Source organism: Anolis sagrei, chromosome 11 (genome assembly GCF_037176765.1).
Source record: "Anolis sagrei isolate rAnoSag1 chromosome 11, rAnoSag1.mat, whole genome shotgun sequence".
Lineage (NCBI taxonomy): Eukaryota > Metazoa > Chordata > Lepidosauria > Squamata > Dactyloidae > Anolis > Anolis sagrei.
Window position 1 is genome coordinate 29398315 of NC_090031.1, and position 123401 is coordinate 29521715.

Below are 123401 nucleotides of genomic sequence, written 5' to 3' on the forward strand. Positions count from 1 at the left end.
TCCAATGCTCATACTATTGTTTATTTCTCTAACATTATATATACGGGTTAATATGTGGCCTATTTGGGAGGCCTTTTGTAACATTATAAATAAGGGTTAATACGTGGCCTTTTTGCCCCTTTGGGAGTCCTAGACCTTCTGCAGCCATCTATTATTATTATTATTATTATTATTATAGTAAATAAGTATTATTATTATTACTATTATTTCTCTCATGAATTTATTACTGGATTTATTTCATTATTATTATTGTTATTATTATTATCTTTTATTATTTATATTATATTATTATAGTAAGTAAGTATGATTATTATTTCCCTCCTGAATTTTATTATTATTATTATTTCCCTCCTGGATTTATTACTGGATTTATTTCATTATTATTATTATTATTATCATCATCATCTATTATTATTATTTATATTATATTATTATAGTAAGTAAATATTATTGTGGCGCAGTGGGTTAAAGCACTGAGCTGCTGAGCTTGTTGATCGAAAGGTCGCAGGTTCGATTCCGGGGAGCGGCGTGAGCTTCCGCTGTCAGCCCTAGCTTCTGCCAACCTAGCAGTTCGAAAACATGCAAATGTGAGTAGATAAATAGGTACCGCTCCAGCGGGAAGGTAAGGGCGCTCCATGCAGTCATGCCGGCCACATGACGTTGGAAGTGTCTATGGACAACGCTGGCTCTTCGGCTTAGAAATGGAGATAAGCACCACACCCCAGAGTCAGACATGACTGGACTTAATGTCAGGGGACTACCTTTACCTTTTTAAAAGTATTATTATTATTATTATTATTATTATTTCCCTCCTGAATTCATTATTATTATTACTACTATTATTTCCCTCCTGAATTTATTACTGGATTTATTTCATTATTATTATCTATTATTATTATTTATATTATATTATTATAGTAAGTATTATTATTATTTCCCTCCTGAATTCATTATTATTATTTCCATCCTGAATTTATGACTGGATTTATATTATTATTATTATTATTATTATTATTATTATTATTATAGTATTATTATTATTTCCCTCCTAAATTCATTATTATTATTATTATTATTATTATTATTATTTCCCTCCTGAATTTATTACTGGATTTATTTCATTATTGTTATTATTATTATCTATTATTATTTATACTATATTATTATAGTATTATTATTATTTCCCTCCTGAATTTATTATTATTATTACTGGATTTATTTCATTATTATTATTGTTATTATTATTATTATTATTATTAATATTATATTATTATAGTAAGTATTATTATTATTATTATTATTATTTCCCTCCTGAGTTTATTACTGGATTCATTTCATTATTATTGTTATTATTATTATCTATTATTATTATTTATATTATATTATTATATATTATATATTATTATTATTTCCCTCCTGAATTTATGACTGGATTTATTTCATTATCATTATTATTATTATCTATTATTATTTATATTATATTATATTATTATAGTAAGTATTATTATTATTTCCCTCCTGAATTTATTATTATTATTATTACTATTATTTCCCTCCTGAATTTATGACTGGATTTATTCAAAATCCTGAGGGAACTGTTTTTCCCGCCAAAATTTCCCCCCTGAAATTGTTTTCCCCCCTCACCCCACTCTTTCTTCCTCTTTCTGCGCATGTGCAGAACCATCCCTATTTCTCCCTCCTAATCTGTTCTGCCTTAGCAACAGGGTGACGTCAAAGCGGACCAATCAGCGGGCGGATTCCACCCTCCCCCTCCTCCCTCACCCCTCCCTTTCGTCCGCTCGTATTCCATCTTGCTCCTTCCAGAGCTTTCCAGTCCTTGAGCCTTTCACGCTCCAGCCAATCAGAGCGCACATAGTTCCTTTCCCGACCAATCGTGAACCGAGCAGCTCCGTAAGTCCCGCCTCTTCTTTCTCTCTCGCTTTGGTCGAATGAAGCATTCGTTTCAAGTATCCTTCCGCGCTTTGTTTCAATATTCCCCTTTTTAAAAACACAACGAGTCATAAGGAACCGTCAACGATCCTTGTAATGTCTAAGGGGAAATAAACACTCCTGTGGAGATATAATAGCGCGTTTCAGCGTTTCGAATTGAGGGACTCTTTTGTTCCCTTCTGGCGGAAGGTTATCGGCGTGACGTAAAAAGGGGCGTGGCTTAGACTATAAATACGCGGGCGCCGTTGGCGGGTGACATTAGACGGGCGGGCTTCGGAGGTGCATTGACTCATTTGTGTGAGGAACGAGAACACGATCGAGTTCGGCCTACAATTTTTGGAGGGGGAGACGCTTCAAGGAGTGGTAAGGAATCCGAATGAGGGAAGGGGAGGATTTGACTCAAATTGACTATGCAAATTTATGCAAATTTCGATATTGGAGTAAGGCCTCCATGGCGACGGCGGGCGCTTATTGTGCTGTTCGCCCTCAAGGAAAAGCGTCATGGCGGCCCATTATGGCGGCGGAGAGGCCTTTGGTGACGAGGCCGGCCTGGCCTTGCCTTTCCCGCGGGGATGGGGCGGCCTTGGCACGGAGCGGGGCGAGCGGGACGGTGAGGCCGCCACAGCTTAGGCCTTGGCCCGCCTCTCGAAGTAATCATGGCCGCCGGGAAGGAGGAGGCTCTGGACGTCGCTTGAGGCGCCAGAGAAGGACAAGATGGCGGCCAGGGGGGAGGGGGAGGAGGGAAGGGGCGGGGCTTCACGTGTGACGTCACAGGCCTACCCATTCGAGGCTTTCCAGGCAGCCCCCTAGCGGCCATTTCTAATAGACTCTCGGGGCATTTGATTGACAAGCCCTGGGCAAACTTAGGCCTTCCCTCTGGACTTCAACTCCCAGCATTCCTAACAGCTCCAGGCCCCTTCCCTTCCCCCCTCATTTACTTAAACTGAAGTCCAAAAACATCTGAAGGGCCCAAGTTTACCCGTAAGTGGCTGAGGGGGGAAAAGGAAGAGGCCTGAGGCTGTTAAGAATGCTGGGAGTTGAAATCCAAAACACCTAGAGGACCCAAGTTTGCCCATGCCTGCCCTAAACAGGCCCTCAAATTCCTTCACTTAGTAAATGAAGGAATTTGAGGGCCTGTTTAGGGCAGGCACGATTTTGGACTTCAACTCCCAGCATTCCTAACAGCCTTAGTTAAACTGAAGTCCAAAAACATCTGAAGGACCCAAGTTTGCTCGTAAGTGGCTGAGGGGGAAAAGGAAGAGGCCTGAGGCTGTTAGGAATGCTGGGAGTTGAAGTCGAAAATATGCCTGCCCTTGCTATAGAGCAGTGGTTCTCAACCTGTGGGCCCCCAGGTGTTTTTGGCTTTGAACTCCCAGAAATCCTAACAGCTGGTAAACTGGCTGGGATTTCTGGGAGTTGTAGGCCAAAAACACCTCGTGATCCAGGGTTGAGAACCACTGCTATAGAGGTTGATGCCACTGTAACTGCCATGGAGTTGAAGTCCAAAACACTAGAGGACCCAAGTTTGCCCGTGCCTGCCCTAAACAGGTCCTCAAATTCCTTCACTTACTATAGAGCAGGTTCTTAGCCTGTGGGTCCCCAGGTGTTTTTGGCCTTCAACTCCCAGAAATCCTAACAGCTGGTAAACTGGCTGGGATTTCTTGGCCAAAACACCTGGGGACCCACAGGTTGAGAACCAATCAACAATGTACATCGTAATAATAATAATATAGTCCAATGCTCAGAATACTGTGTATTTAGATGTAATCATAATACAGTCCAATGCTCGGAATATTGTCTACTTAGTTATATCATAATAATAACGATATAGTTCAATGCTCAGTACATTGTCTACTTAGTTATATTATAATTATATAGTCCAATGCTCAGAATATTTTCTACTTAGTTATATAATAATACAATGCTCCATGCAGTCATGCTGGCCACATGACCTTGGAGGTGTCTACGGACAATGCTGGCTCTTCGGGTTAGAAACAGTGATGAGCACCAACCCTCATAGTCGGATAGGACTGGATTTAATGTCGGGAAAACCAATCAACAACAACCTATATAGTAATAATATAGTTCAATGCTCAGATTATTGTCTACTTAGTTATACAAATTCCTTCACTTACTGTAGTCTCTCTCCCCCCAAATGGTGTGTGTGTGTATATATATATATATCCCTCCAACCTTATTTAAGCTCCTGCACTTTAGTTTGGCCCTCATTCCTGTAACCTCGACACTAATGGCATTGCACTTTCCCTCTGCTCTACTTAGGAACCATTGCACTGACTTTGAGCCCACCCACTTCCAAACCCAGCATTGATTTTTGTTCAGCCATGATATTGCTTTTATGATATTGCTCTGTGATTGTGATATGTTTTTATTTGATTGCTGTTTGTTGATTTTATTTTAATGTGCCTGTTTTAATCTATAATTTTTGTCCCTTTGTAAGGTGCCCCGAGTCCCCTTGGGGAGATAGAGACAGGGTATAAAAATAATGTTATTATTTCTATATTCTATACAGATTTTAACAGCTTAACTGTTTGTTGTGTTGTTTATGAGGCCTCACTTGAGTTGTATGTTACATCTTTTAGCCAAGGTTGTTCAACTGTTTTTTTTCTCAAATGTTTGCTTGAATTGTTTTGATTTGTTAATAGGGGGCGTAGCATTAAATGTTTGCCATCTTTTGTTTTTTGCTGCCCTGAGTATTTGGGGGGAGAGGGCAGATTAAAAATAAAGATTATTATTTATTACGAAACTTCCATATCGCCTTTCTCGGTTTATGACAACAGCCTAGTCAAGTTGACTTTATTTCTGTTTATATTGAAACATTTATATTCCGCCCTTCTCACCCTGCAGGTGACTCTGTGTAGAGCACAACATATATATAGCAAATATTCAATGCTAGGACATAAAACTATTTTTATACCCTGCCTGAGGAGGACTTGGGATGGCTTACATGGGGACCAAGCCTGGGCAACACAGTTAAAATGTAACACATTAAAATACAAAACAATATAACAAAATAAAACAACATTAAGTAATGTATAAAAGGCATTGGAACCAACAATCAGTAAACAATTCTATTTATCATTAGAGAAGGTACCATTTCTAAACAGTTTTAAGTGTTGCCTGTCTCTGAGCCGAGTGGAGAGGAGTGTTTTGCTACTTGATCTTGGGAGTCTATCTGGCTTGTATGGAAAGTGTCTCAAGTATCCAGGTTAAAACCAGCACCTTAAATTGGGTCCAGAAACTAATTGGGAGCCAGTGGAGTTTCCTCAGCGGGCGGGTGGTGCCATGGCATCCAGTACTGTAATTTTAATGACTGCCTATACTATATGTGCTCTGTGTAGGATGCCATGTTATTAAAAGAAAAGAGATCTAGTTACTAAATATGGTAATCTCCTTTGTGCTTGTACATTTCCTATCTGGATGATAAGGCTGGGGCATAATGGAGGTTGTAGTTCAGCTTTCAGGGCTTTCCCCATTGTAGAATGAATACAGCCTTGTAATGGGATGCTGGTATTTGTAGTTTTTAAAGTTTTTTTTTGTTTTTTGTTTTGTTTTGCTTTCTTTGTCCAAGAATATGTGTGCCTTGCAAGTCTACATGTCCCAGGGTTTGTTTTTTTTTAAAGCATTGACACATGGCAATTACTGTGGCATCAACCTGACTTAGACTATCCCAAATTACTGCCTGGTTTGTAGGGTCAGTTTTGAATTCCTGCTGGGCCATGCAAAGTCAAATCCCTGATTTACATTGTATCACATATATTCTGCTTTCTCTTTTGAGAGCCCGGAGTAGGATAGTGAGTCATTGCAGTGGAATATCTTTTTTTTTAAGTACTGCAAATAAATGGGAATGATGTGGCACTTTGTGGAGGATGAATTGAATCAGATTGCTTTCCTACTCATTGCCAGAAGTCTGCCTGTGACTCACTGGCAGCTGACAGAGCATGAGATGGCGGCTTTGCCTACTTAAACCCTTGAATTGTCTATCACAGGACATTGGGTGGGGTACAAGCTTCATTATGAAAGAAACATTTAAATTGCAAATTGGTTTGCAACTGTAGCAGAGCTTGATAGTTTTTATGCTGTTTAAACTGTTTTGAGTGCCACTCCAGTGTCTTCAGGCTTCTGAGTAGCCATGACTCAAAATGCTTTAAATTATAGTGCTTTGAAAAACAGGACATGTTGCTCATGTAATGATAGTAATTACAATAATTCAAAACAAGCTGGGTTTTAAAAACTATTTTTGCATGCATTGCTCTAGGAAGAACATAAGCAGTTAAATCTGATCAGAATATCCCCCACCCCTCTTCTGTTTCAGTTAAAATGCAGATCTTTGTGAAGACCTTGACTGGCAAGACCATCACCTTGGAGGTGGAGCCAAGTGACACTATTGAGAATGTCAAGGCTAAGATCCAAGACAAAGAGGGCATTCCACCTGATCAGCAGAGGCTGATCTTTGCCGGCAAACAGCTGGAAGATGGACGCACCCTTTCAGATTACAACATCCAGAAAGAATCCACTCTCCATCTTGTGTTGCGTTTGAGGGGAGGCATGCAGATCTTTGTGAAGACCCTGACGGGCAAGACCATCACACTGGAGGTTGAACCCAGTGACACCATTGAGAACGTGAAAGCCAAGATCCAGGACAAAGAAGGCATCCCCCCAGATCAACAGAGGTTGATCTTTGCTGGCAAACAGCTTGAAGATGGCCGCACTCTCTCAGATTACAACATCCAGAAAGAATCCACCCTCCATCTTGTGCTGCGTTTGAGAGGAGGCATGCAGATCTTTGTGAAAACCTTGACTGGCAAGACCATCACTCTAGAAGTAGAGCCCAGTGACACCATTGAGAATGTCAAGGCCAAGATCCAAGACAAAGAAGGCATCCCCCCAGACCAACAGAGGTTGATCTTTGCTGGCAAACAGCTTGAAGATGGACGTACTCTCTCAGATTACAACATCCAGAAAGAATCTACTCTCCACCTCGTACTGCGTCTCAGGGGAGGCATGCAGATCTTTGTGAAGACCTTGACTGGCAAGACCATTACTCTAGAGGTTGAACCAAGTGACACCATTGAGAATGTGAAAGCCAAGATCCAGGACAAAGAAGGCATCCCTCCAGACCAGCAGAGGTTGATCTTTGCTGGCAAACAGCTTGAAGATGGTCGCACTTTGTCAGATTACAATATCCAGAAAGAGTCCACCCTCCACCTTGTGCTGCGGCTCCGGGGAGGCATGCAGATCTTTGTGAAGACCCTGACTGGCAAGACCATCACTCTAGAGGTTGAACCAAGCGATACCATTGAGAATGTCAAGGCAAAGATCCAGGACAAAGAAGGCATTCCCCCAGACCAGCAGAGGTTGATCTTTGCCGGCAAGCAGCTTGAAGATGGCCGCACCCTTTCCGACTACAACATCCAGAAAGAATCCACCCTCCATCTTGTTCTGCGACTTAGGGGAGGCATGCAGATCTTTGTGAAGACCTTGACTGGCAAAACCATCACTCTCGAAGTAGAGCCCAGTGACACTATTGAGAATGTCAAGGCTAAGATCCAGGACAAAGAAGGCATCCCCCCAGACCAACAGAGGCTCATCTTTGCCGGCAAACAGCTTGAAGATGGCCGCACTCTCTCAGATTACAACATCCAGAAAGAGTCAACACTCCATCTTGTGCTCCGACTCAGGGGAGGCATGCAGATCTTTGTGAAGACCTTGACTGGCAAGACCATCACCCTGGAGGTTGAACCAAGCGACACAATTGAGAACGTCAAGGCCAAAATCCAAGACAAAGAAGGCATCCCCCCAGACCAGCAGAGGTTGATCTTTGCTGGCAAACAGCTTGAAGATGGCCGCACTCTCTCAGATTACAACATCCAGAAGGAATCAACTCTCCATCTTGTGCTGCGTTTGAGGGGAGGCATGCAGATCTTTGTGAAAACCTTGACTGGAAAGACCATTACTCTTGAAGTTGAACCAAGCGACACCATTGAGAACGTCAAGGCTAAGATCCAGGACAAAGAAGGCATCCCCCCAGACCAGCAGAGGCTCATCTTTGCTGGGAAGCAACTTGAAGATGGACGCACTCTCTCAGATTACAACATCCAGAAAGAATCCACCCTCCACCTTGTGCTGCGACTTAGGGGAGGCATGCAGATTTTCGTGAAGACCTTGACTGGAAAGACCATCACTCTCGAAGTAGAGCCCAGTGACACCATTGAGAACGTCAAGGCCAAGATCCAAGACAAAGAAGGCATCCCCCCAGACCAACAGAGGCTCATCTTTGCCGGCAAACAGCTTGAAGATGGCCGCACCCTTTCAGATTACAACATCCAGAAAGAGTCCACCCTCCATCTTGTGCTGCGACTTAGGGGAGGTATGCAGATTTTCGTGAAGACCTTGACTGGCAAAACCATCACACTCGAGGTTGAACCAAGCGACACCATTGAGAACGTCAAGGCCAAAATCCAAGACAAAGAAGGCATCCCCCCAGACCAACAGAGGCTCATCTTTGCCGGCAAACAGCTTGAAGATGGCCGCACTCTCTCCGATTACAACATCCAGAAGGAATCCACCCTCCACCTTGTCCTGCGTTTGAGGGGAGGCATGCAGATTTTCGTGAAGACCCTGACTGGCAAGACCATTACCCTCGAGGTGGAACCCAGTGACACCATTGAGAACGTCAAGGCCAAGATCCAGGACAAAGAAGGCATCCCCCCAGACCAGCAGAGGCTCATTTTTGCTGGGAAGCAACTTGAAGACGGCCGCACGCTCTCCGACTACAACATCCAGAAGGAGTCCACCCTCCACCTTGTGCTGCGCCTGAGAGGCGGCTGTTAGATTCACGAACACCTTTGCAAGTTGCCAATAGCATTTGTTTGCACTGTAGCAGTTTCATGTCTTAATATTGTAAGGTGAATGCAGGTTCCCGGAGCCTCTAGACTTGTTTGTGTAAATGCTAATAAAGTTTTCCGTTGCACATTGCTCCCTGGTCTGTGTCAGGCTTGAACCCAACAACTTGTAAATCATGCCACCAGGAGGGGTTATAGGAGCTGACTGGTTTAGAGAAGGTCCAAATGGCAGAGCAAGCACAGGGAAAACAAAAAGGAACGAGCCTAATTCTCCAGTAAGGTCCAGAGGTAGATTTTGTGGGGTTGGTTGTTTAATTATTTACAATATTGATATTCCGCCCTTCTCACCCTGCAGGGGACTCGGGGCGGATTACAATGTACATATACATGGCAAACATTCATTGCCATAGACGCACAACATATATAGACAGACACTCAGAGGTTATTAACTTTCCAGCTTCTGGCCGCCAGGGGTGCTGTTGCTTTCTCATTCTTTGCATACTTCCTGGAGATTTTTTATGACCTTGTAAATCAGTTAATTTACGATTTGGCTTGGCCTTTTCTAAAACATCAAACTTAAGAGGACCCTGTATTAATATGGGCAAACGGGCTTGGGAGCCAGATGCAGTCCCTTGAGCTCTTTTCTCAAGCCCTCCTTTCTCCCACCATTCTTTATCTTCCTCTTTCTTCCTCCAGTCTTCCTTTCTTTCCCTCCACTTTTTGTCTTCCCTCTTTTCTTCCTTTTCCTCTGTTTTTTTTTTCTTTCCCCCCTCTTCCTCTACCTTTTTTCTTCCTTTCCTCTTTCTCTCTTCCCTTTTGTCATTCCTCCTTTCTCCCTTCCCTTTTGTTTTTCCTTCTCTCTTTCTCCATTCCCTTCTCTTTTTCCTCCCTCCTCTTTTTTCTCCTTCGCTCCATCTTTCTCCGTACTCTCTTTCCTTCCTCCTGGGGGATATTTATCTGGGAGAAGAGAGAGTAGAGAGGGAAACACAAAGAGAAGAGGGAGGAAAGGGCAAGGAGAGGACCTGGGGGGCCCCAAGTTAGAAACTGTGCCCATGGATTGATTATGCCATGCACTTGGCTTTAAATAAGCAATATGTGGAAAGTTGAAACACTTGAATAGCACACATACAGTTTTAGAGTGGCATTTAAATAGGGAGCAAACCTGATTGAAGGTGGCACTAAGAAAGATGTTGCATATGAATATCACGTGTTGGAATTGCTTATTAAAAGTACAGAGGAAGTAACGGGACATGAGTGATAGCAAAATAATGGCAGCTACAAAATCCAAAGTTGCATCTACATTAAAAATGTGTCTGTATGGGTGTGCTGTATGCCTGCATGTTGCCCCATTTAGTAATGCATGTGGTCATTGAGGCCATCTAGGTATAGAAAATGGCTCAGAGCTATCATTCTAAAAGATACTTTGCTCCCAAACCAATTTTTCTGTGCAGTTAATGGTTCTAAAGTAGTGGTTCATAACCAGAGGGCCGCGAGCCTACTTACTATTTAGGATCCTTTTTTGCCTCCTGCCTCTCTGTCACTGACCATGGCATATTATCTGTATCCGAAACTAGAGGTGATGTGGTCTATCCAATGTAATTTTCTGAATTGGCACCCCAAACTGACCCTGAAGTTGACCAAAAACCGATCCGTAACCCCTTGGTACTAATGTTGGATAGTGGCCCCTGGTCAAGTAGTCCTCTTCAGATGTCCCTGACCAAGAAGTCCTGGTCAAAGACATCCCTAGTCAAGTACAGGTCAAAAGACGTCCCTGGTCAAGTAGTCTGGTCTAAGACGTCCCTGGTCAAAGTGGTCCCTTGTCAGAGGCCCTGGTTGAAGAGGTCCCTTGTCAAAAGGTCTTAGTCAAAGTGTTCCTTGGTAAAAGATGTCCCTGGTCAAGTAGTCCAGGTCAAAAGACATCCCTAGTCAAGTACAGGTCAAAAGACGTCCCTGGTCAAGTAGTCTGGTGTAAGACGTCCCTGGTCCCTTGTCAGAGGTCCTGGTTGAAGAGGTCCCTGACCAAGAAGTCCTGGTCGAAGAGGTCCCTGGTCGAAGTGGTCCCTTGTCAGAGGTCCTGGTCAAAGAGGTCCCTGACCAAGAAGTCCTGGTCAAGGACGTCCCTAGTCAAAGTGTTCTTTGGTCAAAGATGCCCCTGGTCAAGCAGTCCAGGTCAAAAGACATCCCTGGTCAAGATGTCCCTTGTCAAGAAGTCCTGATCAAGAGGTCCTTGGTCAAAGACATCCCTGGTCAAAGTGGTCACTGGTCAAGAGATCCTTAGTCAAAGACGTCCCTGGTCAAGAGGTTCTTGGTCAAAGTGGTCCCTGATCAAAAAAAGGTTGGGAACCACCATTCTAAAGGATGGCTTCAAAGCTTCCAGTGACTCAAAGCCTCTTGAGTTGGCTTTGCTTGAATAAGCGGGCCTCTGCTTGCTCTGTAACACAAAGGAGCCCCTTTCCGTTTTATAATAACAAATGTGACCTGCATATTTCCCGGGGCTATAAATACAAGGCTTGCCTGTTTAAGCAGCTTTGTGGCAGAGAGTCCAGTGGTGACGAAGATGCTTTAGGGGTGGCTTAACATTCCTTTGCGCTCCGGGCCGGAATAATGCGCTTGGGTTTCTTAGCAAAGCCTGCTTTCTCAGCCGCCGCTTTGTTTTGCACCAGGTTTAGAAAGAAGCTGGTAGAGCCTGACACAAAGGTGTCCCAAGCCTCAGATAGCAGCATAGCACCTTACATAAAACCCATTTGAGTTTTGCAAGCGTGCATGGTGGGAATCCATGGAGACAAAGGGCCGTGGGAAAGATGTATTCTCCATTGTGGTCCCTGTGAAAGGAACTTATGTGTGAACTTGGAGGAACACAGTTATAAGTAAGCAACCATTACTTCTGGAGGCTAATCCATGCTTAATCCATGATTAGTGGGATCTCCTGCTGTCCTGAGCACTTCACTGATCAGACAAGGGTTCACTTTGTGAGAGATGAGAGATGATGTTCCTCAAGCTGTTTCCTTCTCTCCTGGAGACTAAGACTTGATGGAGTCACGGGTTCAAATGACAGTGAAGGAGATTCCACTTGAACATTAGGAAGTCCTTCCTGATAACTCTGCCTCAGAGTCAAGTGGAGGTTTTGAAACAACCCAGATGGCCATCCGTTAGGGGGGATTAGAGTGTGCTTTTCCTGTAGGGTAGAAAAAGGTTGGACACCCTTTCAGATATTTATGCAAAACTCTCATGTCTCCTCTTGACCTTCTCTCCTGAGGCTAAACAAGCCCAGTTCTTCAAGACGCTCCTCAGAGGGATTATTCATGGTCTCCAGACCATTAATCCTTTTCTACACCCTCTTCCTCTGGACACCTTCCAGCTCAGTAGGTTGCCCTTGGGAACACCAGCGTTGTGTTTCCAAGTCCTAGTTTCCATGGCAGCAGAAAACAACAACAATAATATTTATATGTTGCTTTTCTCCCACAGTGGGGACCCAAAGCAGCTTCCAACATGATAAAAATACAATACAAAATCAAACAACCGTCATAGAATCCTAGAGTTGGAAGAGACCCATGGGACATCTAGTCCAACCCCATTCTGTCATGCAGGAAAAGCACAAAGTACCCCTGACAGATGGCCATCCAGCCTCTGTTCAAAAGTTTCCAAGGAACGAGCTTCCACCAGACTGAGTCAGAGAGTTCCACTGCTGAACAGCTCTCCTCATGGTTAGGAAGTTCTTCCTCGTGTTTAGATGGAATTTATTTTTCTGCCATTCAAAACAAACCATGGCTCTCATCAAGACTGAGAAAGGAGGCAATAGGGAGGAGAGACATGTTTGGTCCAGATCTCTCATTGGCTGGGTTCAGTGCTCTCTGGATAAGGGAGAATTACAATTCCCAGCTTCCCAGGGCAATCACCCCCTCAATCCTGCCAGTATTCGCAGTTGGCCGTGTTGGGTCTGTGTGCCAAGGTTGGTCCAGATCCATCAGCTGAGTTTAGTGCTTTCTGGATAAGGGTGAACTATAACTCCCAGAATCCCAAGGCAATCACCCCAAACCCCTGCCACTATTCATGGCTTAGTGCTCTCTGGATGCAGGTGAACTACAACTCCCAAAATCAAGGTCAATTCACACAAACCCCTGCAGCATGTTCAGTTGGTCATGGGGCTCCTCTGTGCAAAGTGTGGTCCTCCTCCATTGTCGGTGGGAGCCACAGTTACTTGAATGCAGGTGAACTACAACTCCCAAAATCAAGGTCAATTCACACAATCCCCTGCAGCAGGTCATGGGGCTCCTCCGTGCAAAGTGTGGTCCTCTTCCATTGTTGGTGGGAGTTGCAGTTATCTGAATGCAGGTGAACTACAGCTCCCAATATCAAGGTCAATTCACACAATCCCCTTCAGCATGTTCAGTTGATCATGGGGCTCCTCCATACAAAGTGTGGTCCTCTTCCATTGTCGGTGGAAGTTGCAGTTACCTGAATGCAGGTGAACTACAACTCCCAAAATCAAGGTCAAATCACACAAACCCCTTCAGGATATTCAGTTGGTCATGGGGTTCCTCCATACAAAGTGTGGTCCTTTTCCATTGTTGGTGGGAGTCAGAGTTACCTGAATGCAGGTGAACTACAACTCCCAAAATCAAGGTCATTTCCCACAAACCCTTGCAGTATGTTCAGTTAGTCATGGGGCTACTCTGTGCTAAGTGTGGCCCTCTTCCATTGTTGGTGGGAGTCAGAGTTACCTGAATGCAGGTGAACTACAACTCTCAAAATCAAGGTCAATTTCCAGAAACCCTTGCAGTATGTTCAGTTGGTCATGGGGTTGGGTCCTGGTTCATTGTCCATGCCAAGTTGGGTCCAGGGACACTGTTTCTCTCAATACAGGTGAACTACAACTCCTAAAATATAGGTAACTTTTCCCCAAACTTTTCCAATATGTTCTGTTGGCCATGGGGAGTCTGTGTGCCAAGTTTATTCCAGGTCCGTCATTCATGGGGGTCGCAGTAGTCTGTTGAAGTTGGAGCTGGACTGGATGAAGGTACTGCAAATCCCATCATCCATGGTCCACCCTCCCTCAAACCGTACCAGGATCTAAAGTGGGTCATGGGGCATCTGTGTGCCAAGTTTGGATCAGGTCCATCATATTTCGGGTTGTGTTTCCCCCATTACTTCGTCCGCTCTGGATTGCTCAGGTTGAACCCCAATCTCCTTTTGAGAGAAGACTGAGGCAAAGAAGGTGTTGAGTAGCGCTGCCTTTTCCCTATCTCCCTCATTTTAGCATTTCCACCATATGAAGCATCTTTGAGCAAAGGAGGCTGCGTGTTTTGCACCTCGTCCGTGTTCTCGGTTGCAAAGCTTCCCGCAAACTGTTTTGTCGCCCGTGATTGATAGTTTTATAAAAGCGATGACGCTGCTTAGCATTCTTCAGCCTGCTCACAAGGCCATTTCCCGGAACTTGGGCCTGCAAAGTGATTAAATGCTGCGATCTTGAGTCGGGAGCAATTGATTTGTCTGCTCGGTTTGCATCATGGATTTGGACCATCTTTCGTGAGACATTTGGACCTAATGATGCACAGTGACTGTGCATTTGGATCACAGATTCAATCACCTAAGCATTTAAAAATATTGAAAATGTTTCCCCAATACATTAAAAAGGCAAATCTTGGTTTTTTCCCCCATCTATATACATAATATTTGAGTCTGCAGAGAGAAAAGGCAGGCCATAAATAATAATAATAATAATAATAATAATAATAATAATAATAATAATATGAAAATAATATATTATTATAAACATAAACATAATAAACATAATAATAATAATAATAATAATAATAATAATGCAAAGACTCTGGCACAAACCAGTAAAGGTGGTCCCAGTGGTGATCAGCACACTGGGTGCAGTGCCTAAAGACCTTGGCCTGCACTTAAACAAAATAATAATAATAATAATAATAATAATAATGGGATATTATTATTTTAATAATATAATTAAAATAATATTATTGAAATAATATAATAATATAAACAATAATAAAATTAAAATATAATAATAATAATAATATAATGGAATATTATTATTTTAATAATATAATTAAAATAAAATAATTAAAAGGATATAATAATATAAACAATAATAATATTAAAATATAATAATAATAATAATAATATAATGGAATATTATTATTTTAATAATATAATTAAAATAAAATAATTAAAATGATATAATAATATAAACAATATAATAATAATAATTCTAGCACAAACCAGTAAAGGTGGTCCCAGTGGTGATCGGCACACTGGGTGCAGTGCCTAAAGACCTTGGCCTGCACTTAAACACAATAATAATAATAATAATAATAATAATAATAATGACTGGGATATTATTATTTTAATAATATCATTAAAATAATATAATAATACAAACAATAATAATATTAGTATAATAATATAAACATAATGATGATGATGATGATGATGATGACTGGCACAAACCAGTAAAGGTGGTACCAGTGGTGATTGGCACACTGGGTGCAGTGCCTCAAGACCTTGGCCTGGACTTAAACACAATCGGCGCTGACAAAATTACCATCTGCCAGCTGCAAAAGGCCACCTTACTGGAATCTATATGCATTATTCGCCAATACATCACACAGTCCTAGACACTTGGTAAGTGTCCGATGAGTGATCCAATTCAACAGCCAGCAGAGTGTCTGCTGTAGACTCATCTTGTTGTGTTTCTAATAATAATAATAATAATAATAATAATAATAATAATAATAATATAATCTATACACATAATAAAAGTGAAAATAGGTATGAGTGTGTGTGGCTGGTGTGTCCACTTACACAGACAAGCTCCTGCCTCCACAAACAGGAGACAACAAAGGCCCTCTTTCCAATGACATTGCCGGTTATGGTGAGCACCATGAACATACCCAAAAGCCCTCCCAATGTCCTCCACAAACATCATCCTGCCCACCACCCAAGATAAAGCTTTCCTACGGGGACAATGTCATCCTAGATTTTCTGTGTTTCCTCCACCACAGGCATCCCAGTGTTCCTTTCTCTCTCCATTGGTGTGGAATTTGCATAACTCCACCCACTGCCTCTCCCTTAACCCTTTCCTATTCTTTTCTAAGGCACACAGCAAGCAGAGGAATTGATCAGCAACTGAACGTACTAGAGAGGTTTGGGGGGAATAGTCAATGTTTACATGTAAGTATGTGGGTATGTTTGTATGTATGTATGTGGGGCAGCGGTGGCACAACAGATTAAACCCTTCTGCTGAACTGCTGACTTGAAGGTTGGCAGTTCAAATCCGCAGGATAAGGTGAGCTCCCTCTGTTACCTCAGCTCCTGCCAACCTAGCAGTTCGAAAACATGCAAATGTGAGTAGATAAATAGGTACTGCGTCAGCAGGAAAGGCATAAGATGCTCCAAGCCGTCATGCCAATCACACAACCAGGAGTTGACAACACAGGCTTGGAAATGGAGAACAGCACCTCCCCCAGAGCCAGAGAAACATAATAATATAAACATAAAATATTATATAATAATAGAAACAACAACAATAATAAAATAAAAATAATAGAAACATAATATAAAACAATAATATAAATAATAATATAATGTAATAATAATAAACATAATAATAATAATAATAATAATAATCTATATAAATTAGAATGTAATGTTCGTTTGTGGGATTAACAGAACTCAAAAACCACTGGGCGAATTGACACAAAATTTGGACACAAGACAACTCTCAGGTCAACGACTGACCAGCACTGATAAAAACACTGAAAAACACAGCAGAAGGGACTTAAAAAACTAAAAAAACCAACAACATTAAAACGCATGCGCAAAACCACATATATATACACAAACAGACATATATACACACATATATGCATATACACACACAAAACACATACACAGAAAGGACGAAGGAAGGGAGAGAAGGAGGGATGGAGAGAAAGAAAGGGTAGAGAAGGGTAGAGAAGGAAGGAGGGAGAGAAGAAGGGACAGAAGGAGGGAAGGAGAGAAAGCAGGAAAGAAAGAAAGGTAGAGAAGGAAGGGAGGAGAGAAGGAGGGAGAGATAGAGGGAAGGAGAGAAGGAGAGAAAAGAAGGGTAGAGAAGGAAGGAAGGAGAGAAGGAGGGAGAGAAGGAGGGAAGGAGATAAAGAAGGAAAGAAAGAAAGGTAGAGAAGGAAGGAGGGAGAGAAAGAGGACAAGAAAGAGGGTGAGAAGAAGGGAAAGAAGTAGGGAAGGAGAGAAGGAAGGAAAGAAAGAAGGGTAGAGAAGGAAGGAAGGAGAAAAGGAGGGAAAGAAGGAAGGAGATAAAGAAGGAAAGACAGAAGGGTAGAGAAGGAAGAAAGGAGAGAAGGAGGGAGAGAATGAAATAAAAAAGTGAAAGAGGGAAGGAAGGAGAGAAGGAACGAAAGAGAGAAAAAGGGAGGGAAGGAAGGAAGGAAAGAGACAAGACAGGATGGAACCAAAGAGCAAAGGAAGCGAGAGAAGAAACAGGCAGAGAAGGAAGAAAGAAGAAGGGAAAGAAAAAGAGGGAAGGAAGGAAGGAGAGAAAGAAAGAAGGAGAGAAAGAGGGAGGGAAGGTTGGCCACAGCAACGCGTGGCGGGTACAGCTAATAATAATAATAATAATAATAATAATAATAATAATAATAATAATACATCACACAGTCCTAGCCGCTTGGGAAGTAAGTGTTCGACTTGTGATTTTGTGATACGAAATCCAGCATATAGATCTCGTTTGCTGTGACATACTGTGCTTTTGTGTCAATAATAATAATAATAATAATAATAATAATAATAAATCACACAGTCCTAGATGCTTGGGAAGTGTTCGACTTGTAATTTTGTGATACAAGATCCAGCATATAGATCTCATTTGCTGTGCTTTTGTGTCAATAATAATAATAATAATAATAATATCCCACTTTGGCTTGAAATGCATTCACTACCGAAGGCCGTCTTGTACAGAAATTGTGCTGTTTCTAGGGAGACAAACAAACCAACACAACAAGACCTAGCCTCTTTCTTGTTTCCAAAAATCTCATGATTATTATTCTTATTTGATCACGAGGTTGGTTCGGCTCTTTTTCCTTTCTCATTTCCTTCCTCTTTTGATCTGTCGGAGACACGAAAACTCGTAAAAACAAACCACGGTTTGAATAACGGTCCTTGCTTTGCTTCCTTGATTCCGCCTGACTGTGGGTTGCCTCTTGTGATAGGCCCATGGGCTAAAAACACAGTCAGCAAAAGAATATTGAATATATATATATATATATATATATTCACATGTCTCTCTGAGATAATAGCCAAGCCTTGCTGTCTCACGCTCCCTTCCTCCCTCTCCAACCCAGCAGAACAGATGTTAACAATCTCCGTCTCCCAAGAGTGGAAAGAGGCCTTCTAAGCACAACAATTTCTCTACGCAATCGTTTATTATTTCCCTCCTTTGGGCTCTTTCCGGTTTGTGCAGCTCGGCACTGAGAAAAAAGAGGCCTCTTCATTAGATCCAGGGCGGAACTCCATCGCAAAAGTAAGTGCCGTTTATTATTACGATTAGAGCCCAAAGTGGGCCAGATCCGGCCCGGGGGCCACAGGTTTTGTGGTTTTGTGGCCCTTGAGTGGCTCTTTGGGCCAAAGAAAGAGAGGAAGGAGGGAAAGAAGTAAAGAAGGAAGGAAATGAGGGGAGATGGAAGGAGGGAAGGAAGGAAAAGGAAGGTAAGAAAGAAGGAGGGAGGAAAAGAAGGAAAGAAGTAGAGAAGGAAGGGAAGAAGGAGAGAAAGAAGGGAAGAAGGAGGAAAGGAAAAGGAAGGTAAGAAAGAATGAGAGATGAAAAGGAGGAAAGAAGTAGAGAAGGAAGGAAGGAAGGAGAGAAGGAAGGAAGGAAAAAGAAGGAGGAAAGGAAAGGAAGGCAGGAAGGCAGGAGGGAGAGAAAGGAAAGAAGGAGGAAGGGGAGGAGGGAGGGAGGGAGAGAGGAAGGAAAGAAGGAAGGAAGGAAGGAAAAGGAAGATAAGAAAGAAAGAGGGAGGCAAAGAATGAAAGAAGTGGAGAAGGAAGGAGGGGAGGGAGGAAAAGAAAGGTTAAAAAAGGAGGGAAAATAGAAGGAAAAAAGTAGAGACGGAAGGAAAGAAAGAGAGAAGGAAGGGAAGAAGGAGAGAAGAAAAGAAGGAGGGAAAGACGGAAGGAATGAAGGAAAGGAAAAGAAGGAAGGAAGGCAGGAGGGAGGGAAAGAAGGAACAAAGGGAGGGAGGGGAGAAGGAAGGAAGGAAGGAAGGAAGGAAAAAGAAGGCAAGAAAGAAGGAGGGAAAGAAGGAGAGAAGTAGAGAAGGAAGGAAAAGGAAGGTAGGAAAGAAGGAGGAAGGAAAAGAAAGAACTAGAGGAGGAAGGAAAGGAGAGAAGGGAGGAAGGAAAGAAGGGGGAAGGATAGAAAGAAAAAGTAAAGAAGGAAGAAAAGAAAGAGAAAGAAGGAAATAAGGAGAGAAAGGAGGGAGGGAGGAGTGAAAGAAAAAGGGAAGGAAGGAAGGAAGGAAGGAAGGAAGGAAGGAAGGAAGGGGAAAAGGAAGGAATTATGATTGATACACACATACATACATAGGTGGATGAATAGATGGATGGATGGATAGATAGATGATAGATAGATAGATAGATAGATAGATAGATAGATAGATATGTAGTTACATGGATGGATGGATGGATAGATGGATGGATAGATAGGTAGATAGGATGGATGGATGGATGGATAGGATGGATAGATAGATAGACAGACAGACAGACAGATAGATAGGTAGGTAGGTAGTTGGATGAATAGATAGATAGATAGATAGATAGATACGTAGTTACATGAATTAATGAATAGATAGATAGATAGATAGATAGATAGATAGATAGACAGACAGACAGATAGCTAGGATGGATGGGTAGGTACGTAGGTAGGTAGGTAGGTATGTAGTTACATACATGGATGGATAGATAGATAGATAGATAGATAGATAGATAGATAGATAGATATGATGGATGGACGGACGGACGGACGGACGGACAGACAGACAGACAGACAGACAGATAGATAGATACGTAGTTACATGAATTAATGAATAGATAGATAGATAGATAGATAGATAGATAGATAGATAGATAGATAGATAGACAGATAGCTAGGATGGATGGGTAGGTACGTAGGTAGGTAGGTAGGTATGTAGTTACATACATGGATGGATAGATAGATAGATAGATAGATAGATAGATAGATAGATAGATATGATGGATGGATGGATAGATGGATAGATAGATAGATAGATAGATAGATAGATAGATAGATAGATAGATAGATAGATAGATACGTAGTTACATACATAGGATGGATGGATAGATAGATACGTAGTTACATCCATGAATAGATAATAGATAGATAGATAGATAGATAGATAGATAGATAGATAGTAAGATAGACAGATAGACAGACAGACAGATAGATAGCTAGGATGGATCTGTAGGTAGGTAGGTAGATAGGTAGGTAGAGATGTAGTTACATACATAGATGGATAGACAGATAGATATGATGGATGGATGGACGGACAGTTGGACGGATGGACAGACAGACAAACATAGGTTGATGAATAGATAGATAGATAGATAGATAGATAGAGGAATGTTAGACACTGACAGACAGAGATATATTTGAACAGCCATTATATTCTGATTGGACATTGTGTGTGTGTGTGTGTGTGTGTGTGTGTGTGTGTGTATATTACATCCCACACAATGTAATTCCCTGCTCGAACACTGCCAGCAGGCTCCACTTGTCGGCTTCTCCTCCCTTTGGCTCCTTTCTGGGTCTCTCTGCCAGACGCTAGCAGTCATCTTCCAGATGGATTCCTCTCTATGAGAAGAAGGCAGGATCCGCCCTGGTCCTGAACGAAAGCATCGGCTCCACATCTGCATCCGAATCCATTCCCGGAGGATCCACTTTGCAAAAGTAAGTAGGCCTTTGCCATCTCTATATTTCCACAACGGAACAGAGACGTATTGATAAGATTGATTACACCATGCAATGCAATGTGACAAATGTCCTTTGCGGGGTCCTTACTTGGAAAGTCAGTGTTTTGCTCCGGAAACTTTGTTTTTGTGCCACAAACGAGGTTGGACGTGTTGTGATAGAACCAATGAGGAAATGATATTGATAACCCAGGAACAAAGCATTAAAGATGTATTGGGAGAACAGAAAAGCTGGCTGTTGACAAATATATCCATCATGGGTGGAGATCGCTATTAGCGAAGGCCTAATGATTTATTGATTAGCTGCTTTCAAGAGCCATTTATGCTCTCAAAGCGCATCCTTTCGCCATCTTTGAGCGCCATTTCAAACCATAATATAGTAATAATCCAAATAAATAAAAATGTAATGTTCATTTGTGGGACTAACATAACTCAAAAACCACTGGACAAATTGACACGAAATTTGGACACAACACACCTAACAGTCCAATGAGTGTCCATTACCCATAAACACACACACACACACACAACACCAGTGGAACAGACTTCAAAACCCAAAAAATACACATGCACACATTCATACACACACATGTATATATATGCATAAACACACACAAATACACACATACATATATACATATACACATACACACACATATACAAATCCACATACATACATATATACACACAAATATGAATATAGACAAGCACGCACATATACACAATATGCATGTACACATATAAACACAAAAATACACAAATATATACACACAAACACATATATACATAAATATATACACACATATACATAATATGCATGTACACATGTAAACACACAAACACACACATGCACACACATATACACACATACATACACATACATATATACATATACACATGCACACACATATACATATCCACATACATACATATATACATACAAATATGAATATTGACAAGCACACACATATACACAATATGCATGTACACATATAAACACACAAATGCACACATATATATGCAAACACATATATACACAAATATATATACACATATAAACAATATGCATGTACACATATAAACACAAAAATACACAAATATATACACACATATATACACATACACACACATATATATGCAAACACACATATATACACAAATATATACACAAATAAACACAATATGCATGTACACATATAAACACAAAAATACACAAATATATACACACACATATATATACACACACACATATATATGCAAACACACATATATACATAAATATATGCAAACATATACACAATATGCATGTACACATATAAACACAAAAATACACAAATATATACACCCCCCACACACATATATATAAGCAAACACAGATATATACACAAATAAATACACACATGTACACAATATGCATGTACACATATAAACACAAAAATGCACAAATATATACACACATATATACACCCCCCCACACACACATATATAAGCAAACACAGATATATACACAAATAAATACACACATGTACACAGTATGCATGTACACATATAAATACACAAATACACAAATATATACACATACATATATACACACACAAAACATATACACAGACTGGGCCAAAGCAACGAATGGCAGGGGATGGCTAGTAATAATAATAATAATAATGTAATATACTATATTATATATTATATTCACTACATCTATATAAGTAAAAATGTAATTTTTGTTTGTGGGATTAACATAAGTAAAAAACCACTGGACATATTGACACCAAATTTGGACACAAATAAAAACACTGAAAAACACCGTGGTAGAGACTTAGAAAGCCAAAAAAATTTAAAAACACATTACAACACATGCGCAAAATCACATATATACACACACAAAACAGATATACACATACTGGGCCACAGCAAGGCGTGGCAGGGGACGGCTAGTATTGTAATATTATTGTATCATATTATATAATCATATTGTTATATTATATTATATTGTATCGTAATATTATTATATTATGATATATCACAAAAACACAGTATGATACAGCAAACGAGATATATATGCTGCATTGTGGTTTTGTGATACGAAATCTAGCATATTATTTATTATTATTATTATTATTATTATTATTATTATTATTATTATTCCTGGACAGAACTAAGGTGGAAAGGAAACCTATGATCATGTGGCCTCTCTTCCCTTCTGTCTCCTTGCCAGGGACTTGGGCGAGAAGACAGAGGATGCAGAAGGACCCTCTGCTGGTCCTGGAGACGGACGATGGGACCATCAATCGGGCCGAAGGGGGTTCGGAGGAAGAGGAGATGGGGCCCCGCCCCTTGGAGACCCCTTTCCAGAAGGAGGCCCCCCCCGCCCCACAGATCAGGGTCAACCTCTACTACCGCGCGGGGCTCGTCAGGTCAGGGCTTGGGGTCAAAGGGCACACCTAAGGGATTTAAGGACCCCTCCAGAGCACAAGGCGGGGCATCATCACATCACCACCATCATCTATATGTTTCCAAATATGTATCATCTATAGGTTTCCAAATGATTGTGATATATATATATATATATATATATATATATATATAATGTATAGCCTTCCAAATTTTATTTATATACATATAGATATAGATATATATATAATACTATAGATATAGATATATACACGCACACACATATACGTATATACACATACACACATATAGATTACGGTATGATATATCTATACCTATACCTATATCTATATCTATATAGATAGATGGATATCCTACTGTATATGTTTCCAAATAATACTATAGATATAGGTATAGATATATCATATCATAATCTATATGCTTCCAATTTCTTTTGCTTCCAAATGATATACATATTCATCTTTATGCTTCCAAATCATTTTGTGTGTGTATGTGTAGTTGTTTGTAAGCCATATGTTTGTAACTCAGGGAACAGCCTATCTATATCTATATCTATATCTATATCTATATATATGAGATATATAATCATAGATGTGGAAAGGGCCACCAAAGTCCATCCAGTCCATCTCCATTCTTAACTGTGAGTCATTTGCAAGCCGGATGTTTGTAACTTGGAGTTGGCCCCTGCAAGGCTTTATGTAGGACTCGGCTCATTCTGGGTCTCTTCTGCAGCCCAAAGGACCCCAACCGCTTCGCCCGTGAGCGTCTCTTCAATGCCATTGTCAAGGGAATCCCTGAAGAGCTGGATGGCCTGAAAGAATACTTGCAAAGAACCTCCAAATTCCTCACCAACTCAGAATACCGGGGTGAGATTGCTCTTTCTTAATATGACGTCATCATAGGACATCTGTTTATATCAGGATGCATCCCGTTGTTGTTGTTTTCTGACTGATTCAGACGGTATGCACACTGACTCCATCGCACCCAGAGGCTACCATTTTTGACCTTCTGCAAAAAACAACAACCAAAAAACCTTTTATTTTCATTTTTACTAAAACTACGCAGCCTCAAAACTATGCTACCCCTTGAAGGCGCAGGTTCGCAGCTTGGGTGTGATCCTGGATTCATCGCTGAGCCTGGAGCCCCAGGTCTCAGCGGTGACCAGGGGAGCATTTGCACAGCTCAGGCTCGTGCGCCAGCTGCGCCCGTATCTTGGGAAGTCTGACTTGGCCACGATAGTCCACGCTCTGGTTACATCCCGTTTAGACTACTGCAACGCTCTCTATGTGGGGTTGCCCTTGAAGACGGCTCGGAAGCTCCAATTGGTCCAACGTGCGGCAGCCATGTTACTAACAGGAGCGGGGCACAGGGAGCATACAACCCCCCTGCTGTACCAGCTCCACTGGCTGCCGATCTGCTACTGGGCCCAATTCAAGGTGCTGGCATTGGCCTATAAAGCCCTAAACGGTTCCGGCCCAAGATACCTAACTGACCGCCTCTCGGCCTATGAGCCCACGAGGACTTTGAGATCTCCCGGGGAGGCCCTGCTCTCGATCCCGCCTGCGTCACAGGCACGGCTGGCGGGGACGAGAGATAGGGCCTTCTCGGTGGTGGCTCCTCAGCTGTGGAACACCCTTCCCGTAGACATCAGGCTAGCCCCCTCCCTGTTGATATTCCGCAGGAAGTTAAAGACCTGGTTGTTTGAGAAGGCATTTGAATAGTAGTGCAATGACGGGTAATTCAACCATAGGAATGGAACAACGGAAATGATATTGGATTGTGATCTTGACGATGAGACGACTCGGAATGGCTTGTAGTTATATTGGTGTTTTTGATGAGATGTTTTGATAATGATGTACTGTGTATTATTTTTGTATGTTGTATTTTTGCACTTGTTTTTCCATGTTGTACACCGCAATGAGTCGCCATTAGGCTGAGAATTGCGGTATAGAAGCGAAGTAATAAATAAATAAATAAATAAAATCCTGAAATATTGCAATTGCGAGATTCAAAATTGTCGAATCTGTTCCTGGTTTGAAAGTGTTATTTCCTGTTTAACCAATCAATTCAAGTATGCATTTTCAAGGTAAACAGGCACCAAATGTCTCGGGTCAAAGCAATAATAACGCCATGACTCTGTCTATATCCTGCCTCCTTCCTAGATGGCAAAACGGGCAAGACCTGCTTGATGAAGGCCCTTCTGAACCTGAAGGATGGGGACAACCCCACCATCCCTTTGCTGCTGAAGATCGACAGGGAGATGCAGAACCCACGGCCACTCATCAACACCGCTTGCACCGACAGCTACTACAAAGGTGAGGATGGCAAGGGTATGCAGATGGGCCTTGGCGGTTTGGGGTCCGAAACAAGCACAGCAAAGCATGGAAGAAGGTAAGGAGGCTGTCCAGGTCCTGAACCGGCGCTTGGCCGCTGTGACGGTCTGGATGAGGGCGAACAAATTGAAATTGAATCCAGACAAGACAGAGGTACTCCTGGTCAGTCGCAAGGCCGAACAGGGCATAGGGTTACAGCCTGTGTTGGATGGGGCCGCACTCCCCCTGAAGATACAGGTTCACAGCTTGGGAGTGATCCTGGACTCATCGCTGAGCCTGGAACCCCAGGTTTCGGTGGTGACCAGGGGAGCATTTGCACAGCTAAAGCTTGTGCGTCAGCTGCGCCCGTACCTTGGGAAGTCTGACTTGGCCACGGTAGTCCACGCTCTGGTTACATCCCGTTTAGACTACTGCAACGCTCTCTACGTGGGGTTGCCTTTGAAGACAGCTCGGAAGCTCCAACTAGTCCAACGCTCGGCAGCCATGATTTTAACAGGAGCGGAGTGCAGGGAGCATACAACCCCCCTGTTGCGCCAACTCCACTGGCTACCGATCTGCTACCGGGCTGAATTCAAAGTGCTGGCGTTGGCCTTTAAAGCCCTAAACGGTTCCGGCCCAAGCTACCTATCTGACTGCATCTCTGCCTATGAACCCACCAGGACTTTGAGATCTTCCGGGGAGACCCTGCTCTCGATCCCGCCTGCTTCTCAAGCTCGGCTGGCGGGGACGAGAGATAGGGCCTTCTCGGTGGTGGCTCCTCGGCTGTGGAACGCCCTTCCTACGGACATTAGACTAGCACCATCTCTAATGGTATTCCGCAAAAAGGTGAAGACCTGGATGTTTGTGCAGGCGTTTGAGTAATTTAGTGCAATCTGGTAATGGAACATAGGAATGGAACAATGGACGACGAACCTGGACTATGCTTGGATGATGAGAAGATTGGGTACGGTTGTTTTTTGTAATAATTGTGCATTGTAATTGCTTATTGGTAATTTATGGATAATGTGTTAAGTCAATTGTTATCTGTTGTATGGAACCACTGCTGTTTCTACTGTTTTTACTGTTTGTGAACCGCTGTGAGTCGCCTTCGGGCTTGAGATACAGCGGTATAGAAGCAAAGTAAATAAATAAATAAATAAATAAAATACTCCCATTTACACTCATGTTTGAACCTATTAGCATTGGATCTAAGGCACAACTGCATTTTCAAAGCCTTGAAACCAACAAATATATTTGCAGCTGAATGTGATGCGCAATGGCCAAAGTGTCCTCTTTCCCCTTTTTTTGCCATTGCAGTTGCTGAATGCTTAGGATCCCTTCTTTAAAACACAAAAGTGTTCCGATACGAAAGCTTCCAGCAATGGAAAAGATGGTTGGCAGGGTATACAAATAAAGTTATTATTATATTATATAGATAGATATGCTTTGTACTTTATTGCAATGTTGTCTATTTTATTTTATTGTAATCTGTATTGTATTTTTATTGTAATTTGTTGTTTGGGCTTGGCCTCATGTGAGCCGCCCCGAGTCCCCATTGGGGGAGATGGTGGCAGAGTACAAATAATAATAATAATAATAATAATAATAATAATAATAATAATCTGGAGCCTCCGGTGGCACAGTGGGTTAAAGCCCTGTGCCGACAGGACAGAAGACCGACAGGTCGCAGGTTCGATTCCGGGGAGAGGCAGATGAGCATCCGGGCGTCCCTTGGGCAACGTCCTTGCAGACAGCCAATTCTCTCACAACAGGACGCTCCTGACACGACAAATAATTATAATTATAATTATAATTATAATAATTATTATTATTATTATTATTATGTGAACCAAGGAAAGCAAAGGAAAGGAGGAAAGCAAAAAAAGATAGAAAGAGAAGAAGGAAAAGGGAGGAAGGGAAAGAGAGAAAGGGAAAGGGAAGGAAGGAAGGAAGGAAGGAAAAAAGAGAAAAAGAAGAAAAAGGGAGAAAAGGAGAAAAAGAAGAAAAAGCCAACCAGAGTTCATTAATTATAATATTGTACCTGTGTTAAGTGACTTTGAGGCCATGGGATGGACAGACAAACAGATAAACAAACAGATACATAGATGGATAGACAGGTAAATAGATAAACAAACAGATAGATAGATAGATAGATAGATAGATAGATAGATAGATAGATAGATAGACAGACACATAGATAGATAGACAAAGAGATAGATAGATAGATAGATGATAGATAGATAGATAGATAGATAGATAAACAGATAGATAGATACAGGAAAAGGAGACCTTTAATTCGGCCTAGGGAACGTGGAACAACTTTAGTAATCCCAAATCGGTCTCCTGATACGGTAAGTAGGTGTAACCAGGATGGCGGTCCCTCGGGATTGAAAGTGGTGCTGTTGAACGCCAGATCTGTCAACGGCAAAACAACTGTCATCCAGGATTTAATCTTGGATGAACGGGCAGATCTGGCGTGCATCACGGAGACCTGGCTGGACGAAGCTGGAGGTGTAAATCTGACCCAGCTTTGTCCACCCGGGTTCTCTGTGCAGCATCAACCGAGATCCGGAGGGCGGGGAGGCGGGGTTGCAGTAGTCTATAGAGATTCTATTCCTCTGACCAGGACCCCCATCCCGCAGTCAACAAATTTTGAATGCGTCCACCTGAGGGTGGGTGACCGGGACAGATTAGGGATTCTGTTAGTGTACCGTCCACCTCGCTGCACTACAGTCTCCCTACCTGAGCTAGCGGGGGTAGTCTCGGACCTGGCATTGGAGTCCCAGCGGCTGCTTGTGCTGGGGGACTTCAATGTCCATGCTGAGGCTGCCCTAACGGGAGCGGCTCAGGACTTCATGTCTACCATGGCGACCATGGGTCTGTCCCAACAAGTATCTGGCCCCACCCACAGTGCTGGACATACATTGGACTTGGTTTTCTGTCAGGGATGGGAGGAAGGTGGCGGTGTCGAGGAGTTATCCATCTCTCCGTTGCCATGGACCGACCACTTCCTGGTCAGCTTTAGACTTACTGCGCCCCCTAACCTCCGCAGAGGTGGAGGACCTATTAAATTGGTCCGCCCCAGGAGGCTTATGGATCCGGAAGGATTCCTGACGGCTCTTGGGGATTTTCCCGCCACCGCGGTTGGTGATCCTGTTGATACCCTGGTCGCTCTCTGGAATGGGGAGATGACCAGGGCAATAGACACGATCGCTCCAGAACGTCCCCTCTCAAGTAGCCGATCTAAACCGGCCCCTTGGTTTACTGAGGAGCTGGCGGTGTTGAAGCGAAAGAAGAGGGAACTAGAGAGCGTGTGGCGTTCGGATCCGAGCGAGTCAAACCGAACACGGTTTGTGGCCTTTTTAAGGTCATATGCCGCGGCAATAAGAGCCGCTAAGAAAACTTTCTTCGCGGCCACTATTGCGTCTGCAAAGAACCGTCCGGCTGAACTGTTCCGAGTTGTCAGAGGCCTTTTGAAACCCACCACTCAGGATGGGTGCCCTGATGACTCGGCTGCTCGCTGTGAAGCTTTTGCTCGGTTCTTCGCAGACAAAGTCGCTTTGATCCGCTCTGGACTGGACGCCGCATTAACGGCAGTCTCTGAGGATGTAACACGAGCATCTGCTTGTCCGATTTTGATGGATTCATTTCAATTGGTTCAAACTGAGGATGTGGACAAGGTGCTTGGAGGAATGAGAGCTACCACATGCATCCTAGACCCCTGCCCATCCTGGCTTCTAAAGGAGGCCAGAGGGGGATTGGCCGAGTGGGTTAAGGTGGTGGTCAATGCCTCCCTTCGGGAAGGCATTTTTCCAGCCAGCTTAAAGCAAGCTGTGATAAAACCGCTGTTGAAGAAGCCATCACTGGACCCCACTCAATTGGTAAACTATCGGCCTGTTTCCAATCTTCCCTTTTTGGGCAAAGTCATGGAACGTGTGGTGGCCTCACAACTCCAGGCATTCTTGGTAGACACGGATTATCTAGATCCGGCACAGTCTGGCTTTAGGCCGGGACATGGTACCGAGACAGCCTTGGTCGCCTTAGTGGATGATCTCCGTCGGGAGCTCGACAGGGGGAGTGTGTCCCTGTTGGTGCTACTCGACCTCTCAGCGGCCTTCGATACCGTCGACCATGGTATCCTTCTGGGACGCCTCGCGGGAATGGGTCTCGGAGGTACTGCTCTGCAGTGGCTCCGGTCATTCCTCGAGGGTCGGTCTCAGAAGGTGTCACTGGGGGACTCCTGCTCTACCCCACAACCTTTGTCTTGTGGGGTTCCTCAGGGTTCAATACTGTCCCCCATGTTGTTTAACATCTACATGAAGCCGCTGGGTGAGATCATCCGGAGTTTCGGGGTGCGGTGTCATCTGTACGCAGATGATGTCCAACTCTGTCACTCCTTCCCACCTGCTACTAAGGAGGCTGTTGAAGTCCTGAACCGGTGCTTAGCCGCTGTGACGGTCTGGATGGGGGCGAACAAATTGAAATTGAATCCAGACAAGACAGAGGTGCTCCTGGTCAGTCACAAGGCCGAACAGGGTATAGGGTTACAGCCTGTGTTAGACGGGGTCGCACTCCCCCTGAAGACACAGGTTCGCAGTTTGGGTGTGATCCTGGACTCATCGCTGAGCCTGGAGCCCCAGGTTTCGGCGGTGACCAGGGGAGCATTCGCACAGTTAAGACTCGTGCGCCAACTGCGACCGTACCTTGGGAAGTCTGACTTGGCCACGGTAGTCCACGCTCTGGTTACATCCCGTCTTGATTACTGCAACGCTCTCTACGTGGGGTTGCCTTTGAAGACGGCCCGGAAGCTCCAACTAGTCCAACGGGCGGCAGCCATGGTATTAACAGGGGCTGGGCGCAGGGAGCACACAACTCCTCTGCTGTACCAGCTTCACTGGCTACCGATTAGCTACCGAGCCCAATTCAAAGTGCTGGTTTTGACCTTTAAAGCCCTAAACGGTTCTGGCCCTACATACCTATCCGAACGTATCTCGGCCTATCAGCCCACCAGGACCCTTAGATCTTCAGGAGAAGCCCTTCTCTCTATCCCACCTGCTTCACAGGTGCGGCTCGTGGGAACGAGAGATAGGGCCTTTTCTGTGGTGGCCCCCCGGCTTTGGAATGCCCTCCCTACTGAATTAAGGTCAGCCACTTCGCTAATGGCATTTAGGAAAAAACTAAAAACCTGGATGTTTGAGCAAGTCTTCAATTGACCTTCGTCGTGATGTTTTATCTGACCATGGATTAGCAATCAAGACAACGAATTGGATGACGATTTTAACTATGAGATGTCCCGATCTGTATTGGTGGCCCAATGCTGCGTATGTTTTTTGTATGTATTCTTAATTTTAATTTTATATGCTTAAGTGAATTGTATATTTTAACATTGTATATTTTAACATGTTGTAAACCGCAATGAGTCGCCGCATAGGCTGAGATATTAGCGGTATACAAGCATACCAAATAAATAAATAAAATAAATAAATAAATAGATAGATAGATAGACAGACAGACAAAGAGATAGATAGATAGATAGATAGATAGATAGACAGACACATAGATAGATAGACAAAGAGATAGATAGATAGATAGATAGATAGATAGATGATAGATAGATAAACAGATAGATAGATAGATAGATAGACAGACAGACAGACAGACAGACAAAGAGATAGATAGATAGATAGATAGATAGATAGATAGATAGATAGATAGATGGATGGATGGATGGATGGATGGATGGACGGACGGACGGACGGACGGACGGACGGACGGACGGACGGACGGACGGACAGACAGACAGATAGATAAACAAACAGACAGATAAACAAACAGATAGATAGATGGACAGATAGATAGACAGATAAAAGGATAGGTAGATAGATGATAGAAAGATAGATAGGTAGATAGACAGACATAGATAGATAGATGATAGATAGATGATAGATAGATGATAGATAGATAGACAGATATTTAATATTCCCCTTTTAATTTTTTTGTCTCAGAACTGTGTTTCCAGGCAGCTTGTAAGATGAAAGTAAATGCAACATAGAAAAGATTTGTATTGTCCAGATTAAAAGCAACTTTAGTCATCTATGGAAATATTAAAATATACAGTGGTATCCACAGGAGTTTGATTTCACAGCGAAGGGAAATATATATATATAAGTTTGCTATTTTACAAAACAGCCAAGATAGTAGTCACCAGACACACATTGTTAGAGCTCCTCCATTTACTATGTGTATTTCATGCATTGGGTCGTGATGCATCAAGAGGTATCTGCCTTGTATTCATCTTTGTTTTGGCTGGAAAGGAGGATGATGGCTGTCCCTTTTCCGCAGGCCACACACCGCTCCACATCGCCATCGAGAAACGGAGCCTGGCCTTGGTCCAGCTGCTGGTGGAGTATGGGGCCGATGTCCAAGCAAAAGCCAGCGGTCAGTTCTTCCACCAGAAGAAAAAGGGGGCCTGCTTCTACTTTGGTACGTTGCCTACTGAAGGCAGGAGATCGTTGCAACAGGTTTACTTGATCAAGTCACTCTGCGGGGTGGAGAGTGCCACATTGAACTGGAGTGCAGTTTACTTTTTATAGCCAACACTTTTGAACATGCGCAAAGTTTTTGGAACTTTTCTCTTTCTTTGTTCTCTTCTAATTAGTATTTATGTGCCTGTTTCCTCAGCTTGAATTCCCCGCCCCTTTCTCCCTCTTCCTGCTTGTTATGAAGCCAGAACCTTTTGCATTTCCCCCCTCTCTGTTTTGGCTGGCATTTTTTCCACTTCAAGGCTCTCTTTGTCCAACTGGTATTTTCCATTGTTACCTTAGCCCTAGTTCTCTTCAGGACAAAATAGAAAAGAAGGTTCTAAACTTCCCTTCTTTCTTTCCTTCCTACCTTTTTTCCTTCCTTCTTCCTTGTACTTGCCTTACGTCTTCCCTTCCTTCCATTCTTCCTTCCCTTCCCTCCTTCCCTTCCTTCCTTCTTCAAATCCTTCCTTCTTCCCTTCTTTCCTTCCTTCCTTCCTTCTTTCTATCCTTCCTTTTCTTTCTTCTTCCTGCCTTCATTTTCTTCCTTCTTCCCTCCCTCCTTCTTCCCTTCCTTCTTTCCTTCCCTCCGTCTTTCCCTCTTTCTTCCCTTCCTTCTTTCCTTCCTTTTTCTTGCTATCCTTCCTTTTCTTTCTTCTTCCTTCCTCCATTTTCTTCCTTCTTCTTTCCTTCTTCCCTTCCTTCCTTCTTTCCTTTCTTGTTTCCTTCCCTCCTTTCCTCCTTTCCCTCCCTCCCTCCCTCCCTCCCTCCCTCCCTCCCTCCCTCCCTCCCTCCTTCCTTCCTTCCTTCCTTCCTTCCTTCCTTCCTTCCTTCCCTCCTTCTTTCCATCCTTCCTTATTTCCTTCCTTCCTTCTTTCCCTCCCTCCCTCCCTCCCTTCCCTTCCTTCCTCCCTCCTTCTCCAGGTGAGCTTCCCCTCTCCTTAGCAGCCTGCACCAACCAGCTGGACATGATCCACTTCCTCCTCCACAATCCATACCAGGAGGCCCAACTGACCGCACAGGACTCTTTGGGCAACACGGTCCTCCACGCCTTAGTGATGGTGGCAGATGACACGGAGAGGAACACGGAGATGGTGGTCCAGATGTACGACGCCCTCCTGCGGGAAGGAACCCGGATCGACCCTTCCTGGAGGCTGGAGGAGATGGTCAATCAGGAAGGGATGACCCCTCTGAAGCTGGCCGTCAAGACTGGGAAAGTGGAGGTACAGCCTGGATACACTACGTTTTTTGTTCCTGGGTTATCAATGTCATTTCCCATTATAAAATAAAAATATGGGAAAAGTTTATTTAGCTGCAAAAAGCACATTTTGCTCTCGTTTGTCAATGAATATCTAATCATTGAGTCGCAACCAATTCAAATTTGCTCCCGTAAGTAAATCCTAATCATGCACGAATACTTTTGGGTCGGCTCCCATCTTTTTGGCTTCGCTTTCTGTAGATCTTCAAGCACATTATCCAACGGGAAGTCACGGACCCCGAGTTCCGGCACCTTTCGCGCAAGTTCACCGAATGGACCTACGGGCCGGTTCAGGTCTCGCTCTACGATTTGTCTTCTGTCGACAGCTTTGAGAAAAACTCTGTGCTGGAAATCCTCGCCTACAGCAGTGACACACCGGTGAGAGCATGCCATTCATATATATATATGTATATGTGTGTGTATCTTCATATAAGTTACATATGTATACATGCATATACACCCCACCTCAAGCCGTCAGGAGTAGTGGATAATAAATGAAATGTTTTATTATTATTATATTGCAATATAGGTTCTCTTTCTCCACACACACAACTATTATATATGTTTACAGGTTATATATACAGATACAGTACATGGGTTCCATATATGTCTATCTTTCTTTCTATCTCTCTCTCTCAATATCTAATTATACAGGATATATATACATTGTCTGTCTGTCTATCTATCTATCATCTATCTATCTATCTATCTATCTATCTATCTATCTATCTATCTAATGTATACAGGTTATATATATATATATATATATATATAGGTTCTATACATTATCTATCTATCTATCTATCTATCTATCTATCTATCTAATGTATACAGGTTATATATATATATATATATATATATATATATAGGTTCTATACATTATCTATCTATCTATCTATCTATCTATCTAATGTATACAGGTTATATATATATATATATAGAGAGAGAGAGAGAGAGAGAGAGGTTCTATACATTATCTATCTATCTATCTATCTATCTATCTATCTATCTATCTATCTATCTAATGTATACAGGTGTTAATATATATATATATAAAACCTGTATACGATAGATAGATAGATAGATAGATAGATAGATAGGTTCTATACATTATCTATCTATCTATCTATCTATCTATCTATCTATCTATCTATCTAATGTATACAGGTTATATATATATATATATATAGGTTCTATACATTGTCTGTCTATCTATCTATCTATCTATCTATCTGTCTGTCTAATGTATACAGGTTATATATATATATATATATATATATATATATAGGTTACATAGGTGTACATATACATATACACACACATATATATATACATAAAAACATATGTATATACATACATATATAAATACATGTATAAATGTACATATATACATACAAGTATATATACGAACATACATATATACAAACAAGCTGTGACTTTTGATAGACAGAAATAGATATAATAATAATGATGATGATGATAATAATAATAATAATAATAATAATAATAATACTTTATTTATACTCTGCCCTTCTCACCCTGAAGAGGACTCAGGGCGGATCACAGTACACATACATGGCAAACATTCAATGCCATTTGTATATAGACAGACAGCACAGAAGGAGGTGTTGTTTCGATGCCATGGACAGTTGGGCTCGAGTCCACCGGGGATGCTGTCGCTCTGTCCTCTATGACGAAGAGCCGTCAGGACTTCCACATTCCAGCATTTTCTGATCTTCTTTTTCTTTATGGCGTTGTAAAACACCTCCCCTGCTTTTAGCAGTACCTAATTTCTCTAATTACAGATAAAGCTGTTTCCGAACTGCTTAGGTAAACAGTGAGCAGGGCTGACGGTCGGCTGCTCACACCGACCCGGGGCTTCGAACTTGCAACCTTTCGGTTGATAGATCTTATAGTTGCTGATGATTTACCAGCTGTGCTAAACCTCTGGCCCATTCCAGGACCACCCGCGATAAGTGAAAATCTGCGAAGTAGGGATGCTCTACCCATTGCCGACTCGCTTATTACAATTCCGCGAAATAGCGAGGGAACACTCATAGTTCCAATGAGATAGAACAAACTTTGTGGTTGTAAATCACACAGCGATGGGGCTGTTTTTAAAGCATTGACTGCCGTATGGCTTTTGGATCGATGTTCTCATCCGTCCCTCCTTTTCCGACTCACAGAACCGGTACAAGATGGTAGTCCTGGAGCCGGTGAACAAGCTCCTGCAGCACAAATGGGACTCTTTTGCCGCCTGGCGCTTCTACGTCAGCTTCTTCTTCTACACGGTGTTCATGGTGGTCTTTTCGGCCGTCGCTTACCACCGGCCACTGGATGGGAAGGTAAGCTCAGAGGCTGAGAGAGCGTGACTTGGTGCTCGGGGTTCCCAATGGGCTCCCAAAGCTCATTCAAAGCCCCATCTCTGGGGAGTTGTAGTTCACCTATATCCAGAGGAACACTATGGATTCATGCAATGATGGATTTGGACCAAACTTGGCACAAATACTCAATTTGCCCAAATGTGAACACTGGAGGAGTTCGGGGGAAACAGACCTTGACATTTGGGAGTTGTAGTTGCTGGGATTTATAGTTCACCTACAATCAAAGAGCCTTCTGAACTCGACCAACAATAGAATTGAGTCAAACTTCCCACACAGAATCCCAATGACCACCAGGAAATACTGTTTTCTGATGGTCTTTGGTAACCCCTTTGACACCCCCTCACGACCCCCCCAGGGGTCCCGATCCCCAGGTTGAGAAACACTGTTGTAGGAAATTCATATCAATCACCCCTTCTCCATCCCACCCACCAGAGAAATTTAATAAAGAAATTATTTTCAAGCAATGTGAGTCCATAGTTCACTTTGAGGGAAGTTCATGAGCGGGAAGGATGTCCTTGTGAGTCCAAAACATTAGGCAGAGCTGCCACGCTGGGATCGAAGCTGGTCCTTGGGAAACTACAACTCTCATGAAGGGCAGAAGTCCCAAGATCCAGCCATTCCCCCAAAGCCTCGTGGGGTCCTTGTTGTTGTCAGTGCCTTGGCAATGTGACCAAGACGTAACCCCTATTGTGTAGTCTGGTGCCCTTGCCCTTTGCAGAACTATAAGTCACTATCCCTTATTTGGGGGTGGGGGGGTGGGGTGCTCGGCTCCACTTGTTTGTTTCATTTTCTTCTTCACCATCAATACAAATATTACTAAACCAAACGGGTCTCACTTTCTCGCCTTCTTTGTCTTTTCTCAGCCCCCGTTTCCAGTGACGACGCTCGAGGATATTTTGCGGCTCCTTGGAGAGCTGCTTGTCCTCTTTGGAGGCATCTACCTCTTCTTGGCTCAGGTATATTTTGGACCGTAGTGTTGATGCTCAACGCCTTCCAGTTAAGACTAGAAACGAGGAGATCCTTACGATTGCAATAGTTTATTCTGCAGAAGAAGCAAAGGGGTGGGCCTGGACCTTACCCTCTTCTCATGCTAATTTCGTTCATTCCCTTTTAGAGTCTTTACTTATGGAGGAGACGGCGGTTATGGAAAAGCCTTCTGATGGACGGCTGCATCGATATATTCTTGTAAGTTCAATGGGCGATTTGTATCTCGTACGAGGTTATTCTGAATCTGAAAGCTCGCTCTCACTTTGCAAAAAATAAATAAATCTCTTTTTAGAAACCAAAATCAATTTTGTTGTGAGGCGTGAACCTTCCTCTGATAATGACCCATGGTTTCTTAGCAACTTTCTAACTTTGGTTTGTTTACATGTTGATTTGATGACCAGAGGCACTTGTTTTCCAATAAATGCTATTTAGTGCAGTCCATCACCCTTCCTGCAATGAATGCTATTCAGCCTTTACCGCTCTTACAGGACTGAATGTTATTCAGTGCAAAACGTTTGGATTTTTCCCTCTTTGTTTTGGCTGGCATTTTTTCCACTTCAAGGCCCTCTTTGTCCTAGCTGGTATTTTCCATCGTTACCTTAGTCCTAGTTCTCTTCAGGACAAAATAGAAAAGCAGGTTCCAAACTTCTCTTCCTTTCCTTCTTTCTTTCCTTCCTTATTCCTTCCTTCCTTCATTTCCTTCCTTCTTTCTTTCCTTCCATCATTCCTTCTTTCCTTCCTTCCGTTGTTCTTCCCTTCCTTCCTTCTTTCCATCCTTACTTCTTTCCATCCTTACTTCTTTCCTTCCTTCCTTCCCTCTTCCTTTCCTCCTTCTTCCCTTCCTTCCTTCTTTCCATACTTTCTCCTTCCCTTCCTTCCTTCTTCTTTCTTTCCTTCCTTCCTTCCTTCCTTCTTTCCATGCTTCCTTTTCCCTTCATTCCTTCCTACTTTCCACCCTTCCTTCTTCCCTTCCTTCCCTCCTTCTTCCCTTCCTTCCTTCTTTCCACCCTTCCTTCTTCACTTCCTTCCCTCCTTCTTCCCTCCCTTCCTTCCCTCCTTCCGTTCCTCCTTCTTCACTTCCTTCCTTCTTTCCATACTTCCTCCTTCCCTTCCTTCCCTTCTTCTTTCTTTCCTTCCTTCCTTCTTTCTTTCCATCCTTCCTTCTTCCCTCCCTCCCTTCCTTCCCTCCTTCTTTCCTTCCCTTCCTTCCTTCTTTCCACCCTTCCTTCTTCCCTTCCTTCCTTCCTACTTTCCACCCTTCCTTCTTCCCTCCTTCTTCCCTTCCTTCCCTCCTTCTTCCCTTCCTTCCTTCTTTCCACCCTTCCTTCTTCACTTCCTTTCCTCCTTCTTCCCTTCCTTCCCTCCTTCACTTCCTTCCTTCTTTTCATACTTCCTCCTTTACTTCATTCCCTTCTTCTTTCCTTCTTCCCATCCTTCCTTCTTTCCATCATTCCTTCTTCCCTTCTTTCCTTCCTACCTTCTTTCTATCTATCTATCCTTCCTTCTTCCCTCCCTTCCCTCCCTCCCTCCCTCCCTCCCTCCCTCCCTCCTTCCTTCCTTCCTTCCTTCCTTCCTTCCTTCCTTCCTTTTCTTTCTCTTACTTCCTAGTCAATGCAAAACATTCTTCTTCCAAGGAATGCTATTCAGTGCAAAACACTTAATACTGTTCACTTCTAGCAATGGACACTGCTTAGCCTGTAAAACTATTCTTGCACTGAATGGAAAGACAAGCAATAACAAACCATGGTTCACACAAACTACAGTTTATTGTGATAAGCAAGTGGTGTCTTATTGCAGTGTCAGAAAAGCATCTTTTTCCAAGCTCTCGGAGGAAGCTTTCTCCTTCTCATTACAGGTTTTTGCAATCTCTGGCCTTGCTTCTTTCGGCGATAACGTACCTCTCTGGATTGGAAGAATACGTTCCGTTGATGGTTTTCTCTCTTCTGCTGGGCTGGGTCAACATGCTGTATTACACGCGTGGTTTCCAGCAGACGGGGATCTACATCGTCATGATACAAAAGGTGAGTCATTGAGGGAAGCGGGCTTCACCCCACCTGCCATACTTTACACTCAAAGACCACACCAGCTGGGTAAAATCAGCAAAAGTTTATTTAAGAATATATGTAGCCAAAGCAGTAAAATGTAATCCGCAGTAAAAGTAATCCAATTTAGTCCATCAAATACAAAGGAAGACAGGAACAAAGAGTCAAAGGAAATCCATTAAACTAGATACTTGAATCCATGAGCAATACAGAAAGCCTATCTGTAGTGAAATTGCTACTCTATGTTAAAGCTCTATGTTTACATATGGCAGATAGGGAAGAATAGGCACAGACAGGGTAGCAACAGCAGAGATAGGATTCATTTGCATATGTGAAGCTGATTGGTCATATGCAGATTAGTATAGGCCCAGGATTTGAAATGGCTGCTAGGCCAAAATGACAGTTGGGGAGAGCAGAATTGAACATTCCAAAGGGGTGGAGCTAAGCTTCTGAAAGAGGCAGTTAGAGTGAGGGAGTTTGAAAATGACAGTTAGGAATCTGTCTATGAAGAGGAGAGTTGGTTTTTGAGTACCTGATAGAAATAAGCAGTTATGAAGATGTGTTAAAGACTTCTGATATAGAGAAGCAGTTAGTTAAATAGAGCTCGAGTTTTAAGGAACATAAAGAAGGCTAGTGTTGCCTTAGTTCAGAATATAATTCAGCCAAGAGTGTGTAAAGCAAGTAACATGTTAGTGAATGTGAAACACTGATAATTTATTCAGAAAAGTTAACCAAGTAAATGATACTGAACGTAAGCCTCAAGATTGCAACAAAACACAAATGTAACCACAAGTGTTGGAGCCAGAAGTTATAAATAAACTGTGTTACTTTGTTATACACAAGAGTATATAACAAGAGTGTTTCATTGCCTGCGATATAAAGTACAAAGGTTTAACAGCACACAGAAAATCCCTGCCAATATAAAAGAAGAAACTGAATCAGTATAAGGTACATGAAACTTGGCGTTATCCCGACGTTGCCTCAACTGAAGCAATTATCTCCCACAAATCATTATAAACTATTCCTTGACTCCAAAACTGCAAGGAACACATTCTTTCTTAGCTTTGATTTATTATCTATCTTCTGTTGAATCCGAGCTGAGCTTCTTAATTGCTGCCCAAACTGCCTCTGTTTACTAAAACTTCTTCTCATGTTCAAGGTCTCACTGTCTTTAACTCCTGTACATAGTACATCAAAATCAGCTTCATAGCTGCTCAGGGAACCGTGGCGAAAGGCCATTCCCAAGCCAGGGACCTTAAGAATCCTCTTGCAGCAACTCAGGCCTTTCTGTTAAGCCCAAGTGACCCCTCATCCCCAAATCCAACAGACCCAGGCCCAGGAACCAGATCAACATCCCCATTTCTTTCATGAACATCACCATGAACACCATCCCCATTCCCTTCATGAATATCAACATCAACATCAGATACAATCAGAGGCTGAACAGGCTGATATTACGTACTTACTTAGGCGATCCCTCGTTGACGAGTAGGACTGTCTTCCAAGATCAGTGTCCTGGCGGTGGGTCCGTAGGTGGCTGTGGAGCCCTATTCTTGATCTGCATCTTCTCCCACAGTGAGGGCATCAGTTTCCAGATGGAAGGCGGTCCCGGTCGGGGTTGGCTTGATGCACCTTCCTCTTGGCATGTTTCTCTCTTTCGCCCTCTGTTTGTGCCTCTTCAAATTCTGCAGCACTGCTGGTCATAGCTGACCTCCAGCTGGAGCGCTCAAGGGCCCGAGCTTCCCAGTTCTCAGTGTCTATGCCGGAGTTTTTAATAATAATAATAATAATAATAATAATAATAATAACAAAACTTTATTTGTACCCCGCTACCATCTCCCCAAGGGACTCGGTGCGGCTTACATAAGGCCGAGCCCAAACACAACAATACAAGCAATAACAACACAGTACAAGCAATTAAAAACACATAGACAATAAGATACACAACATTATCAATAAAACAGCACATGATTAAAAACAGTGGGAAGGCCAAATGTAGAGTTAAAATTGGAAACAATGCTGGAACATGAACGGAAGGTGATACTGGTGTTTGTGGAAGGGCATACGAACAGACTTATAGAAATGTAAAGTGCTTTGGAGGACAAAGTGGTATGGGTCATTATTCCGGGAAGGCACACCGGAACAGCCACGTCTTCAAGTTCCTCCTGAAGACTGCCAAAGTTGGAGCCTGTCTGTGTCTTTAGGGAGTAAGTTCCAGAGTCGAGGGGCCACCACCGAAAAGGCCCTCTCTCTCCTCCCCACCAATCGCGCCTGCGATGCTGGTGGGATCGAGAGCAGGGCCTCTCTGGATGATCGAAGAGATCGCATGGGTTAGTAAATAGAGATGCGATCACGCAGGTAGGCGGGTCCCAAACCGTTCAGGGCTTTGTAGGTAAGAACTTGCACCTTGAATTGGGTCCGGTAGATGAATGGCAGCCAGTGGAGCTCCTTGAACAGGAGGGATGACTTTAAGGTTGGCTTTGAGCCCATCTTTCAATCTCTTTTCCTGCCCACCAATATTCCATTTTCCGTTCTTGAGTTCGGAGTAGAGCAACGGCTTTGGGAGACGGTGGTCGGGTATCCGGACAATGTGGCCAGTCCAGCACAGTTGATCGCGGAGGACCATCGCTTCAATGCTGGTGGTCTTTGCTTCTTCCAGCACACTGACATTTGTCCGCTTGTCTTCACAAGAGATTTGCAGGATTTTTCAGAGGCAACGCTGATGGAATCATTCCAGGAGTTGCATAATAAATAATAATAATAAAACTTTATTTATACCCCGCTACCATCTCCCCAAGGGACTCAGTGTGGCTTACATGAGGCCGAGTCCACAATACATCAATACAAGCAATAACAACAACAATACAAGCAATTAAAATAAATCAAATACACAGATAGCATAAACATTAACAATAGCACAAGACACCTTCTCGGGGCCTTCTCGGTGGTGGCTGTAGATAGTCCACATCCACCTGATGTCTGTAGATAGTCCACGTCTCACAGGCGTATAGCAGGGTTGGGAGGACAATAGCTTTATAAACAAGCACCTTGGTATCCCTACGGATGTCCTGGTCCTCAAACACTCTCTGCTTCATTCAGAATAATGCTGCACTCAGGTGGTGTTGTATTTCAGTGTCAATGTTGACTTTTGTGGAGAGGTGAATGCCAAGGGAGTGGAAATGGTCAACGTTTTCTAATGTTACACCATTAAGCTGTATTTCTGGCATTGCAGAGGGATTGGCTGGTGACTGCTGGAAGAGCATTTTGGTTTTCTTGATGTTCAATGACAAGCCGAGCTTCTCGTATGCTTCTGTGAAGGTGTTTAGAGTGGTTTCTAGGCTGATATACAACACCACCAAATCCTCACTGCTGGTGTTGCTTAAAATCTTTCTGCTAGGCAGAAGGAGAGAGAGATGGTGGCCTAAAAGCTCTTTATAAATCGAAACGTCATTGCAGAAAGATTAATTGATTTAATTTCTTTCTGCTCTCCCTTCCAGGCCATTCTCAGGGATCTTCTCCATTTCCTGATGGTTTATGTCATCTTCCTTTTCGGCTTTGCCACAGGTCAGTCGCAACTCGCTTTGACAAGGAGGGTTCCGCATAACTTTTTGGTCAAAATAAAAACTATTTATAATATAAACTATTTTTATATTGATCATTAAAAAAACTTTGTGATCATCATAAAAATTAAACAACAACAGCATCAAGTAGAAGATAACCACAGTCACAATGGAAGACCAAGAGAGACCATATTAATCAAATCCAAAACTACGTTCTGTCTCGTAGCTTAAGATCCACCGGGGAGAACCTGATCTCAGTTCCACCGGCCTCGCAAAGCGTCTCGTGGGGACGAGGGACAGGGCCTTCTCGGTGGTGACACCCCGCTTGTGGAATTTGCTCCCCAGTGAGATCAGATCGGCGCCCTCCCTCCTTTTCTTTAGGAAAAAACTGAAATAGTGGTTTTGGAATCAGGTTTTTCACTAGCAGGCACAACGGCACTTTGGATATTGAACTGGACAGGCCCGTAGCCAGGATTTCGTTTGGGGGGGGGGGCTGAATTTTTTTTCAGGGGGGGCTTCGGGGGGGGCTGAGTTTCGGGGGGGTGCTGAGTCTGAGTGAAAGAGGGTCTAGCCTAGCAAACCTTTTGTATCGTTACCCCAATACCCCCATGCATATGGGATATATTGAGTATGGTGATCAGATCATGATATGAATAAACATAACAGTTTAAATAATGCACCAGTAAGGCCTTTTTGCGAACCACCATGAAAATTTCGGGGGGGGGGGAGCTGAAGCCCCCTGAGGCCCCCCGCCCCCTCCCCCCGGCTACATGCCTGGAACTGGACCATATGATGATTGTTATGATAATGGAAACTGCTATATGACTGTATAAGTAATGTTATTGTTCTTAATCTACTGTGTAATTATGGTTTTATATTGTTGTTATACTGTGATATTGCGGCATCAAATTGTTGCCAGTGTTAGCCGCTCTGAGTCCCCGTCCCCCCCTCGGTGGTTGAGAAGGGCGGGGTAGAAATGGAGCCGGGAGTAGAGCCCACACCAGCAAAGTTTAGAAAGTAGATTGCCCAAGGAGGGGTTAAAAAGGGTTTTCCTCTTAAAGAAAAGAAACAGTTCACGAAGCCAGTTGCCTGTCCCTTGTGGACAAGATTAAGAAAGCCACCAGTTGACTCAAAGCCTTGAAGCATTTGTTTAATTTGTTGAAGATCTAAGAAGTATTTGATTGTTTGTTGAAGACTTAAGCAATAATAAAGGACTTTGTTAAACCTTTCAAGCTACTAAAGACTCTGTATAGGAAAATCCTTAGGGCCTCTCACTCGAGGCATCCTGGCTTCCCGCTGGGCACAAAGAGCACGTCCTGTTCAAACGCCAATTGCTATAGGCCCAGCGCGTGAGAGCAAAAATGTCTTAGCTGAGATTTTTCTCTTTTCTGTTCCAGAAAAGAAGGCATCATTAACCCTTCCACAGTCTTTTCCACCAAACTCTCTTGCGTTTGATCAATAGGAGAAGGAGTTGTTGCTTTTGTGTGTTGCTGTTCTTGGCTGGGCTCTAATTCCACATACAACCCCTCGTCCACACTGTCCATGGAAAATGGAGTTGAAGTCGAACTAGACTTTAGGGGGGGTCAACTCCAAGGAGAGATGACCCTTAGTTTCCACCAAAGAGGGAACGCTACCTTGGCAAGCCTTCAGAGAAGCCTGATTCCAGCAATTTTATTTAATATTAATAATTGAAATGAGACTCTTGCCAAAGCGAAGAAGGGGCATCGAGGTTTTAATGAGCGATTCAGCTGAGATCGGATGCATTGCAGGAATAGTTCCACTACAAGCATAGCAATACAGAATTTTACTGGCATTTTTATAGAGAAAATACAGGTTTGAAAGTTTCAAAACTCCCTCCCTCTTTGGCTCCTTAGCAAATCAGGGAGAGGGAGGCAGGACGGAAGAGGGGCATTGTTTTGTCCAGCAAAGATTGATTTCATTAAGAAAGGTTTTCCTGCCCTTGATGGGTTTTGGTGAAGGACAACAAACAGGATCGGGACAGGGGACCTCGGGGGGATCAACCCTGCCCTTTGTGATTCAATCAAAGTGTCCAGATAAACTTCCTTGCCTGCCAGACAAAGCAAACAAGAGGAAGTTTCAGCTTGCTATTGTCCATGCAGAGGTGAAATAATCAAATAAGAAAGGGAGGTGGTGGTTCTCCCTCAAGCATTTCAACAGTCCTGGGTCACATTTTCTAGGGCAAAAGGCAAAGGGGAAAGGCAATATTTCATAGCAAGATACATACATTCAAATCATGAGCATTTCATAACAACAAAACCCCATCTTTGTCCCACATTCCAAGTATATTTAATAAGAGAATTAATTTTCATGAAGAAGCCTGAAGTCCAATGTTTTAAAAGGTCTTTGAGGAAAGTTCATGAGGGAGATAGTATGTACTGAAGTCCAAGACATGCAGGCAGAGAGTCCATGATCATTGGGAAGGCTGGCAGATGAAACCCCAACTGTGCTGCAACTGATTCATGCTTTTGGAAACTACAACTCTCACAAAGGGCAGAAGTCCCAAGATCCAGCCATTTCCCAAAAACCTAGTGGGGTCCTTGTTGTTGTCAGTGCCTTGACAATGTGACCAAGACTTAACCCTTGTTGTGTAATCTGGTGCCCTTGCCCTTTGCAGAACTATAAGTCACTATCCCTTTTTTTTGGGGGGGGGGTGCTCGACATCAGAGTGGTTTTGCAGAAGAGGCCACTGAATATTTTGTTTCCTCCTCCCAGCCCTCGTCATCCTCACGGCTCCCCAGGAAGCAGCCAAAAATGTGTATCCTGTCTCAACGGACGATGACAAAGGAGGCCAAGTTCGGTACACCGGCCTGCTCACGACATCCTTGGAGCTCTTCAAGTTCACCATTGGGATGGGAGAGCTGGAGTTCCACGAAGATGTCAAATTCAAGTACCTTGTGATGCTGCTGTTGCTTCTCTTCGTGGTCCTGACTTACATCCTGCTGCTCAATATGCTCATCGCACTCATGAGCGAGACCGTCACCAACGTCTCCGGCTTCAGCCAAAGCGTCTGGAAGCTCCAGGCGAGTCAAGACACCCTTGTGGTGGTCAAGGCATGACCAATCTGAAGTGATTGAAATGTTGGGGGCTGAGACGTAACTATTCTTGTTTTCGTCCCTTGTATCATTGCAGAGAGCGATTGCAATTCTGGAGATAGAGAAAAACTGGTTCTGGTTCTGTAAGAGGACGCCAAGAGCTGGGTGTTTCGTTTCCGTCGGCTCAGAAGGAAAGAAAGATGAACGGTGGTGTTTCCGGTAAGTGGGCTCCAATATAAATAAGAGTCCATTTTGGGTTATAGTCTGAACTTTAGTCTCTCCTTTGAACTCCTCTGACTAAAACTCCTCCATCGCACATGACATGTAGGCCGCTATCTACAGTTGAAACAGCACAAACCTGCTGGAAATGCCGGATTTACTCTCGCAGAGTATTTTGAGGAAATGTCTTGGAAGTCAGCTCCCATAAGCTAAGGCCTCATGGCTAGCTATCCAGGGAGCTTTGAGACGGTAGAACAGAAGCTCTCCGAAGCTCTAGGTGCTCTTACTGCCTATTACAGGGAAAACCAACTGATCCCCAATCCATCTAAAACACAGACATGCGCCTTTCACCTTAAGAACAGACAAGCATCCCGAGTTCTGAGGATTACCTGGGAAGGAATCCCACTGGAGCATTGCAGCGCACCCAAATACCTGGGAGTCACTCTGGACCGTTCTCTGACCTACAAGAAGCACTGGCTGAACATCAAGCAAAAAGTGGGCGCTAGAAACAACATCATACGAAAGCTGACTGGCACAACCTGGGGATCACAACCAGACACAGTGAAGACATCTGCCCTTGCGCTATGCTACTCTGCTGCTGAGTATGAATGCCCAGTGTGGAACACATCTCACCACACTAAAACAGTAGATGTGGCTCTTAATGAGACATGCCGCATTATCACGGGGTGCCTGCGCCCCACACCACTGGAGAAATTACACTGCTTAGCCGGTATTGCACCACCTGACATCCGACGGGAAGTAGCAGCCAATAGTGAAAGGACCAAGGCAGAGACATCTCCAGCTCATCCCCTGTTTGGGTATCAACCAGCACGTCAACGACTTAAATCAAGACATAGTTTTCTTAGATCTACAGAGACACTAGCTGGAACACCCCAGCAAGCGAGAGTCCAAAAGTGGCAGGCCCAAACCCAGCACCTCAGTCCATGGGTGATACCAGATGAGAGACTCCCCTCTGGGCACACAGAAGACTGGGCGACCTGGAAGGCGCTGAACAGACGCCGCTCTGGCACCACGAGATGCAGAGCCAACCTCAAGGGTGGAATCCTCGACATGCGAGTGTGGAGAAGAGCAAACCACTGACCACCTGCTGCAATGCACCCTGAGCCCTGCCACATGCACAAGGGAGGACCTTCTTGCGGCAACACCAGAGGCACTCCAAGGGGCCAGATACTGGTCAAAGGACATTTAACCAAATACCAAATTTGCAAAATCTGTGTGTTTTTTTTCTCCTTTTTCTTTTTAATCTGTGTGTTTGTTTTGCTCTGTTAGAATTGTAATACAATGGCATGGTTGCTGATGACACGATAAATAAATAAATATCCAGGATGATGGAAGTTGTTGTCAAAAACAATATGGGGGCCAAACGTTGCCCTCTATGTGGTATATTGCATTCATATTAACACACCGCTCATGTTAATACTCATGTTTTCTTCTGTGTTTTAGAGTGGAGGAGCTGAACTGGGCGGACTGGAAGAAAGAGTTGGGCGTCCTGAAAGAAGACCCGACCGATTCTGGGTTTTCGAGTGAAAAAAGTGTGTATATTCCCCTCAGTAGGCTTCTCCTGTTATGAATACTTTTTGAACCTTAGAAATGTTCTTTAATTCATTTCAACGGGACAGAAGCACAGACAAAAAGAGGGGAAACATTCACATATACTCTAATACAGGCGTCCACAAACTTTTCAAACAGAGGGCCAGGTCATAGTTCCTCAACTGTTGGAAGGCCGGATTATAATTTGGGGGAAAAATGGAATTCCTATGCACGTATCTTATTTGTAGTGCAAAAAACACTTAAGAAAAATACAATAATTAAAATTAAGAACAATTTTAACAAATATAAACTTATTAGTATTTCATTGGAAAGTGTGGGCCTGCTTTTGGCTGATGAGATAGGATTGTTGTTGTTGTTGTTGTTGTTTGCTTTCAAGTTGTTTCAGACTTAGGTTGACCCTGAGCAAGGGCCGGGTAAATTATCTTGGAGGGCCGTATTCGGCTCACGGGCCGTAGTTTGAGGACCCCTCCTCTAACATTCACTCCTAATCCATTCATTCACTTATTCATACTCACCACCCTTCTTCATTCAGTTCATCACCACACATACTCTCACATTCACTCATAATCCCTTCATTCACTCATACTCACCATCCTTTTACATTCAGTTCATCATCACATATGCTGTAATGTTCACTCATCATCCATCCATTCATTCACACTCACCGTCCTTCTTCCTTCAGTCCATCATCACATATATTCTAACATTCACTCCTAATCCATTCATTCACTCATTCATACTCACCATCCTTCTTAATTCAGCCCATCATCACATATACTCTCACATTCACTCATAATCCATTCATTCACTCGTATTCACAATCCTTCTTCATTCAGTTCATCGTCATATACTCTAACATAGACTCATAATCCATTCATTCATTTATTCATTCATACTCACAATCCTTCATTCAGTTCATCATCACACATACTCTCACATTCACTCATAATCCATTCATTCACTCATTCATACTCACCATCCTTCTCCATTCAGTTCATCACCACACATACTCTCACATTCACTCATAATCCATTCATTCAGTCATACTCACCATCCTTTTTCATTCAGTTTACCATCACACATACTCTAACATTCACTCATAATCCATTCATTCACTCATTCATACTCACCATCCTCCTTCATTCAGTTCATCATCGCATATACTCTAACATTCACTTGTAATCCATTAATCAACTCATTCAGACACACCATTCAGTTCTTCATCACATATGCTCTAACATTCACTCCTAATCCATTCATTCACTCATTCCACACTCACTGTCCTTCTTCATTCAGTTCACTAGCTCATATACTCTAACATTCACTCCTAATCCATTCATTCACTCATTCTACACTCATTGTCTTTCTTCATTCAGTTCATCATCACATATACTCTCACATTCACTCCTAATCCAATCATTCACCGACTAGAACATTAAGATCGTCTGGGGAGGCCCTGCTCTCGGTCCCGCCTGCGTCACAGGCGCGCTTGGCGGGGACGAGAGACAGGGCCTTCTCAGTGGTGGCCCCTCAGCTATGGAATGCCTTACCGGCAGACATCAGACAGGCACCTTCATTGCTGGCGTTTCAGAGAAAGGTTAAGACCTGGCTTTATGAACAAGCGTTTGGTTGAGCAGTGCAACCAACCAATGGAAGACGGTAAATGGAACATAGGAATGGCACAAGGACTATGAGAACGGATCTGATTTCACTGAGGCGTTATGTTGTGTTTGTTGACTGTCTTGTTCTGTTTGTTAACTGTTGTGGATCGATGTTGTTGATCCTGTTTGTCGCACTTGTTGCGTTTTAATTGCACTGACATTGTTGATTATTGTACCATGTAAACCGCATTGAGTCGCCTGTCTGGGCTGAAATATGCGGTATAGAAATAAAGCAAATAATTAAATAATTAAATAATTAAATAATTAAATAAATAATAATAATTCACTCATTCGTACTCACAATCCTTTTTCATTCAATTCATCATCACACATACTCTCACATTCATTTGCAATCCATTAATTAACTCATTCAAACTCACCCTTCTTCTTTCAGTTCATCATCACATATACTCTCACATTCACTCATAATCCATTCATTCACCCTTTCATACCCACCACCCTCCTTCATTCAGTTCAGCATCACTTCACTCTAACAATCACTCCTAATCCATTCATTCACTCTTTCATACTCACCATCCTTCTTCTTTCAGTCCATCAACACATATATTCTAACATACACTCCTAATCCATTCATTCACTCATTCAAACTCACCCCTCTTCTTTCAGTTCATCATCACATATACTCTAACATTCACTCATAGTCCATTCATTCACTCCTTCATACTCAACATCCTTGTTCATTCAATTGATCAGCTTCTTGAGTGTGTTGTAACAACATCGTTTCAACACACTTTTCTGAGAGAAAAGAGTATCTTTATGTAGCTTTGTTGTTGTTGCTCTAAATTGATTGACAGATCCGTTTATGTCAGCCTCCATCAATGAGCACTTTTCATCTCCTCCATAATGTCATTTTAGGCCTCGGTCTTCTTCGGATGGTGTCTTCAGTCCTCGCCAGACCCCAATCATACAATTTTAATTCAGTCGAAACATCATACAATTTTATTTATCAATTCACACATCACACTCCTTCACAATTATTGCATTGGCGGTCACTGTGGAGCCTATACTGACCCTTCTCTCTTTGTTGTTCCAGAGGACAGCATTTGGAGCTGGATGTCATCCCGGACAGAGACACGACCTACGACGTCTGAGGAGGAAGACGAGGGAATCCCATTGCATGCTATTAGTCAATGAGAAAGGAAGATGGAATAGACAATAAGATGAGGACATATGGCTGCCCTTCAAGGCTGTGGGGTTTGGGTTCCTTTCAACCAACAATCCAACCACAAGAAAAATCATTATTGATATAATCTTCTAGGACAGGTATACCTCTCAAGTTGTGAAGTATATATGTAAAATTAATCAACAGTAAAAATTCAAAATCCAATTTAGTCCATCAACTACAAAGGAAAACAGGAACAAAGAGTCAAGAGAAATCCATTAAACTAGGCACTTGAATCCATGAGCAACACAGAAAGCAAATCCCATAGGCTTGGTAAACCTTGGTACATGAAACTCAAGAGCAAAGGAAACAAGAACTTGGCATTATCCCGACCTTGTCTCAACTGAGGCAATTGTCTAGACACCTAAAGCAACACAGAAAGCAAATCCCTTGGTAAACCTTGGTACATGAAACTCAGGGGCAAAGGCAACAAGAACTTGGCGTTATCCCGACCTTGTCTCAACTGAGGCAATTGTCTAGACACCTAAAGCAACACAGAAAGCAAATCCCTTGGTAAACCTTGGTACATGAAACTCAAGAGCAAAGGCAACAAGAACTTGGCGTTATCCCGACCTTGTCTCAACTGAGGCAATTGTCTAGACACCTAAAGCAACACAGAAAGCAAATCCCTTGGTAAACCTTGGTACATGAAACTCAAGGGCAAAGGCAACAAGAACTTGGCGTTATCCCGACCTTGTCTCAACTGAGGCAATTGTCTAGACACCTAAAGCAACACAGAAAGCAAATCCCTTGGTAAACCTTGGTACATGAAACTCAAGGGCAAAGGCAACAAGAACTTGGCGTTATCCCGACCTTGTCTCAACTGAGGCAATTGTCTAGACACCTAAAGCAACACAGAAAGCAAATCCCTTGGTAAACCTTGGTACATGAAACTCAAGAGCAAAGGCAACAAGAACTTGGCGTTATCCCGACCTTGTCTCAACTGAGGCAATTGTCTAGACACCTAAAGCAACACAGAAAGCAAATCCCTTGGTAAACCTTGGTACATGAAACTCAAGGGCAAAGGCAACAAGAACTTGGCGTTATCCCGACCTTGTCTCAACTGAGGCAATTGTCTAGACACCTAAAGCAACACAGAAAGCAAATCCCTTGGTAAACCTTGGTACATGAAACTCAAGAGCAAAGGAAACAAGAACTTGGCATTATCCCGACATTGTCTCAACTGAGGCAGTTGTCTCCCACGAATCATAATAAGCCCTTCCCTGACTCCAAAACAGCAAAGAACGCATTCTTTCTTAGCTTTGGTTTGTCATTTTTCTTACGTTGAATCTGAGCTGATCGCCTTAATTCCTGCCCGAACGGCCTCTGTTTACTGAAACTTCTCTTTCTGTACAAGATCTTGCTCTCATCATTGACTCAAAATCAGCTTCATTCTCAGACAACTGCTCTAGGAACAAGGGTGAGAGGCCTTTCCCAAGCCTGGGACCATGAGAGACCTTTTGTAGCAGCTCAGACCTCTCTTTCGGAGCTCAGTTCAGGCCCAAGCGACCCCTTATCCCCAAATCCAACAGACCCTGGCCCAGGAACCTGGTCGTCATCCCCATTCCCATCATGAACATCAACATGAACATCATCCCCATTCCCATCATGAACATCCACGCGAACATCAGGCACAATCACAGGCCGAACATGCTGACATACAACACGTTAATCAAACTGGGACATGATAGAGGCATCCAATTCTCTTTTGCACATTCACACTCAGGAGAGACCTGCCAAAGGCTGAACGGCGCAAGGATCTCATTCGCTGGAGGAACAATTGTCTTCAAATCACAACATAATGCAAGAGCAGTAGTTCTCAAAAGGTTGGTGAAGTCGAGCATGTAACTTATAGTTCTGCAAAGGGCAAGAGTACCAGACTGCACAAAAGGGTTAAGTTTTGGTCAATTTGCCAAGACACTAGCAACAACAAGGACCCCATGAGGCTTTCAGGGCAGAGCCTGGCCTTGGGGGCCCAGTCCTTGGAGGAAGTTAGAGTTTCCCAAGGACTAAGGACCAGCTTGATCTTGGCGCTGCAAGAATCCATTCCTTGGCTCACTGGAGATCATCAAGCACCCTTTTGTGACTGTTGGACTTTCTTCAATTTCTTTTTGGCTCTAAAGAACTCATTTTCACATCTGAACTTCCCCAGTATGAACTATGGACACATGTTTTTATTTAAATTATCATTTTAATCAATTTCTCTGGCGGGCAGGGAGTGGGAAGGGATGCTTGATATTGTTGCAGAATATACGTTACCCGAGATCATTAGAGTACAATCAGGAAGGAAGAAAACGGAGACAGCAATCGATTCTCAGGCCTTTACTATCAAGCAAGATAGGGTGTACAGACCAAAAGACTGTCACAACTTTGAAGTCACAATTGCTCCAGTTTTTATAGCATAAAGTCACTTGTTTACACATGCGCAGAAAGGATCTGACATTTACACAGTACAATCATTAACAGGTGTTCCCATGTATAGCTGCCAAGGACATCTTTATCAGTCTTGGCACCCACATTGTGAACCCAAACATCTGCTTGATTATGTAACATATCTCAACCTTCACCCGTTACCCTAAGATGACACGTATAAGTTCAATTGCTTAAATCTCTTATAACTTATATATACTTATAACATAAGATTTGATCCAGGCAATCTCCTTTTAGTTAAATTCAACCTTAATAACTTCATTATAACTTATTTCTTATATGAATAATCATGAAGGAAAACCATAGGATGAAGCTCTTCTAAAATTGCCTGCTATTTACATTAAGTAGTCAGAGGATGGCGCTCTCTCGCCATATGACCTTAGATGTTCCAAGTTTTGGATCGATACTATTGATCTCTTTGTCCTGCCAAACTTCTCTTGTTGACTTCTTATCTATGTAAACATCGGCTAGAGCAGTGTTTCTCAACCTTCCTAATGCCGTGACTCCTTAATACATCTCCTCATGTTGTGGTGACCCCCAACCATAACCTTATTTTGCTACTTTATAACTGTAATTTTGCTCCTGTTATTAACTGTAATGCAATTATCTGATAAGCAGAATGTCTTTCCTTTCACTGGACCAAATTTGGCACAAATACCTGAAATACCCAAATTTGAATAGTGGTGGGGTTGGGGGGGATTGATTGTCATTTGGGAGTTGTAGTTGCTGGGATGAATAGTTTACCTACAATCAAAGAGCATTCTGAACTCCAGCAACGATGGAATTGGAACCAAACCTGGCACACAAAACTACCATGGCCAACAGAAAACACTGGAAGGGTTTGGTGGGCATTGACCTTGAGTTTGGAGTTGTAGTGCACCTACATCCAGAGAGCATTGTGGACTCAAACAATGATGGATCTGGACCAAACTTGACATAAATACTAAATATGTCCAAATGTGAATACTGGTGGAGTTTGGGGAAAATAGGCCTTGACATTTGTGAGTTGTAGTTGCTGGGATTTATAGTTCACCTACACTCAAAGAGCATTCTGAACCCCACCAACAATCGAATTGGACCAAACTTCCCACACAGAACCCCCATGACCAACAGAAAATACTGTGTTTTCTGATTATCTTTTGCGACCCCTCTGACACTCTGTGGTAACCCCCGGAGGGGTCCCGACCCTCAGGTTGAGAACCACTGTGCTAGAGTAAACATCGGCTAGAACAAACATCGGCTAGAACAACCTGACCCAGTGTCAATCAATATTATCTGCAGGTTTCTCATGCTTGTAAATTAACTCCCTGGATCAGGTAGGAACATGAATCTTCTATTTTATTCTAAATTATTATGATTTCCCTTTATTATTTTATTTTCTCATATCTGCCGCCACAATATGAATTTCTTTGGATTCCTATATTTCCCCATGTATTTTTCCTTATTTTTGCCCTGGCACCCAACCCTTTCCCCCTTCCCCTCTTCGAGAAGGGGGAGCCAATGAGGAAGTTGCCCTTTGGCGCTGAAAAGGGCAATCAGCGATCACAAAAACCCCATATCTTGGAACTCTTGCATGGACAATAGAACTTGAAATTCCTATTTGATTTCGGAGTTAGGACCGTCAAACTGGAATTTCCTTTGGCAAACTTTTTGATCATTTCACAATGGGAGTGAGACAACTCTTGGGAGGTCGCCTTCCCCAACTTTGTTTACTTCATCCAAAACTCTTCATAGCAAACATCCACCCCAGCCTTTCTCATTGTGTCTTATCTGATGGCAACAGGTAAACCCGGATTAAGTAATCACAATAGACTGGGCATCCTTTGCAGGCTGCTTTTTGTGGTCTCAGGATCCCTGAGGCATGAAATCTATTTAATCCATTCATACACTCATTGTTTCTACTTCGTCCCACCTCCCCTCTCCTGATTCACCAGAGCGCTGGGGCGGTAGGAGCTCTCCCATTGGTTCCTGCACAGCGGAGGAGCTCTGTGATTGGCTCTGACGCAGGGCGGCCAGCCGAGCCTCCTCCCAGCTATTATCGCGTCAGCCAATCACCTGCAAGCCGGGCAGAGGGCGGGGATTTTGAAACTTCTAAGCCTGTAAACCCTATAAGAATGCCTCTGATCTTTGTACTGGCATGCTCTGTAGGCGAATGATTGCGACATTGCATCCTTTTCATCTGAATCGCTAATAAAAACACCTCGGTGCCGCTTCTTCAACTTTGGTGAGGTTTATTTCGAATTTTTAATTTAATAAAATGGTTGAAATCAGGCTTCTCTAGCTCGCCAAAGTAGCGATCCCTCTTTGGTGGGGTCCCAGGGTCCCTCCTCCTGGGGAAGACCCTCCTAAAGTTCCCATCGGCATCATTGGGGGTGCTTCGATTGGGCTTTTCCTGCAAAGCAGAATAAAGGGGTTGCTCCTATTATTATTATTATTATTATTATTATTATTATTATTACGAAGGCTGGGTGGCCATCTGCTGGGGGTGATTTGAAGACAGGAGGGGGTTGGACCAGGGTTGCTCCTATTATTAGTATTAGTCTTATTATTGTAAAAGGTGGGCGGCCATCTGTTTGGGGTGCTTTGATTGTGCCTTTCCTGTCTGGCCAATTAAAGAGGGAGGGAGTGGGTGGCCCCTGGGATTGATCCTATTACTGTTATGATTTATTGCAAAGGCTAAAGGGAGACGTGGCAAAATGGGTTGCAAACCCTTGTGCTGGCTGAACTGCTGATCTGAAGGTTGCCGGTTCAAATCTGCAAGAGAGGGTGAGCTCCTGTCTGTCAGCTCCAGCTTCCCATGAAAGAAGCTTCCCACAGGTGTCCCCTGGGCTGTTGCATCCCTGCAGACTGCCAATTCTCTCACACCAGAAGCGACTTGCAGTTTCTCAAGTCGCTTCTGATACGATCAAAAAAAATTATAAAGGCTGCATGGCCATCTGTGGGGGGTGCTTTAAGTGGGTGAAGGTGCGGGTAGATGCCTCCTTGACACAAGGAATAATGCCTACTAGCTTCAAGGCCATTCAATGCTAATCAAGATGGCCAATGGCAGCATTCATATTTACCTCCAACAGACACCTCCCAACAAAAGATTCCCCCAGGCTGGAAGCAGACAGGCTTTGAAACTGCAAGCCTATTCAATCCTAATCAAGGTGGCCAATGGCAGCATTCATATTTACCTCCAACAGACAAGAGGTCTTTCTCCCACCTCCCAACAAAAGATTCCCCCAGGCTGGAAGCAGAAAGGCTTTGAAGCTGCAAGGCTATTTAATCCTAATCAAGATAGCCAATGGCAGCATTCACACTTTCTTTCAGCAAACAAGAGATCTTTCTCCTAGCTCCTAACAAAGGATTCCCCCAGGCAGGAAGCAGCCAGGCTTTGAAGCTGCAAGGCTATTCAATCCTAAGCAAGGTGGCCAATGTCAACATTCACACTTGCCTCCAACAGACAAGAGTTCTTTCTCCCACCCTGGACTGAATGGCCCCCTGGGGTTCCTCCTATTCCTCGACTATTATTATGATGCTGTCCCTTTAACTGCGTGACGTCAAAGTGTAAACGAAAAGGGCGGGGGGAGCGTTTAGAAACACTTTCCCACACTCTCGCGAGATTGAATACCGCAGTTCTCGCGGGAGTTCGCACTCTTCCTCCTCTCCCTCCACTGCCATTTGTCTGTTCGGAATGAAAAGGAAATCCTCCCGGGAGGGGAAAAAAGTCCCAACTCTCGTGCGACTTCGGAGCGTCTCGCGGGAGTTTGCAAAGAAGGGGAGGGAGGGGAGGAATGGAGGAGCGGCCTACTATGAATGCAATCAGAGTGACTTTGAATGGAATCCGGAAGTTGAGGCTGGCACACTCGGAACTCTCTCCTCTATAACCTTCTGAGCGAAGAAGCACTCAGATTGGGCGTCGAATTGATACCGGAAGTGGAAGCTCGTACACGCGAATCCATCTCCTCTTTGACCTGTTGAGCGGAGATGTACCCTCATTGGGCTTCGAATTGATACCGGAAGTTGAGGTTCGCACACTGGAAACTCTTTCCTCTATAACTTGCTGAGCGGGAAAGTACTGTGATTGGGGTTCGAATTGGAACCGGACGTAGAGGCTCGTATACTCGGAACTCTTTCCTCTATAACCTGTTGAGCGGAGCTCTGATTGGTCTTCGAATTAGAACCGGAAGTTGAGGCTCGTACACTCGAAACCCTCTCCTCTATGACCTGCCGAGCGGAGAAGCACCCTGATTGGGCTTCGAATTGATACCGGAAGTTGAGGTTCGTACACTCGAAACTCTCTCCTCTATAACCTGTTGAGCGGAGAAGTACTCTGATTGGGCTTCGAATTGATGCCGGAAGTGGAAGCTCGCACACTCGAAACAGTCTCTATAACTTGTTAACCGAAAAACACCCTGATTGGGCTTCGAATTGGAACCGGAAGTGGAAGCTCGCACACTCGAAACCCTCTCCTCTATAACCTGTTGATCATCCTCGGAAAATGAGGGATCGCCTAAGTAAGTAATCCTGATTGGGCTTCGAATTGATACCGGAAATGGAGTCTCGTACACTCGAAACCCTCCTCTCTATAACCTCTCTATCCTGTTGAGCGGGACTCTGATTGGTCTTCCAATTGATACCGGAAGGTGAGGTTCGTACACTCGGAACTCTCTCCTCTATAACCTGCTGAGCGGAGAAGTACTCTGATTGGTGTTCGAATTGGAACCGGAAGTTGAGGCTCGTACACTCGAAACCCCTTCCTCTATAACCTACTGATGGAGAAGCACCCTGATTGGGCTTCGAATTGATACCGGAAGTTAAGATTCGTACATTCGGAACTCTCTCCTCTATAACCTGCTGAGCGGAGAATCACCCTGATTGGGCTTCGAATTGATACCGGAAGTTGTTCCTACACTCGAAACCCTTCCCTCTATAACCTGTTGAGCGGAGAAGTACTCTGATTGGGCTTCGAATGGGAACCGGAAGTTGAGGCTCGCACATTGAAAACCTTTTCCTCTATGGACTGATGAAAAGATAAGCTCTGTGATTGGGCTTCGAACGGCACCCGGAAGTGACGTCTCGAGAAGCCATATTGGATTGGCCGCGCTCTCTTTTCGTCCTCGCCTCCGGATTGGCTGCTGGCGGAGCTCTCGCGAGGGCGGCGCTTTCCCCGCGAGAGTTGGGGTTGTTTGAAATGGCGGCGGGCGCTTGAGGCGGAAGGAAGGGCATGGAGCGTCCCCGGCTGCTGAGAACCTACACGGGCCTGAAGGGGAGTAGGCCAGGCCGGGGCTTGAGGGCCCGTCCAGCCCTGGAGTGGTTCCCCCCGGCCGCCCTTGGAGGAGGAGACCTGGGAGAGGACAGGAAGCGGATCTTCAGCTCCAGCGCCTCCTCAGCAGGGGCCTCCTTCGAGGATCCGGATTTCCTGCCTCCAGAGAAGGAGAGGAGGAAGGGAAGGCCTCAGAGGACGAGGAAGGAGAGAGCCAGGCCTCAGAGAAAGGGGAAGAAGAGGGCCAGGCCTCCCAGGAAGAAGGAGGAGGAGGAGGAGAAGGGCCCCAAGGAGAACCTGGTGCCACCAACACCTTTGCGCAGGAACATCACCCTCCGGAGGAAGGCCCAGCCAAGGCGGGTTCCCTCGCCGCTTCCGGCCCACGGAGAGGCCCCCCTCCTCTGCAGCACGCCCCAAACCGCGGCCAGGTCTAATCCCGGAGAAGGGCTGGGCCTTTGGGACGCCTTCTACGGCTTCCAGAAGGAAGACGGCCCTCCAGACCACGACAGCGAGGCTTCCTCCTTCTTCGACGAGGAGGACGAAGACGACGAGAAGGACCTTTGCGCAGAAGCACCCATCTACGGGGAACGTCGTCCCTCAGCAGAAGCGTCCCCTAAGGATTCTGCTACGCAGCCATACTCTTCAAGGCACCACCAAGAGGACTCTCCACCATTTCAGAGTCACTCCACCACTCCATCAAACGACATCTGGAGCAAGCAGGAGAAGGACCTTTGTGCAGAAGCACCCTTCTACGGGGAACGTCATACCTCAGCGGAAAAGCAAAGGGATTCAGCTACGCGGCCACAGTCCTCAAGGCACCACCGAGAGGACTCTCCGCCATTTCAGAGTCACCCCACCAAGCGAGCAAACAACATCCGGAGCAAGCAGGAGAAGGACCGTTGCGCAGAAGCGCCCCTCTATGCCCAAGAACACAGTCATCCCTCTGCACTGCTGAGCACAGGGGAAGCGTCCTCGAGGCGATGGGAAGGCTCTGTAGCTGATTCGCCGTTCCAACACTGCTCCACAGAGCAACTTAGTGACACTTGGAGCAAGGAGAAGGCATCCCTGAGACACTGGGAAGACCAAAGTGATTCAGCTGCGCAGCCTCGAGACATTTGGAGCAAGAAGGCATCCCTGAGGAACTGGGAATACCAAAGTGATTCAGCTGCGCAGCCTCGAGACATTTGGAGGAAGGAAAAACCATCCCTGAGGCACCGGGAAGACCGAAGTGATGCAGCTGCACAGCCTCAAGACATTTGGAGTAAGGAGAAAGCATCCTTGAGGCACCAGGAATACCAAAGTGATTCTTTTGCACAGCCACAGTCCCCGAGGCACCATCAGGATGACTCTCTGGCCGATCCTCCATTTCAAAATAACTCTCTGCAGCCTCAGGATATCCGGAGTAAGGAGAAAACGTCCTCAAGGCGCCGGGAAGACGAAAGTGACTCTTCTGCACAGTCACAACCCTCAAGGTACTACTGGAAAGACCCTGAAGCTGATCTATTGTTTCAAAGCCTCCTCACCAAGCAACCGAATTACATTTGGAGCAAGGGGAAAGTGTCCTCAAATATGAACATAGATGAGAGTTTGGGGAAAATAGATCTTGACATTTGGGAATTGTAGTTACTGGGATTTATAGTTCACCTACAATCAAAGAGCATTCTGAGCCTCACCACCGATAGATAATGGCCAAATTTCCCACACAGAACCCCCATGACCAGTAGAAAATACTGTGTTTTCTGGTGGTCTTTGGTGACCCTTCTGACACCCCTTCACAACTCCCAGGTTGGAAAATTCTACCTTAAGGCCATCCAGTCCAACTCTCTTCACCAGGGCAATAATAATAATAATAATGAAAAGCTGACACGATATGAGGATTTAAAAATCGAACTGCAAAGACTCTGGCACAAGCCAGTCAAGTGGTCCCAGTGGTGATCGGCACACTGGGTGCAGTGCCTAAAGACCTTGGCCTGCACTTAAACACAATCGGCGCTGACAAGATTACCATCTGCCAGCTCCAGAATGCCACCTTACTGGGATCTGCATGCATTATTTGCTGATATATCACACAGGAAGAGTCTGATGTGTGATCCAATACAACAGCCAGCAGAGTGTCTGCTGTGGACTCATCTTGTTGCGTTTCAAATAATAATAATAATCTTTATTTGTACCCCGCCACCATCTCCCCAAAGGGGACTTGGGGCAGCTAACGTGAGGCCAGTACAGCAAAATAAAATACAAAGAAGCAAAAATAAAATACATGAAATAACAAAATAAAACAGTTACTAAATAACATGATAAAGAAATAGAGAAAACATAATCAAAGCCCTCCTGACAAAGAGCCATCCAGCCATAGATATAGAGAGATATATGATTCACACACATATATGTATATGACAGATATAGTATCATAGATTTGAAAGGGACCCCTAAAGAGGGACAATTATATGTTGCATGTTTCAGAGTAGGCACACCAGACACTCTCCACATCAACACTGACAAATAAACAACAAGAAATACTGTTTGCCCACAAACATAAAGAAATTACATATATTAGCTACCAACACTTTCTCATTACTTTATTTTCCAGATCACCAGACTGGGCCACAGCAACGCCTGGCAGGGGGAGACCGTCCTCGGGGCAACAGGAAGACTTTGTAGCTTCAGTCCAAGACCAAACGACGGCTGTGCCACTAAAGACTGAGACGTGCCCTTCAAAGGGAGCTTGCCAGCTGCAGGCCCGATTCAGCGATGGCAAGCTTGCCCTTTCCTTGCCGAGAGAGCACGCACCTCTTGTCCAGAAGAGACAGCGGACGAAGAAGGCACCGACTGAGCTGGGCAGCACTTCCTCTGAAGAGTTGGGTGAGGGCAGGATTGACGGGAAGAGCCCTCTTCTCCAGCCTATAGTGGTGTTAGACAATCAAGCCGTTCCCAATTGGTTGGCTAGCAAGTGTTACGAAGAGCAGGTGTTGGATTGCCATTCCGAGAAGACAGAAGATGCTTCCCGGCCCAGATCCCCCTGCAACCTGCCTGCCAGGAGCACCCGTCAGGCGCCCCCTGTTTGCAATACAGCAACAACTGGGAGGAAGGCGTGTATCAGTGGTTTCAGTTCCAAGCGGTGGGGTCAACAAAAGAAACCCAAAGAGCGGCACGGAAAGAAGAAGCAGCAGGTGGAGCAATCCCTGCAGAATCAAGTGGATGACGACAACAACAACAACCTGGCGTTGTCATTTCTGTCTCCCGAATCCTCGTTTCAGAATTCCGCTCTGTGGCGGAGGATCCGAGCCACGTTCTCCTTCCATAAGAAGAAGAAAATCCTCTCCGAGTCGGAGAGTTTCATCGGCAGCAGCATCGGGGCGGGCGGCTCCTTCCGCCTTTATGGGAACGAAACCCCGCAGAGCCCTTTCACCCAAAGGATGAGCTATTCCATTTGCCCTTCCTCCTCCATGGTCCTGCTGTCGCCGTTCTCCGTGTCGCAGGCGATGCCGACGGACGCGGAAAAGGTGTACGGGGAATGCCAGCAGAAGGGGCCCATCTCCTTCGAAGAGTGCCTCCCTCTCCGGACGATGCGCAAGTGCGAGAAAATCGGGGAAGGGGTCTTTGGGGAAGTCTTTCGGGCCGAGGGCGAGCGGGGGGCCGTGGCCTTGAAGATCATCCCCATCGAAGGCGCCGAGAGGGTCAATGGCGAGCCCCAGAAGACCTTTGGCGAGATTCTCCCGGAGATTATAATTTCCAAGGAGCTCAGCCTCTTGGCGGAGGACGGCGAGGAGGAGAACCAAGTGTCGGGATTCATCCGGCTGCATTCCGTCCACTGCGTGCAGGGCGCTTACCCTGAGGCCCTCCTGGACGCCTGGGACGAATTCCACCGGCGCCGCACCTCCGAGAACGACCGGCCGGACTTTTTCGAGGCCCGGCAACTCTTCATGGTGCTGGAGTTCGAGGACGGAGGCACCGACTTGGAGAACATGCGCAAGCGGAAGCTGGGCTCGGTGGCCACCGCGAAGAGCGTCCTGCAACAAGTGGCGGCCTCGCTGGCCGTGGCGGAGGAGGCCCTGCGCTTCGAGCACCGGGACCTCCACTGGGGAAACGTGCTTGTCAAGAGCACTGCCCGGAAGGAAGTGAGCGTCAGGCTGAAGGGCGAGACCCTCGCTTTCCCCACGCGCGGCATCCTGGTCAGCATCATTGACTACACCTTCTCCCGGCTGGAGCGGGACGGGCTGACGGTCTACTGCGACCTCTCCACCGACGAGGAGGTCTTCCAAGGCCGAGGCGACTACCAGTTCGACGTCTACCGCCAAATGAGAGAGGAGAACGGCAATGAGTGGGCCGACTACTTCCCGCACAGCAACATCTTGTGGCTCCACTACTTGGCGGAGAAACTCTTGACGGAGGTCACCTACAAGACGAAGCCAACGTCTCCCGCCTTGAAGCGCTTGCAGAAGGAGCTCAAGAGCTTCTCCGGGGAGCTTCTCGGCTTCCAGTCTGCCGGGGATCTCTTGAAGGGAAGCCCGTTCTTCCAATGATATAAAACCCCACAACTCCCTCTTAATGTGCCGAAGCAGGAAGAGAGCTTGTGTACTCTCTTCCGTTGTGTTGATTTGCGTTAGGTCTTCTTATCTTTCCGTTTTCACCTTGCCGGGCCGTTGCAAATGCATAACCTGGTCTCAGCAGAGTGATAAACAACCATTACTATTGATGTCACGCTGATCAGGAAGCTTGATTGTTCCTTGCAACCGCTTCCCAGCAAATGAGCTTTGGGAGGCTCACATCGTCAGCAATGGTCCGAAAACGATTCTGCCAGACTTTAGATCAGAATGCTAGTCGCAAATATCCCTCTATTAAATATATTCCTCTATTAAAATATATATTTTGCAAGTACTGTAAGCTTGATTTTGTATAATCAGGCCTCACTGATGGGCAGTGCCACCCTCGGCATCGTTTACGTTTCCGATGTCGAACGTATTGTGCTGTATATTAATAAAAATTAATAAAGATTTCTATGATTCCTATGCCTGGGCCTTGGACTTTCGCCAAAGGTGTTCACGAGACCCGGCGTGTCAGGAGCAGGTGTCTCAAACCTCATTGTTTTTTCATTTTTGTCCAAATAATAATAATAACTAGCCATCCCCTGCCATGCGTTGCTGTGGCCCACATGGGGGTTCTGTGTGGGAGGTTTGGCCCAATTCTATCGTTGGTGGGGTTCAGAATGCTCTGTGATTGTAGGTGAACTATAAATCCCAGCAACTACAACTCCCAAATGTCAAGAGTCTATGTTCCCCAAACTCCACCAGTGTTCACATTTGGGCATATTGGGTATTCATGTAGAGTTTGATCCAGATCCATCACTGTGAGTCCATAGTAGTGCCTGGATGTAGGTGAACTACAACTCCAAAACCAAAGGACGCTGCCCACCAAACCCTTCCAGTATTTTCTGTTGGTCATGGGAGAACCATGTGCCAAGACTCGTTTAATTCCATCGTTGGTGGAGTTCAGAGTGCTCTTTGATTGTAGGTGTACTATAAATCCCAGCAACTACAACTCCCAAATGACAAAATCGTAATTTTTTGAGTGATGGTCACTCCTTGTGTTGTGAGACGTTTTGTTGCCAAATTTGGTGTGATTTCATTTATTGGTTCTTTTGTTTTTAAGGTACTCATGACGCACAGAGCATTTATATATATATAGATTGTGCCGTCACACCCAGACGCTGTAACGTTAAAACTAAGATGTGCTTCTCTCTTTATCTGGGTGAACTGCTGGGAGTCTTTCTTTGAAGCAATAATAATATTAATAATAAATAATAATAATAACACTTTATTTGTACCCCACTACCATCTCCCCAAGGGACTCGGCGTGGCTTACATGAGGCTGAGCCCGAACACAACAATACAAGCAATAATCACAACAAAACAAGCCATTAAAATAAAACATATAAAATTATCAATAATAATAACAACTCAATACTTTCAGTAACTGATGCCAGTCAAGATATGAATATCAACAAAAATTTATTTCCAAAGTCCTTGGCAGACTTGGCACAGCTTGATAAAGTTACAACACAAACAGTCAATTTGAGAAACCGTAGAGATGTTCTTTCTTTCCATTTTTTCTTCCATTACTGAGGTAACCTTTCTCCAAATGGTAGAAAAAATCCTGAGATATTTCGCCCTAACCTTGCACTGCTATGGTTAGAAAAAACAGGTTTTTCTCTATCTAAGCATAAGGTCGGTTTTGGAGATGAAGTAATACTCAATAGTACTCAATAGCTATTTCTCTCTCTCAATTACTCAATTACTATCTCAATATCTCTCTATAACTCAATAGCTTTCTTCAATTACTATAGTATCTCAATAAGCTTCTCTTTATCTCAGTTGCCTTTCTTAATAACTCAATATCTATCTATAACTTAATAGCTCAATTATTCAGTTGCTATTCTATCTATCTATCTATCTATCTCAATTTCTATTACTCAGTTGTACTCACAATGGGTTTTTCAGAGCTCCCTGCCTGACCAACAGCACATCAGAGGCTCTTTTCTCTCCAATAGCTTTCTTCAATAACTATATAATCTCAATAAGCTTCTCTTTATCTCAGTTGCCTGACTCAGCACATACAAGATGGCTTTGAAAGGCAGCAGATCACAGGAGCTGTCTTCATAGACTTGTCCGCAGCCTATGAGACTGTGAACCACCACCGCCTCCTCCTGAGAAAAATGTATAGTATCACAAAGGACGACCCCCTCACCCGCCTCATAGGAAACCTGCTACAAAACAGGAGCTTTTTTGTTGAGTTCCAGGGCCAGAGAAGCAGATGGAGGAAACAGAAGAACGGCCTGCCTCAGGGGAGCGTGCTTGCTCCATCCATGTTCAACATCTACACAAATGACCAGCCACTGCCAGAAGGGACAGAGAGTTTCATCTATGCTAATGATCATGCCATTACTGCTCAAGCAGGGAGCTTTGAGATGATTGAAAAGAAGCACTCCAAAGCTCTAGGTGCTCTTACTGCCTATTACAGGGAAAACCAACTGATCCCTAACCCATCTAAAACACAGACATGTGCCTTTCACCTTAAGAACAGACAAGCATCCCGAGCTCTGAGGATTATTACCTGGGAAGGGATCCCACTGGAGCATTGCAACACACCCAAATACCTGGGAGTCACCCTGGACCGTGCTCTGACCTTCAAGAAGCACTGCCTGAACATCAAGCAAAAAGTGGGCGCTAGAAACAACATCATACAAAAGCTGACTGGCACAACCTGGGGATCACAACCAGACACAGTGAAGACATTGCCCTTGCACTATGCTACTCTGCTGCTGAGTATGCATGCCCAGTGTGGAACACATCTCACCACGCTAAAACAGTAGATGTGGCTCTTAAGAGACATGCCGCATTATCACAGGGTGTCTGCGACCCACACCACTGGAGAAATTACACTGCTTAGCTGGTATTGCACCACCTGACATCCGCCGGGAAGTAGCAGCCAATAGTGAAAGGACCAAGGCAGAGACATCTCCAGCGCATCCCTTGTTTGGGTATCAGACAGCATGTCAACGACTGAAATCAAGACATAGTTTTCTTAGATCTACAGAGACACTCGCTGGAACACCTCAGCAAGCGAGAGTCCAAAAGTGGCAGGCCCAAACCCAGCACCTCAATCCATGGGTGATACCAGATGAGAGACTCCCCCCTGGGCACACAGAAGACTGGGCGACTTGGAAGGCACTGATCAGACTGTGCTTTGGCACCACGAGGTGCAGAACCAACCTTCAGAAATGGGGCTACAGAGTGGAATCCTTGACATGCGAGTGTGGAGAAGAGCAAACCACTGACCACCTGCTGCAATGCACCCTGAGCCCTGCCACATGCACAAGGGAGGACCTTCTTGCGGCAACACCAGAGGCACTCCAAGTGGCCAGATACTGGTCAAAGGACATTTAATCAACTACCAAGTTCACAAATTCTGCGGTTTTTTTAAATCTGTGTGTTTGTTTGTTTTGTTCTGTTAGAAATATAATACAATGGTATGGTTGCTGATGACACGATCAATAAATAAATAAGTCTCAGTTGCCTTTCTTAATAACTCAATATCTATCTATAACTCAATAGCTCAATTATTCAGTTGCTATTCTATCTATCTATCTCAATTTCTATTACTCAATTGTGCTCACAGTGGGTTTTTCAGAGCTCCTTGCCTGACCAGCAGCACATCTGAGTTGTTAAAGTGAAAACTAATGCCTCCACCTTCATAACTCCTCAACAGATGGCAGTACTGGCATGTGGCAGGTACTGGCTTGTTCAGTAGACTCAGAGAGACGCTTGCTGGGGAAACAGAGTGTCGACTTCTTCTGTGATGGCTTCAGAAAACTTCTTCATTGTTGGCAGAAACGTATCCAATTGTCTGGTGATTAGGTGGGAAAGTGAATAGTGGTCGTCAAAGAGCACACTCTAAGGATTATTTCTGTGTTTGATTCATTAAAATATTCCCTTCCAAACCCAAGTAATGAAGGTGGAGGCATTACTTGTCATTCAACCCTCGTATATTAGTCCTGCCAGTGCGGTTAAAATATCTCCTCCGTCTCATATTCTCCCTCTAATTTTCTTTGTTTAAATTTGTTATGTAGTCCAAATCATTCTCAGCTAATGAGATTCCCCTGGCACTGCTTAGTGTCTGCTTGGAAGGCTTTGAGTGGGTCTCTCTTGAGTGCAAATGTATGCCAAACAGATGCTGTAATTGGATGTATTGATAGCAGGGCATTGTCATTACGGTCTAGCTATATCTCCCGGGTCCAAAGGCTAGGTAATGGAGGAGGAATGGTGTCCCATTGCGGCTCAGCGCCAGGGAATCCGAGGAGTCCCGTCCCCTATCATTCCCAGCACATTTCACGGAATATCTCGGTCACAAATAAGGAATGAACATTGGGAAAGCAGAGTGCGTACATTCCTGGCATAATGCAGTTACGCAATTAGTACTAGATTTCAAGATAATAATAATAATAATAATAATAATAATAATAATAATAATATAGAGATAAAAAATTAAAGGTAATAATGATGCTGATAAATTAGACATGATGACACATTAGAAATAATGATAGTAATTAAATAGAGGTGGTAATAATAATAATAATAATAATAATAATAAAGAGATAAATAAAGGTAATGATGCTGATAAATTAGACATGACACATTAGAGAGAAGGGTAGTAATTAAATAGAGGTAATAATAATAATAATAATAATGTAGAGATAAAAAATTAAAGGTAATAATGATGCTGATAAATTAGACATGATGACATTAGAGATAATGATAGAAATTAAATAGAGGTGGAAATAATAATAATAATAATAATACTATAGAGATAAAAAATTAATGATGATGCTGATAAATTAGACATGATGACACATTAGAGAGAAGGATAGTAATTAAATAGAGTTAATAATAATATAGAGATAAAAAATAAAGATAATAATGATGCTGATAAATTAGACATGATGACACATTAGAGATCATGATAGTAATTAAATAGAGGTGGGAATAATAATAATAATAATATAGAGATAAAAATTAAATGTAATAGTTATGCTGATAAATTAGACATGACACATTAGAGATAATGATAGTAATTAAATAGAGGTGGTAATAATAATAATAATAATAATAATATAATAATAATAATATAAAGATAAATAAAGGTAATGATGATGCTGATAAATTAGACATGATGACACATTAGAGATAATGATAGTAATTAAATAGAGGTGTAATAATAGTAATATAGAGATAAAAAAGGTAATAATACTGATAAATTAGATATGATGACACAGGCCCGTAGCCAGGATTTCGATTCGGTGAGGGGGGGTGAGTTTGTTTCGGGGGGGGGGGGCTGAGTCTGAGTGAAAGAGGGTCTAGCCTACCAAACCTTTTGTATAGTTACCCCAATACCCCCATGCATATGGGATATATTGAGTATGGTGAACAGATCATGATATAAATAAACATAACAGTTTAAATAATGCACCAGTTACGCCTTTTCGCGAACCACCATGAGAATTTCGGGCTACATGCCTGTGATGACACATTAGAGATAAGGATAGTAATTAAATAGAGGTAATAATATTAATAATAATAATAATAGATAAAAATTAAAGGTAATAGTGATGCTGATAAATTAGACATGATGACAATGATGACACATTAGAGAGAAGGATAGTAATTAAATAGAGGTGGTAATAAAAATAATAATATAGAGATAAACATTAAAGGTAATAATGATGCTGATAAATAAGACATGATGACACGTTAGAGATAATGATAGGAATTAAATAGAGGTGGTAATAATAATTTGTGTAAATGTTAAACATGGATGGAGCAAGCATGCTCCCTTGAGGCAGGCTGTTCTTCTGTTTTCGTCATCTGCTTCTCTGGCCCTGGCACTCAACAAAAAAGCTCCTGTTTTGTAGCAGGGGTGGTCATCCTTTGTGATATTATACATTTTTCTGAGGAGGAGGCAATGGTTTAGAGCAGGGCTCCTCAAACTAAGGCCCGGGGGCCGGATACGGCCCTCCAAGGTCATTTATCCGGCCCTCACTCAGGGTCAACCTAAGTCTGAAATGACTTGAAAGCACACAACAACAACAACAACCCTATCTCATCAGCCAAAAGCAGGACCACACTTCCATCTGAAATGCTAAGTTTATATTTGTTAAAATTGTTCTTCATTTTAATTATTGTATTATTTTAAGTGTTTTGCACTACAAATAAGATATGTTCAGTGTGTATAGGAATTCATTCGTGTTTTTTTTTTTCAAATTATAATCCGGCCCTCCAACAGTTTGAGGGACTGTGACCTGGCCCTCTGATTAAGAAGCCTTGAAGCAATGCTGCAATGTTATTTCTCTATTATACTATGTCACAAAATATGAAAAATTAGACTCCAATTGAAATGGCAGGGAAACAGGTTTTGAGGAAAGGAGAGATAATTACCAAGAGACATCCTTTCTGGAGATCAGAAAAGAACGGCTTTATTTATCCAGCTGGTGACTCTGGTGGACTCATGTCCCAAAAATCAAAACCCAGAGCCCCGATCAAGGTGCGGACTGGCCTTTTATAGTCTCCAATCGGAATGAAACAAAGAACATACGTCTTCATACAATCATCATCATCCCTACGTCATCCTGGCATCATAAGAATATCAGGTTCCCCCTCCAACATGCAAAAACATGTCTCTGTGTCTTGCTGAAAAGCAAGCATGGAATGTCCCCCTCCTTCTTGCTTGTGCTTACATTCATCCATCAAAGGGGCCCTCTGACTTGTCAAGAGGCTTCTTACTTAGAGCCTAGATGTACCAGCCTGTGTCTTATCTCTCTCCTGGAATGCATACCCCCCTTCTCTTCAGCCCCTTTTGGAGACAAGCAGCTTGCTTGCTGTTAGCATTCTTGCTACACAGAGGGAACTAGATTTTCCTATACATTTAAAGTACATATGATTTTTATGCATAAATCAATCAATAAATATCCATTTTTCCAATATCTCCTCATCACAATGAGGAAATGACATTGATAACCCAGGAACAACAAGTGGTGTGGCGTAGTGTTATCATCTTGCGGGCTTGAATCCGGCTTTCATTGGCTTGGCTCCAGGCTGCAAGGCGGCCAAAAGAAGGCCGGAGAACATTCAGACATTTATTCATTTGCAGTCCGATCGTCCTCGGCAGAGTCTGGGAACCGGCGTCCTTTGGCAGAAGGTCCTTTGCAAAAACAGGCATGGGAGAAATGGGAGGCAGGCCAAGGCGGAGGAAGGTGGTTTGGCCCTTCCTTGGCATGTTAAAGCAGCCTCCCCTCCCGCCATTTAATCCCACTAAGTGGCTGCCGAAAGAGATTAATATTTCACAAAGGACTGCGCTTCTGAATAAGAGGTCCCTCTAGTCTCATTGGTACGCTCTTGCAGTCAGTTGCATACCAAGCTGGGGAAATGCACCATCCTAATAATAATAATAATAATAATAATAATAATAATAATAATAATGTCTAACAAAATTTGCAAAAAAAATGTTCTATGGTTAATAATTATCCTAATCCTAATAATAAGTGCCATTTTATTTATTTATTTATTTCGAGTTTTTATATACCGACCCTCTCACCTTCAAAGAGGGATTCGGACCGGTTCACAACATGTGTTAACATACAAAAAAATACAATAACAACACAATGCCACTTCATTACACGATTAAAATATCAGCATCATACACATTAAAACATTATCATCCCAGTTAAAAGAGCCAAATCGTCCAACACTATCACAATCACATTCATCATCCTCCTTTCATGTGGGCAAAGAATTAAATCAGTTGTCAAATGCCGCGTTCCACAACCAGGTCTTTGTTAGTTTCCTGAACGTCATGAGGGAGGGGGCAGTTCTGATCTCTAATGGCAGGGAGTTCCAAAGTCGAGGGGCCACCATCGAGAAGGCCCTGTCCCTCGTCCCCACCAGCCGTGCTTGTGCAGGCGGAGGAACCGAGAGCAGGGCCCCTCCAGACGATCTTAGTGGTCTTGATGGTTCATAGGGGAGAATACGTTCGGAGAGGTAAACAGGGCCATGACTCAATGCTATGGGCAATAACAGTATTATTATTATTATTATTATTATTATTAGTAGTAGTAGTATTATTAGGATTAGGATTATTATTACCCATAGAATTTTTTTGCAAATTTTGTCCTAATAATCCTAATAATAAGTGCCATGACTCAATGCTATGGGCAATAACAGTATTATTATTATTATTAGGATTAGGATTATTTTTATTATTGAATGCATGATGATGATAGCCTCATTTGTAGTTGTGAGTAATAATAATCCAAATCCTAATAATAAGTGCCATGGCTCAATACTATGGGTGTTGTTATTATTATTATTATTATTATTATTATTATTAAATGCTCAATGATGATGGTGATGATGATGATGATAATAATAATAATAATAATAATAATAATAGCCTCACTCGTGGCTGTGGGTAATATTAATCCTAATAATAATTGCCATCATTCAATGCTATGGGCAATAACAGTATTATTATTATCATCATTATTATTAGGATTAGGATTATTTTTATTATTGAATGCATGATGATGATAGCCTCACTCGTGGTTGTGAGTAATAATAATCCGAATCCTAATAATAAGTACCATGGCCCAATACTATGGGTTTTGTTGTTATTATTAATATTATTATTATTCAATGCTCAATGGTGATGATGATGATGATAATAATAATAATAATAATAATAATAATAATAGCCTCACTCGTGGCTGTGGGTAATAATAATCCTAATCCTGATAATAATTGCCATGGTTCAATGCTACGAGTAATATAATAATAATAATTATTATTATTATTATTCAATGCTAAATGACGATGATGATGATAGCTTCACTCGTGGCTGTAATAATAATCCTAATAATAATAATAATTGCCATGACTCAATGCTATGGGTTATATCATTATTATTATTATTATTATTATTATTATTATTCAATGCTCGATGATGATGATGATGATGATAGCAGTCTGTGAGTAATAATAATCCTAATACTAGTTGTAAGTGCCATGGCTCAATGCAGAGGGTAATAAAAGTATTATTATTGACACAGAAGCACAGTATGTCACAGCAAACGAGATCTATATGCTGGATTTCATATCACAAAATCACAAGTCAAACACTTCTCAAGTGTCTAGGACTGTATATTTGTGAATGATGCATGCAGATCCAAGTCAGGTGGCCTTTTGCAGTTGACAGATTGTGATTGTGTCGATGTGTATTGTTTCCAAATGCCTGCTGAGGTCTTTTGGCATGGCTCCCAGTGTGCCAATGACTACTGGGACCATCTGTATTGGTTGATGCCAGAGCCTTTGCGGTTCAATTTTGAGGTCTTGATAGCGGCTGAGTTTTTCCTGTTGTTTTTCCTCAATGCGACTGTCACCCGGTATGGCGACCTCAATAATCCAGACTTTTTTCTTTTCCACAATCGTGATGTCTGATGTATTGTGTTCAGTCTGGATTCGAAAGTCCCACAGTATTTTTGTGTGTTCATTTTCCACAACCTTTACGGGTTTATGATCCCACCAGTTCTTTACTCCTGGCAGGTGGTCCTTGTGACATATGTTCCAGTGAATCATTTGCGCCGCAGAGTTGTGCCTCTGTTTGTAGTCTGTCTGTGCGATTTTCTTGCAACAGCTGAGGAGATGGTCTGTGGTTTCATCAGCTTCCTTGCACAGTCTGCATTTTGGGTCATCTGCTGATTTTTCAATCCTGGCCTTGATGGCCTTTGTTCTGATGGCTTGCTCCTGGGCTGCAAGAATCAGGCCTTTTTCTGTCTCCTTCTTCGAGGTTCCATTCGTGAGCCATCACCAGGTCTTCTCCTTGTCAACTTTTCCTTCAGTCTTCCCATGGAACTGCCCATGTAAGGCTTTGTTGTGCCAGCTGTCAGCTCTGGTTTGGAGTGCAGTTTTCTTGTACTGACTCTTTGTCTGCTGTGCTTTGAGAAGTTTCCGATTATTGATTTCAATTAAAGCAGGTTCTTTAATTGAAGTCAGCTTTCCAGTGCTTCATCATATTTTCAGTAAAAGTGCCAACGTTTTTACAAATCCCGATGGCGTCTAGGCACTTGATGATCCAACTATGTGGGAGTGAGTTCTTGACTTTTTGCACTTGTTTGCTGATCATTTCAGTTGTTATTTCCATCTGTTCCGTTTTGTTCTGTGAGAATTTTTCTTCAAACTCCTTTAACAATATACTCATGGCTATGGATAATAATAATCCTAATTCTAAGTGCCATGGCTCAATGCTATGGGTAATAAAAGTATTACTATTATTATTCAATGCTCAGTGATGATGATCATGATGATGATGATAGCATCAGCCCGTGAGTAATAATAATCCTAGTCCTAATAATAAGTACCATGGCTCAATGCTACAGATAATAATAATAATACTCTTGTGGCTGTGTGTAATAATAATGCTAATAATAAGTGCCACGGCTCAATGCTATGGGTGGTAATAATAATAGTAGTAGTAGTAATAGTAGTACTCTCACCTGTGGCTGTGGGTAATAATAATCCTAATTACTGGGTCCTAATAATCCTAATCCTAATCCTTCCTAACAATGCTCGCAGGGAAAGAAGCACGCAATTCTCCCATTGAGATCTGCGGTTTAAGGACAGTCTGGAAAGGACCTTCCTTCATATGCATTAGTTTATCTCAACCTGGGGGTCGGGACCCCTGGGGGGTCATGAGGGGTTGTCAGAGGGGTCACCAAAGACCATCAGAAAACACAGTATTTTCTGTTGGTCATGGGGATTCTGTGTGAGAAGTTTGGCCCAATTCTATTGTTGGCACGGTTCAGAATAATCTTTGATTGTAGGTGAACTATAAATCCCAGCAACTACAACTCCCAAATGCCAAGGTCTATTTCCCCCAAACCATGTTCACATTTGGGCATATTGAGTACATGTGCCAAGTTTGGTCCAGATCCACCATTGTTTGAGTCCACAGCGCTCTCTGGATGTAGGTGAACTACAGCTCCCAAACTCAAGGTCAATGCCCACCAAACTCTTCCAGTATTTTCTGTTGCTCATGGAAGTCATGTTTGCCAAGATTCGTTCAATTCCATCCTTGTTGGGCGTATTGAATGCTTTTTGATTGTAGGTGAACTATAAATCCCAGCAACTACAACTCCCAAATGCCAAGGTCTATTTCCCCCAAACCATGTTCACATTTGGGCATATTGAGTACATGTGCCAAGTTTGGTCCAGATCCACCATTGTTTGAGTCCACAGCGCTCTCTGGATGTAGGTGAACTACAACTCCCAAACTCAAGGTCAATGTCCACCAAACCCTTCTAGTGTTTTCTGTTGGTTGTGGGAATTCTGTGTACCAAGTTTGGTTCAATTCCATCATTGGTGGGGTTCAGAATGCTCTTTGATTGTAGGTGAACTATAAATCCCAGCAACTACAACTCCCAAATTGGGATGTATTGGGTATTTTTTTGCCCAATTTAAAGTTTTGGCTGGTAAGGTTTACTCAGGTACCCAAAAAGCAAATTGTACCAGGAGCCAGCCAGCCTAAAGACAGATTGCCCAGGAAGGGGTCGGAGGATTTTCCTTGTAAAAGAAAGATATAGTTCACAAAGCAAGCTGCCTGTCCTTTGTGGGCAAGTTAAGAATAATGTATGTGGTTTGTTGAAGATCTAAGCAATAAACTTTGTTAAACTTTCCAAGTTTTTAAAGACTTTGTTTAGGAAAATCCATAGGGCCTCTCAGCTGAGGCACCCTGGCGTCCTGCTGGGCACAAAGAGCGTGTCCTGCTTTAAAAGACAATTGCTATTGAAATTTGAGTGAAATTTGCAAATGCTAATGAAATTAACAGCAAAAGAGAAATATACCCTTTCATACAGCCACGGCTGGACGGTAGGAATATATATGAGTGAACGTGAGCCGGGGGTGTGACGCTGCGGCAGAAAAGGCCAAGGTTTCCAGAATGAGGTTGGACTGGATGCCCTTTGGGGTCCCCTTTGAAAATCAATGAGAGTGAGTTATGTGTTACGTGGAGTCTTCTCCCTTCAAAGTTCTTAATGCAGAGGCTGGATGGCCATCTGTTGGGAGGGATCGGATTGTGTTTCCAGAATGGGGTTGGTCTGGATGGCTTTTGGGGTCCTCTTCCAAACTGAATGACAATAGATTACGGGTGATGGAGACTCCTCCTTTGAAGGTTTTCAACCCCAAAGCTGGATGGCCATGTGTTGGGAGGGATCGGATTGTGTTTCCAGAATGGGGTTGGTCTGGATGGCCTTTGGGAGCCCCTTCCAAACTGAATAACAATAGATTACGGGTGATGGAGCTTCCTCCTTTGAAGGTTTTCAACCCCAAAGCTAGATGGCCATCTGTCAGGAAGGGTCGGATGGTGTTTCCAGAATGGGGTTGGTCTGGATGCTCTTTGGGTGCCCCTTCCAAACTCAATGACGATAGATATGCAGCGCAGTCTCCTCCTTTGGCGATTTTTAATACAGAGGCTGGATGGCCATCTGTAAGGACTCAGGAGAGATCAGATTGTGTTTCCAGAAGAGATGGCCATTTGTCAGGAAGGGTTGGATAGTGTTTCCAGAATGGGGTTGGTCTGGATGCTCTTTGGGTACCCCTTCCAAACTCAATGACGATAGATGTGCAGCGCAGTCTCCTCCTTTGGCGATTTTTAATACATAGGCTGGATGGCCATCTGTCGGGACTCAGGAGAGATCAGATTGTGTTTCCAGAAGAGATGGCCATCTGTTGGGAGGGATCGGGTTGTGTTTTTGGAATGAGGTTGGACTGGATGCCCTTTGGGTGCAACAGGGAAGAAAATGTTTTTAAGAAACAAGACGTGACATGTAGAGGTCATACAAAGTTGAAGCCTACATAGGAAGTAGTTGTGGTTAAGCCAAAGGTTGTGGTTAAGCGTAGAGTCTGCAGGTACAAGAAGGTCAAGGGAGGGGGGGGCAGCATGTGTCAGCACAGCGATGGTTCGTAAAAGATGGAATTAACATCCCTATTATTATTATTATTATTATTGTTATTATTATTACTATTGATTGGTCCCCTGCTTCTCTCATTTGCAGCTACATCTGGTCCTGGCTTTGTTCCTGGCCTGGAACGATTCAAAACACATGGAGCGAACGACCTTTGTGCTGCACTTCTGATAACCGATGCTGCCTGTGTGCAGATGTGGCTCCTCTTTGGCACGGCTCAGCTATTCAAATCTTCTGGTTCCCAAGGGTTCTCGGCAAAGGGAAGTGCACCGCGACGGACGCGCATGACATGCTTCGCTGCCTGCCGATCCATACACTGCGGCCTTCCTTTGACTCGTTGGCAGTCTTTTCTTATTATTGTTTGGAGACATTGATCTTTGCGGCTTGGAAATACCATTTCCAAGGAGGATGGAGAGCGAGCAAGGCCGCTTCCATGCGCGGCATGTGCGGCACCTGCCTCCGGTTTGATGCATGCCCTTTGAGTCTGTAGGAGCCTTGCCTCACTCTTCCTTCCTTCCTTCCTTCCTTCCTTCCTTCCTTCCTTCCTTTTCTTTCTTTCTCCTTCCTTCACTCCATCTTTCTCTCTTTCTTTCTTCATCCCATCCTTCCTTTCCTTCCTTCCCTCTCTCTCTTTGTTTTCTTCCTTCCTTCTTCCCCCCCTTCATCCTTCCATCTTTCCCTTTTTCTTTCTTTCTCCTTCCTTCCTTTTCTCTTCTTCCTTTCTTCTCTTTCCTCCTTTATCCTTCCTTTCTTTAGTTCTTCCCTTCCTTCCTTCCTCCATTCCTTCCTTCTCTTTTTCCTTTCTCCCTTCTTCTTCCTTTCTTCCGTTCTTCGCATCCCTTTTTCTTCCTTATTCCCTTTCTTGCTTTTTCCTTCCTTCCTCCTTTCTTTTTCCTTCCTTTTTTCTCCTTCTTTCCTTCCCTCTTTCCATTTTCCCTCCCTCCCTCCCTTCCCTTCTTCCTTCATTCTTCAACCTTCCTTCCTTCCTTCCTCCTTTCCTTCCTCCATTCCTTCCTTCTTTCGTCTCTTATTCCTCCCTCCCTTTCTTGCTTTTTTCCTTTCTTTTTTCTCCTTCTTTCCTTCCCTCTTTCCCTTTTCCCTTCCTCCCTCCTTCCCTTTCTTCCACATTTCTCTTTCCTTTCTTCCTTCCTTCCTCCATTCCTTCCTTCCCTCCCTTCCTCCTCCCCCCTCCCTTCCCCCCTTCTTTCCTTCCTTCCTTCCTTCCTTCCTTCCTTCCTTCCTTCCTTTCTTCCTTCTCCTCCCTCCCTCCCTTCTTTCTCTTTTTCCTTCCTTCCTTCCTTCTTCCCTTCTTCTTCCTTTCTTCCATTCTTCCCTTCCCTTTTTCTTCTTCCTTACTTCCTTCCCTCCTTTCCTCTTCCTCCCTCCCTCCCTTCCTTCCTCTTCCTCCCTTCCTCCCTTCCTCTCAGGATGGGCCAGGTGGCCTGGCGGGCGCTCTGCCTCTCTCTCTTTGACTACAAGACGGAGAAGTACGTGATTGCCAAGAACAAGAAGGTGGGCATCCTCTACCGGGTGGTCCAGCTCTCCATCATGGCCTACGTCGTTGGGTAAGGCTCCGCCGGGTGCTCAGTCTCTGCGGGGAAGTCAGGGTGGCCACGGCAAGGGATGTGGGCACAAGCGGAACATGAGCCAAGGGTGTGACGCTGCGGCAGAAGAGGCCAAGGCCATCCTCACTTGCATCCATAGGAAGATAGCTTGACAATAGGAATATATATGAGTGAACGTGAGCCGAGGGTGTGACGCTGCGGCAGAAAAGACCAATGTTTCCAGAATGAGGTTGGACTGGATGCCCTTTGGGGTCCCCTTTGAAAATCAATGAGAGTGAGTTATGTGTTACGTGGAATCTCCTCCTTTCGAAGTTCTTAATGCAGAGGCTGAATGGCCATGTGTCGGGAGGGATTGGATTGTGTTTCCAGAATGGGGTTGGTCTGGATGGCCTTTGGGAGCCCCTTCCAAACTTAATGACCATAGATTATGTGCGATGGAGCCTCCTCCTTTGGAGGTTTTCAACACCAAAGCTGGATGGCCATCTGTCAGGAAGGCTCGGATGGTGTTTCCAGAATGGGGTTGGTCTGGATGCTCTTTGTGTGCCCCTTCCAAACTCAATGACGATAGATTATGTGTAGCGGAGTCTCCTCCTTTGGTGGTTTTTAATACAGAGGCTGGATGGCCATCCGTCGGGAGGGATCAGATTGTGTTTCCAGAAGAGATGGCCATCTGTTGGGAGGGATCGAGTTTTGTTTTTGGAATGAGGTTGGACTGGAGGCCCTTTGGGAGCCACTTCCAAACTCAGTGACGATAGATTATGTGCAGCGCAGTCTCCTCCTTTGGTGGTTTTTAATACAGAGGCTGGATGGCCATCTGTTGGGAGGGATCAGGTTGTGTTTCCAGAATGGGGTTGGTCTGGATAGCCTATGGGAGCCCCTTCCTAACTCAATAACAGTGGATTATGTGTGGCAGAGCCTCCTCCTTTGGAGGTTTTCAATATCAAAGCTGGATGGCCATCTGGCAGGAAGGGTCAGATGGTGTTTCCAGTTTGGAGTTGGTCTAGGTGGTCTTTGGGTGCCCCTTCCAAACTCAATGAGAGTAGATTATGTGCAGTGGAGCCTCCTCCTTTGGAGGTTTTTAATAGAGGCTGAATGGCCATCTGTCAGGAAGGGTCGGATTATGTTTTTGGAACGGGGTTGGTCTAGATGCCCTTTGGGTGCCCCTTCCAAACTCAGTGACAGTAGATTATGTGCAGCTGAGCCTCCTCCTTTGGAGGTTTTTTTTTTAATAGAGAGGCTGGATGGCCATCTGTTGGGAGGGATCAAGTTGTGTTTTTGGAATGAGGTTGGACTGGATGCATTTCTGATCCTTTTCATTTCTGTGTGTCTTTTGGTCCAATGTGTACGTTAATTGGCAGTGCCAGGCGTTCTGCCGCATTGCAGCCAGCAGGTGACTCCCAATTGACCCTGAAATGTTTTAAAAAAGGACCTAATGCCATTCAAAAGCTATATTTTCCCTCTGGATGACAGCTGGCCATCTGTCTTGTGAGGTTAAGTGCACGCCTGTTTGATTTGCATTTGCGGTCAGTTTGCTTCTGTGTCACCTGGGGGGGGGGGGACCCACAAACAGTGGGGACTGATGGCTTAGCACGACTGGACTGCCGGAAGCTGCTGCTCAGTTTCTGTTGTTGTTGTTGTTGTTATTGTTATGTTGATGGCTGATAGGAATGCATTAGTCCTAAGGGAAAGAGTTTAGTTCAGTGTATATAAATACAAGGAGATACAGACAAGTAAATATATTATTTAGATAGATAGAGACTGATACACACACACGCACAATATTTTCAATATAGGTTGAATAGATAGATATTGTGTATACACACACACACACATACATTTTCACTATAGATCAGATGGATAGACATAGACATACAATATTTTCACTATATATAAGATAATGTATATATATGTATATAGAGACACACAGAATATTTTTACTTCCTCCCTCCCTCTTTTCCCTTCCTCTCTCCTTCCTTCCTTCTTTCCATCTCTTTCCCCTCCCTCCCTCCCTCTTTCCTTTTCCTTCCTTCTTTCTTCTCTCCGTCTTTTCCTTTCCTCCCTTCCTCCGTTCCTTCCATCCTCTTTCCCCCTGTCTCTTTCTTTCTCCTCCCTCCCTCCCTCCTTTCTTCCTTTCCTCCTTCCTTCCATCCATCTCTCTTTTCCCTCCCTCTTTCCTTTCCTTTCCATCCCTCTCTCATTCCTTCATCCTTGCTGCCTTCTTTCCTCCCATCTCTCCCTCTTTTCCCTTTCTCTCTCCTTCCTTCCTTCCTCCCTTCCTTTCTTCCTCCCTCCTTCCCTCTTTTCCCTCCCTCTCTCCTTCCTTCCTCCTTTCCATTTCTTTCCCCTCCGTCCCTCTTTCCTTTCCTTTTCCTTCCTTCTTCCTTCTCTCCCTCTTTTCCTTTCCTCCCTCCCTTCCTTCCATCCATCCCCTTTCCCCTCCCTCCCTCTTTCTTTCTCCTTCCTTCCTCCTTCCTTTCCATCCATCCATCTCTCTTTTCCCTCCCTCTTTCCTTCGCTCTCTCATTCCTTCCTGCCTGCTGCCTGCCTGCCTTCCTTCCTTCCTTCCTTCCTTCCTTCCTTCCTTCCTTCCTTCCATCTCTCCCTCTTTTCCCTTTCTCTCCTTCCTTCCTTCCTTCCTTCCTTCCTTCCTTCCTTCCTTCCATCTCTCTTTTCCCTCCCTCCCTCTTTCTTCTTTCTTCTTCCCTCCCTCCTTCCTTTCCCCCTTCCTTCTATTCATATTTCCCCTTCTACCTTCCTCTTTCCTTCTATCCCTCCCTCTTTCCTATCCCTTCCTCTTTCGCCTTCCTTTCCACCTTCTTCCCTCCCTCCCTCTTTCCTTTTACTTCTTCTTTCCCTTCTTCCTTTCATCCATCTCTTTCTTCCCCTTCTACCTTCCTCTTTCCTTCTATCCCTTCCTCTTTCTCCGTTTCCCCCGTTCTTCCTTCCTTCTCTCTGTTCCGTCCCTCCCTCTTTCCTTTTTCTTCCTCCCTTCCTCCCTTCTTCCTTCCGTCATCCCTCCCTCCTTCCTTCTATACCCCTTCCCTCTTTCCTTTCCTTTCCTCCCTCTTCCCTCACTCCCTCTTTCCATCCTCTTTCCTTCTATCCCTTTTTCTCCTTCCTTTCCTCCTTCCTTCCTTCTCTCTTTTCTGTCCCTCCCTCTTTCCTTTTTCTTCCTCCCTCCCTTCTTCCTTCCTTTATCCCTTCCTCCTTCCTTCTATACCCCATTCCCTCTTTCCTTTCCTCTCCTCCCTCTTTCCTTTCCTTCCTCTTTCCTTCTATCCCTTTTTCTCCTTCCTTTCCTCCTTCCTTCCTTTTCTCTTTTCCGTCCCTCCCTCTTTCCTTTCCTCTCCTCCCTCCTTCTTCCTTCCTTCATCCCTTCCTCCTTCCTTCCATCCCTCCTTCCTTCTTTCCTTTCCTTTCCTCCTTCTTCCCTCCCCCCTTTCCTTTTCTTCCTCCCTCCCTTCTTCCTTCCTTCCTTTCTTCATCCCTTTCTCTTTCCTTCTTCTTCCTTCCTTCATCCCTTCCTTCCTTCCATCCCTCCTTTTCTTTCCTCCTTCTTCCCTCCCTCCCTCCCTCTTTCCTTTCCTTCCTCTTTCTCCTTCCTTCCCTCCTTCCTTCCTTCTCTCCTTCATCCCTTTCTCTTTCCTTCTATCCCTCCTTCCCTCTTTCCTTTCCTTTCCTCCTTCTTCCCTCCCTCTTTCCTTTCTTTTCCTTCGTCTCGCCTTCCCTCCTTCCATTCCTCCCTTTCCTTTCCTTCCTCTTTCTCCTTCCTTTCCTCATTCCTTCCTTCTCTCTTTTCCCTCCCCCATCTTTCCTTTTTCTTCCTCCCTCCCTTCTTCCTTCCTTCATCCCTTTCTCTTTCCTTCGATCCCTCCTTCCTTTCCTCCTTCCTTCTTTCTCTTTTTCCTCTCCCCATCTTTCCTTTTTCTTCCTCCCTCCCTCCCTTCTTCCTTCCTTCCTTCCTTCATCCCTCTTTCCTTCTATCCCTCTTTCCCTTCCTCCTTCTTCCCTCCCTCTTTCCTTTCCTTCCTTTCCTAATTCCTTCCTTCTCTCTTTTCCCTCCCCCATCTTTCCTTTTTCTTCCTCCCTCCCTTCTTCCTTCCTGCCTTCTTTCCTTTCTTCGTCCCTTTCTCTTTGCTTCTTCTTCCTTCATCCCTTCATTTCTTCCATCCATCCTTCTTTTCTTTCCTCCTTCTTCCCTCCCTCCCTCTTTCCTTTCTCTTTCTCCTTCCTTTCCTCCTTCCTTCCTTCTCTCCTTCATCCCTTTCTCTTTCCTTCTATTCCCCCCTTCCCTCTTTCCTTTCCTTTCCTTTCCTCCTTCTTCCCTCCCTCTTTCCTTTCTTTTCCTTCCTCTCTCCTTCCCTCCTTCCATTCCTCCCTCTTTCCTTTCCTTCCTCCTTCCTTCCTTTGGCAGGTGGGTCTTTGTGGCCAGGAAGGGCTACCAGGAGGTGGACGCCTCCATCCAGAGCTCGGTCATCACCAAGGTCAAGGGGGTGGCCTTCACCAACTCCTCCGGGATGGGAGAGCGCCTCTGGGACGTGGCCGACTACGTGGTGCCACCACAGGTAGGCCACGCAGGACCAGAGATGGTGCTTAGCATGCTGTGCAATTTTTACATTACTAAATGTTATTATTATATTATATATTACAGTATTATATATTATTTTATATTCTTATTACAATTTTACATCATATCATGATTTATTATATTTATTATATTTATTATATATTATAGCATTAGATATTATTGTACTTTATATTCTTATTATATGATTTATTTTATGTATTATATTATAATTGGTTATTTATTACATTTTATATTTTTATTATTATTAGATATTGTATTTTATATTATTGACTGTCATTATTTATTATAATATTATACTATATATTACAGTATTATATATTATTATTGAATTTTATATTCTTATAATTTTATAATTACAATTTATTATATATATTATATTTAGTATATAACATAAAACAATAACATAATAATATAATATATAATAATATAATAATATAATATATAATAATAATATAATGATATAAAATGATATAAAATGTAACAATTATTTGTGTTATATTTATTTTTATATTTATTTTTATTATAATTATAAATATTATAATTAGTATATAACATAAAACAATAATGTAATAATATAGTATATAATAATATAATGATATAAAATGTAACAATTATTTGTATTATATTTATTTTTATTATAATTATAAATATTATAATTAGTATATAACATAAAACAATAACGTAATAACATAGTATATAATAATATAATGATATAAAATGTAGCAATTATTTGTATTATAATTTGATATTATATATTATTAGATACTGTTATTGTATGTTATATTGTTATTATAATATTCTTATTATTTTATCATTATAATCATATCATAATTTATTATATTTATTGTATAATATAAAACAATACAATAATAATGTAGTATATAATAATATAATATGAATTGTAACAATGATTTGTATTATATTTATTTTTATTTATTATAATTTTATATTATATATTATTAGATATTATTGTATTTTATATTGTTATTATAATGTTATGTTATATTCTAATATTATATAATAAAAATTATAATAATATCATAACATTACATATGATAATAAAATAAAATAATAATGATAATATAATTATATAAAATATAAAAACATTACATCAAATTTTAAAAAAACAAAAGAAAGATTAAAACACCAATAGAAATAACTGGTAAATGTAATTATGTTTATTATCGCTACATGCCGCTTTTTTCCCTCTCTGAAATTGGTGAATGGTAGGTAAAAGAAAATAATATAAAAATAATACTATTTGAAAATAATATTATTTTTTCTCCCTTTGGTTCCTTCTTATTTAGGGTGAAAGCGTCTTCTTTGTCATGACCAACCTTATCGTCACTCCGAACCAGTGGCAGAGTACCTGCCCGGAGGTATGTTGCGTTGCTTCTCACAGTAAACAACAACAACAACAATGTCATAGCCCAAAGAATGACGGCAAGTCCCTTTAGGCCATGTTATCAAAGGGAAGTTATTGAGGGCAAAAAGTGCATAGAGGAGGAAAGAGTGAAATAATAATTATGATGATAATAGTAATAATATTAAAACAATATTGAAGTTATCATTAAAATTAAATTATTGTGTAGAGGGAATGAAATAATGAGCTGGCTGGCACAACCTGGGGATCACAACCAGACACAGTGAAGACATCTGCCCTTGCGCTGTGCTATTCTGCTGCTGAGTACGCATGCCCAGTGTGGAACACATCTCACCACATTAAAACAATGGATGTGGCTCTGAATGAGACATGCTGCATTATCACAGGGTGTCTGCGCCCTACACCACTGGAGAAATTACACTGCTTACCCGGTATCGCACCACCTCACATCCGCCAGGAAGTAGCAGCCAATAGTGAAAGGACCAAGGCAGAGACATCTCCAGCTCATCCCCTGTTTGGGTATCAGCCAGCACGTCAACGACTTAAATCAAGAAATAGTTTTCTAAGATCTACAGAGACACTCGCTGGAACACCTCAGCAAGCGGGAGTCCAAAAGTGGCAGGCTCAAACCCAGAAGCTCAATCCATGGCTGATACCAAATGAGAGACTCCCTCCTGAGCACACAGAAGACTGGGCGACTTGGAAGGCACTGAACAGACTGTTCTCTGGCACCACGAGATGCAGAGCCAACCTTCAGAAATGGGGCTACAGGGTGGAATCCACGATATGCAAGTGTGGAGAAGAGCAAACCACTGACCACCTGCTGCAATACAACCTGAGCCCTGCCACATGCACAATGGAGGACCTTCTTGCAGCAACACCAGAGGCACTCTCAAGTGGCCAGATACTGGGCAAAGGACATTTAATCAACTACCAAGCTTGCAAACTTTGTGTTTTGTCGGTCTGTTTGTTTGTTTTGTTAAAAATGTAATACAACTGTCTGGTTGCTCCTGATACGATAAATAAATAAATAAATTATTATTAGTATGTATTATTGATCATTGACTATTACTGATAGTAATTGACTTTTGATTATTTTAAATTATTGTATCAACGATCAAGTATTGACTTTATTATTATTGATAATTAATATTAATATTTGTCTATTTCCCCTCTCAACAGAGTGCTGGCATTCCAGACGCCCTGTGTTATCATCAGAGTGACTGTCCTCGGGGCGAAGCCGTCATTGCCGGCAATGGTAAGGGGCATTTCCGATTAGTTTCAGTGACTTTTCCTGTCTTTGTTGCATCCTGATAGATATTGCTTGTCCATGGGAATTGTATAGTAAACCCAGCTCTATCCCCCCACTGATGAAACACAGACTGGGTTTGAAGGCAACAGACGGAGGTTATTCACTTTCAGGCCTGAAAGGATGTCTGATGCAGAGCCTGAACTCTAAAGGAATTGGACATTGGAATTGGACCATACAATGCACTGCAAGACGTTTTATCCCCGTTGAGAGTCATTCAAAAGACCCACGCCCTCCCCTGATTGGCTCTCATTGGCTGGGGACTACCTGTGATGTCAGAAGTGGGTGGAGTTTCCCTTGTGGCGGGAAAAATGGAGCATTACCATTCGTCCATTCGAAGCTGGAGCCATTCACAAAGTCTGACCAGGCCTAATCATATGGTTTAAGGCTATGTAAAGATGGTTTCTAACTGGGATTTTTAAAAAATACCGTTTATATTTAACGCTGTTTTAATGTTTGCACATTCAGTTGTATGCCAATTCTTTTTATGTTAAGTTTCCTGTGGGAGAGATAAAGCAGAGTATAAATAAATAATAAAATAGTAATAATAAAATAATAAATAGTAATAATAAAATAATATAATATAGAGTAATATAAAATAATATTTAAGCCGCTTTGAGTCTCCTGTGGGAGAGATAAAGCAGGGTATAAATAAATAATCAATAGTAATGATAAAAATAAAAATAAAATAAATAATAATAATAAAATAATATAATATAGGGTAATATAAAATAAAATAATATTTAAGCCACTTTGAGTCTCCTGCGGGAGAGATAAAGCGGGGTATAAATATAATCATGATGATTATGATAATAATAAATATATAAAATATAATAATAATATAATATTTAAGCCGCTTTGAGTCTCCTATGGGAGAGATAACGCAAAGTACAAATAAATAATAAATAGTAATAATAAAATAAGATAATATAGAGTAATATAAAATAAAATAATATTTAAGCCACTTTGAGTCTCCTGCGGGAGAGATAAAGTGGGGCATAAATATAATAATGATGATTATGATAATAATAATAATAAATATATAAAATATAATAATATAATATTTAAGCCGCTTTGAGTCTCCTGTGGGAGAGATACAGCAGAGTATAAATAAATAAATAATAGTAATAATAAAATAAATAATAAAATAATAGTCATAATAAAATAAAATAATATTTAAGCCGCTTTGAGTCTCCTGTGGGAGAGATACAGCAGAGTATAAATAAAAAAATAAAATAAAATAAAATTAATAAACATAAAATAAAATTAAAATTAAAAATAATAAATAGTAATAATAACATAATATAATATAGAGTAATATAAAACAAAATAATATTTAAGCCGCTTTGAGTCTCCTGTGGGAGAGATAAAGCGAGGTATAAATAAATAATAAATAGTAATAATAAAATTGATAACAATAAAATAAAAATACAAAATAAAAGAATAAATAGTTCTGGCCCAACATATCTATCCGAACGTATCTCGGCCTATCAGCCCACCAGGACCCTAAGATCTTCGGGAGAGGCCCTACTCTCTATCCCACCTGCTTCACAGGTGCGGCTGGCGGGAACGAGAGACAGGGCCTTTTCTGTGGTGGCCCCGCGGCTTTGGAATGCCCTCCCTGTAGAGATAAGATCAGCCTCCTCGCTGATGGTATTTCGAAAAAAACTGAAGACATGGATGTTTGAACAGGCATTCGGCTAATCCGGTGCGACGAAGTTTCTGATCATGGACTGGCAATCACAGACAACGAAATTGGATTATGATTTTAATTAAGAGATGCTTTGGTCTGTATTGGTGGCCCAATACTGTGTATTGTATATGTACTTGTGTTTTATATTTTTAATCTGAATATTGTTGTTTTTAAATGTTGTAAACCGCAATGAGTCGCCGATTTAGGCTGAGATATTAGCGGTATACAAGTATGCTAATAAATAAATAATAATAATAAATAGTAATAATAAAATAATATAATGTAGAGTAATATAAAATAAAATATTTAAGCCACTTTGAGTCTCCTGCAGGAGAGATAAAGCGGGGTATAAATATAATATAATATAATATAATAATAATATAATCTTCAAGCTGCTTTGAGTCTCCTGTGGAAGGCCTTGAATGTTTGCCATAGATGTGTTCTGTGATCCACCCTGAGTCCCTTTTGGGGTGAGAAGGGCAGAATATAAGTACTGTAAATAATAGATAAATATAAATATAATAATAATACTAATAATAAGAGTCTGTGATAGGATGCCCAGGTAAGGATAAACATTGGAAAAAGTAATTTGGTTTTGGATGTTTGGTCCCATTAGAAAATACATAAGGGTGATGTGTGTGAACTACAACACCCATCATCCTCTGTCATTGCCTCTAAGTATTGGTCTTAGTGTGCGTGCACGTGTTTATATGTGGTCCAGATCCATCTTTGGATCTGATGGAATTTGGGATCAGCTTGGGGATCTCTTCTACTCCTTAAGGCTTTTGGACCGGCAGATGATGTATCTATCTATCTATCTATCTATCTATCTATCTATCTATCTATCTATCTATCCTTCCTGCGTCTCTTTAGGGGTGAAGACGGGGCGCTGCGTGAAGGAAGGAAGCAGCCGGAGCGGGACCTGTGAGATCCTGGCCTGGTGTCCCCTGGAAGAGAAGAAGAGCCGGCCCAAGTAGGTCCCACGTAGCCTCCCGTTCATATCTATCTATCTATCTATTTATCTATCTATCTATCTATCTATCGTTCCAAGGTTGCAATGCAGGACACGACTCTGTGTGGACGTTCTCTTCCAAAAAGGCTTTATTTCAGTTCCACTTCCACCAGAGGCCCAGGATAGATAGATAGATAGATAGATAGATAGATAGATAGATGATAGACAAATAGATGGATGGATGGAAAGATAGATAGATAACTGATAGATGACAAACAGATGGATGGATGGATGGATGGATAGATAGATAGATAGATAGATAGATAGATAGATAGATGATAGACAGACAAATGGATAGATAGATAGATGACAGATAAACGGATGCATGGATGGATGGAAAGATAGATGATAGACAGACAAATGGATGGATAGATAGATAGATGACAGACAAATGGATGGATAGATGACAGACAGACAAATGGATGGATAGATAGATAGCTAGATAGATGACAGATAAACGGATGGATGGATGGATAGATGATAGACAAACAGATGGATGGATGGATACATAGATAGATAGATGACAGACAGACAAATGGATGGATAGATAGATAGCTAGATAGATGACAGATAAACGGATGGATGGATGGATGGATGGATAGATGACAGACAAACAGATGGATGGATGGATACATAGATAGATAGATGATAGACAGACAAATGGATGGATAGATAGATAGATGTCAGATAAACGGATGGATGGATGGATGGAAAGATACGTAACAGATAGATGGATGGATAGATATATGATTGATAGACAAATGGATGGATGGATGGATTGATAGATAGATAACAGACAGACAGATAGATGAATGGGATGGATGGATGGATGGATAGATGGACGGACGGACAGACGGACAGATGGATGGATGGATGAATGGAGAGATAGATGACAGACGGGCAGATGGATGGGTGGATAGATGGATAAATGAGATAAGCAGATGAATGGATAGATAGATGACAGACAAACAAACAAATGGATGGATAGATAACAGATAGATGGATGGATGGAATGGATGGATGGATAGATAGATGGATAGAAAGGTAGATAAATAGATGGATAGATAGATATAGATAGATAGATAGATAGATAGATGATAGATAGATGGATTCGTAGATAGATATGTTGATAGATAGATGGATGGATAGAGAGATAGACAGATAGACATAGACAGATCGATAGACAAATAGATACGTGGGTGGATAGAGAGAGGTGATAAACAAACAGAGATGATAGGCAGAAGAGAGGTAGATAGAAATAGAAAGATAGACAGATGATAGAGATCAACGGATGGATGAACAGATAGATTGATAGATTGAGAGAGAAGATAGAGACAAGGGGAGAGTGGTAGAAAGAGAGAGATCTGTGACCAAAGTTGGAGCCCGGAACCCCTTCCCATTCATTTGTGTTGAACTCTCTTACGAGGAGATAGGAGAATGAACTCCTTTCCTTCCTTCAGGAAACCTCTCCTGGCCAACGCTGAGAATTTCACTGTTTACATCAAGAATTCCATCCGTTTTCCCCGCTTTAAGTTCTCCAAGTAAGTCCTACGGCTCTTCTGTTTTCAAGGAGTGGGGTTGGGCTTTATAGTGTCATAGCAGCAACCGTAATAGAATTGTAATAGTAGTAGTCGTTGTAAAGACGTGTGTACCCGCCTCTTGTTTTCCTGATGGCAGGACCAACGTGCTGGAGACCAAGGACGGCAACTACCTGAAGGGCTGCCGCTATGGGCCTGAACACCCCTATTGCCCCATTTTCCCTTTGGGGGATCTCGTCCGATGGGCCGGGAGTGACTTCCAGGAAATGGCCTCCGAGGTGAGGAAGCAAGGAAGGAAGGACGGACGGACAGGTGGAAACAAACGTGTGGGGCCTTCCGCCCGGCTTTTCAAGGGGCAATTCCAGACAAGCATCCATTCCGCTTCATTCTTGTTATTAATTACACCCCACTCATTCATCCGTGTTCTATTATTATTAATTATACCTTGCTCATTCCTCTCAGTGTTATTATTATTATTATTTATACCCCACTCATTCCTCTCAGTGTATTATTATTATTTCCCATTCATTCCTCTCTGCATTCTATTATTACCATTAACATTATTAGTTTATTATTATACCCTGCTTATTCTATTATTATTATTATTATTATTATTATTATATATCCCTCATTCCTGTTTATTATTATTATTATTATTATTATTATTATTATATATCCCTCATTCCTGTTTATTATTATTATTATTATTATTATTATTATAATATATCCCTCAATTCTCTCAGCATTCTATTATTACCATTGTAATTATTATTTTATTTATTATACCCTGCTTATTCCTCTATTATTATTATTATTATTATATACCCCTCATTCCTATTTATTATTATAATAATTATTATATTTCACTCATTTCTCTCAGCATTCTTTTATTATTATCATTATAATAATTATTTATTATATCCTGCATATTCCTCTATTATTATTATTATATACCCCTCATTCCTGTTTATTATCATTATCATCATCATCATGTCTCACTCATTCCTCTCAGCATTCTATTATTACCATTAACATTATTATTTTATTTATTATACCTTGCTTATTCCATTATTATTATTATTATTATTATTATTATTATTATTATTATATACCCCTCGTTCCTGTTTATTATAATAATAATAATAATAATAATTATTATTATTATTATTATTATAATATCTCACTCATTTCTCTCAGCATTCTTTTATTATTATCATTATAATAATTATTTATTATACCCTGCTTATTCCTCTATTATTATTATTATTATTATTATTATATACCCCTCATTCCTATTTATTATCATTATATCTCACTCATTTATCTCAGCATTCTATTATTATCACCGTTATTATTATTATTATATTTATTATACCCTGCTTTTCCCTCTCAGTATCCTATTATTATTATATCCTGTTCATTCCTCTGCATTCTATTATTATTTATACCCGGTTCATTCCTCTCAGTATATTATTATTATTATTTCCCACTCATTCCTGTTCTATTATTATTATTGTTATTATTATTATTATTATTAATAATACCCTGCTCATGCTTCTTAGCATTCTATTATTATTATTATTATTATTATTATTATTATTGGCACAAAACACAGTATGTCACAGCAAATGAGATCTATATGCTGGAGTATTATTAATATTAATAAAAATATAATATTATTTATAACACCCTACTTATGCCTCTCAGGATCCATATTATTATTATTATTATTATTATTATTATTATTTATACCCTACTCATTCCTCTCAGTTAAATTATCATCATCATCATCATTAATTTATTATACCCTGCTCATTCCTCTCAGTATTCTATTATTATTATTGTTATTATTAATTATTATATCCCACTCACTCCTGCTCCATTATTACCATTATTATTATTACTAGTATTATTATTATTTATTATTATTATACCCGGCTCATTCCTCTCAGTATTCCACTACTACTACTCCTACTCCTACTCCTACTCCTACTCCTACTCCTACTACTACTATTATTATAGGGCGGTGTGATCGGGATCCAGATTGAGTGGAACTGCGACCTGGACCGGGCTCCTTCTCATTGCAACCCACAATATTCCTTCACCCGCCTGGACAACCGCTTTGCTGCCAAATCCATCTCCTCCGGGTACAACTTCAGGTGAGGAACCTAGCAAGGAGCATCCCCAATTGGCCGCACCACTTGGATAAGTGGTAGGGAGGGCCCCATAGGAACCATATCAGCCGGCAAAGGTTCGGAAAGGTCAGGTCAGCCCGGTGGGACCACTGTTGAATTGATCGCCAAAGTGGGTAAGAAAATAATAATAATAATAATAATAATAATAATTAGAATCATAATAAATAGGTAGAGAAGTGGAGGGTAATAATAATAATAATAATAACAACAACAACAACAACAACAACAACAACAACAACAACTGGGAGAGAAGAAATGGGCATCAATATAATAATAATAATAATAATAATAATAATAATAATAATAATAGGGAGAGAAGTGGAGGATAATAATAATAATAATAACTGGGAGATAATAAATGTGTATAATAATAATAATAATAGGTAGAGAAGTGGAGGGTAATAATAATAATAATAATAACAACAACAACAACTGGGAGAGAAGAAATGGGCATCAATATAATAATAATAATAATAATAATAATAATAATAGGGAGAGAAGTGGAGGATAATAATAATAATAATAATAACTGGGAGATAATAAATGTGTATAATAATAATAATAATAGGTAGAGAAGTGGAGGATAATAATAATAATAATAACTGGGAGAGAAGAAATGGACATCAAAATAATAATAATAATAATAATAATAATAATAGGTAGAGAAATTGAGGGTAATAATAATAATAACTGGGAGAGAAGAAATTGGAATAATAATAATAATAATAATAGGTAGAGAAGTGGGGGATAATAATAATAATAATAATAATAACTGGGAGGGAAGAAATGGGTATCAAAATAATAATAATATCCAGTAAAGGTGGTCCCAGTGGTGACTGGCACACTGGGTGCAGTGCCTTTGGTACGTGCTGCTATAATAATAATAATAAATGATAATAATAATCATCATCAATACAGTAGACATCCATAGGATTGTCGAAGGCTTTCATGGCCGGGATCACTGGGTTGTTGTAGGTTTTTCCGGGCTATATGGCCATGTTCTTTTCTCCTGATGTTTCGCCTGCATCTATGGCAAGCATCCTCACTACCTCACTACCCCATATACTGGGTAATAATAATAATAATATTATAGTAGACATGCGTGGAGATTGGTAGATACTGGAATAATATTAGTAATCATAATTATCATCATCCATGGGATTGGTAAATGCTGAATTAATAATAATAATATTAACAACAACAACAACAACAACATCCATCGGGTTGGTAGATGTTGGAAGAATAATAATAATAATAATAATAATAATAATAATAAGATCCATAGGATTGGTAGGTGCTGCTATAATAATAATAATAATAATAATAATAATAATACTTGGCGCAGTGCCTAAAGACCTTGGCCTGCACTGAAAAACAATTGGCGCTGACAAAATTATCTGTCAGCTGCAAAAAGTCACCTTGCTCAGATCTGCACACATATTGCTGGCTGTGGACTAATCTTGTTATATATCTAATAATAATAATAATAATAATAATAATAATGGGAGACAGTGGGAAAGGCACTTCCTATAATTAATTTCGGATGCTTTTGCGACTCAGGTTTGCCAAATATTACCGGGATGCGTCTGGTGTCGATTTCCGCACCTTGATCAAAGCCTATGGGATCCGCTTTGATGTCATGGTCAACGGGAAGGTGAGGCTGATGTTTTTAATTGACGGAGGCCATGACAGTCACCACCACACATACACACACAAACACACACACACACACAGATAATTTGGATCTTTCTCGAATCTTTCAGGCAGGGAAGTTTAACATCATCCCAACGATCATCAACGTAGGATCAGGCCTCGCCTTGATGGGTGCGGTAAGTGAGATCATGTCAGATCATTCACTCAAACACACACACCAACACACAATCGTCTTTATTTCTAAACAACTGGGATTTCTTTTCCTAGGGAGCTTTCTTCTGCGACCTGGTGCTGCTTTACCTCCTCCGGAAAAGCAATTTTTACCGAGGCAAAAAATATGAGGAAGTGAGGTATCTATTATTATTAATTTTATTATTATTATTTGTAGTATTAAATTATACTTATAACATATTGACATTATTTGAATATATATATATATATATATATATATATATAATTTTATTTATATTATTTTTATTATTCTTATAGTTTATTATTACATATGTACACACAAACACAACATTTATATATATATATAATATATATATATATATATAAATTTATTGGTATTTGTATATACAATTTTATTTATATTATTTATATTATTCTTTTATTATTAATTTATTAGTTTATTATTACATATATACACACAAACACATTTTTATTATATATATATATATATTATTTATATTTTATTATTCTTATAGTTTATTATTACATATATACACACAAACATAACACACACACACATATATATAATTTATTGATATTTTTTGAATATATATGTATAATTGTATTTATTATTCTTAGTTTATTATTACATTTATACACAAACATACCATTTATATATATAATTTATTGATATTATTTGAATATATATTTAATTTTATTTATTTTTATTATTTTTAGTTTATTATTATTAAATATACACACAAACATATATATATATATATATATATATATATATATATATAATTTATTGATATTATTTGTATATATATATAATTTTATTTTTATTATTTTTATTATTCTTATAGTTTATTATTACATATATACACACAAACATAACATATATATATATATATATATAATTTATTGATATTATTTGGATATATATGTAATTTTTATTATTATTATTCTTAGTTTATTATTACATATATACACAAACACAACATTTTTATTATATATAATTTATTGATATTATTTGTATATTTATATAATTTTATTTATATTATTTTTATTATTCTTATAGTTTATTATTATATACACACAAACAGAACATATATATATATATATATATAATTTATTTATATTGTATATATATATATATATAATTTTATTTATTATTCTTAGTTTATTATTACATATATACGCAAACAACATTTTTATTATACATGTATACATATATAATTTATTGATATTATTTTAATATATACAATAAAATATATTGATATTTTCATTATTCTTTTTGTTTGATAATTATTATTTATTTATTTATTTATTTATTTATTTATTTGATGCACTTATTAACCGCCATTCTCAGCCCATAAGGGCGACTCATGGCGGTGTACAGTACACATAAAAGACAATTACAAAAAAGCCAGTTTCAACAACATATAAACTATACAACAATTACAGACTACACTAAACATCCGCTTCGTCTCTTAGTGGAATCATAGCCAGTCTCATATTCCTTGTTCCATTCCAGTTCTCATTATTACATAGATATACACACACATATTTTATTACAATTGTTATTATTTAATTATATATATAATTTATTGACATTATTTGATTGATATATATATATATATTATTCTTTTAGTTTAATTATTATTACATATATATATACACACACAAAACATTTTATTATTGTTATTATTATTATTCTAGATATTTTTTATTATTAGTGGTTATTTTATTTATTTACATCCCGAGATGTAAGATGAAACATTGCCGAATGGAGTGTTGACTCCTATTCTTCTCTTTCTTTTCTTTTCTTCTCTTTCTTTTCTTCAGGAAGCCTCTCCCCGAAAGCAACGTCAATGGGAACCAAAGTTCTGACTCGCTCTCCCGCTTGGATCAGCTCAGATCAATGCAAACCATTGAGACTTAAAGGAGGCTTTGCTCTCTTCCCTTTTTTTTTTACAACAAAATGCAAAAAAATTAAAAATAAATCCATATATGTATATATGAATCAATATATATAGATATTTCGGAAGATCTTGGTCAAGTCAACCAATGGGTTGAGCTGGATTATTTTTGCAACAGAGGCAACCCAAACCAACGAGAAACACAGAGGAATAATACCATTCGGGAAAATGTGAATAATAATTATAATAATTTGCCTTGCAATTTTTTCTGCCATTTGTTTGAATGGGAGCGACTTCAGATGAACTCTTGCACTTTGGAAAATATTCATTGCCATATTATTACGATCATCATCTAAGGGAAATGGACTAGATGGCCTCTGGGGTGCCCCCTAACTCTTACGACTCTATGAAGGCATTGGGAATAGCCAGACATTACTCGGCTGCCTCTTTACCTCCTTGAATCTGCGTTTCCTTTTGGCCATCTGTCGGGAGGGCTTTGAAGCTGCTTTGGATGCATGAAGGCAGAAGAAGGGCTGGACTGGATGCCCTTTGGGACCCTTCTCAACTCTTGGGATTCAATGAAACCTTGCCAAGAAAACCACGCACACACACACATGTTAAAAATTACCTTCTTGTTTCTCAGGTATCTTCAAAATCCCAATGAGCAAAAATAATAATTAAATAGCCATTTGCTTCTACAGAAAAGGGCTGTCCCACGCAAACGTCGTCTCAAATGGTAAACCAGCTCTGGAAACATGGAATCGACTCAAAATCCTCTAAATCATAACAATAATAAAAATGTTATTCCAGCATATACCAAACCCCAGGGGTATTATGAGTCTATTGCATTATTATTATTTGAAACACAACAAGATGAGTCCACAGCAGACACTCTCCTGGCTGTTGTATTGGATATTATTATTATTGTTGTTGTTATTATTATTATTATAAACAGAAGATGTCCACAGCAAACACCCTGCTGGCCATTGTATTGGATTGCATTATTATTATTATTATTATTATTATTATTATTAGAAACACAACAAGATGAGTCCACAGCAGACACCCTGCTGGCTGTTGTATTGGAACACATTATTGTTATTGTTGTTGTTATTATTATTATTATTATTATAAATGTTGTAGGTTTTTCAGGCTCTATGGCCATGTTCTAGAAGCATTCTCTCCTGATGTTTTGCCTGCATCCCATTGTGTTTTGGACTAGATGCCCTTTGAGGTCTCCTCTGGCTCTAGGATCCTTCGATGGATAGAGCTCTGGGTGATGTATTATTTACATTGTGTTTAGGCTGAACGCCCTTTGAGGATCTCTTCCAAGGGACTATTTACATTATGTTTAATGAGGTTTGGCTGGATACCCTCTGGGGGACTCTTCCGACTCAAGGATCCTACGGTGGATAGAGGAACTATTACTCACACCAAGAGATTTCCCATTGTATTGGACTGGACGCCCTTTGAGGGTCTCTAGGATGCTATGACAGATCAAGAAAGAGAGCAACTACTCACACACCAAGCGATTTCCCATTGTGTTTAATGAGCAGGCTGGACTAAATGCCCTTTGAGGGTCTCCTCCAAGGGTCTATTTACATTGTGTTTAATGAGGTTAGCTGGATGGCCTTTGGGGGCCTCTTCGGACTCTAGGATCCTACGGTGGGTAGAGGGAGAGAGCTACTACTCTCACACCAAGACATTTCCCAGTGTGTTTAATAAGCAGGCTTGGTTGACGGCCCGCAGGACGGGTTCGGCCCGCGTTTCCGGCTCCGGTGTCCTAATAGACGTGGACCATGCCGTAAAGGAAGGTCCAGAAGAGGATGTAGGTGAAGAGTCCGCCAATGAGCCCGCCGGTGAAGAGGGGCCGCCGGGACTTGAAGAACTTTCCCCAGCGGCGCCCGGCCTTGAGGACGAGGAGCAGCGAGAGCAGGAGCGAGGCCAGGAAGTAGAAGACGAAGCCGTGCAGGGCGGTCAGGCCCAGGATCCCGGCCGTGGCGCCCGAGAGGGCCGAGACCGACGTCCGGCAGTAGTCCAGGATGGCCGCGTTGCCCCGCACGGCCCCCTCGCTGATGAACTGCGGACCCTCCCGCCTCGACATCGCCACTGCCCCCGACATGGCGCCAACGCAGAAGGAGACGGAGACAGAGAGAGGCCTGTTGGGAAGAGAGAATAATAATATATATTATTTTTACATTCATTATTGTTAGTTTACTATTACACACAAACATATATATATACACACACGTAGAGAGGCCTGTTGGAGAGAGAGAATAATAATGTATATTATTTTTACATTCACAGAAAATATTATTATTAGTTTACTATTACACACAAACATATATATACACACACAGAGAGAGGCCTGTTGGAGAGAGAGAATAATAATATATATTATTTTTACATTCATAGAAAATAATATATATTATTATTAGTTTACTATTACACACAAATATATATATATGTGTATACACACACACACACACATAGAGGGAGGCCTGTTGGAGAGAGAGAACAATAATATATATTATTTTTACATTCATATAAAATAATATATTATTATTATTAGTTTATTATTACACATAAATATATACATACACACACGTAGAGAGGCCTGTTGGAGAGAGAGAATAATAATATATATTATTTTTACATTCATTATTATTAGTTTACTATTACACACAAACATATATATATATATACACACACACATAGAGAGAGGCCTTTTGGAGAGAGAATTATAATATATATTATTTTTACATTCATATAAAATAATATATATTATTATTAGTTTACTATTACACACAAATATATATATATATACACACACATAGAGAGAGGCCTTTTGGAGAGAGAGAATAATAATATATATATTTTTACATTCATATAAAATAATATATATTATTATTAGTTTACTATTACACACACACATATATATACACACATAAAGGCCTGTTGGAGAGAGAGGAGGCTTCCAACCATTCACATTCGTAGAAAATTATTCACAGTGTTATTGGTTTAATTACTATTACACACATACACACACATATATATATGGCCTGCCAGACAGAGATTCCAACCATTCACAATAATAGAAAATAATATAGATTATTATTGGTTTAATTACTACTGCACACACATACTTAAACACATACACACATAGAGACCTGTTGGAGGGAGAGAGGAGGCTAGCAACCACCCATATTCGTAGAAAACAATATACATTATTATTAGTTTAATTAATATAATTTTATATATAATTTAGCTGCCCCAAGTCCCTCTGCGGAGGTCGAGATAGGATGGGGTAAAAATGCCAGAAATAAATATATAAATACCATTTAATTATAGATTATTATTTTTGTTATTACATATTAGTAATAATAAAAATACATATTATTTTATACATATATATTATATTATATTATATAATAATACATATTATATTACATTATAATACATATTATATTATAATACATATTATATTATATATTATATTATATATTTTATACATATTATATTATACATATTATTTTTAATAATTACATATTTATTTATTTATAGTATTTATATACTGCCTTTCGCACCCCTGGGGGGACTCAAAGCGGTTTACCCATAAATAATGGCAAAATTCAATGCCTTACATTGGGCACCGATACGGTGCCAGTACAAAGAATTACAATAATAAAACCACAATTAAACATAAATCATAATTAAAACAATACATCAGCAAGCACTAAAACAATAAAACATATATATATATATATATGATAGTTTATCTATCTATATATAAATTTATGCATATTATTTTTATTATTCTTTGAGTAATTGTTATGATGTGTATATATTATTTTGCTTACATACTATTAATAATATAAAAATAATAAAATAAATAATATAAATAATGCTATATAATTAAATATAATTGCATATATATATGTGTGTGTGTGTGTGTATGTGTATACATATATATATGAGGTACAGTGGGTTGAAGTGGTGAGCTGCTGAACTTGCTGACCAAAAAGTTGCAAGTTCGAACCGGGGGAGCGGCATGAGCTCCCACTGTCAGCCCCAGTTCCTTCCAACCTAGCAGTTCGAAAACATGCAAATAAGAGTAGATCAATAGGTACCACTTCAGCAGGAAGGTAACAGTGCTTCATGCAGTCATGCTGGCCACATGACCTAGGAGGTGTCTACAGACAATGCCGGCTCTTTGGCTAAGAAATGGAGATGAGCACCACACCCCAGAGTTCGACACAACGAGACTTAATATCAGGGGAAAACCTTTACCTTTACCTTTACTATCTATCTATCTATATACACACACACATTTGCACTGAATCCCCCTTGGGATTGGGAAGGGTGTAAGAATGTGATAAATATGGATGAATACATAATGGGTTGTTGTGAATTTTCCTGGCTGTCTGGCCATGTTCCAGAAGCACTCTCTCCTGACATTTCACCCACATTTCTCGCAGGCATCCTCAGAGATTGTGAGGCCTGTTGGAAACCAGGCAAGTGGGGTTTCTATATCTGTGGAATGATGTCCAGGGTGGGAGAAAGAACTCTTGTCTGTTTGACAATGAATGTTGCCATTGGCCACCTTGATCAGCACTGAATGGCCTTGCAGATTCAAAGGCTGCCTGGTTGCTGCCTGGGGGTGGAACCCTTTGTTGGGAGGTGTTAGCTGGCCCTGATTGTTTCCTGCTTGGAATGTCCGTTTTCTGAATGTTGTTCTAACCCAGGCAGGAAGTTGATTAGCACTGATTGGCCTAGCAGCTTCAAAGCCTGGCTGGTTGCTGCCTGGGGGGACACGACCCTTTGTTGGGAGGTGTTAGCTGGCCCTGACTGTTTCCTGCCTGGAATGTCCGCTTTCTGAATGTTGTTCTAACCCAGGCAGGAAGTTGATTAGCACTGAATGGCCTAGCAGCTTCAGGGCCTGGCTGGTTGCTGCCTTGGGGGACACGACCCTTTGTTGGGAGGTGTTAGCTGGCCCTGATTGTTTCCTGCCTGGAATATCCATTTTCTGAATGTAGTTCTAACCCAGGCAGGAAGTTGATTAGCACTGAATGGCCTAGCAGCTTCAAAGCCTGGCTGGTTGCTGCCTGGGGACACACGACCCTTTGTTGGAAGGTGTTAGCTGGCCCTGATTGTTTCCTGCCTGGAATGTCCGCTTTCTGAATGTTGTTCTAACCCAGGCAGGAAGTTGATTAGCACTGAATGGCTTAGCAGCTTCAAAACCTGGCTGGTTGCTGTCTGGGGGGGGGGGGGGCTTTGTTGGGAGGTGTTAGCTGGCCCTGATTGTTTCCTGCCTGGAATATCCATTTTCTGAATGTTGTTCTAACCCAGGCAGGAAGTTGATTAACATCGAATGGCCTAGCAACTTCAAGGCCTGGCTGGTTGCTGCCTGGGGGCGGAACCCTTTGTTGGGAGGTGTTAGCTGGCCTTGATTGTTTCTTGCCTTGAATTAACATTTTCTGAATATTGTTCTAAAACAGGCAGGAAGTTGATTAGCACTGAATGGCCTAGCAGCTTCAAAGCCTGGCTGGTTGCTGCCTGGGCGGAACCTATTATTGGTAGGTGTTAGCTGGCCCTGATTGTTTCCTGCCTGGAATGTCCGTTTTCTGAATGTTGTTCTAACCCAGGCAGGAAGCTGAATAGCACTGAATGGCCTAGCAGCTTCAAAGCCTGGCTGGTTGCTGCCTGGGAGGGGCCCCTTTGTTGGGAGGTGTTAGCTGGCCCTAATTGTTTCTTGCCTCGAATTAACGTTTTCTGAATGTTGTTCTAACCCAGGCAGGAAGTTGATTAGCACTGAATGGCCTGGCAGCTTCAAGGCCTGGCTGGTTGCTGCCTGGGGGGACACGACCCTTTGTTGGGAGGTGTTAGCTGGCCCTGATTGTTTCCTGCCTCGAATTCCATATTTTCTGAATGTTGTTCTAACTCCTCCGAACAAAGGATTTCCCCCGAGGCAGGAAGCAACCAGGCTTTGGAGCTGCAAGGCTATTGAGTGCTAATCACGTTGGCCAATGGCAACTTTCACGCTTGCCTCAAGCAGACAAGAGTTCTTTCTCCCACAGATACACAAAATCCAATTTTCCTTACCTTTTCCTATTTCCTTTTCCCGTCAAATCACCACAAACGAGGATTTTCCTTCAGCCGCCTTTACCGGAAGTCCGCAGTCGCCGCCATCTTGAAAAAAAGTGATACCAGTGACGTCAGCACCTCTCTTCCGGCCATAGGGAGAGAAAAACGGCCTTCTTTCGTAGCACTTCCGGCAAAATGGCGTCGGGACGGTCTCTCTCCATACCATAGAGATGAGGGCCTGGGACTGTCTCTCTCTCTCTCTCTCTCCATACTATAGAGATAACGCGTTATCGCGTTTCATTGCGCTAACTTTTAACTCCATAAGTACGAAAACTTTTCAGGATATGGTGAATAAGGACAAGTTTAGGATTTTATTATTATTATTATTTCCTTTAAGGGTTTTTTTTTCTTATGGGCCGAAAGCTTTAAATATCTGCAATCAAAGGAATTGTGGGAGTTGTAGTTGTGTTTGAGAAACGAACGGAAACCCGAGATGGGGCGGACCCTTTTCTGAATATTGATGAAGGGGGCGTGGCTTAAGGTGGGAGGTGGAAAGGAGCAATGAGGCGAAAAGGGGCGTGGCTTTCTATTAGCGAAGCGGCCTATCAGAGGACGAGGATGGGAAGGGGGCGTGGCCAAAGTGGGCGCGAGCCGAGAGGAAGGCGGGGCAAAGGGGGCGTGGCCTCGCCTCAGGCTTTTGTTCAGTCTGAGAAGAGGAAGGAAGGAGGAAAGGAGGAAACGGAAGCGGAAGAGGAAGAGGAAGGGGCATGTCGTACATTCCGGGCCAGCCCGTCACCGCCGTGGTGGTCAGTTAGCCTTTTAATATTATTTATTCTATATTATATCATTATTATTTTAGAGTATTATTATTTATTATTATTTTATGCTATTTTATTATTATTTTATGCAATTATATCTCTTTATTATTATTTTTATATTATATTAATATTATTTATGCTCTATTATATTCTTATTATTGTACAGTATTATATATTTATTATTATTTTATGCTATTTTTTATTTTATATGATTTTATTATTATTTTATACTATTATATCTCTTTATTTATTATTTTTATATTATATTAATATTATTTATGCTCTATTATATTATTATGCCATATTATTATTATTTGTCCATTATTTTGTATGTATATTATTATTTTATACTATCATTATAATATCACATTATTATTTGTATATTATATTTTTTATTTTATATTGATATTATACCATTAACACATTATTATTATTTTATTATTTTATATTTACGTTATTATTTTTATTATTATTTTATACTGTTATACTGTTATATCGCATTCTTCTTTATATATTATATTATACTATTATATTAAAATTATTATATTTGTATATTTTATTAATAATGTATATTTAAATTATAATTTATTCTGTTATATTATTATTATTTTATATTATTATATCACATTATTTGTATATTATAATATATTTTTATTTGTATATTATAATATATGTATTATTTGTGTATTATAATATATGTATTATTTTATATTATTATGTCACATTATTTGTATAATATAATATACGTTTTATTTGTATATCATAATATATGTATTATTTTATATTATTGTGTCACATTACTTGTATATGAAAATATATGTTTTATTTGTATATTATAATATATGTATTATTTGTATATTATAATATATGTATTATTTTATATTATTATGTCACATTATTTGTATTTTATAATATATGTTTATTATTTCATACTATTATATTATTGGGTTGTTGTAGGTTTTTTCGGGCTATATGGCCATATTCTAGAGGCATTCGCTCCTATTACTATTATTATTTTATATTTATATTATTTTATATGTATATTATTACCCTAGTATATTTTGCTTATATTATAATATAATAATGAATATTTGTTTCTTTTACATTTTTATATTACTATAGATTATGATTTTATATTATATATTTTATACTATTGTGTTATGTTATTATTTTACATTTATATTAGTATGCTCTTATATTATAAATATAATAGTAAATAATATTTATATTTATTATTATTAATAATAATATGTTATATATTATTATTTTATACTATATTATACACTAGCCATCCCCTGCCATGCATTGCTGTGGCCCAGTCTTTGTATATGTGTTTTGTGTGTGTATATATTTGTGTATATGTGTATATATGTGCGTTTGTGTGTATATATGTAGTTTTGCACATGTGTTGTAATGTATTTTTTATTTTATTGGCTTTTTAAGTCCCTTCCGCTGTGTTTTCACTGTTTTTATGAGTGATGGCCACTCGTTGGCCTTATAGGTATATTGTGTCCAAATTTCGTGTCAATTCATCCAGTGGTTTTTGAGTTATGTTGATGCCACAAACAAATAGTACATTTTTATTTATATAGATTATATATACAATTTTATATTACTTTTTACTGTGATTGCATACTATTGTTTGCTATTATTATGTTTTTATTTTATTATTGCTATAATATATATTACTTTATCATTACTGTCTTTACATATTACTGTTATTGTATTGCTGTAGTATATATTTATTTTATTATATTACTAGCGGTCCCCTGCTATGCGTTTCTGTGGCCCAGTCTGGTGATATGGAAAATAAAGGAAATAGAAAGTGCTGGTTTCTAATATATGTAATGTCTTTATGATTGTGGATAAACAGTATTTCTTGATGTTTCTTTGATAGTGTTGACGTAGAGATTGTCTAGTTTGCCTACTCTGGAACATACAACATGTAATTGTCTTTCTTTAGGGGTCCCTTTCAAATCTATGATACTTTATCTCTCAGTGTGTGAATCATATATATCTATCTATATCTATAGCTGGATGGCTCTCTGTCAGGAGGGCTTTGATGATGTTTTCTTGCCCTGGTGAAGGGAGTTGGACTGAATGGCCTTAAGTATTTTCTGTTGGTCATGGGGGTCCTGTGTGGGAAGTTTGCCCCAATTCTGTCGTTTGTGGGGTTCAGAATGCTCTTTGATTGTAGGTAAACTATAAATCCCAGTATCTACAACTCCCAAGTGTCAAGGTCTATTCCCCCCAAACTCCATGTGTGTTCCTATTTGGGCATATGGAATATTCATGCCAAGTTTGGTCCAGATCCATCATTATTTGAGTCCACAGTGCTCTCTGGATGTAAGTGAACTACAACTCCCAAACTCAAGGTCAATGCCCACCAAACCCAGTATTTTCTGCTGGTCATGGGAAAACTGTGTGCCAAGTTTGGTTCAATTCCATTGTTGGTGGGGTTCAGAATGCTCTTTGATTGTAGATGAACTATAAATCCCAGCAACTACAACTCCCAAATGACAAAATCTATTTTTTTTTTAGTCTTGTGTCCAAATTTGGTGTCAATTCATCCAGTGGTTTTTGAGTTATGTTGATGCCACAAACAAATAGTACATTAGGTTCTTGTGGGGTTTTTTTCGGGCTATAGAGCCATGTTCTAGAGGCATTTCTCCTGACGTTTCGCCTGCATCTATGGCAAGCATCCTCAGAGGTGTGAGGTCTGTTGGAATTAGGACAATGGGTTTATATATCTGTGGAATGGCTGGGGTGGGGCAAAGAGCTCTTCCCTGCTGCAGTTAGGTGTGAATGTTTAGCTGATCACCTTCATTAGCATTTGAAGGTCTGCCTGAGCCTGGGAAAATCTGTTGCTGGGAGGTGTTAATCTGTGCCTGGTTTTTTCCTCTCTGTTGTTTAGCTGTTATAATTTTAGAGTTTTTTTAATAGTGGTAGCCAGATTTTGTTCATTTTCATGGTCTCTTCCTTTCTGTTGAATTTGTCCACATGCTTGTGGATTTCAATGGCTTCTCTGTGTAGTCTGACATGGTGGTTGTTGGAGTGGTCCAGCATTTCTGTGTTCTCAAATAATATGCTGTGTCCAGGCTGGTTCATCAGGTGCTCTGCTATGGCTGACTTCTCTGGTTGAAGTAGTCTGCAGTGCCTTTCATGTTCCTTGATGCGTGTCTGGGCGCTGCGTTTGGTGGTCCCTATGTAGACTTGTCCACAGCTGCATGGTACACAATGGTAGACTCCTGCAGAGGTGAGAGGATCCCTCTTGTCCTTTGCTGAACGGAGCATTGGTTGGATTTTCTTGGTGGGTTTGTAGATGGTTTGTATGTTGTGTTTCCTCATCAGCTTCCCTCTGCGGTCAGTGGTTCCCTTGATGTATGGCAGGAACACTTTTCCTCTGGGTGGATCTTCATCTTTACTCTCGTGGCTTGTTCTTGGTCTTGAAGCTCTTCTGATGTCTGAGGTGGAGTCTCCATTGGCCTGGAGAGCCCAGTTGAGGTGGTTCAAGTTCATCTTGGAGGAGGTGGGCTTCGCAGATTCTTTTTGCACGGTCTGCCAAGGCTTTAATGGTGCTTCTTTTTTGACTTGGGTGATGGTTGGAGTTTTTATGTAGATATCTATCTGTGTGTGTGGGTTTTCTGTAGACGGTGTGACCCAATTGTTGATCTGGTTTGCGGATGACTAGGACATCTAGAAAAGGCAGTCTTCCTTCATTTTCTATTTCCATGGTGAACTGGATGTTTGGGTGGATGCTGTTCAGATGGTCCAGGAACCTGTTGAGTTCTTCATCTCCATGGCTCCAAATGGTGAAGGTGTCATCCACATATCTGAACCATATCATGGGCTTTTTGGTTGCTGTCTCCAGGGCTTGTTTTTCAAAGTGTTCCATGTAGAAGTTAGCTATGACCGGGCTGAGAGGGCTCCCCATAGCTACTCCATCTTTCTGTTCGTAGAATTCATTGTCCCACTGAAAGTAACTGGTGGTAAGGCAATGGTGAAACAGAGCCGTGATGTCTTCTGGGAACCTCTGGTTGATGAGTGCCATGGTGTCTGCTACCGGGACCATAGTAAATAGAGATACCACATCGAAGCTGATCAGTTTGTCGTTTGTATTTAGCTTGAGATTGCTGATTTTTTCTATGAAGTGGGCTGAGTCCTTGATGTAGTGTGCAGTGAGCCCAATATGGCTTTGTAACTGTGCAGCAAGAAATTTTGCTAGGTCGTATGTGGGGGATCCAATGGCAATAGTACATTTTTATTTATATAGATATATTATTTTATATTACTTCGTACTGTGATTGCATACTATTGTTTGCTATTATTATGTTTTTATTTTATTATTGCTATTGCTATAGTATATATTACTTTATCCTTACTGTTATTGTATTGCTGTATTCTATATTTATTTTATTATATTGATATTATCATAATATAATATATGATAATATAATGGCAGTAATATATAGTGTAATAATAGTAATTTTAAAGTAATATGAATATAGTCGTGTATACTAATGTACCCATGGCAGGAAGTCACCAAAGGGGCAGAAAGTTCTAGTTACCACTGTATTACATGAGAAGAATGTCCTTTTCTGTCTTTGGTTCGTGCCAAGCATGGAAGGGCCTGATGCTTCCTTGTTTGGCTGCCGGCTCTCTCTTTTATCTCTTTGTCCAAGGGTCTGCCCATGAGATCATCGCCAGCATTAGACTTTGCTTTTTGTGAAAGGGCAGCTTGTTTACGTACTCTAAAACTGAAGGGAAAGATTCTTTGCCCTGAAGGATGTCCAGGGAAAGAAACCAGTCTGTCTTTCGGGCTGTAAAGGTCGACAACAAGCTAGACAAATAGTCGGGAGCTTACTCCAACCTGGGCTGTGCCATCCGACTGACCTTTCTGCCTCTTTTCTCTCTCCTTTCTCCTTCCTGTTTTCCAGCAAAGGGTCGAGATCCACAAACTCCGCCAAGGGGAAAACCTCATCCTGGGTTTCAGCATCGGGGGCGGCATTGACCAGGACCCCTCCCAGAACCCCTTTTCCGAGGACAAGACCGACAAGGTCAGCGCTTGGTATTCTGGGTCATATGGTTGTACTGAAGGGCCCTCAAAGACACCAATAATAATAATAATGATAATAATATAATTCCATCTCCTTGTATGGCAGAAGAAGTTTGGACTGGATGGCCCCTTGAGGTCTCTTCCAACTCTAGGAGTCTCATAATAATAATAATAATAATAATAATAATTATTATTATTATTATTATTATTATTATTCCATCTTCTTGTCTGGCAGAAGAATCTTGGACTGGATGGCCCCTTGAGGTCTCTTCCAACTCTAGGAGAATAATAATAATATTATTATTAATAATAATAATAATAATAATTCCATCTTTTCTTACTGAAGGAGCTTGGACTGGATGGCCCTTGAGGTGTCTTCCAACTCTAGGAGTCTCATAATAATAATAATAATAATAATAATAATAATAATAATAATAATAGTAATAGTAATAATAATAATTCCATCTTGTCTTACAGAAGGAGCTTGGACTGAATGGCCCTTGAGGTCTCTTCCAACTCTAGGAGTCTCATAATAATAATAATAATAATAATTATTATTATTCCATCTTTTCTTACTGAAGGAGCTTTGACTAGATGGCCCTTGAGGTGTCTTCCAACTTTAGGAGTCTCATAATAATAATAATAATAATTCCATCTTGTCTGGCAGAAGAATCTTGGACTGGATGGCCCTTTGAGGTCTCTTCCAACTAATAATAATAAGAAGAATAATAAGAATAATTCCATCTTCATGTCTGGCAGAAGGAACTTGGACTGGATGACCCCTTGAGGTCTCTTCCAGCTTTAGGAGTCTCATAATAACAACAACAACAACAACTTTGGGGTAGTTTGAACCCCTAAATCACCCCTTTGCCTATGGGCTTGACAGCCTGCACCCCTGTTTTGGTGGCTTTGTATTTCTATGCATTGGCAAGCCTGACCAATGCTCTTGTCCTTCTCTTTCAGGGCATTTATGTGACCCGAGTGACGGAGGGCGGCCCGGCGGAAGTGGCGGGGCTTCAGGTGGGAGACAAGATCATGCAGGTGAGCCTCGCCCTTCGGGTTTGTTTTCAATCGGCCTGTTTCCTGGCCAGTGTGCGTATATAGATCAGACCTGGGCCAAATATAATACAATATGATTATATATATGTGTGTGTGTGTGTGTGTAATATATTGTATATACATGTAATATTTATAGTATAAAGTAATACAATACTAATATGATATAATAATTATATATTTTATATTACATGTAACATTACTAATAATATTACAATATAATGGTATAATGCTATATAGTAATATCTAACACTGATATTGTTCTATCTAATATATCTATATATATATAGATATATTTATAATATATCTAATATATTTTATTACATGTAATAATATAACATAATGTAATGTAAAAATATAATATTGTATATACATATAATATTATTATAGTGTATTACTAATAATAATATGATATTATAATTATATATTTTATACTACATGTAATATTACTAATAATATTACAATATAATGGTATAATACTATATAGTAATATCTAACACTGATATTGTGCTATGCTAATATAATAATAATAATACAATAATATTTATATGTTTTATATTACATGTAATATTGCTAATAATATTACAATATAATGGTATAATACAATATATGACACTGATATGTCAATATATGACACTGATATTGTGCTATGCTAATAATATAATAATACTAATATAATACAATATTATAATTATATATTTTATATTACATGTAATATTACAATAGAATGGTATAGTACAATATAGTAATATCTAACACTGATATTGTGCTATGTTATTAATATAATACTAATAGTAATACAATATTATAATTATATATTTTATATTACATGTAATATTACTAATAATATTACAATATAATTGTATAATACAATATAGTAATATATAATACTAATATTGTGCTATGCTAATAATATGATACTAATAATAATACAATATTATAATTATATATTTTATATTACATGTAATATTGCTAATAATATTACAATATGATGGTATAGTACAATATAGTAATATATGACACTGATATTGTGCTATGCTAATAATATAATACTAATAATAACACTATATTATAATTATATATTTTATATTACATATAACCCTTTCTTTAACACATATAATTCAATTTAAATATATAACCCTATCCAGGTGAACGGGTGGGACATGACCATGGTGACACACGACCAGGCGCGGAAGCGGCTGACCAAGCGCAACGAGGAAGTGGTCCGGCTCCTGGTGACCAGGCACTCCCTCCAGAAGGCTGTCCAGCAATCCATGATGGGCCCCACTTGCCATTGAGTCGCATTGGAGGAGGAGAAGGAGAAGGAGACTGGCGCCATCTTGGCAGAGGCAGGGCCCCATGCCTCTCCCAAGATGGCACCCGCTGCCAGAGAACCGGCCCGTTGGAATTCGCAGTTTTTGCAAACTTCCTCTTTTGGACGATGGGAACTTTCCGTGGCTTAACATAAATCAGTTATAGTCCAACTTTGGCCCTCTGAGTGTTTTGAACTTCAACTCCCACAATCCCTAACAGCCAGTAGGCTGTTAGGGATTGTGGGAGTTGAAGTCCAAAACACCCAGAGGGCCAAAGTTGGACCATGCCTGCTTTGAATCCATGTCCTGCCTTATCGCTTCCTCCGAGTTTACTACAAGGGTTGAATGAAAAGTAATGCCTCCGCCTTCGTAACTCCTCAACAGATGGCAGTACTTGTATGCAGCAGGTACTGGCTTGTTCAGTAGACTCTCCTCTACAGTTCCATTTTGGCGGGAAGCCATAGCATTGAATGGTTTTGTTGTTGAAGTGAAAAGTAATGCCTCCACCTTCGTAACTCCTCAACAGATAGCAGTACCGGTATGCGGCAGGTACTGGCTTGTTCAGTAGACTCTCCTCTACAGTTCCATTTTGGTGGGAAGCCTTAGCATTGAACGGTTGTGTTGGTAAAGTGCAAAGTATGGAACCCTGTGCAGACAGTCGGTCAGTGCGACTTAAGCAACAGCAGAAGGTGTCACCCCAAAGGTGTCACCCCAAAGGAGATTCGTTGGGGAATGCAAACTGTTGATGGTGATTGTGTTGATATGAGTACTGTGTGTCGTTGAGTGAGTAAGTTCAAAGATGTTGAGGTGACACCTTCTGCTGTCAAGAATTCAAGGACTGCACATTGCTTAAGTCAATTAACAACACAACCATTCAATGCTAAGGCTTCCTATCAAAATAGAACTATAGAGGAGAGTCTACTGAACAAGCCAGTACCTGCCGCATACCAGTACTGCCATCTGTTGAGGAGTTACGAAAGTGGAGGCATTACTTTTCACTTTAACAACACAACCATTCAATGCTAAAGCTTCTTGCCAAAATGGAACAGTAGACGAGAGTCTACTGAACAAGCCAGTACCTGCTTTTCATTCAACCCTCATATATTTTACCTAGGAAGCTCAAACTAGGAAATCCTACCATCAAAGATTCTGAAAAGCCACCCGAGTGCCATTTCGTATGTCAATCAATCCACAAACAGGGCATTTGTAACTTCCCATATTGAGAAGAGGCTTTTTGGCGCCTGCTGTGAGTTCCTTCAAATCCGGTATTTTGGAATATACTGTAAATACGCCCCCTCTTTCTCCCCGCTTTCCTATACATTGAGATCACTAACTTATTTCAGTATATTACTGCTCTTTCTCTCTCTTGACTTGGGCAGCATTGATTCTCTGTCCGACGGGGTGTAAACAGAGCGGCCGCGACCACTAGATGCCTCTTGATCACTGTGTCCTTTTTGTACTTCCGATTCCAAGGTTTTGATAAAAATGTATGATTCTTTTCTTTTTTGGGTAGGGAAGGGGGATTTTGTGGTTTTTTGCGCACAAAACACTGAACTCGTGATTCACCGCACTCGCCTTGTTTCGAAGGGATGTTGATCATTTGCTATGACAATAATAAACCAGCCAATCAAGGCTTTCTGACGGACAGGCGGGCGCCTGCGTTTCTTGTGGTACTCGCTGTGACAGGGATAAACATGCCCGGGGAATTTTGTGACATTGTGGTACACAATAGGCGTATAGGCGTCTGGGACATCCAGTCCAACCCCATTCTGCCATGAAGCAGGAAAATTGCATTCAAAGCACCCTCGACAGATTATTATTATTATTATTATTAACTTTATTTGTACCCCGCGAGCATCTCCCGAAGGACCTCTGTTTCAAAGCCTCCACCACACTCCGGGGCAGAGAGTTCCACTGCTGAACAGCTCTGATTTAGTTATGTGAGCTAATTTAATTGGGTGCAAAGAGAGAGAGAGAAAGGGAAATAGAAGAGGAAAGAAATAAGAAATGGAAGGGAGAAAGGAGGCATGAGAAAAAGAAAGGGAAGGAGAGAAAGAAAGGAGGAAAAGAGCGAGGGAGGGAGAAAGAAGGAGAGAGTCACAAGAAAGGGAAAGAAGGAGGAAGAAAGACACGTGAGAGAAGAAAAAGGGACCGGGAGATAGAGAAAAGGAGAAAGGGTCACAAGAAAAAGGAAGAAAGGGAAAGAAGGAGAGGAGGAAGAAAGGGACACAAAAGAAGAAGGAAGCAAGAGAGAAGGCGAGAGTTACAACAGAAAGAAAAGAAAGATAAAGGGAAAGAAGGAGGAGAGGAGGAAGAAAGGAAAGGGAGAAAAGGGGCACAAGAAAGAAAAAGAAAGGGAAGGAGAGCAAAGGAGAAGGGAGGGACGAAGGAGGAGAGAGTCACAAGAAAGGGAAAGGGGAGGAAGAAAGACATAAGAGAGAAGAAAAGGGGAGGGAGAGAGAAAAAGAAAGGAGAAAAGTAGGAGGGAGGGAGAGAAAGGAAAGGGTCACAAAGAAAAAGGAAGAAAGGAAAGAGGGAAAGAAGGAGAGGAGGAAGAAAGGATGGAGAAAAGGCACAAGAAGGAGAAAAAATGAAGAGAAAAAGAAAGGGAAGGAGAGAGCAAAGGAGGAGGGAGGGAGGAAGAAAGAAGGAAAGAGGGTCTCAAGAAAAAGGAAGAAAGAAGGAAAGGCAAAGGAGGAAGAATAGAAGAATAGGCAGAAGAGAAAAAGGGAAGGAGCGGAAGAAAAGCTATGGAATACTGGGAGCTGTGGTTTTACAAGGGCTTTTCTGCTGAATCACTCCAGTGACTCACCTCACAGCAAAGGGACAACAAAGGCGTGTTTTAGTATCACTTCCGATTGGCATATTCTGTGCTGTGGTTCGCTGGGATTTGTAGTTTGCCTTGGTCTCATCATTCTTTGATAGGGGGCAATGCTATGTAAACCCCCCCCCCCAATACACACACACACACTTGAACTTCCACGACTCAATGCTGTGGAAATCTGGGGGCTGCAGTTTGGCAGAGAAGGGGAAAGGCATTGCAAACTAGATCTCCCAGGCTCCCATATTGAGCTGCTGCAGAGGTTGTATGTGATGGTGAGAGTTGTAGGTGGAAGGCCTTGGAAAATTATAACTCCCAAGATGATGATGATGATGATGATGATTACTATTATTACTATTATTATTTAAAATTGCCATGGTTCAATCAGGTGTCAGGTGAAGCCCTTTGGCGCCCTCCTGTGGACACAGGAATATTGCCCTTGCCTTGAGATTCTGATCTGCAGCCCTTTGCCGCCATCCAGTGGCCAAAGAGGGGAGTGCAGCCTTGAGCCACACCTAGTGCCATGGCTCAGTGCTAGACTCCTGGGAGTTGTAGTTTTGTAAGGGCTTCTCTGCTGAATCATGGCAGTGACTCACCCCATTGCAAAGGTGCAACAAAGGCACCTTTTGTCACTGCTTGCAATTGCTGTGGCTCCCTGCTCTGGGCTGCTGGGATTTGTAGTTTGCCGTGGTCCCATTCTTCTCTGATAGGGGTCCCATTGTTCTCTGATAGGGGGCAGTGCTGTGTGACCCCCCTAGTTGAACTTCTACAGCATATTGCTATGGAATCCTTGGAGGTGTAGGTTGGCAGGGGAGGCGAAAGTCCTTGGAGAACTACGCCTCCCAGGCTCCCATAGTATTTAGCTGTTGCAGAGGTCGTATGGGATGGTGGGAGTTGTAGTTTGGCGAGGTATCAACACTCTTTTTCAGAGGAGGCAAAGAGCCTTGCAAAACTCTAACTCCCAAGATGATGATGATGATGATGGTTATTATTATTATTATTATTAAGAGAGAATAAAAGATTTTTTTTCACTGAACCCAAACTAGGTCTGCCTGCATTCCGGGCTCCTGGGAATGGTAGTTTGGCATGGTCCCGGCACTATCTGGCTCAGACCCTGGTTAAATTAGGCCTCCCAGGAGTAAACAACCAAACCATCTTTCTCCAGGCGGTGGGCCAAAATGGAGGGATTTCTTAAATTAGGACATTTTGAGGGTTGTAGTTTGGCAAGGCCCCAGCACTCTTGGGCAGAAGAGGAGAAATAATAATATTAATATTAATTCCCAGGATGTAATAATCATCATTATTATTGCATCCTTGAAGTGACTGGACTGACCTTGAAGGAGCTGGGGGTGGTGACGGTCGACAGGGAGCTCTGGCGTGGGCTGGTCCATGAGGTCACGAAGAGTCGGAGACGACTGAACGAATGAACAGCAACAACAACAATAATAATAGCACTTTATTTATATTCTGCCCTTCTCACCCTGAAGGGGACTCAGGGCAGATCACAAGTACACATACACGGCAAACATTCAACGCCGTTTGTATAGACAGTACACAGACAGACAGCACAGAAGGAGGTGTTGTTTTGATGCCATGGACGGTTGGGCTCGAGTCCACCGGGGGTGCTGTCGCTCCCTCCTCTATGACGAAGACTTCCTCATTCACCATTTTCTGATCTTTTTCTTTATAGTGTTGTAAAACACCTCCCTTGCTTTTAGCGGTACCTAATTTCTCTAATTACAGCTAAAGCTGTTTTTGAACTGCTTAGGTAAACAGTGAGCAGGGCTGACGGTTGGCCACTCACGCCGACCTGGGGCTTTGAACTTGCAACCTTTCGGTTTATAGATCTTCTAGTTGCTGATAATTTACCTGCTGTGCTAAACCTCCAGCCATTATTATTATTATTATTATTATTATTATTATTATTATTATTATTATTTGAAATAGCCATGGCCCAATGCTAATGGTCATTCCCTTTGCTGCCCTCTTGTGGACACAGGAATAGTTGCCCTTGCCTTGAGATTCTGATCTGCAATCCTTTGCTGCCCTCAAGTGGCCAGGCAGGGAAGTGCAATGATAGATCTATAATATGGAAGGTGAAGCCCTGATCAAGGCCGGTCCAGATCCAAAGCCCATGGGTTTCCAGACAAAGCTGTGTGTCCTCCTGTCATGATCTCTAGCTCGTGCCATACACCTCACACAAACCCCATGGCTATGGGTCGTTGGACCAAAAGGGATACATTATCATTATGAATTATTATTATTATTATTATTATATTATTCCTTGGCGAGTTGGTCAAGCCAACTTCAGACAGAGTCGGACACTTAACCCAGAGGCCAGAAAACCATGCAGCCACACCAAAGTAGGTTCAAATAACATATATTAATTTTTATTAACAGAAGTATAAACATCTTTGTATAAAGAAATATTCACACACACACACGCTCCCTCCCCAGCCCCTCTTATTTTCGAATAATTAAGCTAACAAGTAAACATTAATTAATATAAACAACTGTGACATTTTTTAAAAAGCCAAAACAAGTGCAAAAATTAAAACTTGGGAGTGCTTGTTGATGGCGCTTGAAGGCAGAGTGGCAGCGAATACAGAGGAGAAGGCCCCGGCTTCAATAACTTCCATGTCCTTGGCAGGAGGCAGTGATGGCAACCATGTGGGGGAAATCTGCATCAGAAATTAGCTTCCTCGCCTGTGATGTCTAGGGTATGACTGTGGCCTGAAGACACCCTCCGAAGAATATCCAAGCCTGGAAAAGGCTGTGGAAGGAAAACTACGAAAGAGATGATATGACCAACACTGAGGTTTACTCCCACTAAGGCCTTTCCTCCCACACAGAGAGGCTGCTCTCACACTGAGAGCGCTCTCAGACTGAGGCGTGGCTAAGCAACAGGCACGCTTGCTTCTATTGCCATACCTCAAATACCTCCCCGCTGAATCCGGATGATGTGACCCACAGTGAGACTTACTCCCACTAAGGCCTTTCCTCCCACACAGAGAGGCTGCTCTCACACTGATAGTGCTCTCAGACTGAGGCGTGGCTAAGCAACAGGGACGCCTGCTTCTATCTCCATGCCTCAAATACCTCCCCGCTGAATCCGGATGATATGACCCACAGTGAGGCCTACTCCCACTAAGGCCTTTCCTCCCACACAGAGGGGCTGCTCTCACACTGAGAGCACTCTCAGACTCAGGCGTGGCTAAGCAACAGGGACGCCTGCTTCTATCTCCATGCCTAAAATACCTCCCTGTTGAATCCGGATGATATGACCCACAGTGAGGCCTACTCCCACTAAGGCCTTTCCTCCCACACAGAGGGGCTGCTCTCACACTGAGAGCGCTCTGAGACTGAGGCGTGGCTAAGCAACAGGCACGCCTGCTTCTATCGCCATGCCTCAAATACCTCCCTGCTGAATCCGGATGATATGACCCACAGTGAGGCCTACTCCCACTAAGGCCTTTCCTCCCACACAGAGGGGCTACTCTCACACTGAGAGCACTCTCAGACTGAGGCGTGGCTAAGCAACAGGCACGCCTGCTTCTATCGCCATGCCTCAAATACCTCCCTGCTGAATCCGGATGATATGACCCACAGTGAGGCCTACTCCCACTAAGGCTTTTCCTCCCACACAGAGGGGCTGCTCTCACACTGAGAGCGCTCTCAGACTGAGGCGTGGCTAAGCAACAGGCACGCCTGCTTCTATCGCCATGTCTCAAATACCTTCCCGCTGAATGCGGTTCCTATTCACAGACTGAAATTGCTGTTTTTGATCCGCTAGGTGGGCAGGGAGCTGGGCCGAAGATTTCGGCGGGCAAGATTGACTGCAGCTGAACTAGGGATGAACCTTGTGCTTGTACGGCTGTACCAGGAGTTCCCATTTCCTTTTCTTTCTTGGCTTGTTTGTATGAAATCCTTTAGGGCATGCATTTTGCAATAAGGTGGCTTCCCTTGGTTTGCAATCATAGGGCCAACAGCCCATCAATCATTGTTCTGTAGTTCCGCCCCTTTTTCTGGGTTAAGGAGGGGAAAGGGGAGCTCTAGTTTCAGTTCACCCAGAGAAGCCTTTCGTACAGGACGTCAATCAGTTCCACCTGTAGAAAGCTTTGTCTTTTACCGCTCTTTCTTTTGCGGGGGGAATTTGGGCCCACAGCTTGACAGCCAGCCTTCGCTGGGAAACAAAGGACTTCTTTCCTCTTGGAAATCTACACAGAGACTTTGGCCTGGTAAGGACCTCTCCCGGCAGCCATAACGCCAATTGGTACCGGGTGTAGGGGCCCCACGCCAGCAAAGCCTAAATACAGATTGCCCAGGGAGGGGTCAAAAGGATTTCCCTGATAGTGAAGAAACGGTTCATGAAGAAAGTGGCCAAGATTAAGAAAGCCACCAGTTGTTACAAAACCTTGAAGTGTTTGTTTGATTGATTGAAAATTTAAGCACCAATAAAGAACTTTCTAAGCCTCTAAAGAACTTTGTATAGGGAAATCCAAAGGACCTCTCATCCGAGGCACCCCGGCGTCCCGTTGGGCATATAGAAAACACGTCCTGTCTACAGACCTTTTCACAGGCCCAGCGCGTGACAGCACAAACCTGCTTAAGGTGCCTAAATACTCAGAAAAATACACCTGCCTCCTCCCTCCCTCCCGCGCCTCCGACTCACCCTCATCCAATTCCATGGGCTCTTCTTCTAATTTGTCGACTTCATCCATCTTCTGACTCCTGTGAGGAAGGGAAGAGGAAGCTCTCCGTTGGGTTGGGGGCTGCAGGCCCTTCCGCCCCCCACCCCACTCTCAACCCCCGTCCGTCAAGGAGGCCGAGAGCAACGTAAACGATCCTGCTCTGCCTCCGGAGAGCGTTGTCGCCTTCCTCCCGGCCTCCTCAAAGCAATCGGAAGAGGGACGGAGAAAGGAAGCTCCCGCCTGACATGCGGCACTTACGTTTTCAGTGGAACATACGGCTTGGAAGAGGGCCATCGGTATTGCGGCATCCTCCTCTGGAAGGAGGAAAAGAAAAAGGAGGCCATTCGCACGCTCCCAAAGAAGCCCTGGATCCAAGAGGCTCCTTCTGCGTGACCGCATCTCTGTATACGAACCCACACGATCTCTTTGATCATCCGGAGAGGCCCTGCTCACGCTCCCACCTCCTTCGCAGGCACGATTGGTGGGGAAGAGTGAGAGGGCCTTCTCGGTGGTGGCCCCTCGACTCTGGAATTCACTCCCTAAGGGCATCAGACATGCCCCAATGCTGGCAGTCTTTAGGAGGAGCCTGAAAACGTGGTTGTTCCAGTGTGCCTTCCCAGAATAAGGAAAACTATGTCCTCAAATGCACTTTAATATTGATTTAGGATTGTCTGCATGCCCTCAACACTCTTTGAAAACCCTATCCTAGTTGTTCATACCCAGCATTTTAAATTTTAATTATTACATTTGGCCCGGCCATAGGTTTTCAAATGCTGTATGTTATAGATCCGATGAGCCTGCAGTGTTCTGAAAGTCCTTTTGGCTGCGAGAAATTGTGGGATAGCATCTGTGTCTCTGCAGCGTAGAAGGAAGGTCAGGGAGCACAGTCCTCAGATGATGGGATTTGTAGTACTTTCAAACGCTTTGGTTCCCACAGACCACTGTGGCGCCCACCAATGACAGATCAAGACCAAACTTGGCACACACAGCCCCCGTGACCCATTCTACATCCTGGTGCAGTTTGGAGGAGGGTGGACCATGGATGATGGGACTTGCAGTACCTTCACTCACTTCCTGAGACCACTGTGACCCACACCAATGATGGATAAAGACCAAACTTGGCACACAGAGCCCCCATGACCCATTCTACATCCTGGTGCAGTTTGGAGGAGGGCGGACCATGGATGATGGGACTTGCAGTACCTTCACTCACTTCCTGAGACCACTGTGACCCACACCAATGACGGATCAAGACCAAACTTGGCACACAGGGCCCACATACCCCATTTGACATCCTTGTGTAGTTTGGGGGAGGATGGACCAGGGACATGGGATTTGCAGTACCTTCACCCGATTCACTTTCCACAGAACACTGTGGCCCCCACAAATCACAGATCTAGACAAAACTTGGCACACAGATCCGCCATGACCCACTTTAGATCCTGGTGTGGTTTGGGGGAGTACAGACCACAGATGATGGCATTTGCAGTACTTTCACTCACTTCCTGAGACCACTGCGACCCTCATCCAATGACCGATAAAGACCAAACTTGGCACACAGAGCCCCCATGACCCATTAACCCCCAAGCAAACGGTTTTCACATGAAGCACCTCTTACCTTGGGAAGGAATACGATGGGGAAAAGGTCGAGCTGGAGCTGGAGCTGGCCGGCAACAGAGCAGGGTTACAATGCTTGGTCTTAAATAGGCACTTGGGCCCAGGGAGGGCGAGCAGAGCGGCAGGTCTAGGAAAAAAGGGGAAGAGGAGGAGGGAGAGCATTGGCCTCGTCTCTCAGTATGACGTCAAGCATGCCCCCCCCCCCCAAAACAAGGGATGGTGACTTATAGTTCTGCAAAGGACAAAGGTACCAGACTGCACAATAGGGGTTAAGTCTGGGTTACACTGCCAAGGCACTAACAACAACAAGGACCCCACGAGGCTTTTGGGAAATGGCTGGATCTTGGGACTTCTGCCCTTCATGAGAGTTGTAGTTTCCCAAGGACCAAAGTGTGAATCAGTTGCAGCACAGCTGGGGTTTCATCTGCCAGCCTTCCCAATGATCATGGACTCTCTGCCTGCATGTCTTGGACTTCAGTACATACTATCTCCCTCATGAACTTTCCTCAAAGACCTTTTAAAACATTGGACTTCAGGCTTCTTCATAAAAATTAATCCTCTTATTAAATATACATGGGATGTGGGACAAAGATGGGGTTTTGTTGCTATGAAATGCTTATGATTTGAATGTATGTATCTTGCTATGAAATATCTTTTGCCCCCCCCCCCTTTTACCCTTGCCCTTTGCCCCAAAAAAGGCGACCAGGAAAAACCACTCAGTGCCCGAGGGGGCTGCTGTTCCCTCGAAACCAACCTTATCACAGACATGGACAATAGCAACTGGAAATTCTTTGTTTATTTTTCTGAGTTGGCCTGGTAAACAGGGAATTTCTCTGGTCACATTTTAATTTAATCACAAAGGGGCGAGACTGGCCCCAGGGGTCTTCTTGCCTGGCTCTGTTTGTTGACCCCCCTAAAGTCTCATTTGGTTTCAAGTAGAGAAACCCCCCACCCAGCTACGCACGATTTCACCACAAAGTCTCCACTGCGCTTGGCACTGAGGGAGAAGAGACGCCGGGGCTCCACCGGATGGTGCAGGGCCAAGGGCCAAGGGCCCGCTTCTTCCAGTATTAGGGCAACTGCAAAGAATCATAGAATAATAGGAGTTGGAAGAGATCTGAATCGTCACGTCAATGCCTGATCTGCAGGATGTATTTTCATTCACGGGACCAAATTTGGCACAAATACCCGATATGCCCAAATTTGAATACTGGTGAGGTTGGGGAGATTGATTTCGTCATTTGGGGATGGTAGTTGCTGGGATTTATAGTTCACCTACAATCACAGAGCATTCTGAACCCCACCAATGGCAGAGACCCCCATATCTTGAAGGGACTCGCTGGCATGAGCCTCCCTCCAGCCTCACACGCTCTCCCTCGCACTACGCTGCCACACGCCAAGCACGCCTGCTCTCCCCTCCCTGTTTGGGGTCTCAGAAACAGCCCTCCCCTTGGCCGAGAAGCCAGCCAATCACAGCGGAGGAGGGCTTCTGGTGGGAGGATTCGCCGTCTGTTTCCAAAAAGGGAGAGAAGGACAGGCGGAGAGAGCGTCAGCCTTCTCTGCCAAAGGGGTTCCTCAGACCATCAGAAAGAGATGTTTTGGGATGGTCTTTGGCGACCCCTCTGAAACCCCCCTCGTGATCCCGCAAGGGTCCCGACCCCCAGGTTGAGAAACACTGACCTCAGCAGTTTGAAACCACTGTGAGCTGTGAGTAGAGAAATTAGGCAGGGAGGTATTTTACGGCACCATAAAAAAAAGAAATACCAGACTCTTGACACAAATAAAAGTTCAACCTTTACACACGAGGCCTTCTCATATCGAGGCCTACCTCACACTCTGAGGCTTACCTCACAGCTCTCTTACTGAGGCGTCCTCTCACACAGAGAAGCTTCTCTCACACTGAGAGCTCTCACAGACCGAGGTGTTACTAAGAAACAAGCACACCTGTTTATACAAGGATTGAATGACAAGTAATACCTCCACCTTCGTAACTCCTCAACAGATGGCAGTACTGGTATGCGGCAGGTGCTGGCTTGTTCAGTAGACTTTCCTCTACAGTTCTATTTTGGCAGGAAGCCTTAGCATTGAACTGTTGTGTTGATAAAGTGCAAAGTATGGAACCCTGGTCAATGCGACTTAAGCAATGTGCAGTCGGTTGTTGTAGGTCTTTCGAGCTATATGGCCATGTTCTAGAAGCATTGTCTCCTGACTTTTCGCCTGCATCTATGGCAAGCATCCTCAGAGGTTGTGTTACCCTTGAATTCTTGACAGTAGGTGTCACCCCAAAGGAGATTAATCAGAGAATGCAAGCTGTTTATGGTGATGTGTTGATGTGAGTACTGTGCGTCGTTGGATGAGTAAGGTTAAAGATGTTGAGGTGGGAACATCTGACTGGTGTGACAAACAAAGAGTTGGGTGTCCTGTGGCAGCAACCACTCAGTTTCACAAACAAAAGGTTGACAGATTGATTGAGGACGATTCTCGTATCACTCAGAGAGAAATTTCAAGCATAATCAGCATTTCACAAGAACGTGTGGGTCACATGATTGCTTTGCTTGGCTATTGGGAGATCTGTGCACGATGCATACCCAGGATGCTGACGCCTGAAATGAAAGCGCACAGACTTGAAACTTCAGAGACTGGATCTCTCCACCGTACGACATCCTCCATACAGTCCAGATTGAGCACCATCTGACTTCTATTGTTCCTAATAATGAGATCTGTGGGGACATCATGATGCTTCTGATGCAGACGTTGGGAGAACTGTGAGACGCTGGTTGTGTCGACTTCTTCCGTGACAGTTTCAGAAAACTTGTTCATTGTTGGCAGAAATGTATCCAATTGTCTGGTGATTATGTGGAAAAGCAAATAGTGGTCGTTAAAGAGGATGATTTCTGCGTTTGATTTATTAAAATATTCCCATCCGAACCCAACTAGTGAAGGTGGAGGCATTACTTTTCATTCAACCCTCGTATTGAACCGTGGCTTCCCTGAGTCACTGCACCCATTTAACCCTTTCAGTGCTTGACTCGAGCACAACCTCCAGGACATCGAAGGTGGGGAAAATGCCGACGTAGACATTTTTCTGTTGTCTGTCCTGTCCGTTTGCGACATTGAATGTTGGCCGTGGATGTGTTCTGCGATCCGCCCTGAGACGGCGTGAGAAGGGCGGAATTGAAGTGCTGTAAAGAAATAAACAGGCGGAAGCACTATATCGGCATTTTCCCCAACTTCGGCGTCCCGGAGGCTGTGCTCGATTCCGGCCACTGGGGGTGCTCTCGCTCCATTATGTCTGTCAAAGAGCCCTTGATCACAGACTTCCTCCTTCCTTTGAGTGCCGGCATTTATCTGGAACGTCTTTTATGGTGCCGTAAAAAGGAAGAGCCGCCAAACAAGACGACAGCAGAAAATCCCGCTGCCTGGGAGTCTGGTGGAGTCTCCTTCTCTGGATTTTTTCCAGGAGAGGCGGGATGGGCATCTGTCGGGAAGGCTCTATCCAATCTTTCTTCACAGAGACATCGGCGCCTTCTCACCTTCTCTTCCCTGTCCTCTCGTCTTGCTGAGGCTATGGCTCCATTTCCTCAGCCTTCCTCTTCTTTGCCGGTATCAGGTCAAGAAGAGTCACCTCCGGAAGAGAAGACCGCTGGTCCAGACTGACAGGAAGGAAACGGGAAGTAGAGCTGAAAGGCAGGGCCTGGGTTTCCTCCACCCCTCTTCCTCTTCCCTTTCTTCCTTTCCTCCCTCCCTTTCCCTCATACTCCTCCTCCCCTTCCGTTCATCCTTCCTTTCCCTCATGTACCTTGACCCCCTTTTCTTCCTCTCCTTTCTTTGCATTCCTTCTATTTCCTTCCCTCGCTTCGTCCCTTCTTCCTTCCCTCTCTTTTCTTTGCATTCCTTCCTTTTCAATCCCTTTTTCTTTCCTTCCTTCCGTCACAAACTCTCTTTTCTTTCTTTCCTTGCTTTCTCTCATAACACATCCCCCTCTTTTCTCTTCCTTTGTTTTCTTTTCCTTTCTCTTCATTTCTCCCACTCTTTTTCTTTCCTTCCCTTGCTTTCTCTCGTAACACCTTCTCCCTGTTCTCTTCCTTCCCTCTCTCTTTCAGTCCCTTTTCTACCTCTCCTTTCTCTTCATTCATTCTCTTCTTTCCTTCCCTCCCTTCTTCCTTCCCTCTTTTCTTTCTTTCTTTTTCTTTCTTTCTTTCCTTCCTTCCTTCCTTCCTTCTATCACAAACCCTCTTTTCTTTCTTTCCTTCCCTTGCTTTCTCATAACACATCCCCCCTTTCCTCTTCCTTTCTATTATTTTCTTTTCATTTCTTCCACTCTTTTTCTTTCCTTCCCTTGCTTTCTCTCGTAACACCTTCCCCCTCTTTTCTCTTCCTTCCCTCTCTCACTCCCTTTTCTTCTCCTCCTTCCTCTTCATTTTTTCTCTTCTTTCCTTCCCTCTCTTCTTTGCTTCTTTCCTTTTCCTTCCCCCTTTTCCTTTCCTTCCTTCCTTCTGTTGCAAGCCTTCTTTTCCTTTCTCTCTCCCTCTTTTTTTCTTTCCTTATTATTATTATTATTATTATTATTATTATTATTATTATCATCATTATTAACTTTATTTGCACCCCGCTAACGTCTCCTGAAGGACTCGATGCGGCTTACACAGGCCGAGGCCTCAAAAGAGTGGAAGAAATGAAGAGAAAAGAATAGAAAGTAAGAGGAAAGAGGGGGGATGTGTTATGAGAAAGCAAGGGAAGGAAAGAAAGAAAAGAGGGTTTGTGATAGAGGGAGGGAAGGAAAGAAAGAAAATAGGAAGGAAAACAACAGTATAACAATACACATAAACCATAAAGCAAATCAAAATATTAAAGCAATAACAGTAAACCGTAAAAACAATACACCATAACACAGTAAAACTAGGCCGGGCCAAGTGTAATGGGTACAGATGAAAAGTGCTGAGTATGCCAAGTGAAATATAAGGATTTTTGGGTAAGTGCCGTGTGCGGACAATCTTAAATCTCTAATAAAGGCAGAGGTTCTTCCCTTGCTTTCTCTCGTAACCCTCTTTTCTCTTCCTTCCCTCTCTCTCTTAGTCCCTTTTCTTCCTCTGGGCCTACAGCGGGAGCTCACCCCACTCCCCGGTTTTGAACTGCTAACCTTTCAAATACAGGAGGGCTTTGGGGGGAATGGACCTTCATTTCTGGGAGTTGTAGTTGTCTTACAACCAGAGGCATTGTGACCACTGCCGAGGACGGATCTGGACCCAACCTGGCACACAGAACCCCTGCGACCAACTCAACCTACTGGAGGGGGTTAAGGGGACCGATCTACCAAGGCTGCCAAGACTTACGAGGGGATGGAAGGTGTGGGGCTGGTGGCCGTGTAGCTCTGGGACACCCTGCAGCAAACGGTCATGATGGTGTTGATGTTCCTCAAGCTGACCTGGGTGGCCGAGGTGTCCATTTTCCTCACCAAGCTTGAGAAGCTGTCTCTGGGATTCCTGCAAAGGGGAAAGAGAAGAATCCTGGGATTGGTCTCTCACCTTCGCCCGCCTGGTAAGAGGCCAGAGCCCAGAGGCCAAGGAGCGGAAGGAGAGGCTGCCCAGCAGAGGAGACTTACGCGCAGGAGTACAACGGGCCGCCATATTGCCCTTGGTAGCCATCCCGTCCGGAGGACACTCTGAGCTCAGGTCCAGCCCCAGGATC

At 42.2% G+C, this 123401-nt stretch overlaps 6 protein-coding genes and 1 long non-coding RNA gene across 9 annotated transcripts; 5 read left to right on the forward strand and 2 right to left on the reverse strand.

Annotated features, from left to right (window-relative positions):
• The first annotated feature begins 2189 nt into the window (after positions 1 to 2189).
• Positions 2190 to 8946, forward strand: UBC (ubiquitin C). Its single transcript, XM_060756845.2, has 2 exons — positions 2190 to 2313; positions 6284 to 8946. Exon 2 carries the CDS (start codon positions 6289 to 6291, stop codon positions 8800 to 8802), a length of 2514 nt encoding a protein of 837 aa, XP_060612828.1. The 5' UTR covers positions 2190 to 2313; positions 6284 to 6288; the 3' UTR covers positions 8803 to 8946.
• Positions 8947 to 18103: 9157 nt separating this feature from the next.
• TRPV2 (transient receptor potential cation channel subfamily V member 2) lies at positions 18104 to 54635 on the forward strand. Of its 3 annotated transcripts, none has more exons than XM_067472119.1 (17): positions 18104 to 18357; positions 20614 to 20799; positions 23038 to 23236; positions 23967 to 24100; positions 25397 to 25549; positions 31889 to 32029; positions 32992 to 33290; positions 33527 to 33703; positions 35512 to 35670; positions 36573 to 36665; positions 36824 to 36894; positions 38552 to 38717; positions 42236 to 42302; positions 45032 to 45339; positions 45449 to 45570; positions 47035 to 47123; positions 49858 to 54635. In XM_067472119.1, the coding sequence occupies exons 3-17, from the start codon at positions 23061 to 23063 to the stop codon at positions 49956 to 49958; spliced, it is 2256 nt and encodes a 751-aa protein (XP_067328220.1). In that variant the 5' UTR covers positions 18104 to 18357; positions 20614 to 20799; positions 23038 to 23060; the 3' UTR covers positions 49959 to 54635. The 3 variants fall into 3 exon arrangements, with proteins under 3 accessions (XP_067328220.1, XP_060612825.2, XP_060612826.2); XM_060756842.2 differs by having other exon boundaries at positions 20617 to 20799; XM_060756843.2 differs by having other exon boundaries at positions 20671 to 20799.
• A 2553-nt stretch (positions 54636 to 57188) lies between these two features.
• On the forward strand, positions 57189 to 62673 carry LOC132763402 (uncharacterized). Its single transcript, XM_060756841.2, has 2 exons — positions 57189 to 59136; positions 60255 to 62673. The coding sequence occupies exons 1-2, from the start codon at positions 57626 to 57628 to the stop codon at positions 62185 to 62187; spliced, it is 3444 nt and encodes a 1147-aa protein (XP_060612824.2). The 5' UTR covers positions 57189 to 57625; the 3' UTR covers positions 62188 to 62673.
• A 13829-nt stretch (positions 62674 to 76502) lies between these two features.
• P2RX5 (purinergic receptor P2X 5) lies at positions 76503 to 94962 on the forward strand. Its single transcript, XM_067472120.1, has 12 exons — positions 76503 to 76792; positions 81207 to 81357; positions 82688 to 82759; positions 83947 to 84022; positions 86640 to 86739; positions 88239 to 88319; positions 88456 to 88594; positions 90339 to 90475; positions 92072 to 92165; positions 92275 to 92340; positions 92432 to 92514; positions 94184 to 94962. The coding sequence occupies exons 1-12, from the start codon at positions 76656 to 76658 to the stop codon at positions 94278 to 94280; spliced, it is 1233 nt and encodes a 410-aa protein (XP_067328221.1). The 5' UTR covers positions 76503 to 76655; the 3' UTR covers positions 94281 to 94962.
• Positions 94963 to 95785: 823 nt separating this feature from the next.
• Positions 95786 to 100460, reverse strand: EMC6 (ER membrane protein complex subunit 6). The gene is made up of 2 exons (XM_060756839.2): positions 100360 to 100460; positions 95786 to 96416 (listed from the first exon to the last, which is right to left on the reverse strand). Exon 2 carries the CDS (start codon positions 96377 to 96379, stop codon positions 96041 to 96043), a length of 339 nt encoding a protein of 112 aa, XP_060612822.1. The 5' UTR covers positions 96380 to 96416; positions 100360 to 100460; the 3' UTR covers positions 95786 to 96040.
• A 569-nt stretch (positions 100461 to 101029) lies between these two features.
• On the forward strand, positions 101030 to 108805 carry TAX1BP3 (Tax1 binding protein 3). The gene is made up of 4 exons (XM_060756838.2): positions 101030 to 101147; positions 106097 to 106216; positions 107179 to 107256; positions 108420 to 108805. Exons 1-4 carry the CDS (start codon positions 101109 to 101111, stop codon positions 108567 to 108569), a joined length of 387 nt encoding a protein of 128 aa, XP_060612821.2. The 5' UTR covers positions 101030 to 101108; the 3' UTR covers positions 108570 to 108805.
• A 5116-nt stretch (positions 108806 to 113921) lies between these two features.
• On the reverse strand, positions 113922 to 116495 carry LOC137097691 (uncharacterized). The gene is made up of 3 exons (XR_010910361.1): positions 116355 to 116495; positions 116078 to 116136; positions 113922 to 114192 (listed from the first exon to the last, which is right to left on the reverse strand). It is a non-coding gene; the product is annotated as an uncharacterized lncRNA (long non-coding RNA).
• Between the last annotated feature and the right edge of the window lie 6906 nt (positions 116496 to 123401).

Coding starts and splice junctions, on each gene's coding strand:
- UBC (XM_060756845.2), top strand. CDS start 6,289: ATGCAGATCTTTGTGAAGACCTTGACTGGCAAGACCATCACCTTGGAG.
- TRPV2 (XM_067472119.1), top strand. CDS start 23,061: ATGCAGAAGGACCCTCTGCTGGTCCTGGAGACGGACGATGGGACCATC. Junction 25,550..31,888: donor CACCGACAGCTACTACAAAG/GTGAGGATGGCA, acceptor CCTTTTCCGCAG/GCCACACACCGCTCCACATC. Junction 33,291..33,526: donor TCAAGACTGGGAAAGTGGAG/GTACAGCCTGGA, acceptor CGCTTTCTGTAG/ATCTTCAAGCACATTATCCA.
- LOC132763402 (XM_060756841.2), top strand. CDS start 57,626: ATGGAGCGTCCCCGGCTGCTGAGAACCTACACGGGCCTGAAGGGGAGT. Junction 59,137..60,254: donor GCACAGTCACAACCCTCAAG/GTACTACTGGAA, acceptor TTTATTTTCCAG/ATCACCAGACTGGGCCACAG.
- P2RX5 (XM_067472120.1), top strand. CDS start 76,656: ATGGGCCAGGTGGCCTGGCGGGCGCTCTGCCTCTCTCTCTTTGACTAC. Junction 86,740..88,238: donor GAGAAGAAGAGCCGGCCCAA/GTAGGTCCCACG, acceptor TCCTTCCTTCAG/GAAACCTCTCCTGGCCAACG. Junction 88,595..90,338: donor TCCAGGAAATGGCCTCCGAG/GTGAGGAAGCAA, acceptor CTATTATTATAG/GGCGGTGTGATCGGGATCCA.
- EMC6 (XM_060756839.2), bottom strand. CDS start 96,379: ATGTCGGGGGCAGTGGCGATGTCGAGGCGGGAGGGTCCGCAGTTCATC.
- TAX1BP3 (XM_060756838.2), top strand. CDS start 101,109: ATGTCGTACATTCCGGGCCAGCCCGTCACCGCCGTGGTG. Junction 106,217..107,178: donor CCGAGGACAAGACCGACAAG/GTCAGCGCTTGG, acceptor CTTCTCTTTCAG/GGCATTTATGTGACCCGAGT. Junction 107,257..108,419: donor TGGGAGACAAGATCATGCAG/GTGAGCCTCGCC, acceptor AACCCTATCCAG/GTGAACGGGTGGGACATGAC.